This window comes from Strongylocentrotus purpuratus, unplaced genomic scaffold (assembly GCF_000002235.5).
Source record: "Strongylocentrotus purpuratus isolate Spur 01 unplaced genomic scaffold, Spur_5.0 spur5_scaffold_20, whole genome shotgun sequence".
In the NCBI taxonomy this organism is placed as follows: domain Eukaryota; kingdom Metazoa; phylum Echinodermata; class Echinoidea; order Camarodonta; family Strongylocentrotidae; genus Strongylocentrotus; species Strongylocentrotus purpuratus.
In genome coordinates, this window is record NW_022145606.1 from 12,462,709 (window position 1) to 12,606,887 (window position 144,179).

General features: G+C 37.0%; 8 protein-coding genes across 8 annotated transcripts in view; all 8 read left to right on the forward strand.

Moving 5' to 3' along the window:
• The first annotated feature begins 22,958 nt into the window (after positions 1-22,958).
• LOC752558 lies at positions 22,959-26,014 on the forward strand. The gene is made up of 3 exons (XM_001176679.4): positions 22,959-23,079; positions 24,587-24,772; positions 25,608-26,014. Exons 1-3 carry the CDS (start codon positions 23,022-23,024, stop codon positions 25,865-25,867), a joined length of 504 nt encoding a protein of 167 aa, XP_001176679.2. The 5' UTR covers positions 22,959-23,021; the 3' UTR covers positions 25,868-26,014.
• An 11,166-nt stretch (positions 26,015-37,180) lies between these two features.
• Positions 37,181-40,674, forward strand: LOC752541. Its single transcript, XM_001176529.4, has 3 exons — positions 37,181-37,316; positions 38,277-38,459; positions 40,127-40,674. The coding sequence occupies exons 1-3, from the start codon at positions 37,259-37,261 to the stop codon at positions 40,384-40,386; spliced, it is 501 nt and encodes a 166-aa protein (XP_001176529.2). The 5' UTR covers positions 37,181-37,258; the 3' UTR covers positions 40,387-40,674.
• A 14,884-nt stretch (positions 40,675-55,558) lies between these two features.
• LOC105440994 (cell wall protein AWA1-like) lies at positions 55,559-57,270 on the forward strand. The gene is made up of 2 exons (XM_011671662.2): positions 55,559-57,001; positions 57,232-57,270. The coding sequence occupies exons 1-2, from the start codon at positions 55,559-55,561 to the stop codon at positions 57,268-57,270; spliced, it is 1,482 nt and encodes a 493-aa protein (XP_011669964.2).
• Positions 57,271-69,605: 12,335 nt separating this feature from the next.
• Positions 69,606-88,895, forward strand: LOC105439788 (zinc transporter ZIP10-like). Its single transcript, XM_030993661.1, has 9 exons — positions 69,606-69,821; positions 81,266-81,505; positions 81,915-82,122; positions 82,603-83,783; positions 85,042-85,207; positions 85,985-86,154; positions 86,842-86,988; positions 88,035-88,181; positions 88,761-88,895. Exons 1-9 carry the CDS (start codon positions 69,606-69,608, stop codon positions 88,893-88,895), a joined length of 2,610 nt encoding a protein of 869 aa, XP_030849521.1.
• Positions 88,896-90,148: 1,253 nt separating this feature from the next.
• On the forward strand, positions 90,149-92,775 carry LOC115927091 (zinc transporter ZIP12-like). Its single transcript, XM_030992563.1, has 3 exons — positions 90,149-90,324; positions 91,772-91,959; positions 92,533-92,775. The coding sequence occupies exons 1-3, from the start codon at positions 90,189-90,191 to the stop codon at positions 92,668-92,670; spliced, it is 462 nt and encodes a 153-aa protein (XP_030848423.1). The 5' UTR covers positions 90,149-90,188; the 3' UTR covers positions 92,671-92,775.
• A 6,289-nt stretch (positions 92,776-99,064) lies between these two features.
• On the forward strand, positions 99,065-122,601 carry LOC115927589 (zinc transporter ZIP12-like). The gene is made up of 9 exons (XM_030993662.1): positions 99,065-99,501; positions 107,125-107,415; positions 108,959-109,166; positions 109,829-110,019; positions 112,959-113,124; positions 115,514-115,683; positions 116,936-117,082; positions 119,398-119,541; positions 122,518-122,601. The coding sequence occupies exons 1-9, from the start codon at positions 99,202-99,204 to the stop codon at positions 122,599-122,601; spliced, it is 1,701 nt and encodes a 566-aa protein (XP_030849522.1). The 5' UTR covers positions 99,065-99,201.
• Positions 122,602-124,036: 1,435 nt separating this feature from the next.
• LOC115927227 (zinc transporter ZIP10-like) lies at positions 124,037-126,848 on the forward strand. The gene is made up of 3 exons (XM_030992769.1): positions 124,037-124,182; positions 125,868-126,055; positions 126,296-126,848. The coding sequence occupies exons 1-3, from the start codon at positions 124,047-124,049 to the stop codon at positions 126,431-126,433; spliced, it is 462 nt and encodes a 153-aa protein (XP_030848629.1). The 5' UTR covers positions 124,037-124,046; the 3' UTR covers positions 126,434-126,848.
• A 3,961-nt stretch (positions 126,849-130,809) lies between these two features.
• LOC105446285 (zinc transporter ZIP12-like) overlaps positions 130,810-144,179 on the forward strand; it is a 14,136-nt gene continuing 766 nt past the window's right edge. Inside the window, exons 1-6 of the mRNA XM_030993663.1 lie at positions 130,810-131,266; positions 136,462-136,752; positions 138,309-138,516; positions 139,451-139,641; positions 142,492-142,657; positions 143,471-143,640. Of these exons, the coding sequence (XP_030849523.1) occupies positions 130,847-131,266; positions 136,462-136,752; positions 138,309-138,516; positions 139,451-139,641; positions 142,492-142,657; positions 143,471-143,640 (1,446 nt within the window). The 5' untranslated portion in view covers positions 130,810-130,846. The remainder of the gene's footprint in view (positions 131,267-136,461; positions 136,753-138,308; positions 138,517-139,450; positions 139,642-142,491; positions 142,658-143,470; positions 143,641-144,179) is intronic.

The following is a 144,179-nucleotide window of genomic DNA, read 5'->3' on the forward strand; positions in this document are numbered from 1 at the left end:
TAGACATCTACGATTATATTTTGTAACTGAAATTTTGCAACTTGTTGAATAAATCTTTTTTAGCGTACCAAATCAACTTAGTTCCAATGTCTTTTTTTATATGAGAATAAGCCGCACAAGGGCTCTCTTTTTTCCTTTGAATGATGCGATGTCGTGTATCATGGTATATTTATATCATGGGGAAGAAAAAACAGTAAAGCTCGAATGTTGGTAAATTTAAAATGTGATAAACACAGGGGTCTTGAATTTGACTTTCATGATTCAAGATTCAAGATTCAAGATTCGAGATTTTATTGTCCATATATAATACAGAAATTTGTTTTCCATTGGTGTAACATGTAATATGTAAAATATAAGACCAACGCACGGTGCCGTGTGCTGAAAGCCAGAAGGGCGTCAAGACTCTATAATGAAAAAGTCTATGGGCAGGTACGGTCCTCCGGCTTTCAGCACAAAACAAAAGACATTATATGACTTATACACAGCAAGAATTTTTAATACAATTCTGAATCACATCATGAATAAATTCAAGTATGAATATAAATAAACGTAATTGTGAAAAAAAAGTTTGCTGAAAAGGTGCGAGGCGCTGATCAGTGAGGAAGAAAAAAAGTAAAGGGACAAACGAAGAAGGGAAAGGGCAGGTAGACAATAGGGAATGAAGAGAAAGCAGAATGAGAGGAAGAATAGAAGTGTAATTAATATCAGACGTTCAATGTAAGGATAAAGTGATACTGGAAGACCAAACAAGGGATGGAGAGACAAACAATTCAATTCAATTAACGTCATGAATGGCTTTTAAAAACACTTTGGTTTGCAGCAATAAGTTCAATGACATATACGAAATACAACTTGAATTTAAAATTAAAATTCCATGGCAATTTATGCAATTGATATTTTTGTTGTCGAGCTGAAATCACCAAAATAGTCATACATATATATACATGTAGACATTGTTACAAAAAAATAGACAGTTATATAAACACATATAACTAATAAAATTGATTGCCTATACAAATCAAAATTCACCAATAAGACTAATTACACCTTTAAATTAAATGTAAGACTGTATTTGTGATTTAGAATAACACGAAACCATGACATTAATGCATTCGGATATGTTACAAATGAGGAAAAAGGAAAAGGCATATGGCTAAATATAACTTGACATCGTTTAAAATGGGAGAATAGTTGAAAATTAGTGATGCTCAAACGAAGAAAACAATATCAATTAATGTTCAACCTTTTTCAAATTATATTCGTCAGGCTTTTCACATTTGAATCCTACTTTCCTTTTTTTTTATTAAGTAATCCCTACTGGTATGATTTTAAAATGATAAGTCTCTCCTCTGAGAATCCAAACTAGCACAAAAACGAAAGTCGGAACAGACATATATGGGTAAAAGTTATGGGAATAGTTAAAAGTTCTTCAGTTTTAATTATTATGTTTGTTCTCAGATTGTTTGTACGGGAAAATAGTGATGTAGAGCTATAGCGTATCTTGCCAATCTTCTGACTTCAACGTTTACAATATTATTTTAGGACAGTTTCTTTCGACATATGTCAACTGCTATGAAACATCAGTTGACAGGTCAAGTTACTCTATTAATTAATGGCCATTTGCCAAATATTTTTTAGAGCAATATTGAGCCAACAACACAAAAGTGAAGGACTTTGTTATGGAGGTAAAACACGTATTTGCTCAGCAATTGTCATTTGACGCTGAATATGAAAATATTTCAAGGTTTCTATGCATAAACAGAAGTCATTGTGCTCGGGTATCTGTGACCGATTTTTTAAGTTATGGATGACTGGACGCGGCTAAATCGGGGGTGCTGAGAGGAGCCCTGTTGTCTCCATTTTTAAAGGATTAGCGAGAAAGAAAAAAAAGGGGTCCCTCGGAAACACTCCGTGTTCCCCAGGGCTAGTTTAACGAATTGTCTACCTCTTTTTGTTTTCTCTTTCTTTTCTCTCTGTTATTGCAAAGGCGCAACTACCTAGTAGTGGAGCAGTGACCTTGTAACCCCGAGATCCAAATTCACAACCAAGTCAATTTTACATTAGTTTTCATTTCGAAGTCCCTCGATGACGATTTCAAGCCGCCCTTTAGCTGCTTCCTTGTAAGCACCTTGTACCTTGTAAGCGGGTAGTAGTAGTAGTAGTAGTAGTAAAACTGTCAAACTTTCAAACTGTTAACCAATTCAAAACTTGTCTTTAAAGACAAAATTATTCAAAATTGCTTTTGATGATCAACTTACTCTGTTCACATTAATGTGTATTTCATATGTATTGTAATTTGTAGGTTTATTTGCACTTTTCGTTGTCGCTCTATATGTAATTGTTCATCAGTCTGTTTTGTTTGCTATAGCGCTTTAATAGAGACTTCGGTGGTAACCTCTTTATGAGTAACGCTGTTATAATTATTATTATTAATAGTAGTAGTAGTAGCAGCAGCAGCAGCAGCAGCAGTAGTAGTAGTAGTAGTAGTAGTAGTAGTAGTAGTATTAGTAATAGTAGAAGAAGTAGTAGTAATAGTAGTAGTGTTAGTAGTAGTAGTAGTAGTAGTGTTAGTAGTAGTAGTAGTAGTAGTAGTTACATATGCGTTGAGGAATAGCGGATAAGAAACCAATCTATGAGTCACAAGGTACGGGGTTCGAATCCATACCTCAGCACTAATATTCTCTGGTGAGACGTAAATCTACTTTTTCCACTCTCTACCCAGGTAAGGAAAAATCTGGTAGGTAGCAGGATTATTCCTTGATATTGGTGGGATTATTTATTGCAGTACCTGGATCACTGGTAATCGGCAGCCGGAGTTAAAGCTAGGGTAATTATTTTCAGAGCTCTTCGAAAGCACATATGATATTGATATTCGTATCATAATTTTGCATTCGCTATACGCTATACGTGAACAGATTAATTTTTAGTTCTAAGCCGTTTGGCTAAATTTTTTCTTCTTCTTTTCACTGGCGTATTACCACATCATGATCGAACAAGTCGTTATAACACCCACAACTCCCAAACATACGCACACATTTAATAATGCTTATTAGATACATTTTTTACAGCGCAGCTACTTTTTTGTCAGTGATATTTGTTGTCTTTGAGGTCAAATACGTCTTTGTTAAGGACACGAATTTCATTGAAAATACACTGATCAAACAGTGGAATTGTCCACAATTTTAATTTCGGTAAAGGAATTTTGATTAACTTCGCTATAAAAGGTTTGATCAACATCCCTCCTAGGCCCATGGCTAGGGGTAATGCGATAGGTAATTTGTGCGTGTAGAATTGAAGTCACAGATTACAAAAAAACGTTAGAGTATGTCATTGCTGTAGTAATATCTAATTCTTGTGCCCTCTAAATCATATTTTTATCGCACTTTTTTGGTTGTTTTGTTTTCTTTGTTTGTTTCACATACATGTATACTTAACTATCATATTTTTGTAATGGGGTTTGACATTGGTACGCAAATGGATTTTACATAAAAGTAAAAGCTTAATAAAACATACTCCATCCCACCCTCGAAACAAAAACCGCCAACACCAAAACAGCCAAAGAACGCAATAGGAATGCAATTAGGTGAGATAGACATGGATTTGAACCCCTTTACTGATATAAAATACAGTACTCAAGAATATTTCATGACCAAAAATGGATAAATCTCATTAGACTAACGCGTTTTTTAGGGTATAGCACTAAGGTAGAACAGTGGTACTTTTTTCGTCAGGTATTTGATGGCTTTGTGGTGAAAAACGTCCTTGTTAAGGACACGATTATTATTGAAACTACAGTGGAATTCCCCACATCTGGATTTCCCCCAATACATTTTGTTTTATCTTGTTTTGGTTCGCTTCAGAAAGAACATTTGCCATTTGATCGTTTAATCATAAAAGAGTATGGCAAGGAATAGCCTAAAGCAGGTTGAACGGCCGCAGATATTTTTCGTTCTGTAGGAAACATACAATAAAATTGAATATGTAGAAAGGAGCATTCAACATTTTTGACTCAACGTTCTGTTAGATACTTGAATATCATACGCTCTTCAAATGATTTTATTTTCTCAGTCAGAGCCGTTAACAAAATATATCACGTTAGGCGGGGGGTTGACAAAACTTGTCATCAGTGACAAATGAGAGTTTTTGTTTTAAGATACTGAAATCTTTGCTTCTGATTGGTTATCAGCAAATTTGTCACTGAATTTTCGTCATTGAAAAAAAGGCTAAGGTCGGGTTTTTGGGGCCACCCATTACCGCTTTTTTTCTTGTTTTTTTTAAACCAAAGGGGGAGGGGGGTCCTCAAAAACACACACATATAAAAGCTAAAGGGCCTGGCTATATCTGTTTAAGATTTTGTGATGTCACATGCATTTCTGTGATTTTAAGCGATTCAGTTTTTTTTGCGCCTGCCTTTTTATTGAAGATTTTGAAGGCACAGTTTGGGTTCTTTTATGGCTGACTGGCTGCGGTCGATGAGATCAAAGCATGGTTAAAATGTTATTATGATACTTTTGACACAGTCAGGTGCATGATATATTATGGTACCGATCAGTGTCCGTTTGTAGTAGGTTCATTCATGGCCACTTGCCTTGCCTTTGTCGTTGAACACTACCCAACTCACAAGGAATTTTATTTTTAAAAATTATTTCTTTAGAACAGTTCTTATATTACAGGCAATATTTTCATCTCTTTCAACAAAAAATATTCGAGTTTAAAAGGTATTTTGGATTTTTGCCATTAGACACATACATCAGCGCAAATTGCTCCGCCCGATTAGACTATTTGCCTACTCGTTTGTTCCGCCATAAATCTATGTATACATAACTAATTTGTATAGATATATTACATTTGTTGCAAATGCAACAAGAAATATACTTTGAAGATAGGCCTAATCATAACAAAAGACATTGACACATTCAAGAAAAAACAAATGCTTGGATGGAAATTACAAGTTATTCTGTAGGAAGCAGGAAATAAGATTAAAATGTAGAAGGTTCAGGATTCTCTGCCAGGGTCGTTTACAAATTAGATCACATTCTGGAATAAGTGAAGCTTTCTAAAAAAAATGAGATGTATTTCTGTCCTTTGATGTAGAATATTCTTTCCGAAGATGTACGAGAGATATATTAATTCAGATTTTCTTGGCATGATGTGATGCCTTTTAGCATGAGACGGGAGCAGCAATTTTCTTGAACTACGTATCAGTTGAAGTTGTATATGTATCATGCAAGATTCAAGATTCAAGATTTATTCATTCCATTCAATAAAAAAACATATATGTATATACAAGATAACACAAGTGTAAAAAAAAAATACAAGTTATACAAACATCAGAAGGTCACTAATCAGTACATTTAAAGGTAAAGAAATCAAATGGAATTTGGGTCACTGCAAAAGTTCAAATAAATTTGAACTTGTCGAGGCTGTGCCAAAGGTTTGAATTAAAATATTTTTGCAATAGATAACTATGTACATAAATAATTTACTGGACAATAACAAAACAATACAAAACGAAACAAATATATATATATATATATATATATATATATAAGCGAAAAAGGAACAAAAAAACAAAAAAATGAAATTCTTTTTATCACATAAAATAGTATACAGGGGTTTGTACTCGATAATAAATAAGATTTGAGTTTCCTTTTAAATCCATTAAAATTTCTAGTTTGACATATTTCCTGAGGGAGTGCATTCCAGACAAGAGGTGCAGTATGTTTAAAAGAAAAGGAAACAAAGTTTGTTGTACATTTGAATATATGAAATTTCTCTCTATGACGAGTGTTATAGCTACGGATTTCATTGTTAAAAGTTAATAGCACTTGCAGATTTTCAGGCAGTGATGTGTAAACATATCTAAAGAGCATTAATCCTACTAAATACTTATTAAGCTGATATATAACAAGTACTTTCAGTTTGAGAAATAAAGGTTTAGAATGTGCATGGAAATCAGATAAAGTACAGCATCTAACTACTCTCTTTTGTAATTTTAAAAGTTTATCTAACTTTCATGCAGAAAGGTTTAAAGAGAAAGACTTTAAAGGGAAAGGAACTCTCTCCCAGAATATATCAAATCATGTTGCTCGCTCTATTCATATTTGACGAAATGTAGTGTTTATGACAGTTTATCATTTCTTTTTTTAAAATAGCAATTGTAATATATATTTGCTTTATATTAATGATTCACTGTCAGACAATGCTTGTTGTATTTTATATTACTAGGCGAGTTACTGTAATGAGTGCCATGAAGTTCAGGAACGGTGTGATGACAAAGCACTTGTTAATGTACAATAACATAGGCTAAGTCATGTGCAGCTTACTTTTGCTGATGGAATCAATATTGAAATTAATTTTTTTCATTTCGCTGGTGACATGGGTAAAGATATGTTTCATTGCTCTTCGTCTTTTTTATAATTTTATTTCATATCATTTATTTGCACATTAAAGAACATATTTCACAAAGTAAAGATGAAACAGTAACCTACTGGAGAGCATAACTTTTTGTGTAGGTTCACAAGAATCAATATAAAGTGAAAATTATTTTCATAAATCATCTTAAAGTGTCGAAATAATAAAAATATATGAAAGAACAGAATGACAAAACGGGACACATAGGACAGAAAACTGATATAATGAGATAAAACAAGACATGACAGAACAGGACAGGACAAAACAAAACTAGACTGCGCACTACATAAATTAGAAGAAGAAGAGAGAGAGAGAGAGAGAGAGAGAGGGTATAACAAGGAAGATGTGAGAGGTCTTCCATAGTTTAGAAGTTTAACCCGTAGGAGGCATGTAATTTTGTGTTAACATTTTTTTTTTTTTTTTTAACTATCATTTTGGGGTCTAATTCTGACTGGATCTGAAAGAGAGTTCCAAAGCTTTGAGCCTGGAGAACAAATTATTCATTCCGAGCAAAAGATCTTGATTTTTTGGTAGATGAAAAAGCTTAGCAGACCGAGTTGGATAATGATGAATATTGTCATTCTTTGAAAACATTAAATAAACAAACATTTGGCAGTTCATTTCTATTCAAACTGTACATACATATTCCCAGATTGAAGGTAATACAAAGTTTTGGGAAAACTAAAAAAAATTTACTCGAAAAGAAATCTTTACCATTTTAAAATATGAGGATGCCCCTGTGGATGTATTACTAAAAAATAGCCCCTAAAACGCTTCTGGCTACGAGGAAAATTGAATATAACAATTTACCGGTGATCCCGGTAAATTTCGATAATTTGAAAATAGCGCCTACGGAAATCTCAACAAAAAGTATTTGGGATATATAATTTTCAAACGAAATAGCCAATTCGTCAAGCTTAGTCAAGAAATATCGTTTTATAGCTTAATTTATATCTTGACCTTGAGAGGGAGCTATACAACGAAAAAAGTTTATTGTTTACAATGTCATCACTTTAGACTCGATTTCAACCGCGACAACGCTCACTGAATATGTGCAGGATCGCATATGCTTCTAATATGTTCATTTGAACCAAATTCATGACCCCATGACAAAACTTTGTAATACCTTTTAATACTGTATACATCTCTTATCTTTAGAATACTATGTGTGTGAAAAAGTCTGTGTGCGCTCGAAAAATATCCACGCTTTAATTCCGTAGTTTCAGAGTGGGAGGGTCAACGTCGAATACAGGTTTAATACGGGTTGGAAAACAAAAAATTGACCTTGTTTATAATGCCAATATTTCCAATATTTCTTGAAATAATTTTACAAATATTATATACGAGTCTTATCCAAGAAAGCTTTTCATCTATAGTTATTCCCAAAAATGCAGCATTAAAAACTCGTTTAGTAACATCACAATTAAAAATTGCCTGGAAGTTCATTTATTATGTTACTGATCGAAGAGCATGTACATTGTCTGTTGCGGATTGAGATATAATGAAGTGGCTTTGTTCCGTTCTAAAGCACGTTTTAATTCCTGGTTGATGGTATACTTCCTTGTATATTTGTTTGTTCTTTTCACATGGTTTTTTCATTTTTTAAAAATAAAGATTAATCTTCCTGTTCATATACCTGTAAGTGGGTTTTTCTAATCGGTAAACTTTGGCTTATTCTTTTCACATGGTTGTTCAATTAATTGTATATAAATATTATTCTTCCTGTTTATGGAGCGCAAAATACACAGAGTGATTTAAGGGCGCTTTGAAATAATTTTGTAGTTGGACCGTCTCGTTTATTTTACAGGAAAACACTTATTCATTTTAGTTGATACAAGATTCATAAAGACATCATATGCATCATTGACAGTATTTGTACAGGATATTGATTTGATTTGATGCATTTATTCATTCACGGTAAGCCCAGTTCAGCTGTTAAGCTGTTTTACAATGGGGCCGTGCATATACAATAACAATACAAAGTAAACATACAAAAACATATACCACATAAAGAATAACAAACAAGTAGAATTACTGATGACACACCGAGTAAAGATAAATGATATGAATTCGTATGCATGTATACTTAAAATATAAGTTTGTTATAATTTGGTTTTAAAACACATATTGTAAAGAAATATCAAAGAAGTTTGAACCACGACATAAATATGATAAAAGAAGCTGAAATATGATATAAATATAAGGGATATACATGTACATGTAATACGGGTTTTCTCGGTATTACAACTTTTTAAGACGATACAAAAAACTTTGCATTGCCAAGTTTTATTTAGGAAATTAAAAAAAAACAACCTATATACAAAGGTGGTAACAATTAGCATTAACGAAAAAATATATATACAATTTAGTGTACCTTTCCATCCCGCTATCACTTTCTGTAACAAAAATTAAAAATGTGTGGAGGGGGGGCACTTATTGTATTTAGCAAATCGTCTCATCATTGACGTACACAATCTAAAATAATCGAATGCTCTTTATTGTAGAACACGTTCACATGATTTAATTAAACCAAAATGCGAACCAGTCAACATTTTCTAACTTTTCTTTGAACAGATTCACATTATCTTCAGAAAAATTAGGTTGATATTGTTAGTGTCTGTGCTCAATAAGGGTTTGTTATCAGGTTTAACGTGTGACAATATGGGAAAATCGTCTGACAAATCAGAACTAATTATACAAGAAGAAAGACTACTCCGCGCATGCGTTAATACGTCATCAATGAGAGTAGCTGAATTAGCAGATATTCCAGTTGGCGTGGTTATTAATGGAAAGAAGAAAACCTGCAGTAAATCGGGACGGATTTTTATGCCACATGTTCGTGTAGTCCCATATACATCTTTTTATGCACAGTGCTTGTAACTTTAACAAGACTGGGCCAAATTTATCATCATTTTGATGATTCCAGAACCTTGCAGTACACACCAATACTGATATGATAGATGATCAACCCTATCTGATCGATTCTACAACGTTTCGTTCACCCGCAATGCAATCGCATGTCGCATGACCAGAACTGAACTTTATCTTTAAAGAGATTAACATTGAAATCACCGAGTAAAAAACATGTTTTTTTTATAACAAGTAGGGGTGTGCTAATAAATCATGAAAATTCTTTAAATAAAAAATCGTCATGAAGAGAATTCGGTGGCCTATACGGGATTTCAACTAAAATGTTTTATCATTGGGAATGACCAATTCAGCAAAGAGGGTTTCTATGAAATCGTTCATGTAATTAATAATAATAATAATAATATTCAGTTCTTGTATAGCGCATAATACGTTATGAAATAACATCTCTATGCGCTTCCAAAGAGCTTTGGAAATTATTACCCTAGCTTTAGCTCCGGCAGCCGTTTTCAGCGCAAAGTGCATTTCAAGGAATATTCCTACAAGGTTCCCAATTACCTTACCTGAGTTGAGCGTGGGAAATGTAGATTAAAGGCCCACTGCACTACTTGTAGCTACTTGCGCCCTCTATATAACAAACAATGCCTAATCGGTGACCATTGGTCCCCCATGATCCTCTTTTTCTTATGTTAAATGAGAGCTGAGTTGATGAGATAACCACCTGTCCAGTGACCTTGCAGGGCAGTCTAATCCCTCCTATAAACTACGGCAGATAAGCTTTAATGTCTTGCTAAAGGACATTAGTGTGTCGCGGCGCGACTCAAACCGCAGACCTCGTGATCAACAGTCCGGTGACGTACCCACTCGACCACGACACCTATATCGCTACACCTTGGCCCGAATTCACAAAGCAAGGTTTGAGCTCAGACCAAGGTTTGAGCTCAAACCTCCTTTTGTTCCGCCAAACCTCCTTTTGTTATTTACAAACCTGGTTTGTAAATACAAAAACCTGGTTTGTAAATAACAAACCTGGTTTGTAAATAACAAAAGGAGGTTTGGCGGAACAAAAGGAGGTTTGAGCTCAAACCTTGGTCTGAGCTCAAACCTTGCTTTGTGAATTCGGGCCATTAAGTTCGGGCCACAACTTGTACTCATATCGTACAGGCCGACATCTCCTCCTGCTTGTCTTGTTCCGTTATGTTTAATCGACTTATATCCAGGTAAAGAATAAAAGGGTGACCGAGACCATTCGTAAACCCGGTTACTGATAATCCTATAACAGAACAATTGAGTTTTTGATTCAATTAAAGGGAGCGCAAAACATCGAAACATTTGGTTGGCGCTGCGAATGATGCAATGCCACATTCGAAAATCATGTGCATATTTTGTTTTACGAACGTGAAACATAAAATCCTTTTTCCGACAAGCCATCTTAAAACATCGCCGCTGTAAAACAGATAATATTTATGATAAATTATAAAACTAATCTAATGTATATCAAAGGTATAAGAATGAAATATTCCATAATGTGAACCACAAGGTGCGGGACTCGAATCCCTATTTCAGCACTAAATTATCTGGCGAAACGTTAATCTAATTTTGCCACACTCTACCCAGGTAAGGAAAATGGTACCCGACATTAGGTTTTCCTGATAGTGTTGTGGTTAAGTATTACATGTACAGTAAAGTTAAGGACATATACAGATTATAAGTGTTACGAAACTTCCATCATGCACTCGTTCATCTCTTTTTTTTTTCTCTTCCTTCCATGCCATCTTTCTTTTCTCTTTTTTTATTCCGAAGGCGAGATGACCTAGTGGTGGAGCGGTGGTCTCGTAACCTGGAGATCCCGGGATCATAACCAAGTCGATTTGACATTGATCTGACAGGATTAATTCTGGATATTTTGGGGGTTATTTATTGAGCTACCCTGTGCACTAATAGTTGACAGCCGGAGCTTAAGCTAGGGTAAAATTGTTAGAGCTCTTTGAAACGATATAAAAAATTGACAGGTTTATTCGTATCATAATTTTACATCCGCTATATAAGAACAGAATATTGTTATCTTAAGCTGCATGGAGGACGTTTTGTCGTTGTTTTACGACTTCATTATGTAATAAGTCTTTATTAAAAAAACGAATAAACACACACACACGCCTCACAGTTGATCATAAACCGTAGCAGTCTATTTAGCGCAGCTGCTTTTTAAAAATCCCTTTTGTGTTGAAAGTGTCTTTGTTAAGGTCACGAAAGTCATAAGAATACACTGATCAAACAGTGGAATTCCCCACTCTTGGTTTTCCCCATCTGTGGTTTTCCCCATAGTTGATGAGTTTCACTGTAAACGAATTTTTGATGCGAAGTTTGCCAGAGACAGAACCTTTGTTTAATTATAATTGGATTATGGCTAGGAATATGCTTAACGTTGAAATGTTGCAAACATTTTGTTTCTGTTAGAGGGCAGGAAATAATTGAATATGTAGAAAGGTGAAGAGTCAGCTACATATATAATTTTCACTAAAAGAAAAGAATGCTTACTATGTTAGTTACATAAATATTATACCCTCTTTTTTAAAAATCTCAGCCAGGGCCGTTTACAAATTAGATCACATTTTGGTCATTTTAGATATTTAAAGGAAATCCCATACCAATAAATAAATAAAGGTATTCTGAAAAATGAGATGTATTCCTGCAATTTGATGTACGATATTCTTTTCGAAAATGTACAAGAGATATATAAATGAAGATTTTTTTTTCTCGTCATGATGTGACGCCTTTTAGCACGGCATGGGCACAGCCATTTTCTTGAAATATGGACCTACCAATTGAACTTGTACAGGCATTTATGCACTAATCTTAATTTGAAAGACTTTTTAAATCAATAATGAAACCTTTACTTTTCAATGAAGAAAATACACAGCTGAGGAAGAAAATAGAAATTACATTTGGTCAAAAATATATGAAGGGGGAACATTCTTAATGTTTTCATTTAAAAATACTAAAATGTAGCTGTTGATAAATCTATTTCATTTATGAGAAACCTTCACCCAAGAAGACCACCAACTTCTTTATGGAACTTGTGTTTTAGCTATCGTAGTACAAAGGATAATAGCAGGAGAATGAAATGCTTCATCACCACACACACCTGGAAAGGAAGCATCCGTAAATGTGAATACATTTACTTGATGAGCCACATCTCATTTAACATCACTTTATCAAGAAAATGGCAATGTCCATGTCGTGCTGGGTAACTGTACATTATTCTTGCATTATGCCTCTCGCATACACTTAGTAGGTAATCTTGTAGATCCATGGGCAAGAATATTTATTTAAAAAATCTCTCAGAATAAATAGAATTGGTTTTAGGGGTAATTGGTACTTGGTTTGGTAATCCCTTTGACAGCTCACTAAGGAAGCTATACTGGGATGGAAGGTGAGGTGATTAATTGCAATGAGTGTCATGAAGTGTAGGGACGGTGTGATGACAGAGCACTTGTTAATTTACAGCAAAATATGCTATAAGTGGTGCGAGTAAAAAAGAAGCAAATAAGCGTATACTATGATGACAGAGCACTTGTTAATTTACAGCAAAATATGCTATAAGTGGTGCGAGTAAAACCCAAGCTAATAAGCGTAAACTATGTGAGTGTCTATAGGGAAATGCGTTATTCTGATTGCGATGTGTCATTCCTTTTGCAGTGTATGCTGAACCGAGTAGATGGTTTATGGGCCCTGTTTCATAAAACCTGATATCAATAACAAGTCACACGCTACTGTTATAAGCTACTGAAATCATGGCATCTGATTGGCTGAGAGTAAACTTAACATATAAATTTAGCATTTGTTATAGATAACAAGTTTTATGAAACGGGCCCCAGATCCTTCAACGTTATGGAGGGTGCACGCACTCCCCTTAATCTTTCAACATTCCCTACGAATTAACCTATTCATAAAGATAAATAAAGGCGTAATTCTGTTGTACATATATGTTTGAGCGGGCCCGCACATGAATCTTTTTCTCCCCAAACATGTTGAATATTACTAATCTCCCGTCTTCTGGTTGGCTGAAACGATTTTCGTCATTAGCAATGGTGTAATCGTTAGGTATAGAAAAATCATGCAAACCAATCTTTCATCAACCCATCGTTGGCTTAATCGGTAAGGTTATAACGTACTACAATCTTAGAGTTGGTCCTCGAATCCCAGAAATTATTCTGTCCTATTTCTTGCCTTTATATAATTTAAAGTGAATCAAAGCAATAAATAATCAAAGTCTTATTGTGTGTGACCTCTTTTCCAGCTGCTAATGAGCATATCAGCCAATCAAATGACCGGAAATAAAAACCTGATTTGGAAGAGAAAAACTCGCGGCCCGCACGTCGCTAAGACGTGGCGCAGTGGCGCCTGGGCTTAGTTATAAATAGTCCACTGCCTTGACTATTTATAACTATGACCACGCGCCACAAATTCACCAAGAAACACATGGTATGCTTTTGTGAAAAATCATTGGCCTAATTTATGGTATGTAATTTCAAACTTTGGAAGCATCAATCAATCTTAAAGTGGAATTTCAAAAGACAAATTGTCTTGTTGCTGCTGAAATGAGTAAAGACATGGCCCATTGCCGCTCTGGAATTGTTTACGTCAAATTCTTACACAACACAATGAATTTTCTTTCCAAATAATATTTCTTTAATGATAATAATATGGATATTTATATAGCGCCGGTACCCGCCAGGCTCTGACGCTCGTGTTGACTGACACTCATAAACTACACGCGTGATTTCATCCCTTCAAACAAATTATATTCGACTTTACAAAGGTACATTGGTTTTCCGGCCTACGACACATAACTTGGCGGGAACTGCACTGCCCAAATAGACTCTTTGCCTGGTCGTTTTTTCCGCTATTAAGTTCACAAAGTGTATTAAATTTGTAGCAAATGCAACAAAATGAACTCTGAAAACACTCGTTACAAGCAGCAACAATACAATCAAGTAATACAAAATGTATGAAATGAGATTACAGGAGAGATACAGAGTGTAAATTTTACGAATCTTCCACCTTTCTTTCATCTCTTTCTTTTCTTTCTTTCTTTTTCATCTTTCTTTCTTCTCTTATATTGCGAAGTTTCGATGACCTAGTGGTGGAGCAGTGGTCTCCAAACCGAGAAATCGAGGGTTCAATACCAAGTCGATTTGACATTAATCTGGCAGGTTTTTGTTGTTGATATTTGTTGGGGATATTTATTGAGGAACACTGTTCACTCATAACTGACAGCCGGAGCTAAAGCTCAGGTATTAATTTCCAGAGCTCTTTGAAAGCACATATACAATGAATAGAGATATTCGTATCATAATTTTACATGCCCTACATAGGAACAGAATATTGTTATCTTCAGCTGTTTGGAAGAACTTATTTTTCGTTCTTATATGGTGTTTTAACATATCATAATTGAACAAGTCTGTATAATAAAAAAAAAACACCCACACAGTTAATATTCATAAGTATATCAATATGTACAACGAATTTACGTTTATGGCAGTGATATTTGATGTCTGTCTGGTAAGAAACGTCTTCCATAGGGGCACGATTGTCATTGAAATTACACTGATCAAACAGTGGGAATCCCCAATCTGTTTTTTCTCACCTCTTGGTTTTTGAATGAGTTTCACTTCAAAGAACATCTTTTTTTTCGGGGAGGGGGGGGGGTGCTTGAGAAAGGCCCTTTCTTAAATAGAAATAGGCCATTTTCATAATGTAACCAATTCTAATGCATAAGTATTTGTGAAGTGCCTCAATACAAATTATTTCATTCACCTGATAAGAAAAATAGTATTTTAATAGTAAGAATGCAAACTGCATATATTAAGTGTTGCTAGGTAGGGCAAGCCTTAATGCCTTAACATTAATACGAACATGGCCTATTGGAGTGGAACCAGGAATAGGATAAACCATGAAAGGCTGGATAATTAATTTGTCTGTAAGAAGCAGGAATACAAGTGAAAAGTGGAGTCAGCTATATATACTTTTCCCCCAAAGAAAATAATTAATGCTCTGTTTGTTAGTTTCATGAATATTATATCCTCTTCAAACGATTTTTTTTCTCAGTCAGAACATTCTGGGGACTTTACATGGTCAAAAGAAACCTAGCCCCAATAAATCAATGTACATATCCTGAACAAATGAGATGCATTCCTGCCCTTTGATGCACGATATTCCCTTACAAAAATGTACTCGTCGATCTGTGCATTGTGAATGGGGATAAGCGTTTTGCTATGTTACAGTTCTGTGCCCTCTGCACTCAACAAAATGGCCCGAATCCACAAAGAAATTTTGTAGACAAACCAAGGTTAATGTGCTTCATGTGACGCCTTTCGATGCGTTTTAGACTTAAAGTTTGTCTGGACCTTGGTCTGAAACGCATCGGAACGCGTCATATAAAGCACATAAACCTAGTTTTGTCGACCAACCTCCTTTGTGAATTCGGGCCAGTGTGTTGTGGCCGACTACTTTTATGAGACAGATTCAAGCAAACGTTTCCATATGAAAAATACATGTAGGTATTCTGAAAAATGACATGCGTTTATGCCCTTTGATGTACGATATTCCTTACGAAAATATACACGAGATATAAAATGAAGATATTCTTGCCATGATGTGAAGGCTTTAATAGCATGACAAGGGAACAGCAATTTTCTGGAAAATATTAATTTCCAATTGAAGTTGTACATAGATTATGCACCAAGCATCAGTTGTCAAGACCATTTAAAAAGATAACAAAACCTTTACATTTCAATGAAGAAAAATCATGGCTGTGAAAACAGAAATATATCTGGTGAACAATATCATTTAAAAATACTTAAACATAGCTGTTGACAAATCTATTTCATTTATGAAAAACCTCTACCCCGGAAGACAACAACTTGTTCATGCAATTTGCATTCTACCAATAGGCCATTTTCGTAATGTAACCACCATGGACGTAAATCCTAACGTAATACCTATTGTTCAGGGGGGATGATCTATTCATTCATCCCCCTGAACAATAGGTATTAAGTAAGGATTTACGCCCATGGTAACCACATTTAATACATACGTCTTTGCGAAGTGCCTCAATATAAATTATTTCAAAGGCCAGAATGCACACAACATGTATTTGGTGTTGCTAGGTTGGTCAAGCCATACTATTTAGAATCCCTCCCCTTACTTGTTTTATTTTAGGACATACTTAACGTAAAAAATTAATTGTTTAGTAACTATTTGGTGGTTTTGTGGAACCAGGTCACATATACATATAATTAATTATTTGATGTTATTGCGGCACACAGCTTTGTAATTTGACAATTAAGGGTACAAAATTGTTACTAAAATCGCTTTCACTGTAGTTTTTGGTTTACTTTGAATTTGTTACTAAATGCTGGAGCAATCAACTAAATCAATATTGAAATTGTTAATTAATTTCTTCTGGCTGGTGGAATAGGTAAACACACGGCCCATTGCCTTTCGTGATTTCGTTTGTTTGTAAAATACAACACACAACACAATGAATTCTCTTTTCGAAACTGTTTCTTTAAATATTGACTGACACGCATTTACTACAAGCACCATTTCACCCCTTTCAAACAAATTGATTTTGTTTCTATTATGCCTACGACACATTAATATGTGGGAACGGCTCCGCTCAATTAGACTCTTTGCACAGTCGTTTTTTCGAGCTCAATTTGTTTTCACATAATTCATTAAAAAATGTATTACATATGTCCCAAATGCTTAAACATTGAACTCTTAAGATAATCATAACGAAAGACATCAATACATTACAAAAATAACAAATACGTGGAATGAAATTACATATGTAAGAGAAAGATACAGAATATAAGATTAAATATAAACATAACAAAGACAGAAAGAGGAAATGATAGATTGTAGTGAAAGGAAAGATAGAAGAAAGATGATAGAAGGGAAAAACAAAGTATTACACAAGGACAGGCAAATATAAAATATAATACAATGTGTGTTAAAAGAATTAATATCAAAGTGACAGAAAGAGAAATTAATAAAAGACAAAAGGGATGACATGAGAATAGCGTTAAAGAGAAAATAATAGAAATATAAAAACAAATGATAATACATTTTAGTGAACTGCTCGCGGGAGCTAAAACAAGTTATTCCCAATTTGAACAGAGTTCATTGTAATTACTTTGCTGACCAGCTTTATTATAATCAGCTCTCAATAAAGACCATGGTCAATCGCACATATACATACAAATTTGTTGACTTCTTCTTTTGTCTCAGAGTGGGAATAACATGAGAGTTGCTTATGGAAGAATACAAAAGCAAAAGAAAGAGAAAGAGTTAAATGTTGTCAAGAAAACAAAATAAAAAGATAAAGTGATAAAAAGAATTGTTAAAGATGACATAAGGAAAAATAAAAAGAGAATAATAAAGGAGGATAGAGATTTTTTTTAAATAAAAAAAAGGGAATGTGAAAGGTGAAGGATGAGCACTAAGAAGTCTCTCTTAAGAAGTAGAACGAAAAGACGATAACAGGAGGAAAACAAGGAAAGTCCCGAAGGAGAAGTAAATGCAAGATTATAGCATATAGAAAGGAAATAATGCAAGAGAAGAAAAACAAAGAATAACAAAATGCAGTATCTTTTAGAAGTAGTGTTGAAAGTAAATGACAAAACAAAAACAAGGATTGATATAACAGAAGGGGGTCAAAATAAAAGGGGAATGAAACAGAAACAAACTGACATTATGAAAAGATGGGAACAGAAAATTAAACGAGGAAAATGATTACTAAATTTGGCGGGGGAAACAAAACGGAACCAGTAGACACAGGCCGGCTAAACATACAATTGGATTGCGCGCGAAAATGACGCCTGATGTTAAGGCAACATAATTATATTCTGTTTGTTCAAAGAGTTCCGACCTTGAATTATATTTCACGATGGAGGGTAATTGATACCCTGTCAAGCAGAACTTTGCTGCCACGCTTAATCCGTTGACTACAAAATTATCTAATTCCCATAGACTTTAACACAGAGACTACCAGGTTCCAGTAGGCAATAGTTGCCTATTGCCTACTGGAACCTGGTAGTCTCTGTGTAACTTAGCAGCAGGTTTTTCGTAAAAGTATCGTCAAAATCCTTTTGTACCAAGTCTGGGCTGAAACAATGAATGTTGGTCATGCGATTTTTTTTAAAGCAGATGTTTCTACATTTATTAATAAAGAGTGACAACTGAACCACAAAAAAAAACATATTCATATAATTATAATTAAAATGTTGAAAGCATAGAGGTAAGTCAAAGAATCAAGATAAATGCTTAGGCCAACTATCTAGAGCATGAATGCTTGAGTCGATAGTCGCCGCCGGAAAAGCGTATTTTTGGGGCGACGAGAGTTTCGGACCCCAGTATGAACTCGTTTGCATACAGCCAATCAGGACTCACTTGAACTATGCAAATGGCTATGCACGTACACCCTTTTGACATAGACAGGCGCTGTTTGTGTGTGAAGAACTTGGAACTCTTTCGCATCAAGCTAATAGGTTTCTTTAGCAAATTTCACAATTGTAACATCTTTAGAAATGAGTCCCTATATAGTGGCTTCGAGAGTAATTCTAACTTACCTCTTACCACCGTTTAGTTTCAGAATCAATGCCATGGGCCTCTAACTGACAGCACAATAAGTACTGTGATTCATAGAATAGTTCATTTTAGTAGTCATTCTGGTGCCTCGATCTATTATGTATTACTGTAGATGTAACATTTCTCCTTCTTGATATTTGTGTTTAACTGTGTCACTATTTCATTCCTTTACCCTTTTGTCTTGTCCCCATTGTATGCTGTGTCAGTAATAGTCTTTTATTGTTTCTCATATTTTCTCTTTTTTCTCCAGTATTGTCTAGTCTATCTCCCGATTGTGTGTAAACTTCTTGTTTCTTATACTACCTCTTTCTTAATGTATTTTTAGTTAGTCACAAATGTACGCTCTCATAAATGTTTATCTTAATAATAATACTAGTGTGTTCTTGTATCGCGCTCATGTTAGTCAGATTTGACCCTCCTGGCGCTCCCGATTGTTACCCTGGCTTTAGCAAGGCTGCCGTACGGCGCTCTAGCATTTCAAGAAATACATTCCTACCAGGTACCGATTTACTTCACCTGGGTAGAGTGTGGTAAATGTAGATCAATGTCTTGCCAAAGGACATTAGTGCGGCGGCGGGACTCGAACCGCGGACCTTGTGATCGACAGTCCGGCGACGTATCCACTCGACCACAACACCTCTACTTGTTGGTTTATTATGTGTTGTTGCTTCTGGCAGTTTTATTAACTCCATCACTGATTTTTAATTCGTGAGCTAACTAACATTCTTGATTGATTTTGTAATAAAACTTATAATAAAAAAACAAGATAATTTTTTTGACTTATTTAATATAGTTAATATATGTTTACACTACAGCCAATGTGCGCTTTAAAATGAAATACTTTCACTTTCTAAGGTCTAAGCTTTATATTGATACAAAATATGGCTTCTACATGTTGTTTTCTAAGGTTAAATTTGATTTTCTACCCCCACGTTTACAATTTGTGTTTAAATCCTAAATTTTAGCCACAGCACTCAATTCCACTGTGCAGCCTCTTATCTCAGTGCTCATGTCGTATCACGGGTACTTCATGTTGGCGCACGCGTACTGTACATCTTCTATCGGGCATTAACCATTTACCCCAAAAAGTAAATAATTTATACAAACATTGGTAAAAGTAAGAAGTTCCTAACGCTTTAAGAGAGGTTGCATGTGGTTTAATTAACATTGTTACTATTGTTTATAAATTTAGTTCAATTTATCCAGGGCGCAGTTCAACTTTTTTTTAATCTTTAGGGCCTTCTTCCATGAAAGATAGAAGAAAAAACAGCAAGAAGTATACTAAGTTTGTTATGTTCAATTGGAAGCAAGAAGTGTGAATTTTCCCCCCTCTTGTATCGAAATGATTGTGAGAGAATGGTTTGTTCTTGATGTATATACATATAGTTCAGATCTTCTCGGAAGGTTCTGGATGCATATCTGTGACTCTTAAAGCTTATCTGTACTACTAGTTTATTGGAGGGATTACACCACCCTGCAAGGTCACTGGACAGGTGGTTATCTCATCAACTGAGCTCTCAATTAACATAAGAAAAAGAGGATCATGGGGGACCAATGGTCACCGATTAGGCATTGTTTTATATATAGATTGAGCAGGTAGCTACCAGTAAGACAGTGTGGTTTTAAGATTGCTCCAACATCACGACATATGTATGACCTAATGGGGTTTCCCCTGATTGTTCTCATCTATTGACAGACATGAGTCGTGTTATGTTGGTGTGCGAGAGTGCATATGTGGTAAGTGTTATTTAACAAGTTGTAGACCGAGGCAGGTCTCTTAGAATATTCACAATTTGATGTAGCCGATTTACCTAATTTTCATCCATGTGCATATAATACCGTGTGCGTCAGGTTAGGTAAGGGTTAGGTTTAGGGTTAGAGTTTTTTTAAAACGTACCTCTACAACTGATTAATTAATGCCTATCATGCGTGTGTGTGTCTTTTACGAACAAATGAGGGCGCTACACCATTGGCGAGCAAAACTGGAGTTGACTATATTACAGTCGTGTAAATGTTCTTAAAAGAATATGAACATATATATATATATATATATATATTTATAAATAATGCCTACCATGTGTGTGTGTGTGTGTGTATGTGCGTGTGTGTGTGTGTATGTTCAGATACGAACAAATGGGGGCGCTAAACCATTGGCGAGCAAAACAGAAATTGACTTGATTCTAGTCGGTTTAATCTTCTTAAAATAATATATATATGTAAACAATGCCTACCATGTGTTTGTGTGTGTATGTTTCGAATAAAATGGGGGCACTATACCATTGGCGAGCGAAACAGGAATTGACTTTATTACAGTCGTGTACATAATCTTAAAATAATATCACGTCCAGTGTATGCCCATGTGCAGATTTATTTTGAACACGATCACAAAGGCTCTCGAAGTTTTTTAGATTTCAAATAGCCTGTCCACCACCTCTTGACCTGTTCGAACAAATTAATGACGCATTACAAAATACAAACTCAATCTATTTGCGACATTCAATAGGTTATTGAAATTTCCATTCTTACACTAATTCAAAAAAAGATACATTTAAAACACCTACAATTAATGGTTATTTACGACAACAAATTATAAATTTACAGTAGGTTTGCGGGTGCACCATGTGTGAGAGAGAGAGAGAGAGAGGTTTGAGGAGTCCTGAAAAGGACTCTGACTCGGTAATCTGTCTCACTCCTGACGACGGATAGTCAACCTGTTCGAAACGTCGAGTCACTCATCCTCTCCAAGCGCTATAGTTCTCCTTAGAACTATATGCTAAGAAAGATAACAAACAGTCATTTTCAGGACTACACTCCCCCAAGAAAGATTACCGAGTCAGAGTCCTTTTCAGGACTCCTCAAACCTCTCTCTCTCTCTCTCTCTCTCTCTCACACACATGGTGCACCCACAAACCTACTGTATATCTACATCACCATGCAAGCCAACACGTACACTTAGCAAATTATAAATTGTTTACCAGTATCTTGTACCCTTTTCGCTTATGAGAAGGGGCATTCTTACAAATATTTTATGACAACACATTTTGCGACCATTTTCCTCCCTAAAGTCAAAATATGTTTCCATTCTGATCGCTCGCATGTGCCCTTAATCTAGAGCAAACGAGGGCGATATCAATTCTAGAAATGTCCCCAAAGGCCAATCACCATGCTCGCTCCCACACAGAGTTTAGCGATATGTTATTATGAAATCAAGCGATGTTGTCACTGCTATTAAACATTGTTGAGATTGTGTTAAAAACCCAATCAAGTTCGGTGCGATGCGAAATTCAAGGGAAACTATTGAAGAAACATTATTAAAAAGTTCCACGAATTTATATGAAAAATTTGCTTCCGGCCAATCAATACCAAGATTTCAATAGCTTATAAACAGTGTCAGTAACTTGTTAATGATACTAAGTTTAACGAAACAAGGCCCTGGTTCAAAAAATAAATCAGACCTTTTTGTTTTAATGACGATAGTCCAATTTGATTCATAACAATCAAACAGTCGGAATTCTTGATTTCCTATTAATTGATCTGAAGCGATCTAATTGATTTTATCAGTTCAATATACCGGAATAACGATTTAGCCCCCATCCCACATCTCCGATAATATAACCTTAATGCATATCGCATCACGATTTATTGAGGGATTACGCAAAATATTTGTATTCAATATTCAATTTGACAATGCATTTATTTTTGTTTTTACCCCAATAATAGCTTTTAATTCATATTTTAGCTACATGAAGTCGAAACATGATTATATGAATTACGTGACTGAGCACCAACAATTAAATCGAATTTCACTTTGCTTCTCACGACTAAAACACCAAAATAACACGCCTTGGTCACGTGACACAGAACAATGCTGGTGATTGGCTACTATACGCAACTACGTCACCCGGTATCCAGTCGGTGATTTGCTACTGCTAAGATTGATGGGGCGGGGGGGGGGGGGGGACAAGGGAAAGTATGAATATGCACAATCCATACGTATAAAACGATCACTTCTAGTTGAAACTCGAATCGAGGAAGCTTCCCTGCTACTTGCGACTCATATCTGCAGATAGGACATCTCTTGAATGACCACGATGAATGCCCAAGTTCTCCTCCTTGTTGCGGTGCTGTCTTTTGGAATAGGTAAGTTATAAATTAGTATTATAAACCCAACACATATGCCTGTATTATACTTATTCATTTTTAACCCTAGACTCACCATTGGTCTAAAATCTCGTTTGACAAAAGAAAAACTCGATCTCCGGATAACTTATTATTTAAACAGGGGCAAGGGAAGTACATACAGTTGTATGGGGGTGGTATTTTCGTGGATTTTTGTTTAGATGCATTGCATATGAATCGTTTGCATTTGTTTACATCGCTGGGACGCAATTCGAACATGTGCATTGCATTCACAGCTCGTCCTTTATGACACGGTAAAAGCCGCTAAAAATACAAAATGAAAATAAACATGCCAGAGCTATTTTGTTTGTGTAAATGATGGGCAAATGCGAGCAACAAATTATCATGATTCAGTTCAATCTGTTATCATTTCTCTCTCTACATGGTCTAAAGGTACATCATTCTTTGCAGTAAGGTGTGATTGTCCGAGTATTAATTTACGAACACAAATCTTAAATATTTGTGACGACACATTGTGACCAATTAGATTATATAAAGAGGAATAAAATCAATCCTGATCGGGTTGTATAAACAATCTCATGATGAAATAAATGCGGCGAGCTTTTTTTTTTTTTTGGGGGGGGGGGGGGGTATTTCGAGACAAATTTGCTCTTTGTCTCTTTCAGTTAGCGGAACATGTTATGAGGAAAAGAATAGGGGAAATTCATCAAAGGGAAAGGGACGATTATTAGAAAAGAAAAAGAGCACGGGTCTGAATAAAAAGGGCTATTATTAAAGGTGAAAAGGGGCACTTTTTGCAACTGAAAAGGAGCACTTGTTAGCACTTTCGTTTCTAATATTTGTCCTTTTCCTTTGATGTCTTTCCCCTTATATTTCCTCTTCTTCATAATATATCGCCGGTGTGAAAACGGGCATATATGAGAAGGGGAAGGGGTGGTCTTTTTATAAAGGAAAATGGTTATTTATCAGACGGAAAAGGGGCACTTATAAGAAAGGAACAAAGTTGCACGGGTTAATTAAAAAAAGGCCACTCATGTAACTTCAAATGGAATAAAGTATACAAATAATGAACTGCAGTGAGGGCATTGGTAAGAATAACCTACACAAGGTACCGAGTGTGGGTAATTTGACTAATGCTCGAACAAAATGCTGTGTATTATGCGTTTCATAAAATTATGATGTGGATCCTTGTTATTTGATGAATCACCCTCATCTCATAGTCCGTACATTACTAATTCTAGGTCTACATCTATGACGGATCTAGATCTAACTTAGATAATGCGTTTTAAATTCCGCGTCAGCTATTTTCGCGAGTAAAATTAAAACAATAAATTTCATGATCGCCAATGATCGATCATTATCATTGGGTAATGACCCGTCATTACCCAAATTACGCGTTAGGCAAAACAAATGCCTGGTCACGTGTATGCTTTCAACCAATCATTTAATTAGGATCTACGTCATCATTTTATAATTTTTTTTAATGTACCTTTTATACTTCTCACAGTCCAAGCTCAGCAATGCTACAACTGTCTCTCCATCACATCAGACGGTGACATGAGCGCCTTCCCGAGCTTGGAGGAGGCAGGCTTCGCGCCTTGTGACGAGAATTACGAACAAAGTACCATGGATTGCAGCGCATCTGGAGGTTGCTTGAAAGCAAACTACAACTTTGTTTACGACATTCAAGGACGTAAGTACAAAAGCAATAATGAAGTGCCCTTATACAAATATTTAACTCACCTATAATGAATAATTGTATTTCAATAGTGAGATCGCAAAATATTATATTACATGTTGTTAGATACGGCAAAGAATTATATACGTCCTTCCTGGCAACAACTTTTGTATCCAGTTAGTATTCATTTCTGTATTAAATGATTTATAGAATATGTTGTCGTGGCATTAATTACTATGATTCAGGATATTTAAAGGGATAGTTGAGGTCTTTTTTTAAACCGCAAATGCCTTCAAAGTGCATTGCTATTGCTCTTATTCTTATTTATGCCATTTCTAGTGCTATTTTAGGACCTACAATTGCTATGAATGTAATTTTAGGCCCAAACATGTGTGAAATTAAGCCAATACCATCATACCAACTCAGCTCAACTTTCAACAAACTACGATGACCGTTAATGTTTTGCATATCATGACCAGCAACAAAAAGCCAGCAAAATGCCAACATAGGCATTGGCTGAAATAAAACGTATACGGCGCTATTTCGTTTTTTTAACGGCTGGTTCAAAATATCGAATATTTGTGGGGCACCACAAATATTAGAAATAGTTATATTTTGGATATTTAAGCTGTCTCTAAACCGATTTTTAACAAGCAAAGATGATGTCATTTAAATCGTATGTTCTTTAAAATTTGACACTCAGTTTTTCATTATTTCACCAAACAATATTTTGTGTAGCGGCGCCCTCCGCAACAAAACTCACCTATCCCTTTAAGTCCATGTACCTTACATACATCACCCACAATCACCCAAGCCATAATCTACCTTCATGCCCCATTTTGTATTGCAGAGGGTAATGTCGCAACCGAATTCGTCATCCGGACTTGCGGAGCAGCTGCGGACGTTTGCGAGACCGCCAGCAGAGCAGCCATCAACGCACAGCGCGACGTGATCAACGCCATGCTCCCCGATACCATACAGTTCGTCTCCGGGAGCGGGGCTGCGTGCGTGTGCTCGGGCAATCTCTGCAACAGGGCCCACACAACAACGCTTAGTCTTGGCGCCCTGATTGCGTCTCTACTCGTGTCTTATCTCTCTATGAAACGGTAAAGTGAGAATCGGTCCAAGCTTTCTTCAAAATGCTTTAAGTACAAGTCTACCCCGCTGAAAGGTAGAGCTGATTAGATAGACAAAAATCTAAAAAGCCCAAATATAACTTGGTTTTGAAAAATGGTGCTCAGACTTATTTTTAATAATTTTGATTAAAGGTAATACAAAGTTTTGGTATGGTGTCATGAATTTGGTTAAAATGAAAATATTGGAAACATATGCGATCCTACAATATTCAGTGATCGTTGTCGCGGTTGAAATCGAGTCTAAAGTTATGACATTGTAAATAATAAAGTCTTTATGTTGTATAGCTCCCTCTCAAAGTCAAGATATTAATTAAACCATAAAACAATGTTTCTTGACTAAAATTGACCGATTAGCTATTTCCGTTTGGAAATGATATATCACAACTACATATTCTGAGATTTTCATGGTCGCACCTACCACTGTACGGCCGTAGGCGCTATTTGAAATTTATCAAAATTTACCGGGAGCACCGGTAAATTTTTATATTCAATTTTTCTCGAAAGCAAAAGTGTTTTAGAGGCTAAATTTTCTAGTGCTTATAATACATCCACAGGGGCATCCAAACATATCAAAATTGTAAAGAATCACTATCCACCCAATTTTCAAAATTTCCCAAAACTTTGTATTACCTTTAATGAGCACAAAAAAGAGTTAATGATCGAGCCGGACCTGCATTGCGAGACATTTTTTGGTGACGTAGGGTCCTTACAACACAGATTCGTAATGTAACCAAATGGAATGCATAAATATGTGTGAAGTGCCTCGATACAAACTGTTTCATTCACCCGATAAGAATAACAGTATTTGAACAGTCACATTGCAAACTGCATATATTAAATGTTGCTTGGTAGGGCAAGCCATACTGTTTGTCCAACCCGGCAACGACTAATCGGATTCTATTGTCTATTGGATTACTATTATTCTTATCAGGTGAGTGAAATAGTTTGTATCGAGGCACTTCTCAAAGACGTATGCAGTACATTTGGTTACATTACGAAAATAGCCTATCGTCAGAATGTATACTGCTGGCACTTTCGTTATGAGGAGCATACGTCACATCCGTAGGAAATTAACAAATACAACGCAATATGATGTACACAATATTTTCACATTTTTTTCTTCGAGGTATGTTCTAGCATTATCTAAAAGTTCCTTAACAGTTCAAAATGTAAATAGCTGCTATTTCTAGAACAGTATGGTTTCTGATATCTATACTTATTTACGGGTGCTTCATAATGTATTGTTCTGAATTATTGTATGAAGCTTTGCTTTGTAATCTTGGTGTAAGAATGTGTATTTTGTGATTTCTGGGATGTTCTTTTTTTTACTAGATATCTTTCGTTAGTAATGTAATCGTTTCTTGTAAGTTGGTACACTTCATTTCTTCCATTTCTATGTCGTACACAGTAAACTGTATAACCTTTATTTATCAAGATTATAAACCAAATGCTCACAGTCATTTAATGAGAAGAGAAAAGAAACACAAAATCAGGAAAATAAATTTGAATTTTTGGGGCAACAGTGTATGAATAAGAAATAAATATCAAAAATTTAGACAAGATCTTACAAAATTAATGTCTTTTTGTTTTGTTCCAGTTATATTAATAGAGGGGAGCGTTTTCGATTATAAAAGAAATAATACCATCATCTGCGAATTTGATCCACCCTGTTTAAATGACGGTCACTATGAACATGACAGACAGTGAAAGCGAACAAAATATACAGTTCCTCAGGTAAACAAAGGGACATCCCTTCACTGCTATTATGTAAAAATGTGTAGAACAGGTGTCACATACATATTCACCTGTTCTACACATTTTTACATAATAGCAGTGAAGGGGTGTTCCTTTGTTTACCTGAGGAACTGTATATTTTGTCCGCTTTCATTGTCTGTCATGTTCATAGTGGGTTACTGTTCTCTTTATAAAACGCTAAAATGCACTTAAATTATTTGTTACGACTTGTTCTTCCATGTAGCGTTATATAAATGTGATTGAAATCTACAAATTTATATTTAACTGTACTTTTGCAAAATTTTGAATAAAACATTTCAGCGTATCCAATCAACTAAGTTTGCATGTTTTTATTTTATATAAAAAGCGTTTCTATTCTCCTTTGAATCATGCGATGTTATGTATCGTGAGGTAATTATTTCATGTGGAAAAACATCAACGGCCCACTGTACTACTTGTGGCTACTTGCTCCCTCTATATATATAGAACAATGCCTAATCGATGACCATTGGTCCCCCATGATCCTCTTTTTCGTATTTTAATTGAGAGCTGAGTTGATGAGAGAGAGAGAGCCACCTGTCAGTGACCTTCCTGGGTGGTCTAATCCCTCCTAGCCAAATTAGTACAGATGGCCTTTAAAGCTCGAAGGTGGGTAAACATAAAACGTGATAACGTACTCGTGAGAGAGGAAGTTTGCAGTAAAAAAAATCAACGTGTTGATCAGTGAGGAGAAAACAAATAGAGAAGAAAGACAGAGAAGAAGAAAGATGAAAAGACGCGATGTGTTCATCCGTGAGGAGAAAACAAATAGAGAAGAAAGACGGGGAAGGGAAAGGGCTATACGGAGAGAAGATGTAAGACCGGCATCTGTGATTCAGAATTAAATAAACGACTTGAAATAAATGCATTCGGATACGATTTAAAAGATGGGGGGGGGGGGGGGAATGCATTGTGAAATAGATTCAACGATTTCGGTGTGATCATGATTGGCATAAGAAGATAGAAAACTAGCACAGAAATAAGATTCGAAACGGACATATATGGATAGGAGCTATGGGAATAGTTGAAAAGTCACCAGTTTTTATTAATATTTTTTGTTCGTGGAATATTTGTACGAAAAATTAGTAATGTAGAGCTTATGGGTTTCTTGCAAATCTTCGGACTTTTATAATTGATAGTTTCTTTCTTTATACGCCAAATAGTATGCAACAGCGTTTGATAAGTCGAGTTACTCTCGCAATTTCTGGCCATATATTAGAGCTGTTTTGAGCCAAGCAACAAAATATGACTGTGAAAAAAAATATTTCATCAACAAATATAGTGTGACGCAAATATTAAAAAACATTCAAGGAAATCTAAGAACAAACGGAAATCATTAAACATGATATGTGTGATCGACTTTGTAAGTAGCAGGCGCTTGGGAGCGGCTAAATCACTAGACATGGGGTGCTCTGGCATCAAATTGAACAAATAAACTTCTAAACAATTATATTTTAATAAAATTGAGGAATTTATTAATGGATTAAAACATCATCATTCCCTGTTCGCCAGAGCCGGTTTTACGAATCTGCCACCTGTAGTTTCTCTCTTTCTTTTCTCTCTTTCTTTTCCCTCTTTCTTTCCCTTCTTCCCTTTTCCTCTTTCTTTCATTTCTTCTGTTGTAAAGGTGCGACGACCTAGTGGTCCAGGCGCGGATCCAGGATTTCTTAGGGGGGGGGGGGGGACCACTTTTTTTTTTTGGTCCGAAAAAAAATCGTAACGACTAAGCCAGCCGCTAAATAAGCGGGGGGGGGGGGGGGGGGGGGGAAGAGGACACTATTTTTTTTGGTCTCGAAATTTGAAAATTTGACATTTTGTTCCGTTGGGGGGAGGGGTGAGGTCACCTTTTTTAGGTCAGCCATTGGCATATTTTTTATTTTATTTTTTTTAATTAAAAAAAAAAAAAACCCACAGAAAAGGGGGGGGGGGTTGCTCCAAAATACACACATAAAAAACCGAAGGGGGGAGGGTCAACCCCCTAACCTCCTCCCCCCCTTCCGTACGTGCCTACTCGTCTGAAAATAGCTTTTCCCCTCCCGCGCGAAGCGCGGAAGCTTTTACGTTTCATTAAATCATTAGAGAAAGAAGACGATTCGTTGTACCGTTTTTTACTCTTAATCCTCGTCTTAATTCATCCCCCTCTCCCGCGCAAAGCTCATAAGCTTTTACGTTTCATTAAATCATTATAGAAAGAAGGCGATTCGTTGTACCGTTCCCGAAAATTATCCTCGTCTGAATTAAGTTCCCCCTGCCCTCCCCCGCGCGTAGCGCGGAAGCTTTGACGTTTCATTAATTCATTAGAGAAAGAAGACGATTCGTTGTACCGTTCTCGACTCTTAATCCTTGCCTGAATTTCAAATATGTTCTTTGTCTATTCCCTTTTCTTCCTACGTCCTCTTCCTTTACACTCCTCTCTTTTTTGGCCGGCGTTTATTGGGGGACCACCCCACCGCCCCCTGGCTACGCGCCTGCTGTCAGATGAACATAATTATGTTGATATCTTGTCCGCCCGGAAGCTCAGGGGTTTAAGGTTTTAATTTACGGTCAGATTAGCATTCAGGGGTCCGCCTTAGCGCCCTAGACGGGGTCAAGGGGGCAGAGCCCCGGAAGTTCAGGAGTTTAGGCATTTAATTACGGTCAGATGAGTATTATTTTGATACCTAATTGTTACAATGGCAGGTCACTAATTGGCTTGGGGTTCAGGGGGCGGAGCCCCGGAATCTCAAGGGTTTTAGGCACTCAATTACGGTCAGATGAGTATCGAGGGGCCCGCCTAAGGGCTCTTGGTTGGGTCCAGGGGGCAGAGCCCCCAGAAGCTCAGGGGTTTTAGGCGTTTAATTATGGTCAGATGAGCATTTTTGATACCTTATTATTTGTGACACTAGCTGGACACTATTTGGCGTGGGGTCCAGGGGGCAGAGCCCCCAGAAATCAGGGGTTTTAGGCATTAAATGACCGTCATATGAGCATCTAAGGGCCCGCCTTAGGGCCCTAGGTGGAATCCAGGGGGCAGAGCACTTAGGGTTTTAGGCATCAATTTTAATCATGGTCAGATGAGCATATTTCGATACCCCATTATAATGTGACACTGGCAGTTAACTATTTTTTCTTTCTCGCTCTCTTTCTTTCTATTTCTCTTTAATATACTTTTTCAAAGAAAGTGTGGGGGAGGGTCTTTTGCCCCCCCCCCCTCGATCCACAACTTGTTGGCGGGAAAATTGCAACTGATATTCCCCTTCTTTTCTTTTCTTCTTCCTATTTTGTCCTTCCCTTTATCTCCTCTTTATCTTTTTTCTTTCCCTTTCCTTAATTCTCTTTTATTTTTTTATTGGGGGGGGGGCAGGTCCTCCCCCGATCTCCTTCTTCCCTCTTTTCTTTTCTTCTTCCTCTTCTTTTTTCCCTTTCTCTCTTCTTTCCCTTCTTTTCCTTCTCTCTCTCTCCTTTTTTTTTTTTTTTTTTTTTTTTGCGGGGGGGGGGGGGGGGGCAAGGCACGCTCGCCCCCCCCCTGGATCCGCGCCTGCAAGTGGTGGAGCGGTGGTCTCATAAGCGGAAGATTCGGGTTCAAAACCAAGTCGATTTGACATTCATTTCAATTTTCAAGTCCTTCGACACAGACTTCGAGCCGTCCTTTAGCTGCTTCCTCATAAGCAAACACATATCGTTTTACTAATGCGGGTAAAACTACATTGTAAATCATTGCCTTTCGGGATTTTGTTTGTTTGATACCACACACAACACAACGAATTCTCTTTTCGAAACTGTTTCTTTAAATATTGACTGACACGCATTTACTACGTGCACTATTTTATCCATTTCAAACAAATTATATTCGACTTTACGAATATTGAAATATTTAAATTGTTAATTAATTTTATTTTGGCAGGTGGAATAGGTAAACACGCGGCCCATTGCCTTTCGGGATTTTGTTTGTTTGATACTACACACAACACAACGAATTCTCTTTTCGAAACTGTTTCTTTAAATATTGACTGACGCGCATTTACTACGTGCATTATATCATTCCTTTCAAACGAATAGTATTCGACTTACAAATATTGAAATATTTAAATTGTTAATTAATTTTATTTTGGCAGGTGGAATAGGTAAACACGCGGCCCATTGCCTTTCGGGATTTTGTTTGTTTGACACTACACACAACACAACGAATTCTCTTTTAGAAACTGTTTCTTTAAATATTGACTGACATGCATTTACATCGTGCACTATTTCATTCCTAAAAACAAATTATAATCGACTTTACAAATTTATTTCGGTTTTTATGCCTATGACACATAAATCGGTGGGAACGGCTCCGCCCAATTAGACTCTTTTTCCAGTTGTTTTGCCAAGCTTAATTTATTTCCATATAATCTATTTCAAAAAATTTGTCACAAAGGCACAACAAATGAACTCCTATGATAATCATAACAAAATACATCATTACATTAAAATAATGACACAAACCTGGAACGAAATATAAGGGAGAGATACAAAATATAGGTTAAAATATAAACTTAACAAAAACAGAAAGAGAAAATGATAGAATGTAGTAAAGGGAAAGATAGAAGAAAAGATGATAGAAAAGAACAACAAAGAATTACACAAGGGAAATCAAAATAAAAAAGATGATACAATGAGCGTTAAAAGAATGAATATCAAAGTGAGAGAAAGACGAGGAGACTAACATTAGGACAGACAGGAAGAGAAAATAATGGAAGAAAAAAAAAAGAATGACACGAGATAGCTATAATGAGAAAATAATACAATTATAAAAAGAAATTATAAAATGAGAGAGGCTTATGGAACAATACAAAAGCAAAAGAAAGAGAAAGTGTAAACTATTGTCAAGAAAACGAAATAAAAAGATTAAATGATAAAAAGATTTTTAAAAGATGACCCAAGGAAATAGAAAGAGAATAATATAGGAGGAAAGAGATTTTGTTTAAATAAAAAAAGGGAATGTGAAAGGTAAAGAATGAGCAATAACAATCAGAATAAAAAGTAGAACGAAAAGATGATAGCAGGAGGAAGAGAAGGAAAGTCCGGAAGGAAGATTACGTATCAAACAATAACATAAGAAAAGGAGAAGTAAGTGAAAGATTATAGCAAATAGAAAGAAAATAGTGCAAGAGAAGAAAAACAACGAATAACGCAATGCAGTATTTTTTTAGAAGTAGAGTTGAAAGTAAATAAAAAAAAAACAAGGAGTGATATAACAGAAGGGGTTAACACAAAAGGGGAAGGGCAAACAAGAGACTGACATTATGAAAAGATGGGAACAGAAAATTAAACGAGGAAAATGATTAGTAAATTTGGCGGGGAAAACCAAACGAAACCAGTAGACACAGGCCGGCTAAACATACGATTGGATTGCACGCGAAAATGACGCGTGATGTGAAAGCAACATAATTATTTCCTGATTCTTCAAAGAGCACGGATCTTGAATCATATTTCACGATGGAGGGTAATTAATACCCTGTCAAGTATATATAAAACTTTACTGCCACGCATAACTTAGCAGCAGGTTTTTCGTAAAAGTATTGTCTACATCCTTTTGTACCAAGTTTGGGCTTTAAGCAATGAATGTGGGTCATGTAATGTTTTAGCAGATGTTTCTGCATTTATCAATAAAGAGTGACAACTGAACCAAAAGAAAAGCATTTCATATTAGATTAAAAAAAACTTAAAAGCATGGAGGTAAGTGAAAGAATCAAGATAAATGCTAAGGCCAACTATCAAACGCATGGATGCTTGAGTCAATAGTCGTCGGAAAAGCGTACATTGTTGGCGACGAGATTTTCAGACCCCAGTATGAACTTGTTTGCATACAGCCAATCAGGGCCCATCTTGAACTATGCAAATGGATATGCACGTACACCCTTCTGATATAGAAAGGCGCTGTTTGTGTGTTAAGAACTTGGCACTGTTTCGCATCAAGCTAAATAGAATAGTTCACTTTTGTAGTTATTCTGGTGCCTATATCTATTATGTATTACTGTACATGTAACATTCCTCTTTTTTGATATTTTGTGTCTAACTGAATATTTTCAGATTGTCACTATTTTATTCCTTTCCCTTGTTTTCGTGTGCCCGTTGTTTGTTGTCCCAGTTGTATGCTCTGCCTATTCTCGATGTGCTGTAGTCTTTTATTGTTTCTCATATTTTTTTCTTCTCTTTTCTCCCGTCTTGTCGAGTCTGTCTATATACCTCTTTCATAATGTATTCTTAGGTAGTCACAAACATACTCTGTCATAATGTTTATCTTGTTGCTTTGTTATGTACCAACCAGTTATTTGGTCCAAAGGGGACCTTACAACTTACAAGCTATACTTTAAGCAGGGTCTCATTTTTTTCTAGTTCACTTTTTTCTCATCATTGTCATAATTGTTGTTATGCATTGTAAATGTGTAATGATCTAATGTAATGCTTTATGTGACATTTGAAAGAAAGATGAATAAATATCGTATCTTATCTTATATTCGCGTGGCAATCGGAGGTCACCATTTTGCTTGTTGCATGCGTAAAGTTTTTGATTGACATGGTGAGCTCTGATTGGTTGTATGCAAATGAGTTCATACTGGGGTCCTGGGTGTGTTTCACAAAGATTAAGATCGACTTTTAGTTGGACATAACTATGTCAGGCCGTTTATGCCACTTTTTTTCTCACAATCATAATCTTTGGAAAATATCTTTTTCTTCAATAATGAATTATCAAAAATTGTACATTCTGTAGATTTGTGACCAGGATTTGTACGTCCCTTGCAAGAGAGACTTATGCCAGTAAATAGTAAGAGCAAACAGTGGCAAGAACAGCCTGCCATAGTTAAGTCCAACTTAAAGTCGAGCTTAGTTTTTTGTGCAACACCCTCCGGAACTCTCGTGAGAAGAGAATTACACAGGTGGGAAGGAGGGAGGGGTATACATAACGATGTTATGTAATGTAGGATAAAAGAGTGTCACGTATACATATTTTGTTCAGAAAATATCAAAATAAAACGTGGAAAGAAGGTAAAGAATTACAAACAATGCAAATGTGTGCACATTGGTGAATGCAGGTGGAATAACATTCCAAAAAAACAATTGCTGACATATTCATATTGACTATTACTGAAGTTGAAAACAAAATGTCTTAATATCAACTCAATCTCAAGGGATTTCTTATTGCAAACAATATTAATGATATTCTCTTAGTTATGATAATCACGATCTTGTCTTCATTAGAATCCCTCGTTTAAGGTATTAAAAGCATTTTTATTCTTTTTCAAACCTGATGTAAATATATTTTCTCTTTCACTGTATCCTTTTTTTATTAATCTCTCCTCACTTTTCAAAAGCATATTTTTGTTTGCTTTTTAAAACAAGGTATCCGGGTGTTGTTGCTTTCAACTCAGCTCTCACTTAACATAAGAAAAAGAGGATCATGGGGGACCAATGGTCACCGATTAGACATTTTTTTTTCTATATAGAGGGAGCAGGTATAGCTACAAGTAGGACAGTGTGGCTTTAAGATTGCCTCAACATCACGACATATGTATGACCTAATGGGGCTTCCCCATGCGAGAGTGCGTATGTGGTAAGTATTATTTTATAAGTTGTAGACCGAGGCAGATTTCTTAGAATATTCACAATTTGATGTAGCTGATTTACCTAATTTACATCCATTTGCATATAATGCCGTGTGCGTCAGGCTGGGTTAGGGTTAGGTTTATGGTTAGAATGGTGGATTTATAACAAAAACATACCTCTACAACTGATTAGATAATGCCTATCATGCATGTGTGCGTCTGTTACGCACATATGAGGGCGCTACATCATTTACGGGGAAAACAGGAATTGACATTATGAGAGTGCTATAAATCTTTTTTAAAGATACTATGTCCATTTTGCAGCTAACATCAAATTTTGTAGAACTGCAGGAATTATGAATATGTCTTTCCTATCTGTGAAATGTAAACATTAGCAAGAATTGATATTATGACAGTCGTGTAAAACTTCTTTAAAGAAAATAAACATACCAATAATGCCTACCACGCGAGGGCGTGCGCGTGTGTGTGTGTATGTTACGAAAAATTGGGGCGATAAATCATTGGCGAGCAAAACAAATGACAGTCGTGTAAATCTTCTTTAAAGAATGAAACATATAAATAATACCTACCGTGTGTGTGTGAGTATGTTACGAACGAATGGGGGCGCTAAACCATTATCAAGTAAAACAGCAATTGACTTGATTACAGTCGTGTAAATCTTATTTAAAGTATAAAGACATTATGACAGCCGTGTAAATATTCTTGAAAGAATATAACCGTCCAATGAATGCCCTGTGCAGATTTATTTTGAACACGATCGCATAGGCTCTCAATTTGTTTTCATTATTTAAATAGCCTGTGCGTCACCTCTTGACCTGTTCAAACGATTTAGTGATGCATTACATAATACGAACTCAATCTATTTGCGACATTCAATGGGTTATTGAAATTTCCAATCTTATATTGATTCAAGATAAGTAACATTTAAAAAAGCCTAAAACGAAAAGTTATCCACGAGAATAAATTATAAATTGTTTACCAGTATCTTGTACCCTTTTTGCTGATGAGAAGAGTCATTCTTACAAAGGTGTTATGACAGCACATTTTGCGACCATTTCTTCCCCAAAATCTAAATATTTTTCATTCTGATCGCTCGCATGTGCCCTTAATCTAGAGCAAACGAGGGCGATATCAATTCTAGAAATGTCCCCAAAGGTTAATGACCATGCTCGCTTGCACACAGAGTTTAGAGATATGTTATTATGAAATCAAGCGATTTTGGCAATGCCAATAAACATTTATGACATTGTTTTTAAAACCCCATCAAGTTCGGTGCGATTCGGAGTTTAAGGAAAACTATTGAAGAGAAATTATGAAAAACAACACGAGTTTCTAGGACAAATTTGGTTAGTAGCTTATAAACAGTCAAAGTAACTTGTTAATGATAATAAGATTCCTTAAAAAAAGCCCTGGTTCAAAAATAAATCAGACATTTTTGTTCTAATAATGATAGACTAATCTGACTTATAACAATCAAACAGTGGAAATTAGTATTGCCTATTAATTGATCTGAAGCTATCTGATCGATTTGATCGGTTCAATATATCGGAATTAAGATGACATGTTGAGCGATTACCAAAATATTTTTCCCTAAATTTCGATTTGACAATGAATTTATCTTGTTTCTTTACCCCAAATAATAGCCTGTAATTCATTTTCATTAGCTACATGAAATGATTATATGACTTACGTGACTGAACACCAACAAATAAATCGAATTTCACTTTGCTTCTCACGGCTAAAACACCAAAATGACACGCCTTGGTCACGTGACACAGTACGATACCGGTTATTAGCTACTATACGCAACTACGTCACCCGTTATCTAGTCGGTGATTTGCTACTGCTAAGATTGATGGACGGGAGGGAGGGAGGGGGGGGGGGACAAGTGAAAGTAAGAATATGCACAATCCATACGTAGAAAACGATCACTTCTAGTTGGAACTCGAATCGAGGAAGCTTCACTGGTACTTGCGACTCATATATGCAGATAGGACATCTATTGAATGACCATGATAAACGCCCAAGTTCTCCTCCTTGTCGCGGGGCTGTCTTTTGGAATAGGTAAGATATAAATTAGTATTATCAACCCAACACATAGGCATGCATTATACTTATTCATTTTAACCCTTGACTCACCATTAATTGGTCTAAAATCTCGTTTAACAAAAGAAAAACTCGATCCCCGGACAACTTATTATTTTAACAGGGGCAGGGGCAGTTCATACAGTTGTATGGGGTGGCATTTTCTTAGTTAATGTCTAGACGCAGTGCATACGAATCGTTTGCATTTGTTTACGTCTTTGGGACGCCAGAGCTATTTTGTACGTATAAATGATGAGCAAATGCGATCAAAAAATTGTCATGATTCAGTTCAATCTGTTATCATTTCTCTCTGTACATGGACCAGGGATACAGCATACTTTGCAGTTGGGTGTGATTGTCTGTGTATAAATTTACGAACAAAAATCTTAAATATTTGTGACGACGCATTGTGACCAATTAGATCATATAAAGAGGAAGAAAATCAATCCTGAACGGGTTGTATAAACCATCTCATGATGAACTAAATGCGAGCGAGCTTTTGGGGAGGTATTTCGAGACAAATATGCTCTTTGTCGCTTTTAGTTGGGGGAACATGTTATAAAGAAGAGAATAGGGAAAATTCATCAAAGGGAAAAGGACGATTATTAGAAAAGAAAAGGAGAGTTATTATCAAAGGTGAAAAGGGGCGTTTTTGCAAGTTAAAAGGAGCACTAGTTAACACTTTCGTTTTTAATAATCGCCCTTTTCCCTTTGATGAATTTCCCCTTATATTTCTTCTTCTTCATAACACATCGGCGGTGTAAAAACGGGCATTTATGAGAAGGGGAAGAGGTGTTTTTTTTATAAAGGAAAATGGTTATTTATCACACGGAAAAGGGGCACTTATGATAAAGGAACAAAGGTGCACGGGTTAATAAAAAAAAGGCCACTCATCTAACTTCAAATGAAATATTAATCTACCTTTTACACTTCTCACAGTTCATGCTCAGCAATGTTACAGCTGTCTCTCCATCACATCGGACGGTGACATGAGCGCCTTCCCAAGCATGGATGCAGGGATTGCGCCTTGTGACGAGAATTACGAACAAAGTACCATGGATTGCAGCCTACAGGGAGGTTGCCTGAAAGCAAACTACGACTTTGTGTACGACATTGAGGGCCGTAAGTACATAAGCAACAGGGAATTTTAGATTCGAGAACGAGGACTACCCTTTTATGGCAATGTGACGTCCTTTTAAGGCACTTGCAGTGACGTCATATTGCCTTAAAATGGCAGTCCACGTTCTCGTCGTGCAGAATCTAAAAGTCCCTAATGTATAAGTATTTATGAAGTGCCGTTATACACCTACAATGAATAATCATTTCAAAAGTGAAATCATTTCACAAATGTTGTTCTGGGAGCCCTCAAGGGGCAAACGCACCAGAGGTCGCCCATCAATGGCTTACATTGACCAGCTAGAAAAAGACACCAGGGCAGCGTTTCTCGAAACCGTCATAACTACAAGTTCACCGACATCCCATTGAAACGCGTGTTAAACTACACGCGTTTCAATGGGATGTCGGTGAACTTGTATTTTTGACGGTTTCGAGAAACGCTACCCTGTCTACCAAGGCAGGATCTACCAAAGATCATGGAGAATAGAACTGAATGGAAAAGCTTGTGAATTTATTGCGAGCACGCTCGACCTAGTAGTACAATGAATAGTGGTATTTTAATAGTCAGAGTTCAAAATGTATTTTTACATGTTGTGGAGTAGGACAAGGAATAATATACGTCCTTCCTGGCAACAAATGTTGTATCCAGTTCGCATTCATTTCCGTATTGAAGTTTTAAAGAATATGTTGTCGTGGCAATAATTACTATGATTTAGGACATTTAAAGGGATAGTTGTATAAAACCGCAAATGCCTTCAAAGTGCATTGCTATTGCTCTTATTGTTATTTATGCCATTTATAGTGCTACTTTAGGACCTACAATTGCTATAAATGTAATTTTAGACCCAAACATGTGTGACATTCAGCTAATACCATCATACCAAATCAGCTCAACTTTCAACAAACTACGGTGGCCGTTAATACATTAATTGATTAATAATAACAATACACGAGCCGGCTTGATTTGCATATCATAACCGGCAACAAAAAGCCAACAAAATGACAACATCGGCATTGGCTGAAATAAAACGTATACGGCGCTATTTCGTTCTTTTAACGGCCGGTTAAAAATATCGAATATTTGTGGGGCACCACAAATATAATTTTAGAAATTGTTATATTTTTGGATATTCAAGTCGTCTCTGAACCGATTTTGATCAAACAAAGATGATGTCATTTAAATCGTATGTTCTTTCAAACTTGACACTCAGTTATTCATTATCTCGCCAATTTTGTTTTGTGTGTAGCGTCCTCTGCAACAATATCATAACCGGCAACAAAAAGCCAACAAAATGACAACATCGGCATTGGCTGAAATAAAACGTATACGGCGCTATTTCGTTCTTTTAACGGCCGGTTAAAAATATCGAATATTTGTGGGGCACCACAAATATAATTTTAGAAATTGTTATATTTTTGGATATTCAAGTCGTCTCTGAACCGATTTTGATCAAACAAAGATGATGTCATTTAAATCGTATGTTCTTTCAAACTTGACACTCAGTTATTCATTATCTCGCCAATTTTGTTTTGTGTGTAGCGTCCTCTGCAACAAAACTCATCTATCCCTTTAAGTCCACGTTACCTAAATAAATGTAATAAATGTTTGGCATGGAATATGAATAAGAACACCAAAGCAATAATCTACATACATGCCCCATTTTGTATTGCAGAGGGTAATGTCGCAACCGAACTCGTCTTACGGACCTGCGGAGCAGCTGCGGACCAATGCGAGACCGCCAGCACAGCAGCCATCAACGCACAACGAGACGCGATCAATGCCATGCTCCCTTCTACCATTCAGTTCGTCTCCGGGAGCGGGGCTGCGTGCGTGTGCTCGGGCAATCTCTGCAACAGGGCCCACACAACGACGCTTAGTCTTGGAGCCCTGATTGCGTCTCTACTCGTGTCTTATCTCGCTATGAAACGGTAAAGTGAGAATGGGTCCAAGCTTTCTTCAAAATTCTTCAAAAAGTCTACCCCGCTGAAAGGTAGAGCTGATTAGATAGACAAAAATCTAAAAAGCCCAAATATAACTTGGTTTTGAAAAAAGGTGCTCAGACTTATTTTTAATAATTTTGATTAATGAGCACAAAAAAGAGTTAATGATCGAGCCGGACCTGTATTGCGAGACATTTTTTGGTGACGAAGGGTCCTTACAACACAGATTCGTAATGTAACCAAATGTAATGCATAAATATGTGTGAAGTGCCTCGATACAAACTGTTTCATTCACCTGATAAGAATAACAATATTTGAACAGTCACATTGCAAACTGCATATATTCAATGTTGCTTGGTAGGGCAAGCCATACTGTTTGTCCAACCCAGCAACGACTAATCGGATTCTATTGTCTATTGGATTACTATTATTCTTATCAGGTGAGTGAAATAGTTTGTATCGAGGCACTTCTCAAAGACGTATGCACTACATTTGGTTACATTACGAAAATAGCCTATTGTCAGAATGTATACTGCTGGCACTTTCGTTATGAGGAGCATACGTCACATCCGTAGGAAATTAACAAATACAACGCAATATGATGTACAATATTTTCACAGTTTTTTCTTAGAGGTATGTTCTAGCATTATCTAAAAGTTCCTTAACAGTTCAAACTGTAAATAGCTGCTATTTCTAGAACAGTATCGTTTCTGATATCTATACTTATTTACGGGTGCTTCATAATGTATTGTTATGAATTATTGTATTAAGCTTTGCTTTGTAATCTTGGTGTAAGAATGTGTATTTTATGATTTCTGAGATGTTCTTTTTTTACTAGATATCTTTCGTTAGTAATGTAATCGTTTCTTGTAAGTTGGTACACTTTATTTCTTCCATTTCTATGTCGTACACAGTAAACTGTAAAACCTTTACTTATCAAGATTATAAACCAAATGCTCACCGTCATTTAATGAGAAGAGAAAAGAAACACAAAATCAGGAAAATAAATTTGAATTTTTTTGGCAACAGTTTATGAATAAGAAGTTAATATTAAACATTTAGACAAGATCTTACAAAATAAATTTCTTTTTGTTTTGTTCCAGTTATATTAAAGATAAAGTTGAGTTTTGGTTACGCGATTGCATTGTGAAAGAAAAGGTGTGGAATGGATCAGAAAAGTTGATTATTTAGCTTGTAAGTATTGGTGTGTACTGCAAGGTTCTGGAGTCCCCAAAACCAGAATAAATTTGACCCAGTCTCTGTAAAGTAATAAGCACTGTACACAGAAAGATGTATATGGGACTACACAAATGGTGTCGGGGCTACTAACCTTTATTTCCTTATCTTTCTATTCTCATTTCTCAGCCAGTATACATTTTCTACCAAAATTGTTTGGCAAATGACATTTAGTTGTACTCTTGAACATTTAGTGTAAGTTTCATTTGATTCTGTGAGAATTCATTTCCTTTTTTTTTACCAGAACTCAAGTTTATCTTTAATAGTGCGGAGCGCTTTCGATTATAAAATAAATAATACCATAATCGGCGACTTCGATGCACCACGTTTAATTGACGGTTACCCTTCTCTTTATAAAATGCTAAAATGCATTCTATTTTTTACGGCTTTATCTTCCATGTAATGTTATATACATGTAATTGAAATCTACAAATATATATTTAACTGTAATTTTACAACTTGTTCAATAAAACATTTCGGCGTACCAATTCAACTAAGTTTCCATGTTTTTTTTATTTGATTTAAAAAGCGTTTCTTTTCTCCTTTGAATCATGCGATGGTGTGTATCATGAGGTAATTATTTCATGGGGAAAACATCAAAGGCCCACTGTACTACTTGTGGCTACTTGCTCCCTCTATATATAGAACAATGCCTAATCGATGACCATTGGTCCCCCATGATCCTCTTTTTCGTATTTTAATTGAGAGCTGAGTTGATGAGAGAGAGAGAGCCACCTGTCAGTGACCTTCCTGGGTGGTGTAATCCCTCCTAGCCAAATTAGTACAGATGGCCTTTAAAGCTCGAAGGTGGGTAAACATAAAACGTGATAACGTACTCGTGAGAGAGGAAGTTTGCAGTAAAAAAAAATCAACGTGTTGATCAGTGAGGAGAAAACAAATAGAGAAGAAAGACGGGGAAGAGAAAGGGCTATACGGAGAGAAGATAGGAAATGAAGAAAAAGGAGAAGAAGAGGAAGAATAAAAGTAAAATTGAGATCAGATGTAGAGTGTAAGGATAACACGATATAGAAAGACCAAATGAAGGATAGGAGAGAAAAACATTTCAATTCAATTGAATTCAAAAATGGATTATTAAACAACATGGTTTGCAGCAATAACTTAAATTGCAGATACATATACAAAATAAAAATGTACTTTGAAATTTAAATTTAAAGGCAATATATGGAATTGATAAAAACGTTGACCATTTTGATCATCAATAAAACTATACAAATAAAGACTTTGTTGAAAATCTGGAAAAGTTGTATACAAATAGGCCTATAATAGATTAAATCGAATACTTATAAACAAAATACAAATTGATTTATAAGACCAATTACCCTTTAAATTCGAATTGTGAGACTTGTATCTGTGATTCAGACTAAAATAAACGTATTGTAATAAATGCATTCGGATATGATCTGTGAGAGGGAAAAGGAGAAGACATCTGAAATAGGTTCAAAGATATTGGGTTAATCTTCATTGGCATAAGAAAATATTCGAAACCGAAATGTGGATATGAGCAATGGGAATAATTTAAGAAGTAACCAGTTTTTATTGATATTTCTGTTCTTGGAATATTTGTACGAAAAAATAGTGATGTTGAGCTAATGAGTTTCTTACAAATCTTCGGACTTTAACGTTTTTTTTATTGATAGTTTATTTCCTTATACGCCAAATACTATGCAACAGCGTTTGAAAAGTCGAGTTACTTTCGCAATTTCTGGCCATATATTAGGGCTTTTTTGAGCCAAGCAACAAAATATGACTGTGAAAAACATACTTTATTAACAAATATAGTGTGACGCAAAATATAAACACATTTCAAGGAAATCTAAGAACAAACGGTAATCATTGTAACAGGATGTGTTTGATCGACTTCGTAAGTTACAGGCGTTTTAATAGTAGTGACTGAATCACTACACTTGGAAGTGCTGATGAAAGGAGCCCATACCGGGCATGGTGGCTCAGTGGTTAGAGCGCCCGCCTCATGAACAGGAGTTCGTGGTTTCGAACCCCGGCCGAGTCATACCAAAGACTAATAACGATGGGACCTTCTGCATTCTAGGTAGGCGCTCAGCATATTAGATTGGAGAAGGGTAGTAATAACATATTATGTTAAGCAGGGCCCACTGGAAGAGCAGTTTCATAACTGAAGTGGCTACCCTGGTAAAATAAAACGTTATTATATTATATTATTATTCAAATTGAAGACATCAACTTATAAAGAATTAACTTCATGTATAAAATTGATTAATTGATAAATTGATAAAAAGAAATTTTAAAAATTGATAAAACATCATTTCCTGTTCCCCGGGGCTGGTTTTACGGATCTGCCACCTCTCGTTTCTCTCTTTCTTTTCTCCCTCCTATTGGGAAGGTGCGATGACCTCATGGTGGAGCAGTGGCCTCGTAATCCCGAGATCCGGGTTCAAAATCAAATCGATTTTACATTCATTTTCATTTTCAAGTCCCTCGACGAAGACTTCGAGCAAACAGGACAAGTTGGAAAGAAAGACGGAGAAGGAAAAAGGCGAAAAAACCGGGAAGTGGTGATCAGTGAGGAAATAGGAAAAGTAAGAAAGAAAGACAGAGAACGAAAGGGCTATACAGAAAGAAAATAGGGAATGAAGAAAAAGGAGATTAAGGAGAGAAAGAATAAAAATGGATTTGAGATCAGGAATTCGAAGCGTAAGGGTAACAATGTATTGGAATACCCAATATGAGAAGGGAGAGAAAAACAATTCAATTTAATTCAATTTAATCAAAAAATGTTTTATTGAACAACATGATTTGCATCAATATACAGTATTGCACAGTATATATATACAAAGTAAAAATTAACTTTTGAATACGATTTTCCATTTCAATATTTGCAATTAATAAAAATGTTGTTAAACTTGAATCACCAATAGAATCATACATATAAATACATTGTTGAAAATCTAGAAAGGTTATAAACAAATATAATCAAGTACAAAATCAAGAGTCAAATGGAATATTCAATGATATGGGCTATAGGAATGGTTGAAAAGTCACCAGTTTTTATTGATATTCCTGTTCGTGAAATATTTGTACGATAAAATAGTGATGTTGAGATTATGATTTTCTTGCAAATCTTCGGACTTTTTCGTCATACGCCGAGTCCTATGGTTACTCTCCAAATTTAGAGCCATATGTACCAAATACGTTTTAAAGAGAAGGTTGAGTTCTGGGAAGAGGTAAACAATAATTTGTGAGCGTTATCATTGTTATTATGCAAGGGTGGAAGAACATCAGATTAAACATGTTCCCTGAAAAGCATGGCTCTTCAAATGCCTTCATATTCTAAATATCACATAAAATACGTAAAAATCGGGGGGTAGGTTTTTTTCGCCATGTGCTCATGTAGTCCCATATACATCATTCTGTGTACAGTGCTTGTAACTTTGCCAAGCTTTGGCCAAATGTCTCATCATTTTGATGATTCCAGAACCTTGCAATACACACGAATACTTATATACTAGATGATCAATCTTTTCTGATAGATTCCACACCGTTTCTTTCACAATGCAATCACATGACCAGAACTCAACTTTATCTTTAAAGGCATCCGAAGTCGTTTAACAATGTGAAATATGATATGCATGGCCCTACGTATTATCAGTGTCTGTGGTATGGTGTAAAAATGAAGCCCTGAACAAATTACGCTTCAAAATAATCATGAAGTGACTCAAAAAAATAGGAATCTTTGAATGACCGGTTTTACCAAACTAATTTTCCCCAATAGATTGTAGTGTTATAAAAGCCGTTGAGAATTTCGATTTCAGATCAGAAATATCTTCATAATCAGACAGGCGATCGACTTGTAAAAGTCATGGGGTTCCTGACTGAGCAATATGTTTATAATTATCATTGCAGCATGAGCTAAATCCAGGATTTTGTCATTTTAATACTTTATTGATCCAAATAACAAAATATGAAGGCCAATGGCCTTCATATCGTCTGGAAGATGAACATTATATTTCCTCCAAAAACGTCGTTTGACACTGAATATGAAACGAATTCAAGGAAATATTTGCAAAAACGGAAGTCGTTGTGGTATGATATTGAGTACGTTAGCTCCAGGTGCTCTGATCGATAAGATCACGGAACTGTGGATACTGAGAGGATGAGCGAAAAAAAAGTGAGAACTAAAAAGGTCCTTGCATTTTTAGTGGTGTCTTTTGAAAAAAGCAATCAATATATGAATGAATAAATGAAGGCAGGAATGAATGTATTAACACAGTTATATACAATTAAATGAATGAGTACATAAATCGAGAGGATGAGCGAGAAAAAATAGAGAACAAAAAAAGTCCTTACACTTTTAATGGTTTCTTTTGACAAAAAGCAATACATATATAAATGAATAAACGAATGAAGTATTAAATATGTAAAGAAATATGTATACACATGTATATAATTAAATGATTATACATTTGCCACACTCCACCCAGGTAATGAAGTAAGTGGGTACCTGGTAGGAATGTATTCCTTGATGAAACGCAGCGCGCGTAACAGCTGCACTGTTAAAGCCAGGATAAGTATGCTGCATTATTGTAGAGCGCTTAGAGACTTCTGATAAAGTAAGTGTTAGGCGCTATTTAAGCAAATATAACTATAATTATTATTATAATTGAGTACCTAAATAAAACAAATACAAATAAAGAACAAGATTTGACATCATCACCCCTTGTACCCGAAGTTGGTTTTAGGAATATTCCACCTCTATTTTCTCGCTTCCTTTCCTTCCTTCCTGTTCTCTATTGTATTGCGAAGGCGCGGTGACCTAGCGGTGGAGCAGTGGTATCGTAAACGGAAAATCCTGGATTCCAAACCAAGTCGATTTTTCATTAATCTTCATTTTCAAGTCCCCCTACAAAAACTCCAAGCCATATAGTTGCTTCCTTACAATCACACACATACTTTCTGAGAAGGCGAGTAAAACTAAGCCATCAAAATATTATGTTATTTTTTAATATAAACGATGTTCCCACAACAATCTAAGGTTGCGCAGTAGTAGATGCTTCATTTAGTTTGTACTAATGCTATTAACCAATGCACTCGTCTGGATATCGATTTGTAATGAATTTCCTCTGAATTAAAACTGTTTTACTAACATGAAAGATAAAATAGTTTATCTTATAAACCACAAACAAAAACAAAATAAAAGAGGGAACAAAGGAGAAATATAACAGGATGCGTAGTAGTAATATAGTAGTAGTTATAAATGAGGACAGGCAAATAAGCATACTGGATGCTAACTATAAGGTACGGTGAATGATTTCCCTCCTCATCACTAACATTCTCTGGCGAGACGTAAATCTGCTTGTTTGTGTCGTATACTCTAGGGTACCTTTAAGATTATTCCTTGATATTGTTAAGATTACTTATTAAAGTACCCAGTGTACTGGTAACTCCTTGCTGACACTAGGGTTATAATTATCACCGACATAGAGCTCTTTGCAAGCACATACACATAATGGTAAGGATATTTGTCTTAATTTTACATGCACGATATGGGAACACGAAATCGTTAGTTTTAACCTTTTGGCAAAACGATGTTTTTCTGACGTTTTTTACCATATCATAATTGAAATAGTCTTTATAACACATCACACATCCACACGTACGTACATATTTGAAAATGATAATTAGATCAATCTATAAAGCGCAGTACTTATTTTGTCAGTGATATTTGTTGTCTTTATGGATGAAAAAGTCTTTCGTAAGGACACGGATGTTATTGAAAACACACTCATCAATCAGTGGCGCTTTCCATATTGTCTTCCTCCACCCCACACTTCCTGTTTTTTCCCCTGGTAGTTATTCTGTTGTTTCGTTTGAAAAATGACCTTGTCAATTGATTTTGTAAGGAATAGGCTAAACCTTGAAAGGCTCCACCACTCCACAGTTTACTTTCTTCTTTCTGTAGGAAGCAGGAAATAAAATTGAATATGTAAAAAGGTGCAGTCATCTCTATTAATTTTTCACTCAAAGAAAACTAAATGAAAATATTTCGTGTTTTGTTGTTTACATGAATGTTATGCCCTTCGCGGATTTTTTTTATCAGCATGGGCCGTTTACAGATAAGATCATATTCTGGTCGCTTTAAATAGATAAAGGAAACCCCATCAAAAAGAATAAGTGTAAAAACTTGTATTCCTCCCCTAGATGTACACAATTCATTACGAATATGTACGATAGTTATATGAATTAAGATTTTCTTGGGATGATGTGATGCCTTTAAGCATGACATGGATGCAGTCAATTTTTAAAAATGCAACTTACCAGTTATAGTTGTACGTGTATCGACAGGGAGTTACCAGTAACTCCTTGGTATCAATCACCAAGCTTTAATTGGAAAGTATTTTGAAATAGATAGAACATTTTTTACTATTTATTGAGAACAAAATCATAGCTTAGAAAAGAAAAATTTTATTTGGTAAAAAATATATAAAATGGGAACAATTATAAGTTATTCATAAACAAAAATATATAGCTTTTGGCAAATTGCGTTTTGGCAAACGCAGTACAAAGGATATTACCAGGTGAATGAAATGCTTTATTCCAATACACACCTGGTATAAAGGAAACATACATAAATTTGAATAAATTTACTTGATACATGACTTTAAATGATGATGCCAATGTCGTGCTGACAAACTGTGTGTGGGGGGGGGGGTAATGGACAACACTTGTCCAAGATTAATTTACAACGGGATTTAGGTTTGAAAATACCATTGCACCCACACTTAATTAATTAATTAATTAATTTATTCATTCATTTAAGTTTTTATTAAAAGCTTTGTTAAGAAGACAGAACATGGCAGCCTGCATGCTGGCGTAAGTCCAAACACATATTATCCCAGGTACATACATGTATCATTGTTGAAATAACAGTAAATTGCCGATTGGTCTACAACCAGGGGGGCGTTTCACAAAACTTGTCATCAGTGACAAATGACAGTTCTTGTTATAAGCTACTGAAATCCTTGCTTCTGATCAGTTATTAGCAGATTCGTCACTGATTGTTGTCATTTGTCATTGTAGAAAGGCTTTGTGAAACGCCACCAGGTCGTCTATTGTTCGTCGTAATGCAAGCGCAGTGAAGTACACGGTCGGTAACTAACAACACAACGCATAAAAGGGTCAATATCCGTACCCTTGTTATGAGCTTTAGCGCCCTCTTTTGACATGGACTGGGTTAAATGTCAAAAGGAGTATGCCAATCAATTTTGGTTTCTTCTTTTTTACGTCTTTAAAATTATGCACTAGTGGAGCTATGTCTTGATTTAATATCTTTAGGAAATGTAAACAGTGGAAATACATTTACGTAGATCTGACATGTATGGTTAAACTTAGAATTATGGGGTTATATGGGCTTCAAAGCAGTGTAACCATTTGCTCATTTGTGAGCTATTAATAGCGCCATCTACCGACAACTGCGGTCAACTTTGTGATGACTGTGTTGTCGTTTATATCAATATAGTACTTCCTCATAAACACGACATTTTTTACAGTAATTTGGGTAGCGCGCGTATCAACACTCCGTCGAAGCTAATATAGGCGGTGCTTCGAACCGTTTACGGTGGGCAATGATGTACTGTATATGGGTCAACTCAGTGGATTGACTTTTCAAAGCATAGCGCCTTGATTCCGAAGAAATACGAGGTGTTCAGTTATAAGGCATCCTGATCCGTCGGGGAATGCATGAAGTGAATAATAACCGGTCATTAGCAAAATCACAATAAATGCCTGATCACGTGGACGCTCTCAGCCAATCATTTCATTATGATCTACAAAACGCTCTTTAGCCCAAGGTGGAGGACTATACACATAATACACATCAATGAGGGCATTCGTAAGAATTACCCACACGAAGTACCTTTGGAACAGTCTCGTTTGGACTGTTTTGAAGGTACCAAGTGTTGGTAATTTTACTAATGCCCGAACAAAATGATGTGTATTATTTGTTTTATAAGATTATTATTTAAAAAAAAAAAAAAAATTATGTTTTCTAACATGAATTTGATAATGGCCGTTCATTACCATTGGATAATGACCGGTCATTACCCAAATTACGCGCGATTACGCGTTAGGCAAAATAAATGTCTGGTCACGTGTACGCTTTCAACCAATCATTTGATTAGGATCCACGTCATCATCTAATAATTGTCGATAACACACAACGTTACCTACGGCGGAGGGTTGATCCAAGGCTTAGATTAACACGTTGACTACTGAAATTCCTCATTCGCATTGACTTAATACAAGAACCACCCGGGTCCAGTAGGTAATGTGTTAATTGAAAGACCATGATTTAAATGTATCCTCCTTTTGGCCTTTTGATATCACGCCACTGAATTTATATTAAAAAAGGGCCTTAGGCGTCGCTCTCCTGTTATCTCGTAATACATCAGAGTTCATGACACGTGGGTAGCCAAACGATCGATAATTGAGTAACAAGTGACTATATCGTATAGCTTTTAGAGGGTGTCATTGCCAATTTTTATGAAAATCATCATAATAGCGGGTAATAGAATTTGAATTATTACCGTGTTGGGGTTGGACGATTATAGATTAAACGTGTGTGCTAAACCCCACACGTAACACAAAGAAGCCTATCGATTGATTGCTTACTGTGCCATCAGAGGTTATTTGCAATCACGTTATCTTGCGATTTCTTTCAAAGCTTTGTGTCAAAAGATTTTTGTGTAAAAATGAACTGCCAAAAAAGGGAGATAGTTATATTTTGTTGCACACAATAGTAACCGTTTGTAGAGTATGGTCAACAAATCAAAGCATTGGAGAAAATGCTCTTAAAATGCCTCTCCACTATTAGGTACAGATAAGAAATTTGAACACAAATGTTAATATGAGAGACTACAAACATTGATACCATCGAAATTTGATCCTCCCCTTAAAATTGTAACTAGTTACATTCCAAATATGAAGGTAATTTAAGAGTAATCCCTTCCATGTGGCATTGCTGCTATGATATTCTAGCACACGGGTAGAAACATGGATGAGAGAGCTCGCAGCAGATTTGAAAACTTTGCCTTAATTTTATCTTTAAATGTTCTTATTTTTTGTTTCGTATTTAATGGAAATCATTATAACCATTTGGCTGTTAATTCCCCACTCCCCTTTATTGATTTTATTACCAATTATAACTTATCACCAGTATGTATGAGTTTGTGATAATTTTCTTTTTAAAGCCAATCTGCACTTTTTGGATGGAAGGGAATAGACCTCCCTGAGTGGTCACTGATAGATGTTTATCGTATCAAATGTTTGCCATATAGAGGGCGCAAGTAGCTATAAGTATTGCAGCCCCTCTTTAAAGAGTAACAATAAAGAACTAAACAGAATGAAGTTTGCTATTGACTGTAATATTGTAGCAGATATATATATAATATATAAATATAAATCATGATGAAAGTTTCCTTTCACATTCCCCTCAAATTAGATGTACATTAAAAGAATGTGCCGTGTACTTTATGACATATGGGAAGTAATGACATGGTAATACTAATAATACTAATACTACTAATAATAGCGAATTCTTATAAAGCGCTTAAATCCTTAACGCAGTGACGTGTATGGGACATGGACATATAACCCTGGTTACAGCCGAGCCGCCAAAAATAGCACTCAAGCGTACCAGGATTTGAACCCCGTACCTTGTGATCTGCAGTCTGATGGCTTATCCACTAAACCACGTCACGTTTGCAGGTGCCCCAGAAAACCCGTCAAGCTTATTTCTCATGCAGTATAAGCTTTGATTGAAGGAGCTGAGGGATTCAAGAACATTCGTTCTGATCAATATGATTGAAATTACAAAATGTAATGCCAATCAATATAGTCAAATGCGATATCATAAATGTTCCAAGCGAACTGTAATACTTCAACCGATTTTTTTTTGTTAGGGGGGGGGGGGGGATATTCTTTTAGATCCATAATTATGTAAACCCATTACGATATCCTTGATTGAACGATTTCGAAATACCCTTTTCTAGCCACGGCTAAAGATAAGTTGTGTTTAAAAAAAAGAGGATTTCACTAAATGTAGTACCATGAAATGATATTAGAATGTTTATTTTGTAACCCACGTTACACTATGACGTGGACTTGAACATACTCCGTTTATAAAGAAATATACCGCTGCTCTGTTATTCACAAATACAAAAGCGATCAAGCTCAACAGAGCCTAAACAAAATCGATAAACCAAGATTGAGTTATGGTATCATAACATTGCCGGGGGTGCTGCCCTGCGTTTATCAAGTATCTCAATCAATAAGACATATATCAACTATTGATTAATTATTGATTAGAGGTGAATTCTATTGTAATGAAGGAATTTTAATTAACTCTGCTCTAAAAAGTTTATTCTATACCCATCTATGGCGATTGATGAGCTAATGCATTAGATCGTCGATGCGTGAAGACTAGCAGTCAGAGGTTTGAAACAAAGAGGGTCAATGTATCTGATTACTTTAGTAATATCTATTTTTTGTAGGTCTTAAATCATATGTTGTCATAAATAATATTCAGCTTTCATATAGCGCTTTAATAATACATCTCCGACGTTGGTCATAATGGTGGAATAACAATTTTTTACCCAATTTATGGAATGATTTTGACAATGATTTATTCCTAAAAGATCCAAATAATAGTATACATTTTTAGATTTGATTGAATAATAGTTTGCTAGTGCTTGTTTTGCGTGACTACTAAAGCATATGTGTGCTACTATGCTAATCAACTAGGGGACCTACGTCCTTAAGTCATAACTGACAGTAATGAGGATTAATGCCTCACGAAGGGCACTGATGTAGCTGATCGACACGGTTTTTTATCCTGGGGCCTCACAGCAGCGAGGCCATTGCTTTATAGCCAAAGTCGGATTTTAAAAAATATATAATTTTAAACGTTAATGTGAATATTTGAAAGATGCAATCAATGATTATTTGAAAATCTCTCATTGGCAATACAGTCGTGATGTATAATGCCTTTTTGCGTAGAAATTTTTTCCCGTTTACGTTTCATAGAACACTCTATCACTTAAAAAGCGTCTTTCAATTTGGAATGTACAAGGCCAACGCTTCGCATGTAGGATTCCATCGGTATGAAATCAAATACATTGGTCACATACCCAAATTTCTATCTCATTATTGTTATCTCTTTTTCCCAAAAATATTATAATTTATTTTCCAGATTTTCTCAAGCTGTCACCGAAGTGTTCGTCTGACGTTTCAAGAGATTTCATATCAATTTTTTTTTTTTTTCGATAATTCTCATTTTTCACACACTTTAAGATGAATGAAATTTAATTTTGTTTTATGTTGCAGATGAAAAAAAAATGAGATTTTCTCAACTCTGCGTGGTTTTGTGGCCTAAGGCATCGGAAAGGGGTGAAATGAAGTAGTAGGGAGATGATATAGACATGGGGCTTTGCGGTTCAGTTGTGTTTACAATTCTGTTGTATTGGACGTTTAATCGATCGATAGGGTTTTGCAGGTGTTGGATCAAAAAGTAGAAGAATGAGAGAGAAAGAGAAAGAGGTAGAGAGGTGGAGAGGGAGTGAATGAACAGGAAAGGGGGATGCAAAGGGGGATGAAAGATGGCGAGAGTTGGAGAGAGAAAGAGATAGAAAGGGGGAGGTACTAGACGAAGGTATAGAGGAAGGAGATAAGGAAGAAGAAGAAAAGTGAGCTCAGTAGATGAAGCAGGGAATAGGATGGAAAGGTAGAAAGAGAAAGGTAAACAGAAGAAGAACAGGAGAGAATGAAATAGAAAGGGAGGTGGAGAGGTTTAATTAGATAGGGAGAGAGAGAAAATGAGAGAGGAGAGAACGAAAGAGAAGAGAGAAGATGAGATAATGAAAGAGAGAAAGAGGCTTCATAGGGGTAAGAAAAGAATGATACGAATGAAGAGAGGTCAAAATTTACCAATATGAATAGTTTAATAAACAATTATGAAAAGAAAGGGAGAGGAATCGGGACACAGACAGATAAAACTAAAGGGTAAAAAAGAGACAGACGTACAAGCAGCGAGAGATAGAGAAAGAGAAAAAACGAGAGGAAAAGGGAAAGGGGGACAGAATGGATATGTATGTCATTGTGTGAACTTGTTGCTCCTAAAAATACATTAGTACATATATAACAGAAAAATCGATATCTTCGGTAATCACGCGTCGGGGCGGAGGGCGAATTATAAATGTTTGGCGGATTATCAAATCAATGTTGATATCACAACAAACGTAAGTTGGCATCACTCTCAGATGTTGTATGAAATATGTCGTCATCATCGCTTCAACTAGGTACTTACTCCAACTGCAGATGAAAGAAGTAAGTATTTCATTTAAATTTGGTCCCATAAAGTCGGAATAACTCTTTCTTAACTCTGTCCATGAAATGACTGTGGCAATGTGATTTTTTTTACAGATAAAGTCGATATTTTCTCAGAACATTAATGATAAAAATTAATTGATCAAACTTTATTGATCAGTAGATTTCTGAGAACTTATAATTCTTATCTATCGAGAATAAATCATGTTGCGACAATACTTGCATGAACTTTAGTGAACAAGATTGTTCCACCTTTGTTGGCAACTGTGTAATACATAGCACTAATTACTTTAAAAATGTATGAATATTGATTTATATGTAATGGAAGGACAGTCTTCATCGGACTAATTATTATTTCCTGTCAATCATCGGGCCATTGCGTCGGGTACAGTGGTTGCGAAATAATTCACGAAATGTACATCACTATAAAATGTCATCAAATCTGAAATAATTTGGGAACGATATGATATTTTGTTTCAATATATATTTATACATATTGAAACAAAATAACCACAGGATAATATGAGTATGAACTGAATTTCAACAAAGTCTTTGGTAGATTATCTTTGTCATGAATATCGAAAGAGGAAGATGAAACCTAGCATTTCAAAGAAGTGTGAACTAGAATTCTTGTTTAGTCTGGACTTAGTCTCATGAGAATACCACCCATTATATTTTTCTAATTTTCTTTAATTCTCTTTATTCATTAGCCCATATATAATGCCTTGGATTATTTTAAAGGTTGATTTATACATTGTTGCGAAACACAAAATCGTTTTTAGGTGAATGGTACATGTATATTTGAAAAAATATGACCCCTTTTATAATATCATTTCTCCGCACTTTCTTTGTCAATTCTGACATATTCTATTGATTTCTCTAAACAGAATAAATCATCAGCTTACGGGTAAAGGACGAACTTGTTTATTCGAGGATTCTTGAAGTAATACCCTGGCTAGCCTCGAGCTAAGCATCCTATAACCGAAACGAATTCTGTCTTCTTAACTTCAGTTGAGTTGTTGTGAGTAACCAAAGCGATATAGTGATCTCCGTGCGGAAATACCAAGAGCTTTTGAAGAACCATGGCCGATGTACATTTAAGAAGCTTACATAGATATCTTGTACACATCATCCTCTTTTCTTTAATCTCCGCGAACCTTGTGTATGCACTACCTTCTGTCAGTGATGTCTCTACCAGTTTCCAGGATGCGAGTACTCCGCAAAGTGGCGCGACATCGGTAACAGTCACGCCGGAATCGCAAACGACATTGGCAGACTCCTCATCCAGTTTGTACAGAGAGTTGCCAGAGGTCACCTTACATGATACGTCAACATGGTTTGAATCTTCCGGAACGGGTACCATAGCCGATTCTACAGTGGTCCCTACAAGTACAATTGTCCGTGTAACATTGTCCTTAGGGTCAGATGAGTCAACCGAAGAGGGCGCGTTAGGTTCAACAACCATTCTGCAGAGTAGCACATCTTTAATTGTAGCTGCAACCGTGATGCATTCGAGCATGCTTGAATCGACGGACATGTTGACTAACTCTTACATGACTTCAGCGGAATCCTCTAATGCAGCCACAAGTTCGGGTATATCAACAGGACTGGTATCCAGCTCTGAGATGACTCTGATTCCAAGTATTACCTCTAATACACTGTCAACGAATCAGGCATCCACAGGTTTGATTGAAACTTCCGGAACGAGAGCTTCATTTAAGACTACACTTTTCCCCAGTTCTTTGGTGTCTGATGCAGATATATCTATTCAAACCTCTTTCAACCCAACAGGATCGCTAAACTCTCAAACTCTTCAACCTCGAAGCTCTACAGTGGAACTAAATTCAGACCTTCAATCTCCACTATTTTCTAGTAGTACATCTGACGTTGTAGCTACGTTAGAATCTTCCCTGCCAGAGTCATCAACACATTCGGCAACAACCGAAGTCGCTTCAGTAGCTGTAGTGACTCCTCAAACATCAAGTTCGTATGATCCATCGGGAACGGGATCGTCTCTTCAACCTACATTTGTCATAAATACTGCATCAGACGTATCTACAACTACGCTAACAGGCTCAGGCTTTGGTGGAACATTAGTGATAGGATCGACCCCTGGCAGCACACATTTCTCTAACACTGTATCTCACACTGGAATAATTGCTACAACGACCGTGTATTCCATGGAACCCACGGAAACTGAATCATCCCCTCAGAGTGTACTTTCTACAAATACTACAGTACTGGGATCGATCCTTAAAAACGCCACACTTTCCTCTTACACTGCATCTCACATCGTAACAATGGCACAGACGACCCTAAGTTCCATGGAACCATTGGGAACCGGATCGTCCCCTCATGGTACACTTTTAACAGGTACTACATCTGGTATATCAGAAACTGCACAGACTTCGAGTGAAACATCCGTAGTGGGATCAGCCGTGGCTGTTAATACTTTATCCGACGAAGCATCATCTACACTAGAAACCTCAAGTTGGAATGAATCAACGGCAACAGAGTCGTCGCTGCAAGCTTCACCGTTTACTACCATGACATATGACGAAGCATCATCTACAATGGACACCTCAAGTTGGAATGAACCAACGGAGACAGGGTCGTCGCTTCAGCCTTCATCGTTTACTACCGCGGCATCTGACGAAGTATCATCTGCACTGGACGCATCAAGTTGGCATGGAATAACGGCAACTGGGTCGTCGCTTCAACCTTCATTGTTTACTAACACGGCATCTGACATAGCACCGAAGCAACAAACGACCTTGGCTTTCCTTGAATCACCCGAATCGGGCTCGGCCTCTGGAACCACAGCCCTTACTAGCAGTACATCTAACTGGGTCACAACTGCTCAGGCAACCTTTAGCCTAAGCGAATTATCGAGTATGGTTTCAATCCCTACCACGGCACTCTTTACCAGCGTTGCCGCTGACATAGCAACAACCGAACAAATAAATATCAGCTCCGTCGCCGTACCAACAACTGGTGTGAGTTCTCAACCGATTTTGTATCCAACCTCGCCTGACATGACCCTACTTATAAACGCGACAGCATCAAGTTTTTTGGAACCTTCAGGAAATACAACGAATATTATCTTCAGTGCAAGTGTATACCCTCAACTCACAACTACCATGGACAATTCAATCCTAAACTTCTCGAGCCTGACTAGTTTCGTAAGAAACGAAACGACCTACCCCACAAGTGTTTCCACCAATAGGACATCGACGGTGATTCAGACAACGTTGATCTCTTCTGAGTATTCGGTCATATCACTAACTCCTGGATCAATTGACTCTCCTTCATACGCATCACAAACATCAAGTTCTGTCGAGCCATCGGGAGTCGAAAAAAACAACAATACTGCTTCAAGTTTGGCTAATTTTTCTCTCTTTGGGATTGTGTCTTCTCATTCGCTTGAGCCATCCGAAATGTCTTCATCGAATAAGACGATGGATCTGTACTCAACGGCTTCAGCTGGAGTTAGATCGCCGGCAAATGGTTCTTCTTTACCTTCGGCTACAAGCATCACACATTTTCAGATACCTTCAACTACAGGTGGCTCACAAGAAACAAATACCGGAGGAGGTTCACCGGCACCGGTAACTGATCCAGAGAATCCGGCACCGGTAACTGATCCAGATACTCCGGCTCCTATTGTACCGGCACCGGTAGTTGTTGTGGTAGAGGTACCGGCACCAGCACCGGTAGTGGTGGTGGTAGAGGTACCGGCACCTGCACCGGCACCTGCACCGGCACCAGCACCGGCACCGGCACCAGCACCTGTACCAGCACCGGTAACGCCAACGTTACAGGAACCGCCTACTCAAAGACAACCAGATACAACGGAATTAACAGACGTAACCCAAGCAACAGAAGGTAAGATGGATATGTTATAATGATGATGATGAACAAGATGATAATGATAACAATATTTATAGTAGTAACAGGATCAGAAATTATTTCAAGAAATATAGTTTAGGGAAGTTTTATTGGCCTATTATCTTTCCTATATTGCATTGTAATGTTTGCTCATTTCAAAAATTGATGCTCAAGGCTAATGAATTTGCGATCGTATCCGTGATGATAAAAGTAACGATGAAGAAGGCTATATACAAACGCAGTAATAGTACATCAATAGTAATAGTAGGCAAAAAACTGCCGTTGGTGAAGGTGATGGGACAAACTATCACTTCCGAGGCGATCTGGATGTAGCTATCTTTCCGAAGCGAAGCTGAGGAAAGATAGCGTATACATTCTGATCGACGAGGAAGTGATAGTTTGCCATCGCCTGAAACCAAAGGTGATTATTTGCTTTAAATTCCACATCTAAAACAATTTAACTACAAAAAGAAAAGGACGTGTATGCATCTACATGAAAGACACCAGGCCAAAATTCACACCAAAAAAGTTAAAAGTTTAACCCAACCCCTTGAGGGTACGGTGCGCGCACGTGTTTGCTTTAATTGCGCTCATTGATAATCCGCGCTTAATTACGCCTGTTTTAGTGCGCTTTTGGATAATCTTCAGTGAAAGTACGTTGCCCTGTGTAGATAGTACCTCTATCTTCAGTGAAAGTGCGTTGCACTGTGTAGATAGTAGTACTATCTACACAGTGTAACGAACTTTTTGCTTCTCCCATAAATAATGGACGAACTATCTTTCATCACGTGATTTACTTTTGACCAACCGTAGAGCAAGATTCTCAGTATGTGGAATATAATAGGAAGCAAACATTAATCGGCTACGAGGGTAGTGGTAGCCCCGAGATCACTGAGGCGATGATAGTTTGTATACATTGCCCGAGTAAAGGAGGTTAATATTTGTTTTATATCCCACATCGGCAATAAGGTCTATTTAAAGTGAATTTTACATAATTAAAATAATGTATTCTGCAGTAGCTTCAGCTAGATTTGACAAACACGCATATATGTAATACAGTCGATGCGCGCTCATTTGACATTGATATTTCGCGTAACCTACCTTGCTACGCTTATTCAATGGGCAAGTGGGGCAGCAGCAAAAAAATATGGTACAAAAGTCCTATCGCAGGGAGATAGTACTTATTAATCATTGATCATGTGACCTCGTTTAGACCAATCAGATTGCAAGATTCTTGGTATGTGGGATATAATAATAATTATAAGTAATACTTTTTTCCACTTCTTCATTTTTTTTCTTAAGATGAAACTGCATCATTGACGGACACCACACTGACTCTTATCTTCGCCAGTGCTGCACTTCTCCTCATGGCCGTCATTGTGATCACGGTCATCTGTGTCATGCGTTATAACACGGTGAACGCCAACGCGCACCGCGAGGAGACTATGCGCATGGTTCTTCAACCTCAACGCTGGTGGCGCAGTACCATTAACATCCGGCCAACCAACCAGGTGCACAATGGTGCCCCGGATGACTCTCGAGATGATGATTTGCTTGACTATGGTTTTAAGGGTAAAATACAAAGACCAGCAGCATTCGCACCCATAGCCGATGCATGGTTGTAATCAGTCACTGGAGTGGTATTATGTTCATGTTTGTCTAACGTGGTTCGATTTGGGCGCAATATGGCGAATACTGACACTACTTCGTTGGGCGAGCACAAAAGTAAGGAAAAGACTCCAGTTTTGGTCTGTTTGTTTCGATTTTTTGTTGTAAAAAATGGAACAGATCTGATTTTTTGTAATATATGAGATAAGGGTTGGTTTGTTGTAACCAACCGAAATCAGGTTGGCCACTCTCTCTCTGTAAATAAACGACACTGACTGCTACTGTGTATTTTCGCCCTCATCGGCCATTTGATTACAATTTATACAGTTTTAAGCCGGTTCTTTGGACCATAGCGTAAAAAAGTATTTTTGAATGAGTATAGGGGTTGGTGTACGTGTATATCCCAAAAATTCCCTATTCCAAATACACTTGATCCCTTTTTAGATATTTTATATTGTAAACCCGCAGTAATATAGCTTTCAAATTCTGCTTGCTATTAATAATGGAAAGCACGCTTTCTTTATTGGCGAGCGCTTTCGGCTTAATGCAGATAAATTTTTTTCTGCTCTGTTTGGTTCTATACAAATTATGACAGTGGATGTTTAGATTTCACACTGATTGTTATAATTGTAGCTCAATTGTTTATTATATATTTGAATGGAATAAGCTAGATAATTCGATGAGAACGGCTTCCTCTGTCATTTCATTTAAGAGATTATTTAAACAAAGTTGTAATTTGTGAATTGCTCAGCCGAACATATACTTCGTGCATGTTCTGTAATATTACCATGATTTATTCACATAATTGCGACTTAATCATTATTTTCCTATTGGCATTACAGTTGAACTAGCTTGATGATATATGTTTATTTTGCAAACAAGTATTCGTTTATGGTCCGTCTATTATTGCTGTGTAATATCTTTCTAAATGTACTGTTCTGTATAAACGCTATGCTCTTTGATGTGAAAATGATCATGTTTATTCAGGGCCCATGGGAGACCACTACTTATTGGTGAATGGGCTACCCTGACAAAACATTAGAAATAAATGAATGAATATAAATGTTTGTTTCCTCGAGTACGAGCATCAATGGGAATCCAGGCGGGGTCATTAATGGCAAGATTTAGTATGCTTAAACAGGTCAATCCGCGAAAAAACAGACTTGCGCACATTTACAGTAGGGAAAGTCTTGAACAGGGGGCTACGGCCAGCTGCAGCCTACGCCTTCTTCTGCATTCGCCCCTCTGAAACTTCTATTTTGTCGCTCTCAAAGCTTATGGCGCCTAAATTACTTCCAGGCTGCCCTTCAGCTGCTCATATTCCTGGCGATGTGCTCCCAGTCTTCTTCGACGATACTTGCTATTTTGAAAAGTTGTATAAACAGTTATCTCTTATGGTAAGGGGAATTTTCTTGCGGGGCGGGGCTTCACCACTTTGTAGGATTTAACTATTTGTAAATGGTAGTCCCTATCGACTGCATAACATTGCCTAATAAGTTTGCATTTTTGTGTGTAGGTGTGTGTGATTATTTGTGGATGCGTTGCTGTTTATGCATAGCACTGCCTAAAACGGTTACATTTTGTGTTTGTAGGTGTATGTGTTTATTCGTGGCTGGTTTGTTGTATATGCCGTGTAGACGCATAAGATAATCATTTTCCAAAAAATGCTGGCGGAAAGAACACTCTCTGTTGTGCGAATTTTTATCACACAGAGATAAAGCTCTAGGAAAACATTGCCGAGGTATAACGGCGAACGAGTCGTAAATATGTTCGAAAACAAGAAGGAAAAAAAAAAAAAACCTTAAAAAGCGACAATGAAAGCGTAATTAGCCATGCCATTCCAAATGGGAAACTGGAACACGTTATATTGGATTGTTGACTACTAGAGTGTTTTCGTAATAATAATTAAAGTCTTAAAGATGAAGTTGAGTTCTGGTCATGCGATTGCATTGTGAAAGAAACGGTGTGGAATCGACCAGAAAAGGTCGATCATCTAGCATATAAGAATTTGTGTGTATTGCAAGGTTATGGAATCATCAACATGATAAGAAATTTGGCCAAGTCTTGTTAAAGTTACAAACACTGTACACGGAAAGATGTATATGGGACTACACGAACACGTGGCGTAAACCCCCCCCCCCCCCCGAGTTTTACATGTTACATGACATATTTAGAATATGAAGGCATTTGAAGAGCCATGGTTTTCAGGGAACGTGTCTTATTTGAATATTCTTCCACACTTGCATAATAAGAATGATAAAGTTCACAAATTATTTTTCACCTCTTCCCATAACTCAACCTTCTCTTTAAATAGCGCTCATGTCTGGCACATAGCCATTTCTGACTCCTGGCACTCCTTTAGTATTTCATTGTTACCCTGGATTTAGAACTTAATCACTCAAACATTTTAAGGAATGAATTCCTATCAGAAACCCATTTGCCTCACTTTGGTGAAGTGTGGCACATGCAGATTAAATGTCTTGCCAAATGAAATTAATGCTATGACAAGGATTCGAACCGTAAACCTTTTGGTTCCTAGTCCGGAGACGTATCCACTGGAATACAACACTTTCCTCATATACTTAACACAAGAGCCACTATGTTCTGGAAGGGCCTAGGCAATGGGTGTGAAATAAAGATTGAATATTGCGTTAGACGGGGGGGGGGGGGGGGGGGGGGAGGCATGTCACCCCTTAATTCCCTTAGCACTACCAAATACGTCACTGTAAATATTGGTATCCATATACCATGTGAATAGCATGAATGTCCATCGTTAAATGGACAGTAAATCTGAACCGTATGAACCTTATGTACAATAATGCAATCTACGATGCACGATGACCTACACAAAATGAGCTTCAGAAAGGAAAACTCCTACGTTAACTAACTAATCTATGTTTTAGAAGTGAATCTCAAACGGTTATTTGGAACCATCGACCTTGACGTATCTTGCCATGAAGGCGTCACACTTTATGACTCTAAATTGAACGAGTCCTTGAGTGGGGTGAAAAGCCCTAACCGCTAACAATACACATTAGGATAAAAGCACTGTATATACATCGGCGTATTTCGGAAAGCAAAGAGGGTTAAAGGTCAAATGCTCCCCCGGCCTTACGAAATATATGAATTCAATATTTCATGAATTTGATGACTGGTTGATTATTTCAAGCGTTACGGAATGACATGCCAAGAGAATTATGTATTTCGAACATAGGATATTATAGACATTTGAATGAATATATCAAAATCAATCATACAATATATTAGCTGAGAAGAGTTGCTTTCACAACAGTTGGGATTCTTACCAACCAGAAATCAAACGTATGCAATATTCAATTCATATAGGTTTGTTAATAAGAAATAAAAAAGAAGGCCTATTTAAAAAAAGAAATCTACAAAAACTAAATTGTGAAAAAACCTTAGAATAGTTGAAAATATTAAGGATTAATTTATATATTGTTATTAAAATGTCTACATCTTTGTTTTTTCTCCTGGCAAATTCAGTTTCTGGCGCTGGTATGATCACAGCGCCGTTTTTTAGCACAACTTTGTTTAGAACCGGCACTCTACTTATGACCACTATTAACCGATGGTAATAGAAGTTAGACCCCTAATAGACCTAACATGAATGAGACTAGATCTTCATATGTAATCATACGCTGCATGTGTATGTATACAATTAGGATATACAATGTTCGTAATCTAATCAAATTTGATGCATAACTATTTGTTAATTGCCATGTTACCAATTATTTCATTCACTTGTTATGAATATTTGTATTCAAGTAGTCAGAATGCAAATTGCATACATTGATTTTTGCTAGGTGAGAGAAGCCATCATGTTTTAGTCCTTTCTAGCAACAATCAATGTATACAATTCGCATTCTGTCTATAGAAATATGAGGCACTTAACAAAAATTACATTACTAAAATTACCTATTCCAAAGTTCTTAATAGTATATATTTTAAATTCATTATTTAGTAATACGAGTCATAGAACTTTTTAATTGTTTCTCAGGCACTGCAGTGAAGTATTCTTCGCTAGGGATAACTACGCATTTGTATAAAGTGTGCTTTGAATATTGATATATGTATGCTTGTTTTCTTCTTTTTATTTGTGTTCATTTTTTTATAGTTTTAATCCGTTTTCAATAAAATACTTTATTGTAAAGAATGTTATCCTATCTGCGTTGTTATTGTAGTGTAGTACTGCGAGGGTCACTTGAAAATGCAACATGTGTCTCCTTTATTAATAAATGTTTGCGAAGGCATTAGTTAATATGCACCGTAAGCAGGTTATTACGTCACAGTAGGATAATGATCGTGACCTGTCAAAGTCTTTGTCTGTCTCACCGTGACCTAATCCAGTGCAGTGCATATCAATTATGCAAAAGCTAAACACATGTATTATTTGTTTTATGAGATGGGTCTACGATATGACTATCGAAGTCGGGAGATTGGCGGTTTTTATCACCACAATCCACTCCCTATACGCATAAGGTAAAACAAAAGTAATGCACGCACACTTGATCCATGTCGACGTTTGTCATTGGTTAAATTCTTGAACATATTGTATATATATGGTCATCATGGTTTTCATACTTATGGGCGGTAATAATACTAATTCTCAAAATATATCGTTTTATTGACCCGGGGTAGCCACATCGGGTAATACAGGGATTGGGTATCTTTGTATCAGATTCTGAAACAAAATCCTGGATTTAGCTCATGCTGCAATGATAATACAAACCATTACTCATTCAGTCAGGAACCCCATGACTTTTTAACAAGCCGATCGCCTGTCTGATTTTTAGGATATTTATGATTGGAAATTGAAATTTCATTTTTCGTTTTCAAAACGATTTTTTTTTTTTAAACGCTACAGTCTATGGGGTACAATGAGTATGGTAAAACCGGTCACTCGAAGATTTTTTAAATTGTTTTTTAAGACACTTCATGATCATTTTGAAGCGCAATTTGCTAAGGCTTCAGTATTACACCATATCACAGACACTGATAACACGTAGGGCCATGCATTTTAGATTGAACTGTGTTAAACGATGCCTTTAACATGATGAATACTGCTCTTCATGCAGGACCTGCAAATGAATGAACCCGTGTACAACGATCGACATCGCTGCAGTAATTGGTAGATAAGAAAAGAGGAAGAAATGGAGCTAAAGACAGAGAAGGCAGATAGAATTAAAGGGACGCCGGGGACACTGGAAAATATATCTTTTCAACGAGAGAGACTGGCAAGAGAATTTAACATTGTCTTTTCCGTTCAAACTTCTTTAATCATGTAAAAGTATATAAATATTCTGAGGCAAATGCAAAAAGTAATGTTCAACGAACTTAGGGAAACAAAATCTAAAGTAAAAATTAACTTTGGTGCATATATGACAACAGATTGGAATGATAAGAAATATTCGGGAATATATTAGTTAATGCTACAATTACAAAACTATCTCTTTTAATTTTTTTGTGTGTAATTTTCAGACATTTTTTCTATGCAATTGTGTCAACAAATTACTTACTGTTCGGGAATGAAATAATATTTACGAAAAGATCATTACATACGTTTGAAAGATATGTACTTTATCATTACAAGAAGACAGATTGACAATTATTATTATATCAATTATAAATGGGCTTAATAAATTGTTTACAACTCTCCCCTGATATAATTACGCGGTCTTCTTAATGCAAACATCAGGGTCCTTTATTATAAAACTTCTTATCCATAACAAATGCATAATTTTTTTAACAAATTTGCTCATAGCCAATCAGATGTCACGATTTTAATACCTTATAACAGTTATGGTAACTTTTTACTGACAACATGTTTTACGAAACAGGGCCCAGATGTAGTAGATAAATCATGACAGACTAAAATAACTTTCAGGGATGTGAATTTTTCCATCTCATCTTCTTTAAATACAATGATTTTCAGCGCAATCAAAATTGATAAAGGATTTAACTTGCTAACCTTGACAAACTTATATACGTATGTGCCATTATATGAAATTTCATGTCACGTAGCAAATTAACACAGAACGATTATTATGATTAATGACACAATGCCAACTGTTTGCTTACTTGAAGTGAGGAATTTCGAAAAGAAACTGCATAGATCAGAGTGATTTGTTAAATCCGGTAGTTAGTCTTTTTCATTCTTCTTCTTCCATTGATTACAATCCTTTTTGTAGAGCAAAGTCGTCATTGATTGCTGAGGCCGCAATCCCAAGAACACATCACATTGCGAAAATCATGATACTTTTTCCTTGCGTTTTGTTTTACTTTCCAGTCTTTCTGAATGCAAATCAAACGAAAATGAGTACACTACGGACTGACATTGATCAATTTTTTTTTTGATTGATTGATTTTTATTTCTCATGCAAAACATAATACAAACATAATTATATCACAACAAATATGTAATGAAACGATAAATATAGTGGAAATAGCACGAGAAAAGAGGAACTAACTTGAAGCAGAGCTTGTTGAAATGTTGGTTCCTCAGATGCAAATTTTACAATAAATCATGAACAAAGTAAGCTTATAGATCAATAAATAGACAATATGTAGCTAGGAAGAAGGAAAAAAAGAAGACAAAACTGAGGAATAAGAAAGAAAAGAAAAAAAATGAATGGAGGAAAATAGTAGAAGACAAGGACAAAAGCTCTAGAAAAGGGAGATTGAGAAAGAGATTGAGTCGAGAATCAAACAAACCGAGATTCTATCATGTACATCTATATGTGTCTAAAAGTTTAGTCTTTAACTTTAAAAAAAAAATGCATAGACTAATACTGTGTTTAAGAAATGGATCTATGTTATAAAACTCTCATTACACGAAAACACGAGACATGTAGCAAATACAATTATTATTAAAGGGATCCGGTAACTTTGTCTTAGATTCTGAAGCAAAATTCTAGATATAGCTCATGCTGCAATTATACTTATGAACCCTTTAGGTCAGTCAGGAACCCCATGATTTTTACAAGCCAATCGCCTGTCTGATTATCAAGATATTTATAATTGGAATTACAAATTTTGAAAACCGTTTGCCGAACGGTTTTCATAACACTACAGTCCATTGGGGAAAACGAGTATAGTAAAACCGGTCACTGAAAGATTTTTTTACTTTTTTGAGGCACTTCTTGATCATTTTGAAGCGCAATTATTGTAGGGCTTCAATATTACACCATATCACAGACACTGGTAAAACGTAGGGCCGTGCTTCTCAGGATTGAACATTGTCAACCCGTTGACTACTGAATTATCTAATTCCCATAGGCTTTACACAGGGACCACCCGGTTCCAGTAAGCAATGGGTTAAATGATCCCTTTAATCAATACAACAAACTCGACAACGCATATTTGCTTACTGGTCATAGATTTGAAACAGTTCTACTTTGAATACAATTTGAATAATTTGAATACAATCAGAGACAGATTCACGAAACTCGGCAATGCATATATTTTGCTTATTCGTCATATTGTTTAAACAGTTCTACTTTGAATACAATGAGAGAGAGATTCACGAAACCCTACAATGCATATTTGCTTAGTTGTCATAGATTTGAAATAGTTCTACTTTGAATACAATAGGAGAGAGATTCACGATAACCTCATTCCATAGTCCAACTAGGATGATAAGCATAACAATGGCCATGATTAACCCGTTGGCTACTGAATTATCTAATCCCCATTGGCTTAACACAGGGACCACCAGGTTCCAGTAAGCAATGGGTTAACAATTTTAAACAGGAAAAACCTTTCACACACAAAATGTCAAGCTCTCTAGATACGAACTTCGTATATGCAACCTGCTTTTAGGGGCGTATGAATCGCGACTTCGTATCTATCCCAACACTTTTAAACAGGAAAAACCTTTCACACACAAAATGTCAAGCTCTCTAGATACGAACTTCGGATCTGTAACCTGCTTTTAGGGGCGTATGAATCGCGACTTCGTATCTATCCCAACATCGTATAAACGATGTTCACACAGGGAAAATTTTCTATAAACATGTTTAAAACTGTTGAGTTAAACACGTTTATACTAATCATCTCTAGATACGATGAATTTTAGCAGTGTGTGAAAAGGCTGCTCATCACCAATGGTAACGGACAAGTGTTATTAGAAATGCCAACGATTTAGAAAGACGTTATAGGATCATGTTGGATACTTTTTTAAACGAAAAGTGCCATTCAGGTTGAACTTGTTATAAAGATGAGTAGTTCTAAAAGATCGTAACGAAACTCTTTCATGTTTTTCTTCTTCTTCCTTATTTTGTTTCTTCTTCCTTCTCCTTCGTCTACTCCCCCTTCTTCTTCCTTATCTGTCTTCTTCTTTTTCTTCTCCTGCTTATGTTCTACTTTCGTGTTTCTTCCTCATGAAAGAGCGGGGCGTCCCTTGTAAATTAACGGCCTACGGTTCTTTGAAAAAAATTCTGTGTATTATTTAGCCAGGACTAGTTGAAATATATGCAATTGAAACAGAACTTTTAAAATTCCCTGTTCTCAATACAGTGCAGAAAATTGCAATTATATGTCAACCCATGAATGAATCTTCTATGATAATTTTTGTTTTACAGGTATGAACAGATGTATGAACGGCTCTCCATGTACCTAGAATAAAATCGAAGATAGGTGAGCGAAGTTTTTATTCCAGTGGTCCGGTTACATGAAATAGGTTACATTGTGCTTTGCGCTGAAGTCAGTTGAAGTATTTAAGAACATTTCAAAACACACCTATTAACATTGTAATTAACTGCATTACATTTTTTATCATATGTTTTGTTGAGTTTTAATTCATTACCTTTTGTGTTTTGTAAAGCGCTTTGATCAGTTGTAAATTGAATAAAGCGCTATAAAAGAAACAATTTATTATTATTATAATCTCATAGAGAAATTTTAAACTCCATGTTCAAGTTACAAACTTACATAAAGTTACGAGATTCGACTTCAAGATTTGAAGATCCGCAGCAAGAAAGGTCTACGAGTATTACAGAAACGACAGGAGAAATTGACAAATGTATGACGCTTCTGCAAGCTTACCATGGACCTATTACGGATGGACATTCATCGTTTTCTTAACGAATTCATTGTGATTGTCTCCGTCAATGTCGTCTCAATAACATTCCGTACATGTTTCTTCCCTTTGGTCTCATCATGGTCGCCGGCAAAAAGCCTGGACAGAATCAAGATAGTGATTTTACACATGTTAATCTACATGCGCAGAAAATATTATTACTCGCCTAAATCATGGAATATAGATGTGCAGTTCAGGCTTATAATCGGAAATTGTTGTTCCGTGTACTGTACATGTATTTTTTTTTGAAAAACGTGTTGATATTTACCAGATAGAGGTTATTTTTGGATTTTGGGGTTGTGATTCAAAATTCCGTTTCCCCCTATTTCCTCATAATATTCCAGAGTTACAACGCACAGGGCTGATACAGATCATGGCCTTCTAATTGTTTTATAAGGTCATATGTGTGTGCGAAAGTTTGCGAATCAGTAATAATACATTTCATATCACCAAAATCGTCTGCTTTTCAACTTTGCTGCTCCCCATTGAGGATGCTTTTATTTAAGACACACTCTTACAGAGCACACCATCCAAACAAAACCCAAGAGAGGGAAACTGCTCCTTTGTCAATGACCGAAAATGCTTACGCAGTCGTTATTGTTAAAAAATCTGAATGTTCTCATTAATATGCACATAATCAGAAGGCGGCGACTATGATTGGACCAAAGAAAGAATCACGTTGAATGTCCATCCGTATTAAGTTCATGCTTACACTAAGCAATATAATACCTTTAATGAGGAGTCCAAAGGTCGAGATTGATGTATCGGTGGGCGTGGCTTGACGTGCGGTAACAAAATCAACTCAGTAGGATTGATGCAGACTTAGTCAATAAAAGACTGTTTGCAGTATCCATTATTGACATGTCTTGGATCGTCTTCACGCTGCCTGCACACGGCACGTATAAGTATTCTGCACACGGCACCTATAAGTATTCTGCACACGGCACTACACGTAGCAGTTGCATGTAACACACCCATAGGCGCACAGTAAAAGTTCTTCATTCAAAATGGCGTATCTACGTGCCGTGTGCACCAGAATTCTCTTTCTCACCATCCTGACAAACTTTCTTGCGATCACGGTCGCGAGCTTGACCAGGGAATCGAGGGAAATACACGATCACGACAATGATGACGACTACGTAGAAATTGGAAATTATCTTTTGGAGGTTGAGCTGGCAGGCAAGAGAGAGGAATTCGATTTTTTGAACAACCCGGAACAGAATGTAACGTTTGATCAAGTTGTTAGTTTGGTCGAAATAGTTTTCGGACGAATCGATTGTGAGCAACGGGTCGGTAACTGCTCTAAGGTAAAACAAAAACGATTTGGTTTTCATAGTTATTAGGTTATTTACTCATTATTCACTTTTTTATTTTTTATTTCAGTTTTTAGGAAAATGGGGTTTTCTCTTCAGTCAATTAACTACTTTTAATTTTTTTTTTTAAATCTTAATGTTCTGAAAGATGAAACAAATATTAGTAATTAAATCAAAACACATCAATATTCTGATGAGATATATTCGAAAAACTTATACACTGCAAAAACAAGGGTGTTAAATTTTAACACTTTCCCGGTATCTATATCGGAAAACACCAGATGGTGTTATTTAACACCAGGGTTTGGAATGGAACAAGTCAATTCCACTATTGATGTTGAAGTAATTCCGCCTTTGGTGTAAAAATCTAACTCTATTATTTCAACTTGATGTTAAAGTTCTATTCTAGTTTTGGTGTTACAAAATCCAACACCATTTCTTTCAACACCAGTGGTGAGTAGAATTGAATCCTGATTTTGTTTTGGTTAAAATCAACACCAATGATTTAACACTCAATTCAAAGAATCTTGCGATGTCTGTTGGATTAAGTGGTACCAATTTTCTAACTGTTCTGTCTGCAGAACAATTTTTCACACTTAAAGGTATTACAAAGTTTGGGGAAATTCTGAAAATTGGGTAAATAGTGAATTTTACAATTTTGATATATTTGGATGCCCCTGTGGATGTATTATGAGCACTCACAAAATTAACCCCAAAAACACTTCTGTTTTCGAGAAAAATTGAATATAAAAATTTACCGGTGCTCCCGGTAAAGTTTGATAAATTTCAAATAGCGCCTACGGCCGTACAATGGTAGCTGCGACCATGAAAATCTCAGAATATGTAGTTGTGATATATAATTTCATAACGTGAATAGCCAATCGATCGATTTTAGTCAAGAAACATTGTTTCATAGCTAAATTGATATCTTGACCTTGAGAGGGAGCTATACTTAAAGAGTTTATTATTTATAATTTCATAACTTTAGACTCGATTTCAACCGGGACAACGATCAATGAATATTGTAGGAACGCATATGCTTCCAATATGCTAATTTGAACCAAATTCATGACCCCATGCCAAAACTTTGTAATACCTTTAACAGTATGATTGCTCTGATGAAATAGGATATTCAGACCGTGATTAAAAATTCCATAACCACGGTATCCCGAAGAGATTCTTGACAGCTAGCTCGCGCATGCGCATGCACGATACAACGTCATATCGTATGACAACTGTCGTCCAATGATTTTGCTCGAATCCACTAACTTACGCGCATGCGCAAGTTCAACAACATAACACCAAGACTCGGAACATCAACCTGTAATTAAATATTTCGACACTCTGTTGGTGTTGAATGGACGTGAGCGAACGTGAAATTAACACCAAGGGTGTTGGTTTTTTCTATTCCGTGCTGGTGTTAGAAATTTAACAGTCTGGTTTTTGCAGTGTACTACAGAAGTGTAATGGGGAGAGATATTAACAGAAAGGGAAATAAATGGTGAGTTATTCATGGCGAGAAAATGAAAGCGATAAATCGAGGGAAAGGTGAATGAAAGAGGATGTCGCTAAATCAAAGAAAGATAGAGAGAAAAAAACGAAGCAAAGAGATCGAGGGATAGAGAACAGATGAAAAAGAAATAACGATCTTAGGAATTAGAGAAATAGAGAACATGTACAAAAGAAAGAAAATAACTCATAAACAACAAAATGAAGGTAAAAAACCACATGAAGCCCTGATACAATACGATAAATACTTTAAAAAAACAGGCTGTATAACACTTAACACAGACAAACATGATAAGTGAAATCTAGATGAATCTAATTCTCAGGGACACCTTGATCTAAATCATCTAGTTTCGAAATAAGGCCCGGAAAGAGTTACATAATGTAACATTGCCTGTCGTTGATTTGGTCTGGGATTAATGTTCCATACTGTTGAACCAAGAAAAGCGCAATCGGTCAGTATTTATGTGTTTAAGCACAAACTGAATTTACTTTATTTGAGTCGATATCGTCTAGATTTATAGTTGTGATCAATTTTTAAGAAAATTATTTACTATATAGGTCAGCATAATTCTACTCCCATTTCTCACATCTATTCATCTGTCTGTCTTTTTTTCGTTTTGTCTGTGTTTCAGTCCTGTTGCACGGTGTATTTTCCTGTTTCTTTTGTTTATAGCCATTATTTAGTAGTCAGTAGATCGTATTATACTTATTTATGTTTATATTTTATCAGTTGTTTAGTTAGTTTAGTTTGTCAGCATTTAAATGTATGCATTATTCTTATCTGACGAGTTTGTTCTTTTATGACATACTCATAAGCTACTCATGAGGGACCTTAAATCCACAAGCCTTGCTTTCACCCAAGGTCACCTCATCTTTCTATTGTAACACCATATTCTGTAAACCTGTTATATTCATGTCATTTTGGTAAAATGTGTTAAGAAAAAAAGATTAATAAATCTTGAAACTTGAAACTTGAAACATAAATTGTGTACTGAAAAGTCCGCTTATCACTACTATTGACCGAAGGAGCCTTGGATTCTTTTGGCGTCGCAATAGGACACGGACCCTTTTCCTATAATTACAAATCGTTCACAAACCTAATGGGGAAAATATTTTTGACGCATTAAAGGCTTTAGTAATAAGTAAGGAGATATTCCCATTTAAAGTGCAATCCATCTTTTGAGTTCATTTCGTATGAAAGCAAATAAATATGAGATACAGAAGGGCGAAATTTTGAGGTGATTTCTTGTATACAAAATTGTTATTCATTTCTGTTTTTCTCCTAAAAGCTTTCACCTTAGAGCCATTACTCGAAATATATTATATATATTAATAAAGGTTCTGTAAAGAAAACGGCCTTCATGAGTAATTCATGTTAAAAAACTGACATTATATTCATTTTTTTCTGTCGGAAAACAGGGAGGGATCCAGGAATTTCTTGACGGGGGGGGGGGGGGGGGAGCACACAGGGGGGGGGGCACCTGGTGGGAAAGAGAACACATATATATATATATATATATATATATATTTTAGTCCCCACAAAAAATCGCAACGACGCAGCCAGCGGCCGAATAAGGAGGACACTTTTTTGTTTTTTTGTTGGGGGGGGGGGGGGGGGGGGGGGGGGGTCATGACATTTTTAAATTTGACATTTCGCTCCATTGGGGGGTAGGGGGGGGGGTAAGGTCACCTTTTTAGATCAGACATTGGTATATATATATATATTTTTTTTTAAATAAAATAGTAAAAAAAATTTTTTAGCAGGGGGGGGGGGGCACGCTCCTGTTTTTAGTAAATTTTCAGTTAGGCGCATTTTGGGCGAATTAAGGGCTGGTTTTAACATATTTTTTGGCCGGGGGGGGGGGGGAGGGGGGCCAATTGAAATAATGTGAAAGTTGTCCGGCACTACGTCAGAATCAAGTGAACTAATAAATTGCGATTGGAGATTCGCGTAGATGAGGTGATCTCATATTTTCAAACACATTCATAACTTTCTTGTAATAGGTCCGATTTATTTCATACTCCCACCCTCGCTGTTTCCTTCATATTTCTCCTTTTTACAAATTGGGCTATTGCAAAGCTTGCATTTCTGTTTGAAGGCAGAAAATACGAGTCCTGAAGTGAGTCCCTGTGAAAATTGTTTCTAACTTTGTACGTAATTTAACCATTTTTCCCCCTACAACATCTAGGAGAGCTCGAGAACAATATTTGACCGAACTGCATCTCAATAGTCAATCTGAGAGAGAGAAAAAGAGAAAGATAGTTGGAATGGGAAAGAAGAAATCGACTGGCTTGAATATTTTGACATTGTGGCTCTCTTCAATTGTCCGTCCTCTGCTTGAGCTTCGTCTCCTACTTTTCTCTCTACTTCGGTTTCTTATTTAACTTTTTCTTCTTTCTCTTCTTCGACTTCTTCGTCTGTTTCTGCTTCTTCTTCCTTATGTTTTTCATTCTTTTTTTTCTTTTTCCTTTCTTTGCTCTTCTTCTTTTTCTTTTTTCTTTCTTCTTCTTCTTCGTCTTCTTCTTCTTCTTCCTCTTTATCTACCTATCCTCTTCGAGTGTTGCTCAATTTGCTCGCTCTTATATTATATTCTCTTAATAATAATGTTAGTATGCTATCAAATAATATTAACAGCAAAAATAATATAGAAAACAAATAATGATAGTATTGAGGATAATAATAAACATTATTAAAGAGAGGGAAAGACGAGAGAAAAACAATTTATTTTGAAAAGTGAGGTAAGCTTATCCTAATCATTTAACATTGAATCATTTAATCATTTAACATTGCATTTAACAAGTTAATCATTTTCAATATAGGCCTAATGTGAAAATATCACTATCTCTATTAATCGCATTACCAATACTTATCCTCCATACGTAGATATTTAATTTGATCTTGTTTACAAGAACTATTACATTTTCTCTCCAGACAACATCTGTTTTAATTTGATTAAAGGCAATCCAACCTTTTTAATATGTTTAATTGTATGAAAGCAGAAAATAAAGAGAAACAGAATGAACAAAGTTTAAAAATAAATCGGACCAATACAAAACAGAGTTAAAAATGTTTAAACCATGAGATTACTACATCTATGGGAATTTTAAATTGGCAATTTGGTTAGGGGGATTGTAATTTATATTTACAGACAGTTCTCCCGTTTTTCGTGTACCTTATATTAGTATCATTAATTTTCCCTTAAGTGTCATTTTTTTTGGGCTAGTACTCAAAATATAATGGAAATCAAAGTATCATATGTCATCTAAAAAGGGTTGACCCTGCTGATTTATGCATTTTTAAGAAAATCAATATTTTGTATTCATCTTGTTTGTTAAAACATATTGGGAAAGCATTCCGGCACTACGTCATGATAACATGGCGACTTCAGCTAATTTTAAATGCCCTTAAGAACTGTCCATTAACCTTTCATAATTTTACTACCTTCTTATTTTTTTGTCCGATTTAATTCAAATTTTCCATAGTCTTCTTTTCTATTTTTCTGCTTTCTTTCACAGTAGTTTTATATTAAGGTTGGAATTCCACAATTGTCAAGCTTAAGGGAACCTTATCGCGATCAGAATCTTACTTGTTCACACATCAAACGAAGAAAATCTCACTAGCGAAGACACAGTGCGATGAGAACACCCGCAAATGCGCGTCCGGGAATTTAGACCCAGCAAGTCATAAGACCACGCCTTTATGTATAGTGCGAGCATTCAAACGTGGTGCATTGTGGGATAAAACATATCTATAATTAATCTTCTGCCTAAGGAAATTGAGTGATGCTTAGACTAAGCCTTTAAGTCCTTACTTTAAAAAGATAAGAATAATCAACATAAATTGTTTGAGTAATATAATTTCTGATTTTGAGTTAAAATTACTAAATTAATACAAGCTGAAATTACTTAAAGTTCTTATGTATTTGATTTTACTTAAATATTCTACGTATGTTCTACTAAATTGAAAGTTTGAGTTAGCAAGACTTAAATTTAGTGCGTAAGTGGCAAAAATTATGTTTTCAAGTAAATTCTACATGGAAAAAATACGTAAAAATTACCAATGAACAAATTCTTTTTTTTTTACCGTGTATGACTATCAGAGAATTATGTAAAATAAGACTATTATGACCATGAGAGATGTATGTAAGCTATATGTTAAATCGAAATATTGTTCCCACGCACAGCACGCAAAGAAAACGAGGTGAAAACAAGTAGATAATAAATCATGATACGGATGTATTGTATCACTATGAAGAAGTACATGAATCTAACCTTTTTTACAATTACTTTCTGGCAAGTCCCCTTAATGTATTGATTTTGATAGTAAAGATCAACAATTGAGAATATGGCCCGCAACACATAGCTGGATTTAAAAGGGCACAACCGCCTTTTAAAACCCCTGGAAAAAATGCCCTTTTGTCATGGTGGCTGTGTTTTTGTGTGTCTGAGCCCCCCCCCCCCCCTCCCCGATGCTTTACCCTATGAATAGATTCCAAAAGGCAAAAGCAAATAATTATATTAACTTCTTCCATCCCTTGTCTTAATATGTTTTGTATTTTTCTTCTACTCGTATAAACTTGCTCATCTGAGATTTTTCAGAATGGTGCCCCTCCACCGCACCCCCCCCAAACCCAACCCCCTCCAACCATTTGAACAAAATGCTAGATGCATTTTTTTTTTCGATTCACTTATGAATTTTTTCATTTTATTTCTCAGTGTTTCCAACAAAATATATTACTAATCACTTATAATATTTTACTTCAGTAGACTGGTTGATTAATATATTCAAATTGTATACATGCTGTTTAGAGAAGAGTTGTTCTTGACAACTCGAAAATTCGTCGGATGATTACCCGACATGGCAACAGATAATGTATGCAGACTAGATTCCAAGTATTGTAGTTCATTCATGAAAAACATGTTAATGGAATACATCGTAACTAGGCAACCAAGAAAGAAACATGCATTCAATGTGAATATGTTTGTTAACCGGTCTTATAATAAAATTGATTACATCAAGAAAGTTTTCTGCGGTCAGTATAAAGGCCTACCCATGCTCACAATACTTGATTTTAAATGATCTATGAACTGCTCTTGGTCAAACTCTTGGGAAGGGGACAAAATACAAACCCTTTTTTGAAACTGATGATCTTTGTTTATTCCTAAAAAAATCAATTATTGATTATGTAGACAACTATTTCGTTATCACAGAACTTTAGTTTATTGATTGGATAATAATTTGCCCATTTATATCTACTACGCTAAATACACAGTATCATATCAGTTGAATCGACTAATACTAATAGCCGCCATGATACACGCTTAACAATCATTAAATTGCTATCTAAGTATATTAAAGGAAACTTTACCCCGAAGCATAATTGCATAGGTATTCTAAAAAAATGAGATGTATTCATGCCCTTCGATGTACAATTTTCGTTATAAAAATGTACAAGAGATATATTAATGAAGATATTATTGGCATGATGGAATGCCTTTTAGCATAGCATAGACTCAGCCATCTACTTGAAAATATGACGTATCAGGTGAGGTTGTAGTTGTATCATGCACCAGACTTTCGTTGGAAAGACTTTTCCAAAAACAAAACAAAAATTCAATGAGAAAAAAAAATCATAGCTGAGAAGATTCATTTAAAAATACTAGAATGGAGCAGCTGACAAATCATTTTCATGATTGAGAAACCTGCATTCTAGGAGAGCAGCAATTATTTATGCAATTTGCGTTCTGGCAATTGTGGTACCAAGGATAATAGCAGGTGAATGAAATGGTTTAAAACTGAGAACCACTATCCATGGTCCAGTGACATAGCCGCCGTTATGCCTCAGTCACACCTTTGCGTATGATGCTGCGTATTGCTGCGCTGTTCCGGGTATATCAATTCGCAGCCGTTCCCAGCGATACGTGGCAAACTTGAAGGTAGCAGTCACACTATTGCGTATCTAGCTCGTAGGTAGCTCGTATGCCTCTCGTACTAAGACTGCCTACGGTTGCCTATGACCACGCTATAGCTCGCTGTTGCTCATAGCAGTACGATTCAATACGCAGTTTGCTCGCCACGTTGCGTATGTAACTGGTTCTTTGCTCGTTTGCTGCTCGCTAGTCGCTCGCACCAGTACGTCTCGTTGCGTCTCACTGCGTGTTCGCTCGCTTTAGCTCGTCTGTTGTTCGTACTGCTGCGTGCCAGCTCGCTCTACAGCGTACCAGCTCGCTTGGGCTGCGACGGCGTATAAATAAAAGTCATTTTGCGGGCTTCTGACGAGTCTACATCTACAAGAAAAATCAATCAAATGAAAAAAAATGGCCCGGGAGCAGAGCTCTGCCTTGCAAAAGATTAAGCTTTGGTTCAGCTGGAAGAAGCAGAGACGAATTATGTTTATTTATTAACGTTATGTAGCGCAGCGACGGTGGTTGGTGCTAGGTTGGTGCTAGGCAACTAATCGCAGTAAGAGAGAGCGAAAGCGAACGGCGTACGAGCTAGACTCGCAGCGTAGCGAGCGACAATTGCAATAGTTCTTGCTGCTGCGGGTGGTAGGCGAGCAACAGCGCAACAATACGCGCAATCATGCGAACGACAACGAGCTCTTGCGAGGTAAATCGTGCAGGGAACGCAGCTATAGGCAGTGACACGCGCTCCAAAGAAAAGAGGTGCGTATGGTTGCGTATACTTGCGCTAAGCCACTCGTTGTTGCTCGCATTCACTGGTTGCCACTCGTATCCGCTCGTAGGTGATAAGACCTTGCGTTTGCTTGCGATAGTTTAGAAAATTTTAAAACTAGCGAGCGGCAAACGCATGCCTTTGCGCTAGTCTGCGTAATGAGTACGCAGTGAGCACGTTTCATTGCGCTTTATTGGGTATGACTGCCTATGTCTGCGTTCGGGCAATACGCAGCAATACGCAAGCCCAATACGCAAAGGTGTGACTGAGGCATTAGACATGACGCATCTACTTGTACGCAGACATCGTTAACAAATCAAAAATCAAAAATCCTGTAAATCTTGTGTGTGTCTCTTTAAACATACGCGAAAAAAATACCGACCAATTTCTGTTTATTGCCGTCAAATTTGATGTATTATGCATGATCACTGCGGTTTAGTTTTTGGTCAATATATTACAAAGTATTGATGTATTTGTACTGCATTTCATAATACCGAATCACTCGTGTAAATCATTGTATGAATACATGCGTCGAAGAGCGTGCTTGGGAAGATGGGTTGCGTGCGATCGGTTCGGGTGTGCGCTCGTGCGAGGGTCGTTGTGTGTTTACAGAGGATTTGTCATTCCCTTTCTGGCGGGAACACAACAATAGGACAATTACAAAACCTGTCATTCTTTTCAATTTGGTTCGTATGCATATCGCACTTTTTGGTTTAATCAACCCTAGAGGCTGTTCACACCGGCAGAGATAGCGCGCGCTAGACCGCGCTATCTCTGCGTTGTGGAAGGTACAACGTCGTTTCGGTCCGCCCAACAGCGAGCCATGGCGAGCCAAAACGGCGTGCCACTGGAGCACATCTTGGGGATGGTCCACGAGAGAGAGCGCGGTCTAGCGCGCGCTAGAAAAAATGGGGTGCTACAATAGTCCGCGCTATCTCATTGCGGTGTGAACAGCCTCCTAGACAGTTTCAATATAATGTTATCTTTATGCATCATTTTGAAATGTGCTGATGCTATAATTCTTGCTCCGAACATGACTTATTTAGGAGAGCTACTTTCCAACCCTTTTCTTGTCGCGGCGTCCTTTAGAGATATAAGGGACTTTTAGATTTGCACGTCGACAGCTTTGACTGCAACGTGTGACGTCATTTTAAGGCACTGCGCATGCGTTACGTCGTCTCAGTCGGCGATCGAGAAATGCGTCAACCTTGATTTTCCAAATCTAGTACATTTATATAGCGCCTTTACATGCTCAATGTACTAGTATGCCGCGTGCGCATAAATTATACAGTTCCTCAGGTAGACAAAGGAACATCCCTTCCCTGCTATTATGTAAAAATGTGTAGAACAGGTGTCACATGCATGTTCACCTGTTAAACACATTTTTACATAATAGCAGTGAAGGGATGTTCTTTTGTTGAGGGTAGAATGAGGAACTGTATATTTTGTCCTCTTTCTTTGTCCGTGATGTTCTTAGTGTTACTTCCCCCATGCATTTTTATCGTCAAGTGCAATTTAAAACATTTCTAATTGTAGTCAACATGGGCAGTTAAGTACGTTGACACGTATGGTCAGTCGGTGTTCGTCGTGTTCTCGTCCACTCAATCTAAAAGTCCCTATAAATGATTTCGCGTCACCCTAATCACGATTAGTACACACGAACGGACTCATATTGCCCCTAAAATTTGCGATTGAGTGGAGCGAGCCATACAAAACAATGACATCTCTAATATATTAAAACGTTATTGGTAAACATATACACTAGATAAGTATGATGTTATGTATGTGGAAGACATTCTGGAACCTCGTTGACTTCTAAATTTTTATATTCGGTATTTATTGCCTAAAATCATACCGTTTCTAAATGTTGCGAAGGAGCAAAAAAAGAGACACTGCATTGTCTTTAAAATGTTATTTCTTCACGAGAATACTTAGCATTCTTATATATTTTGTTTTCATGAGAATGACGTTCATTTCACAATGGATCCAACAACAAATCTGTAATTCATTTCTTTCGCGGTACCCCTAGATACGTCTAGTGAGACCCAGAAGTGAGATTTAAAGCTAATATTTTATATGCAATAAGACATGAACTTAAATTACCCTTGAGTTAATCTTTAGAAAGTCCAAATACCTCCATTTAGTCTCATTTGACAACCCCCCCCCTATCGTCAGAGTCCAGCAGCCTATAAAAATGTTAGCCTATAGACTTTTACCCCCCCAAAATCGTTAAAAATTCATTTTTTGTTTAAACGAAAAGCATATCCACCTCGACGTCCGTTATCACTAGCTCTTTCATTGGAACCCTCATGTCCCATTGACTTTTGAAAGTTTACCCACCGTAATTTGGTCAAAATAGGTCGCCAGCTCGCCATTGCCTACATAACATATGTGCAACAAGTCGAACTTTGGACGTAATTTGCCACTCGTAATGTATAAATCAAGCACACGAAGGAAAACAAGCATGAATTATCATAGATCAGTTCTGATTTGTTCATTATGTCCATTTAAGCCGACCCCCCCCCCACCGTAATTTGTCCATTTAGTATAGGCAAGCATTTTGCCGAGGTAAGAAAAAACATGAATATTCATGAACACCATGGACTATTCGATTATTAACAAACTCCCCGACTTTCAGTCAAGTATTTCATTGTATTATGTAGTTTGGTATGTTTGTTTTACTAATTGTTAAATTATCAGATACCAATGATAGTTTAAAGATATGGAAAAGGTTTTTGTATTTTATATTTAGCAAAGCAATCCCACATACAAAATGACTATCAAGTGTCGTCTGCTCCGCCGATTGCCGTCTGTTATATACGTTCAAGGCACATTAAAATCTGTGGACTGTGACGTAGACAGTTTACTCGTCATTCATGTCATTGTAGATTGATGAATAGCCATGCATCTGTCATTTATTATTCTTTAATTGTTGACACACATACAATTACCACACACATGAACACTCTCACTTCCCCTTTCCAACACACCGTTTTCGCACACGCGGTTCACACATCATACCCAATGGCATATACACCCTGCAACATAGTGAAACATTCTAGTTTGATAGTGACGGCGAACCAGATACGTTTGTGCTGGCGAAAATGAAACAACCGGAGCAATATGCTAAACTAACACCCTCGCTCTCTATCTCCTCCATCCTTTCTAGTGTCAACATGACTTCACATCTGACGTCTTTTCTACTCTCGATATCGACGTTGCCGACGGACTCGACGACGCCGCGTTTCTCCGTGCTAGTCCCTTATTCCTCTTCGGAGCGTACGAGATGGTGGCGGTTTGCCAGGCCGGTCATGGCGGCACAGATCTCACTGAAAATGTGGTGATGGCGTCACTCAAGATGGCGGCACCTGATTCGTCTAACTTGACCTTGACTGAGAATGACCTCGAAGTAATCCTGGAATCGATCCATGACAACTATGCTGAGTCAACGAACGCAAATGTGAGGGGCATTTAATGTTGGCATAGGTTTTTTATAATACCAATATTGACTGGTGGAGTTTGAAATATAACATTATTTTTGTTGTATAAAGGTGCTGTGTGTTTGCTTGAATATATATATATATATATGTGTGTGTGTGCATGAGGTATGGAGAGACGTGCGTCTTTTGTTTTGTGTGTGTGTTTTGATGTTGTTGTTATTTTTTCATTTTTGTATTGTTTAATCTCTATCTTTAGGGGTAGAATTATGTTTTGTTTTTTTAATATTGTAACCATTTTATCAATCATGAACATTCCATGAACTATAACAGAATCATCAAATAATTGCGACCCCTCTCGTTTTATTGTATTTTTAATAGTGCTTTAGCGTTGAATCTGTCTTCGACGAAACCGTGGATGACCACGAAACAGGGGCTGACGATGTCGAGCTCCAGTACGCGGCGCAGGCCGTGGTCGCCGGTCTGCTACAAGGGCATTGCATAGGAGAACCCACTCTGCCCTCGACCACGGACTTCACCGAGGCAATATTCGAGACGTATGCGACGTCGGGCGTCATTCCGGAAGATGGTGAGCATAAGAGAATACGACGATCGTAGGACGTTCGTAGAGACTGTCACGATATCAACCCACGGGGATCTTAAAACCTATCGTGTTTCCTGTTTTAAAATAATTCCGTATATTGTAATAATCAAGCAATGGTTCTGTTCGTACCTTTCCAGAATTAATGCTCGATGTTATTGAATTTGCTTACAAAATTATAAGGTCGATTTCTCGGAATAATTAAGTTTTCTTTGATGAATATCGCATGTTTCTTGGGCTTGGGAGGGGGGGGGGGGGGGAGGTTAAATCAGTCAGTTAAATGTCCATTGCTTGTTTGTGTAGTGGAACAGCGAACTTGAAACGTAAAAGTAGGGAAAATCCATTGACGATCGAATTTGCAAAATAATTTGTACAGATTTTTTGAAAATTCCCCGGTTGTTATAATAAATATGACAATTTGCCTTTCTCCGTCTCTCCCTCTATCTCTCTCTTTATAACGCAACGCAGAGTTCGCACACATGCTGATGGAGCTTGGAATCGGTGGGGACCACGACCACGACCACGACCACGAACACAACCGTAGGAGGAGGGATGTCATGGCAACACGTTTGAAGGGGCGGGGCATAGAAAAGCGAGCTACAGACGGCCACGGCCACGACCAAGACCACGACCACGACCACGACCACGAACACACCCGTAGGAGGAGGGATGTCATGGGAACACGCTCGAATGGGCGGGGCATAGAAAAGCGAGCTACAGACGACCACGGCCACGACCAAGACCACGACCACGACCATGACCACGACCAGGACCAGGAACACACCCGAAGGAGGAGGGATGTCATGGGAACACGCTCGAGTGGGCGAGGCATAGAAAGGCGAGCTACAGACGGCCATGGCCACGACAAAGACCACGAACACGACCACGACCATGGCCATGACCCCGACCACGGACACACCCGTAGGAGGAGGAATGTCATGGCAACACGCTCGAAGGGGCAGGGCATAGGGAAGCGAGCTACAGACGGCGACGGCCACGACCAAGACCACGACCACGACCACGATCACGAACACACCCGTGGAAGGAAGGATGTCATGGCAACACGCTCGAAGGGGCAGGGCTTAGAGAAGCGAGATACAGACGGCCACGGCCACGACCAAAACCACGACCACGACCACGACCACGAACACGAACACACCCGTAGGAGGAGGGATGTCATGGCAACACGCTCGAAGGGGCTGGGCATAGAGAAGCGAGCTACAGACGGCCACGGCCACGACCAAGACCAAGACCACGACCACGACCACGACCACGAACACACCCGTAGGAGGAGGGATGTCATGGCAACACGCTCGAAGGGGCGGGGCGTAGAGAAGCGAGCTACAGACGGCCACGGTCACGACCAAGACCACGACCACGACCACGATCACGAACACACCCGTAGGAGGAGGGATGTCATGGCAACACGCTTGAAGGGGCGGGGCATAGAGAAGCGATCTACAGACGGCCACGGCCACGACCAAGACCACGACCATGAACACGACCATGACCACGAACACACCCGTAGGAGGAGAGATGTCATGGCAACACGCTCGAAGGGGCGGGGCATAGAGAAGCGAGCTACAGTATTGGCTGATGATCACGACCACGCCAATCATAGCCATTCACACGTTGCGAATGTTACAACGGTAAGGAGTATTGACATAATGTGTTATGTACATAGCTAACGATGCGTCAATAATTTGACGCAGAACTGCGTGAACGACTCTTTGACTAACAAAACGAGAGTGGAATGGTAGCGAAGAGACACATGTCATATTCAAGGGCTGTGTTTCATAAAACTTGTTACGAACAACAAATGCTAAATTCTTCTGACAAAGTTGCTCTCAGCGGATCAAAAGCCACGATTTCAGTAGCTTGTGATTGTAACTTGTTATTGATAACAAGTTTTATGAAACAGGACCCTGGTGCATAAACCCATTGCGTCCATGGGACTAATTCGAGAGTGAAAAAGGAGGCAACATGGTTGTTTGACCGTATATCATTTGTCGATCAGCTGGCGTTCTTTTCTCAACAGTTGAACGTACTGTCCGGTTTAAGGAGTCTATAGGTTAAAATTCCATGGGGTGTTTCACAAAGATTGTAAGTCGAACTTGAAACTAAATTGGACTTAAATACTACGGAGAGCCATTTGTAGCCTTATAATGAAAAATATTCAAAAAGAGTATTTCAGACTTTCCATAACTTCCACATGAAGAACATGAAATCTCCAAAAATAGCAGAAAATATAAATGATTTTAATCTACATTTTATGCCTTTAAAGATAATTTGTAGAAAATATTTTCAATAATTCTCAAAGCTTTCCATTATTGTTAAGTCCAACTTCGGATCTTTGTGAAACACCCCCATGTATCTAATCGTGTTTTTCATGTGCGACGGAATCAGCGTAAAATGATCCAAGTCTTTGGTGTCTTTATGATCATGCACCCGATTATTCAAAATGTTTTTTTCTAACATCAGGCCTATTCATTTGTTCGACAAACGTTCATGAATTCACCTGCATCATTAAAGATTACGTCACCCACAATTATGAAGTCTACGCAAAAGTATTGCTGTTAGACTACTATATACTCTAAAGCCCACCGCACACCAAACGACCCGACTACGATCTGATTTTGGAAGAAATTGCATTAGCATTTGATACAAACATTCAAACATGTGACATCTTTAATGACCAAGCATCTCAACAGTCATATGATGAAGAAAAATCAAGAAAAATTAAGAAAAATCAAGATTTCATATTTTAATGCTTCATTAGAAGAGGGAAAGCTCAATCGGCTCATCAGCGAAGTACATGTAGAATGTTGTTCCCAAACCGTAACAGATCAGAGTAATAACGGATTCCCCCTCTTACTTTATGCCTCTCTCTTTCGCTCTTGTCTCTAGACCTGCTTTTCGAGTGAAGAACTTCTCGACATATACGGTATTGACCATGAAGCTGGAATCACCGAAAAACAGTTCAACGAACTTTCTCCGTCACTGGTGCAACAAATCTTGAGTGGAGCATGCGAAATTACAACCACTGAGCCATCGGAAATCTCCAAAGCAAAAAGTGAGTAATAATATTTTGATTTAATGTAACTGTGTAGATATTCCGTTGATATATCACCAGCCTTGCTTTTCCTAATGAATGTGAAACACTTCTTTCACTTTCTCGTTTGTTATTCACCAATGCCTCCCATGTTTGGGGTTCATTGAGGTAGTAATAATATTTTGATTTTGTGTAACTGATTAGTGATTATGTTGATGTATCACCAGCTATTTTTGTCTTGATGAATGTAATAAACTTCTTTCATTGTCTTGCTCGTTATGACTCCCGCCTACTATTTTGGGGTGCGTCATTGAACGATCCCTCTCTTGTGCAGTTTTACCGAGTGATCGTTTCTCCAAACATAAAGCTTGTTATAAATACCAAGATAAAAAATATGTATAAGCTATTGAAATTGTTGCGTTTTAATATTTGGGTGAGTGAAAAAATTTGTATACAAATTTAAACAATATTTTTTTTGAAACAGAGACCAGATTTCCTCAGTATAAAGATTTTTAAATTCAACTAAATTGTTGATTAATATATTGTATTTATCTATTTACGGTGAAATTCACGAAATGTATAATGAAAACTCAACATTAGACTACTTAAATAAATATTTGATGGAATCTGTTGTTTCATAAATAGATTGAAAAACACATACATAAATTATTAACCGATCCTTTACTTTTTTGTAATATTTGATAGAACCTGTAGTTTAATAAATAGATTTGGATTAAAAATATATGAATAAATAATCAATCGATTTTGTATTCTCTTCTTATGTCTCTTCTTTTTAAGTGTGGGGATACGGCACTGTAGCAGTTTTCATCATCAGCCTGTCTGCGGTGCTCGGTGGGTTGTTCGTCCCGTGTATGTCAGAGGGTGTCTATGACAAGACCATACAAACAATGATAGCTTTAGCTGTGGCTACTCTGACTGGTGATGCTGTCTTACATCTTTTACCACAGGTAAGCAGTGGGCAGTTTATCCCTAAAAGGGATTTCACCACTCCTTTTTTTTTTATTGAGCCCTTTTTCATGCTGACTGGTGATGCTGTCTTACATCTTTTACCACAGGTAAGCAATGGGCAGTTTATCCCTAAAGAGGATTTCACCACTCTTTCTCCATTTTACTTGTGCCCTTTTCTATGCTGACTGGTGATGCTGTCTAACATCTTTGAACCAGAGGTTAGCGATGGGCATTTATATCACGAGAAGGGAATTTTACCATTCTTTTTTTTTTCTTGAGCCCTTTTGTATGCTGACTGGTAATGCTTTTGATGGAAATGATTGTAAGAATAAAATATAACGACGATATATATATATATATATATTGTTCAATGTTATGTACAGTAAAATTATCAACTAAATTACTCCTACCCAGGCAAGTTTTGTAACTTTTTTAGCGTCTGAAAAACTGATTTGTCCAGATATATGTTTCTTGAGAATGTGACATATCAAAGGCCTTTATCTAACCAGTCCACCTTTCAAAAAAAAAAACAAGGGGTATGAATAAGTTAGTTGTATGTAATTTGTCCCATTATGTGTATTAGATTGTATTTCTTGAAAACCAACCAGTGGAAATCGAATTTCCTGATTACGGCCAATAAATCATATACTTATACATAGAATCGTTTCTTTCTCAATCTGTTAAAGGCTGTGGGTCTTCACTCTCACGACAGCAGCGGCCACAGCGCTCATACGCCTACGAGCCCGGAGATGGCGTATGTCTGGAAGTGTCTTGTCGTCCAGATGGCCATCTACGTCTTTTTCGTCTTCGAGCAGCTGACGAGTTTCACGAAGGTAGGCCGCCATTTTAAATCATGTGAATTCCAGAAGGCGCGATAGCCCAGCTGGTAGAGCAGTGGTCTCGTAATACGGTGACCCGGGTTCCGCGAAACCGATGTGATGCGCTATAGTGCCCTTTGGTAAGGCATTATACGTACTCACTTTGTGTGTGTGTTTATATTTCTATAGTACCAAGAGTTACGCTATGCATAGCGCGCTGCTAAGTTGTGCTACGTAGGTTTCCTTATATGACGCAACAATGCGCTGTTCCCAGTGCGCGTAATGTAGGTTAAGGCTGGCACGTGTGGTGTGTGTAACGTTAAGGCATTGTAGCAGGTGGGCTTGGCTTGTATTGGGAGGTGGAAGGGGGGGGGGGGTGGTGCCGCTGGTTGTACTCGTTAAATACAATGCGAATCAAAAAATCCACATATTAAAGGGTGACTCTTATCATCTGCAGGTCTCGTCACCCTCCCTTTAACAACAAAATATCAGCACAGTGTATTAAGCTTAATTTGCAATTAAAACTTGTGTGGCAATTGTTTAGATTCATGCACTTGTTATATTAAACAATTGTTTATTTTCTATTTTTTGTTTTTTTGTTGTTTTCTTTTCTTTTTTCATTTTAAATTTCGACGAGGGTGGGTGATGCTGGGAGGTAGAGACATCCCTATCTGATTTTGTTTAGTGCCCATGCTAAGTTTTATTGGCACTAGTCTCCGTCGAAATACTGTTTTGCGGTAAACTGAATTTACACTTTTGATTTCAAATGGACTAAAAATAAATCGAAATTGCCCGAGAAAACATTACTTATATAAATACTAATATCATTATCATTATTTCTATGTCTGATATTTCTATTATTGTTATCTTCATCCTCATCGTCATCATTATCAAGTTATCACGAGTCTGACTTTTGTGTGACGTATGTTACCAACCAGTTTTGTATGAATTAAATCATACATGTAGGCCTACCTATTAGTCTAAATAATGATCAGATATTATCATCTATATTATCGAATGGTTACAATTTGATTTCAAATCATTTTATTTACTTTTGACAGTGTGGTCACTACCACAACGATACACTTTCCGCGGATGTGGAGATGACAGACAACGGGCACCAGGGGCGTTCCTACGGTTCCATGAAGCGAGGATCGTTTGCTAATGGAAACAATAAAGTATCTCACTCAGAATCGAAGAGCGAACTAGTAAGCTTCATTTTACCTCTTCTCTTTGCTTCTTGAATGTATATACATGTTTGCAAGTGCATTAGTGAATATGCACTGCACGCATGGTAAGTCACAGTAGGATAATGAACGAGACTTATCGAGTTCATTGTTCGTCTCATTGTGACTTAACCAAGTGCAGTGCATAATACTAATGCACAAGCTAAAGACATGTATTTGTTTTATAAGATGAGTATAAAGTCGAGAAATTGACGGTTGTTATCATGATTATGAATTATTCTAAACTTGTATCATTAACGGAGGACATCTATTTTCCTCAAAAATCGACCGTCTTCCGAGTACCTCTGCAGTCACACCGAAAAAAATACCAGACTCCCGTCCGATTAATTCTAAACCAATCTGACTATTTATTTGCCATTCCTTCTAATGACATGTTTACATTGGTATGTTGTCGGTCCCGAGCAGGTTTTGCCGGGGGGGGGGGGGGTGATTGTCCAGTGGGTAATTGTCGTGATACGGTATTTTGTAGCTCCATATAGTAACGATGTGGTTTTTCGTAAGATACCAACGTCTATCGTATCATTTTTTTCTCATTCATAGACAGCTAATGAGGCAAAGGCATTTGAAGCTGAACTACCACCCTCAACCGAAGATACTGATTGCTGCGTAAGGGGTAAGTTTTTGATTACGTCACACTACGGCCTCTCCGTTGCATACGATGCGTCATTTTCCTGACGCTCGACTGCGTCAACGACTGGGTCAATGACTGACTCTCATGTAAGAATGATATCAGCTCGATCGCAACCATTTTCTTAAAATAAAGTCGGGGTTAATGTTATAACCCTAATGCATAGCTGCAAAAAAAAAATCATAATTGGATCACGAAATACGCCATTGTCATGTTTTCAAATTCCAAAAGGTGACACACAAGACTATTGACGGTTCCATAGATTAATTTTTCAAAATTAAATATGACCGTGTCTACCGTACAAGAGAAGTATGCAACGGAACAAATTTGCTTTCAATGACGGACGTATGCACTAATTGCTTCTATATAGTCTTGATTATAGCGCGGGTATTGACGCAATGGAAATGACACATTGTTTCCAACAGGGATTTGAAAGATTGGGTTAACTGAAACAGCTTAAGCCTGATCGATGTTTCTGGGCCCAGTTTTATCGAATCCATTATCAATGGCAATTTACAACAACCGTTCTAAGCTAGTGATATCCTTGCATTTAATTTGTCGTGTGTAAAGTTGTCACAGAACTTTTGCGTGGGGCATCAGCACGAAATCACATGAGCTTTTACATTGCGTGCTATTCAAACATGTGAAGGCAATATGCGCTAGGGATGTTTTCGCGCTGTTCAATTTCCATTCACTTGTTATATGATATCACCGTCACATGGCGCATGGCAGACGGCGCGCCAGTCAGTGACGCATTGCTACGTCAGCAAATAGACACCTCGTGTGCAATAGATAAGAAAACATTAAACTAAAGTATCTAATACATTTATAACCTTTAATGCGTAAACTATTCCACGATCCTGTTTAGGGTTATAGCGATACTTGTTATGTGTTTAACAAATCAAAGCCTTAATATTTCACATTATTAGTCCTGATAATACTGGTAGTTCGACTGTGCAATAGATAAGAAAACATTAAACTAAAGTATCTTATACATTTATAACCTTTAATGCGTAAACTATTCCACGATCCTGTTTAGGGTTATAGCGATACTTGTTATGTGTTTAACAAATCAAAGCCTTAATAGTTCACATTATTAGTCCTGATAATACTGGTAGTTCGACTGTTCACTGACACTATAAGGTAGTTTAGGTATCCTTCTTGAATAGATGGGTATACTTTTCATCATTCATCTCTCCATACCTTGTGTTTCAATTGAATATTATTGAGTTGTATAACTATGAGCCTACTATTTTTAGTCCGTGTTTAATTATCGTTTTTTTCGACTGTTTATGATTCTTTTTCCTTCTTCTTTAATACAAGGTTGCAATCCAGTAGCAATGATGATCATCTTGGGCGACTCGCTGCATAACTTCGGTGACGGTTTAGCCATAGGGGCGGCTTTCTCACTGAGCATCGCTGCCGGACTCTCAACTAGTATAGCTGTCCTCTGCCACGAGATCCCGCACGAACTAGGTAACGAACCTCGTCTACCACCGATGATAGTGATGATGGTGGTGATGATGGTGGTGATGGTTACGGTGATGATGAAGATTATAATGATGATAAATAGTGCTAAAAATGAGGTTGATGATGATGGTGGTTGCGATGATGGTGATGACGGGATGAGGAGGAAAAAGAAAGGAAAAGGAGGATATGGTGATGATGATGAAAAAGTGCGATTGAGATGATGACAATGGTGAAATAATGCTTTAAATGGTGTTGTTGATGATAGTGGTAGTAAGAGGAGAAGGTTACACCCTTAGTGTCACCAGTGGTCTTCCTAAAACTGTCCTCGGCCACGAACTCCCGCACGAACTAAGTATTCATGACCGTGTTGATGATGGTGGTGGAGATGATGTTGATGATGCTGATGTTGGTGGCTGTGCATGGCGAGTGATGATGAAGGAGAAGATGGTGGTGGTGGTGGTGGTGGTGGTGGTGGTGGTGATAATGATGATTATGATGATGATGGTGATGAAGACGATTTTGATAATGATAATTACAATGATGATGATGATGATGATGACGATGGTTATAATGATGATGATGAGGGTGTTGACAATTTCGATAGTAAGGATGGCAGCTAAAATGAGGTTGATAATGTGATTTTAATGATGATAATGATGGCGATTTTGATGATGACCATGGCGATCATAATGTTGATGATGATTATGATGATAGTGGTTGTGGTGATGGTCTTAAAGGAGCCGCATTTATACTCGGCTTCGCCGCTGGACTTAACAAGTATATAACTGTTCTCGATCTGGCCCGAACTCTCTCAAAAACTAGGTATATAAGCCTCGTTTTCCAATGAAGAAGAGGGTGATGATAATGATGATGATGATGATGATGATGACTGTGATGATGATGACGATGATGATGATGTTCATTGTGAAGGAGAAGACGATGGTGATGATGAAATTATAATGGCAAAGGGGCTGGTAATGATTGTGATGGTTAAGAAAATTATGATAATAAGGACAACAGCTCAAATGATAATGTGAAAAATGGTGGTGGTGGTGGTGGTGGTGACGATGATGATGGTGATGAAAAATGGATGAAAATTGTCATGATGGGAAGGAGGAGAAGGATCCAGATGATAAGTGTAATTCAGATGATGGTGAAGGTGATGATGATGATGATGATGATGAAAATGATAAACATGCCTATTGGTGATGCTTGTGGTGATGATGTTTTTGATAATTATGTTGATGGTGGTGGGAATGATAATGGTGACGATGAAAATGATTGTGATGTGGTTGATGTTAGGGATGACGATAATGATAAAAAAAAAACGCCAATCACTGATCATAATTACCATGCAAGTAAAATAACTCTCGAAATTGATGTCCAATTACATTTGTGCGTATTGCGACTTTAAAACGAATCGTTCGACTCTATTCTTATTTGTTCCCTTTAGGTGATCTGGCCGTCCTCATAAAGCAGGGCATACGACTCCGAACGGCACTCCTGATGAATATGATGTGCGCCTGTTCGGCATTCCTCGGCTTGTGGGTCGGGATCCCGCTCGGACAGACCGAGACCGTTCGGGAATGGATCTTCGCTGCTGTTGCTGGCATGTTCCTCTACGTTGGACTCGTTGACATGGTAAGCACGAACTTCACCGAAGTTCCCCCGAAGTTGTCCCGATGAAGTTACCGAATTGTCCCAAAGATATGTTTTTATTTTCCGCAAATGTACCCGAGACTTTCTATAAACGATATAATCCGAATTCGGATCAGCACGAATTTAGTCAAAGCTAGATACCCTAACGATATGTATATGAAATGTGTATGCCTTGTGGTAATCAATTTAGATAGGAATGGAGACTCAGGATCTATTTTTAAAAAAGACTATAATTTATGTTTTTAGGGGTGGGGAGGGTAAGAGGCACTTTTTTTTGGTCCAATTTTTGAGGAATAATTTAGCGTCGAATCAGCCAACCGGTTAATAAGCGGGAGGGGGGGGGGGGGGGGGGTAGAACACTTAATCCTTTTTTCGGGGGGGGGGGGCGGGCCCGTCGCCCCCCCCCCCCCCAGTGGATTCGCGCCTGTATATATATAAAGAGATGGGACCTGCAAAATCACCTTGTTATAACAGATACCTTGTTTTATCAGAGGTCTTTATAACGAGGTTCCACTGTATAACAGAGAGTATATATATTTTTCTTATCCTTTTCAGCTTCCGATGTTACACCAATACGACGGGAAAAGCAACAAGGTCACCGTGGCGATTCTACAGAACATTGGATTCTTGGCGGGAATCGGGATTATTCTGGTAATAGCGCTGTATGAGGACGCTATCAAATTATCCTTATAGAGGAACGTGAGCCATAAGGAGGGGGGGGGGGGGTGTTAGCGTGGAGAGATACAAATAAGACAGATAACATAATGTATGTGACAGAGGGAGAGAGAGAGAGAGAGAGAGAGAGAGGGGGAGGAGGGGGGGGGGCAGCAACACTACCCAACGAGACAATCTTTTTTATTATATTCCAGTGTTAAGAACTCTTTGTAAACAGAAAACCTAACGGATGTAGACATCGTGAGAGCCAGAATCTCGTCATCTGATCATCTGTTCGATGAGATCCGGGATCTTGCCCTCTTATATCTGAGTGGCACTTTTAAGCTTTCACAGTCTTGCGCATCTTTTAAAACATTTTTTTTATTCGAAAATTGGACTAAGTCACGTGACATTTTGTCTTTGCATGTCAGCCCCCAAATCGATATTATAAATTGTTATAATATTATTCCAAATGCTGTAAAGAATATATGTAGTGAAAATGAATGATTAAATATGAAGAATATATGATTTAGGGGTAAAAATGTAATTAATTATTAATTATAAAAATATAATTCTCCTTAGAACTATAAGCTAAGAAAGATAACCAACAGTACTTTTCAAGACTATACCAAACAATCCTTTTCAGGACTATAAACCCTCAAGAAAGATTACCAAAAGTCATTTTTTCAGGACTCCTCAATCCTCCCCCTCTCTCCCATGGTGCACCCGCAAGCCTACTGTATATGAATTATTTAGCTGTTTACTGTATGTCCATTACCATAATCACACTGAAATCCTTCATCTCCACCAAGTCAATACAGTCTACAGTCCCTCTTATATCTGAGTGGTACTTTTAAGCTTTCACAGTCTTGCGCATCTTTTAAAACATTTTTTTTTTTCGAAAATTGGACTAAGTCACGTGACATTTTGTCTTTGCACGTCAGCCCCCAAATCGATATTAGTTGTGGTTTGTGTAATTATTCAAAATAGTGTAAAGAATATATGTAGTGAAAATGATTGTTTCAATATGAAGAATGTATGATTTATATGAATTGTACGAGGTCTCGTTTGCACAAATTACCATAAATATGCAAATGACTAAATTTTTTCAAAAATGGAAATTACTTTTTAGAGGTTGCATGAATTGTATGCTTTCATTCAAATGAACTTATTAGAAGGATTGGATTGCCCTTAAAAAAAATTGTTATAATATTATTCCTAATGCTGTAAAGAATATATGTAGTGAAAATTAATGATTACATATGAAGAGTATATGATTTAGGGGTAAAAAATGTGAATTGTTCAACCTCGTTTGCATAAATCACCATGAATATGCAAATAAGTGAACTTTTCAAAGATTGAAATTACCATAGTATTCTATACACTTCGCTTGACATGCACCCACATTTTGCGGCGATCAGTCGGTTCACGGCCGAGTTCTTAGGGGGAGGAGGGCATTTATTACCCCCCCCCCCCCCACAAGACATCAAACACCCCGGCCTCATTAGGGTTGAGAGTGTTTTTATAGAGGTTGCATGATTTAATCATTACATATTACAATTGCATCGAAAACGAAGTGTGTATCTTACTCAACACATAAATGCTTGCATATTTAATTCATATATATCGATCTTTATGGACGATTTTCTTGTGATATACAATAAATTGTATAATATTAGTATCAATATCATGGTCTCTGTTCAATTCACAACGAAGTAAGTCGAAAGACAAACTAAGAGAACATTAGAGAAAGGTAAAATAAATGTTACAAGAATGGATCTGAGGAGAAAAGCAATAACCGATGAGAGTGAGAGAAAAAAGAAAATGGGGGAGAGACAGAAAGAGCGTGGGCGAGAGAGAGAGCGAAATTCGATAGAGGGAGAGAGAGAGAGAGAGAGAGGGGGGGGGGCGTAATAGACCCTTTTACCAATTTTATGCAGACCTTTGATATGAAAGTTTATCTTGACGACGACTTTCAGCTTGCCAAAATGCCAAAGATTACCCCCCCCCCCATCATGAATAAAGGGGCATGTTTTCACAGAAGGTTGGGTAACGCGACCACCCCACCGACGCGATGACCTGATGATTCAAAGTACACCTCACAAAGCCAGGGTCCTCCTCCTTTTATTAAATTCCTGGAGAGTATTCGTTTTCACCTTGGATTAACCCCATAACAAGGCACAAACTTGGGCAAGCATATTACGTCCAATAATCACACTGAAAAATAGCACATTTACTCCCGCTACTCATCCTCTCCAAGCGCTATAATTCTCCTTAGAACTATAAGCTAAGAAAGATAACCAACAGTACTTTTCAAGACTCTACCAAACAATCCTTTCAGGACTACAAACCCTCAAGAAAGATTACCAAAGGTCATTTTTTCAGGACTCCTTAATCCTCCCTCTCTCTATCTCTCTCACATGGTGCACCCGCAAGCCTACTGTATATGAATTATTTAGCTGTTAAATGTATGTCCACTACCATAATCAGACTGAAATCCCTCATCCCCACCAAGTCAATACAGTCTACTGATTTGAATACAAGACCGTTTAAAGGTAAATACCAGTATTGGAAACGCCCCAATTTCAAAAAATGAAATGGAAGCTCTCATCACCAATCATGTGAAAGAATATGTTTTGACTAATACATGATGATAAAAAATTTGCCGGGAAACCGCCTACTAATTCATATATTTGGTAAATTTGTTTCTCTCATGGTCTGTGAGAGATATAGGGTAGTCCCATATACATCTTTCTGTGTATAGTGCTTGTAACTTTACGAAGAATGGGCCAAATTTCTTATCATTTTGATGATTCCAGAACCTTGCAGATGCTAGATGCTAGATGATCAACCTTTTCTGGTCGATTCCACAACGTTTCTTTCACAATGCAATCGCATGACCATAACTGGTCTTTACCTTTAAAGATGAGCTTGAGTAGTACGTGGTAATGATAGAAACTAAATTCTCACAGAATCCAACAAAACTTACACTGAATGTCTAAGATTACAAATTAATGACATGCGCCAAACGAGAGAGTAGAGAGCTTAGACAGATAAGGAAATCCGGGTTGATAGGCCCGACAACATGTGCTTAAGATGAAGACATCCGGGTAGGTAGGCCTAGTCTAGTTATGAACCCTTTTAATGATTTTTTTATTCGCCGACTATAAGCGTTAAGCCGAGTGATGGCGCGATCCTTAGAGACGGCGCGATCCCCGATTCGCGCTGGTAATCGGGGATCGCGCCGTCACTATATTACAAAACAAAAACTAAGGATTGCGCCATCACTCGGCTTAACGCTCATAGTCGGCGAATAAGAAAAATCAATAAAAAGGTCCAGAACTAGACTAAAGTTGGCCCAGCACCAAGTGCTTATTTAAGCAAATGAGAGTTGTGTGGGTTTTGTAAAGATGATCACCAGCAAGATTTTGTGAGGTTCTTTTTATCTTACTGGGTCAAACAATCAATCTACCGAAGGATAAACAATCCAGAATGAAAACATAAAGCCATGTTTTCTCGACATACGATGCCTATACACTCAAAATTAATGTACATGTAACATTACAACTCGAATAACACAACAATGCCGCGACAAATACATTTTCAAGGAAAATTTTAATGTACAGAATTAATCTCATATTACACTTGCACATAACACAACAACATAATGAGGGTTTTTGCAAGAGCATAAGAAATTTAAAATTACAAGTGATGGTCAAGAATCTGCACTAAAAGTTATCTCTTTAACAAAAATAAATATTGTGTGTACGTAGTTCATCAAAGTGGCAAGAATGCAGTGATTTACAACAAAACTGATGAATTAATGAATAAATGTGATTGTAATTATCCGTCCTTTAGCACTGTTGCAAATGCAGCGATCTAGCATATTAAGGAATTACAAGTCTTGCTGACCATCTACCGCACCAGGGGGGGGGGGGGGGGTGTTTAACAAATATCTTGAGTCAAACTTAACTCTAAGTTGGACTTGAACATTATGGAGAGTCATTGGTAGCATTACAATTAAACATATTAAAAAACATCAATTCAAGTATTTTAGACTTTTCATAAATTCCACATCAAGAACATGACATTTCCTTGATAATAGAAATTATGAATGATTTGAATCAACATTTTATGCCTTTTAAAATAACTTTTACAAAATATCTTTTAAGATGCTTACGGCTTTTCTTAAGTCCAACTTAGAGTTAAATTCGACTTAGGATCTTTGTGAAACGACCCCCCCCCCCAGAGTGTAGAGAGGCAAACTATGGATGCACCTCAAGATCTTGACCCACTTTCATAAAATTACTCATCAATAACGAGATGCAATGATTTTTTAATGAGATACTGAAATCATTGCATTTGATTGGCTAAGAGCAGATTGGTCATAGATCTGTGGCAGATGTTATTGATAACAAGTTTGATGAAACAGGGCCCTGACCTACCTCGGGTGAAATGTTGCTTCCTCTATAGTTGATTGATTGACAGATTTCATCAAGCCAAGCAATTTCTTCTGTTTATTCCCTGTTTGTGCTTCCCTTCCCAAGAAAAAGTGAATAGCGTCCTGTTGTGAGTCAAAAGAAAAGGCCATTAAATAACAGGTCATTAGCTCTGCAAGATTATACATTACCCATCATCATCATCATCATCATCACCACCCCGATCGCCATCACCATCATCACCACCCCGATCGCCATCACCATCATCACCACCCCGATCGCCATCATCATCATCATCACCACCACCACCATCACCACCACCACCACCACCACCACCACCATCACCTCCACCACCACCACCACCACCACCACCACCATCACCTCCACCACCACCACCACCACCATCACCTCCACCACCACCACCACCACCACCATCACCACCACCAGCACCATCATGAATATCTTACCAGTATACTAGCAGATGATGTAGGGATGAGAGCCGACTGGAGGAGGGATGTAGTCATCAGAGCTGAAGGGATGGTAGGCAGTGAGATTGTAGGTATAACAGACTCATTGCTTTCAGTAGTAACTGCTGCAGCTACAAGAATAATGTAACGCCCAAATGGTCATTTAACAAAAACATCCAGATACTTGAAATCTTTTCAACTTGAAAAAAGCTACATCGACAGGTTGCTATATGACACACTGTTTACAGGCAACGAAAACAAATTCTCTTGTTCCAATTCTAAATATCGCATCAGTCCTAATATCGATTAATTTGGGTACAAATATAAAAGTTGAATTTTTTGTTGTGGTTGTGTTTTGTTGTGGGTTATTTTAATACCATCCCCACACACACACACACACATACACACACATCGACTCTATTGCATATGATATGATTTCAGAAGAGTAGACCCTATGATCCATCACACAAGTGGACAATAATATATGAATAAATAAATAAATAAGTAAATAAATCCTCATCTTTCTCCTTATCCTTCATGTTTTTCTTCTTCCGTTTTCTTACTCTCTTTCCCCTTCTTTTTCTTCTCCTGTTTCCTTTCTCTTCTTGCGTTTCCTTCCTTATAAAAGAGCGGGGCGTCCATGTAAATTGACAACCTACAGTTTTTTTAACTCTCAGAAATTGTTCAGAAGGCCCGCTGTGGGTTGAAAGGCCGTCGGTTTTGTGGTCGACGATGTCGTGTAGGGTTATCGACCATTTTGAAAAAAATAACTACATTATTTTAAAGAACTTCTGTGTATTATTTAGCCAGGACTAATTGAAATATGTGCAATTAAAACAAAACTTTTAAAATTCCCTGTTCTCAATACAGTGCAGAAAATTGCAATTTTATGTCAACCCATGAATGAATCTTTTATGATAAATTTCTATTTTTTACAGGTATGAACAGATGTTTGAACGGCTTTCCATGTGCCTAGAATAAAATCGAAGATAGGCGAGCGAAGTTTTTTATTCCAGTGGTCCGGTTACATGAAATAGGTTACCTTGTGAATTGCGCTGTAGTATGTCAGTTAAAGTATTTAAGAAACATCTCAAAACACATCTATTTGCATTGTAATAAACTAAATTACAATTTCTATCATATATTTTGTTGAGTTCTAAATCATTGACTTTTGTGTTTTGTAAAGCGCTTTAAACAGTTGTAAATTGGATAAAACGCTATAAAAGAAACAATTTATTATTATTATAGTCTCATAGAGAAATTTGAAACTCCAGGTTCAAGCTACAAATTTACATAAAGTTACGAGATTCTACGTCAAACGACAGGATAAATTGACAAATGTATGACGCTTCTGCAAGGTTTACACAAAGCAATATAATACCTTTAATGAACAGTCCAAAGGTCGAGATTGATGTATCGGTGGGCGTGGCTTGACGTTCGGAATAATCAAGAGAGTAGGATTGATGAAGACTTAGTTGATAAAAGACTGTTTGCAGTATTCTTTATTGACATGTATTATATATATGCCCGGGTATATATGTCTTGGGTCGTCTTCACGCTGCCTGCACACGGCACGTATAAGCATTCTGCACACAGTACTATACGTAACAGTTGCATGTAACACACCCATAGGCGCACAGTACAGGAAAAGTTCTTCATTCAAAATGGCGTACCTACGTACCGTGTGCACCAGATTTCTCTTGCTCGCCATCCTGACAAACTTTCTTGCGATCACGGTCGCAAGCTTGACGAGGGACCCGAGGGAAATACACGAACACGAGGATGATGACGACTACGTGGAAATTGGAAATTATCTTTTGGAGGTTGAGCTGGCGGATATGAGAGAGGAATTCGATTTTTTGAATAATCCGGAACAGAATGTGACGTTTGATCAAGTTGTTAGTTTGGTCGAAATAGTTTTCGGACGGATCAATTGTGAGCAACGGGTCGATAACTGTTCTAAGGTAAAACAAAAAACGATTTAGTTTTCATAGTTATTAGGTTATTTACTCATTATTCACTTTTTTAGTTTTTATTTCAGTTTTTATGAAAACGGGGGTTTCTCGTCAGTCAATTAACTGCTGTAAAAGAAAAATACAAAATATACATAACAGATAATCTTAAATCATTTAACAATTAAATCAAGGCACATCAATATTTTGGTGAGTTATATTCGAATGAAAGTGAAATGGGGAGAGATATTGACAGACAGATAGATAGAGGGTAGGATATTAATGGAGAGAAAAATGAATACTATTGAAGGAAAGGTGAATGTACAAGAATGTAGTTATATCAAAGAAAGATAGAGAGAACAAAAAATGAAGCAAAGAGATTGAGGGATAGAGAACAAATGAAAAAAGAAATAACGATATGAGGAAATAGAGAAATAGAGAACATTGACAAAAGAAAGAAACTAACTTATAAACAACAAAATGAAGGTAAAAAAAAACACATGAAACTACGATACAATACGATAAATACTTTTAAAAAACAGGCTGTATAAAACTTAACACAAACAAACATGGTAACTGAAATCCCGATGAATCTTATTCTCAGGGACACCTTGATCTAAATCATCTAGTTTTGAAATAAGGCCCGTAACATAACATGGCCTGTCATTGATTTTGGGGGAGAGAAGAAATCGACGAGCTTGAATATTTTGACATTATGGCTCTCTTGAAGTATCCTTCCTCTGCTTAATCTTCTTCTCCTACTTCTCCTTCTTCTCCTTCTCCTCCTACTTCTCCTTCTCCTCCATCTTATTCTTCTCCCTCTCCTTTGTCTATCTTCTTTTCATTATTTTTTTCATTCTATATTTCTTCCTTTCTTTTTTCTTTTTCTTCTTTTTCTTTTCTTAATACTTTTCCTACTTACCGAAGTCACATTTAGCATTGAATTTAAAAATGTCCTCTTTTTAAAAATATAATTTGATGATATCAGTCTCTAAAATATAATTAAAAATCGCTATACCAATATTTATCCTCCATACGTAGACATTTGATTTTATCTTGTTTACAAAAACTATTGATTTTCCTCTCCAGACAACACTATTTCAATTTAAATGAAGGCAATCCGAACTTTTTAATATGTTTAATTGTATGAAAGCAAAACATAAAGAGAAACAGAATGACCAAAGATTAAAAATAAATCAGACCAATACTGAATAAATTAAAGAATGTTTGAATCATGGGATTACTACATCTATGCGAACTTCAAATTGGCAATTTGGTTAGTGGATTGTAACTTAGAGTCACGGACAGTTCTCCCGTTCTTCGTGTACAGAATATATTTCAGTATTGTTAATTTTTCCCGTAAGTGTCATTTGCCTTTGGGGCAGTACTCAAAACATAATGGAAATCATATTGTCATAGGTCATCTAAAAGGAGTTGAACAGGCTAATCCATGCATTTTGAAGAAGAACAATATTCTGTATTTTTCATGTTTGTTAAAACAGATTGGGAAAATAGTCCGGCCATACGTCACGATGACATGGCGACTTCAGCTAATTTAAAATGGCCTTATACGATTTGTCCATCGGCCTAACAAACTTGACAACTTTCTTATATTTTGTCCGATTTTATTCACATTTTCTTTAGTCTGCTTATCTGATTTTCTGCTTTCTTTCACAGTAGTTTTATACTATAAAGTTGACATTCCACAATTGTCAAGCTTAAGGGAATCTTATCAATCAGAATCTCAATTGTTCACACATCAAACGAGGAAAATCTCTCTAGCAAACACACAATGCGATGATAACACCCGCAATTGCGCGTCCTGGAATATAGACCCAGCAAGTCATAAGACCACGCCTTTATTTGGAGTGCGAGCGTTCAAGTGTGGTGCATTGTGGGATACAACATATCTATAATTAATCTACTGCCTAAGGAAATTGAGTGATGCATAGACTAAGCCTATTATCATGAGATAATTATGTAAACTAAGACTTTGAGGAAGAGAGAATTATGTAAACTAGGCCTATGACTATCAGAGAATTATGTAAAATAAGACTATATTATATGAGCATGAGAGATGTATGTAAACTACATGTTAAATCGCAATATTGTTCCCACGCACAGCACGAACAGAAAACGAGGTGAAAACAAATAGATAATAAATCATGATACGGACGTATTGTATCACTATGAGGAAGTACATGCATCTAACTTTTTTTTCAATTATTTTCTGGCAAGTCCCCTTTTTGTATTGATTTTGAGATTGAAGATCAAAAATTGAGAATGAGGCCCGCAACACATAGCCGGATTTAAAAGGGTATAACCGCCACTGCCCTTTTAAAACCCCTAGAAAATATGCCCCCTTTTTTCATAGTGGCTGAGTTTTTGTGTATTTGCGCCCCACTTGATGCTCCCCTTCCCTAAGGCTAGACCCCAAAAGGCAGAAGTAAATAATAATATTAACTTTTTCCATCCCATTTGTTATGTTTTGTATTTTTCTTCTACTGCTATATGCATTTATTTTCGATTCACTTATTATTTTTTTTCTATTTTATTTCTGTTCCCAACAAAATATTACAAATCAATTACAATCATTATCTTTATTTGACTGGTTTACTATTATTACAAGTGTATACATACTGTTTAAAAAAAGGTTGTTCTCATCCTAGGATTGCCCGACATGGCAAAAAGTAATGCATGTAATCTGGATTCCAAGTATTGTAGTTCATTCATCAATAACATATTAATGAATACCTCGTTACTAAGTCCCAAAGAGAGAAACATCTATAAATTTGAATATGTTCAGAAACCGGTCTATTTAGAATTTAATTACATCAAGAAAGTTCTCTGCGGTTAGTATAGGCCAACTCATGCTCACAACACTTGATTTCATATTTTCTATGAACTGCTATTGGTCAAACTGTTGGCGAAAGGGACATGAATACAAAACCCTTTTTTTAAAACTGATCATGTTTGTTTATTCTTAACAAATCGATACTTAATATGTAAACTATTTTGTTATCACAACCTTTAGTTTTTTGATCGAATAATCATTTGCCCCTTTATAATTATACCGCAGCTATAATGCAAATAACACTCTACCGCGATACACAGCATCATATCAGTCGAAACGTTTGTAGCTGAGCCGCCCTGATAAGGTGCTAAAGCAATTAGCAATAAAGTTGCCCCCCTACCCCTCTTTCTCTCTCTCTCTCTTACTAATGGGGCGTTGCAAGAAAACTGAGTCGCGATTAATTGCAAATTTGCAATAAATCGTAAGACTTTAACGCTTGATTTTGGGGATTTGCAATTGATTGCACCTTTCTTGCAACGCCCCATAAGTATATTAAAGGAAACTTTACCCTAAAGAATACGTGTATTCTGAAAATGGGATGTACTCCTGTTCTTTGATGTACAATATTCTTTATGAAAGTGTACAAGAGATAATTAAGTAAAGTTATTCTTAGCACGATTTGATGCCTTTTAGCATGACATGTGCGCAGCCATTTCCTTGAAAATGTGACGTAAGAGGTAAAGTTGTACATGTATCATGCACCAAGCTTTATTTAAAATGGAAAGACTTTTCAAATCAATAAACAAACTTTTACATTTCAATGACCACAAATCATAGCTGGAAAGATAGAAATTATATTTGGTGAAAAAAAATGTATAACAGGGGAACAATCGTAACAAATTTATTCAAAGTACTTAAACATAGCAGTTGACAAATCTCTTTCACCCAAGGAAAGCGCCAATTACTTATGCAATATGCGTTATGGAAATTGTAGGACTAAAAGGATAAGGCCTATACAAAAAATGCTGTATTGCCCTTTAGGTGCCAAAACGGCTCGGTGTAAAAAAGTCAGAGGAAAAAATGTCAGAGGTAAAAATGCCAGAGGAAAAAATGTCAGAGGTACAAATTTCATTAATTTCAGCGCTGCTTTATTGTCTTCTTTCTGTAACTTTTATTTATCTTTCTGCCCGAAATTGGGACCTTTTGCCCGAATTTTGCCGAGGGGAGACAGGGGGGGGGGGGTGCATCCTTCGTAGTGACCCGGCTGCCTCCCCCTCATATGCCTTTGTCTAAGCAAGTGATACTGGTACACTGAGCAAACTTCTGGGAAAAAAGAATGTCTAAAATCGAGTAGTTTGGCCATGAATAATTATCGGCCGAGTTGTGGCTCGATGGTGTAATCATTAAATAAAAAGAAAAGTCATCACAGCCCCCCCCCCAAAAAAAAATAAGATATCACGCTGTTAGTCCTCCGCCACCCCCGCCACCCCTTCGCCCCACCCCCCCTCCGCCCCCACTTCAATGTCCCTTCTGAAGATTGATGGACATTTTAAAATGTGGCAATGACTACTATAAAATGTAATTTACTACAAATGCATATTTCCAACAATTTCACTTTTGTGGGCTTGATACTTTGATACCTTGATACAAAGCAGAAAGCCGCCCATGTATCAAATGCTAACCGCACCATCACATTCCAGAGAAGCGCGCGCTTTGCAAAGAGTTGATCGTCGATCACTATTGCGGTATAAATAGTCTGGGAGAACATCAATAAGCAGCTTGATACTCTGATACAAAGCAGAAAGCCGCCAATGTTACATCAAATACTAACCGCACAATCACATTTCAGATAAATGCGCGCTCTGCAGAGGTTCTGTTTAAGCTACATCGTTCTATAATTATTTGCTGTGAGAGATCAAACTCTGAAATTGACAAATATTTATTCATGAGTAACATATCAGAAACATAGTTTTACTGTACACATTTATAGCATCATGATCAAGGGCGTCAATCCGAGTTAGAGCATGGGGGGGGGGGGGGGGGGACACAATTACATGTCACATTAACAGTTACTTTCACAATTATACCACGTTATGTTGCTACACACACTCTTTCTCTCTCTCTCTAGTTATTCTGTTTCACGGCATGTAATTTCATTGGTGACCGGTTCGTTCATTGCCTTTTTTTTTTATATTTGACGTTTCATTACATTTTTAGAGAAAGAAGACGATTCGTTGTATACCGTTCTCGACTCTTAATCTTTGTTTGAATTCAGTCTCCCCCCCTACCCTCCCACGTGGAAACGTTGACGTTACATTAAATTATTAAAGAACTTCTTTTCTGACAAAACATGGGGGGTACATTTCACCGCCTGAAAATTCTTTTGAGGGGGGGGGGGGGTGGACGTGTCCCCCGCCCCCCCAGGATTGACGCCCCTGATCATGATACTGCTTGTATACATGATAATATTGTTTGAAGGATATTTGGTGCAGGATTTATACGAGGTGTGCTGGCATACACTGTATACGACAGTTTCCTTCAGGTACATATTCGTACAAGTCTACACATTAAACAAAATGCATCATGAATTTGGCAGAACAAAAACAGTTGAAATTGAGGTACTTATACTGTATGTCTCCCACGTTTCTTAATCACAAACATGATTTTTTTTAAATATAAAGTTACGCAGTGTCAGGCGCGTACACAGGGGGGGGGGGGGGGTGTTTGGGGGTTAAACCCCCCCTTTTGGTATTTTTATATGTGTAAACCCCCCATCACCGCCCTTAACCCCCCCCCCCCCCCAACGAAGCCAAATGTCAAATTTTGAAATTTCGAGACCAAAAAAAAAAAGAAAAAAAAAGTGTCCTCTTTTTTGGGTATCTCTGACATTTTTTCCTCTGACATTTTTACCTCTGACATTTTTACTTCTGACATTTTTTCCTCTGACATTTTTTCCTCTGACATTTTTACCTCTGACATTTTTACCTCTGACATTTTTACCTCTGACATTTTTACCTCTGACATTTTTACCTCTGACATTTTTCCTCTGACATTTTTTCCTCTGACATTTTTACCTCTGACATTTTTACCTGGCACCGCCAAAACATGGGTCGGTCGGTCGGAAATCTTTTTTTTTCTTTGACTACCTCTTTGGGCTGATATTTCTCAGTTTTGAATGCTTTAAAGGCCCACTGCACTACTTGTAGCTACTTGCGCCCTCTATATACCAAACAATGCCTAATCGGTGACCATTGGTCCCCCATGATCCTCTTTTTCTTATGTTAACTGAGAGCTGAGTTGAGGAGATAACCACCTGTCCAGCGACCTTGCAGGGCGGCCTAATCCCTCCTGTAAACTATGGCAGATAAGCTTTAATATAATTTTTTTTCTCTGATAAACGTTTTTTTTTTTAATTGCTAAAAAAGCCGACCGTAGATTTCAAGAAATTGGGTCGGTAGCAAAAGGCAAAACAACATCTTTTTGTTTATGCCTAATAGCAAGCGAATATTCATTTTTATCACCACCGGACTAGAAGGACTCAAAATCCCGAACCACCTTCCAAGGTTCGGTGAGGTAGCCGCCACAAACGACACGTTTACCTATAAGGCAGGCATCGCAGCTATTTTTAAAAATCATATAAATATTGTGTGTGTCTCTTTAAAGATACACGAAGAGAAAGACCAACCGTCGCTGTTTACTGCTGTCAAATTTGATGCATTATCACTGCGGTTTAGTTTTTGGTCTATATATTACAAAGTATTGATGTATTTGTGTTGCATTTCATAATACCGATTCACTCGTGCAAATCATTGTATGAATACATGCGGTGAAGAGCGTGCTTGGGAAGATGGGCTGCGTGCTATATCGGCTCGGGTGCGCGCTCGTGCGAGGGTCGTTGTGTGTTTACAGAGGATTTCTCATTCCCTTTCTGGCGGGAAGACAACAATAGAACAAGTACAAAACCTGTCATTCCTTTCAATTTGGTTCGTAAGCATATCGCTTTTTGGGGGGTTTAACCAACTTTAGGTAGTTTCAATAACCTCGTGCATCATTTTGAAATGTGCTGATGTCACAATGACGTGCTCCAAACAAGAATTATTTAGGACAGCGACTTTCCAACCCTTTTCTTGTCGCGGCATCCTTTAGAGATATAAATGATTTCGCGTCACCCTAATCCCAAGTCATTATAGGAGTTTCATTAGGAACTTTTAGACTTACACGACGGAGAACGTGGACTGTACTTTTAAGGCAATGTGACGTCACTGCCAGTGCCTTAAAAGGACGTCACATTGCCTTATAAAAGGGCAGTCCACGTTTCCGTCGTGCAAATCTATAAGTCCCTATTTTTAAACACGCTGGTACACGTCAAGTGCCATGAACACACGAACGGACTCATATTACCCCTAAACTTTGAGATTGAGCGGAGCGAGCCAAAACAAACAATGACATTTCTTGTATAGTTAACTGCTATTTGTAAACATAATACACTAGATAAGTAATGATGTGATGTATGCGAAAGACATTCTGGAACCTCGTTGACTTCTAATTTTGGTATTTAGCACTTTATTGCCTGAAATCACATCGTTTCTAAATAAAATTGCGAAGGAGCGAGAAAAAAAAGAGACACTTAATTGTCTTTAGAGTGTTATTTCTTTAATGGATTAAAAAAATGATCTTTAGTTCATTTCTCTCACGGTACACCTAAAGACGTCTTGTGGCACCCAAGAGGTGAAATAACGCTGATAATTTAAAGGCAATAAAACACGAGATTAATTGCCCTGAGTTAATTTTTAGAAGGTCTAAACTACATCCTCGCTCTCTATCTCCTCCGTCTGTTCTAGTGCCAACATGACTTCACATCTGACGTCTTTTCCAGCCTCCATATCGACGTTGTCGACGGACTCGATGACGCCGCGTTTCTCCGTGCTAGTCCCTTATTCCTCTTCGGAGCGTACGAGATGGTGGCGGTATGCCAGGCCGGTCGTGGCGGCACAGATCTCACTGAAAGTGTGGTGATGGCGTCACTCAAGATGGCGGCACCTGATTCGTCTAACTTGACCTTGACTGAGAATGACCTGGAAGTAATCTTGGAATCGATCCATGACAGCTATGCCGAGTCAACGAACGCGAAGGTGAGGGACATTTAATGTTGGCATAGGTTCTTATAATACAAATATTGACTGGTGGACTTTGTGATATAACGTTATTTGGGGTGTTTAAAGGTGGTGTGTGTCTGTTTAACTATATGTGCGTATACATGAGGAATAGAAGGACCGAATGTAATTTGTTTTGTGAGTGTGTTTTGCGTTTGGTATTGTTTTTTTTATATATGTTTTTAAAAAGTTAAATCTCTATATTCAGGGCTAGAACTATGCTTTACTTTCGTTCGTTCGTGTCTCCTTAGATCAAGATTAAAAGACTATTAACATGTTCTGAACAAAGCATTGTTTTATGTTGTTGTTACGTAAACATGTGTTTAAACGAGTATTTCAAATATTCTCCTTCTGTATACTGTATTGGGTGCAAAAGAAAATGTATACATTTAGTTTGACTTGTAATTTATTTAATTTCTGAATGATGTTATTTGTATTAACTTTGTTTTGGAGAATTAAAACATTTCGGATTAAAAAGGAAAAATAAGGCTAGGAGTGGAAGACGCTAATTAAGATCCTCGCAATAGATATCACGTGACGATCTAGGGACCAATAACATATTTGCGTCTGTAAGAGTTATCTGTAACATTGGTAATTGGTAAAGGTATACAATTTTCGAATAGTAGAAGAATATATGATATATAAGAGGTGGAAAATGGGATAATATGAATAGATTATTGGTTATACTGATTTCGAAAAGGAAAACTTGACGGCATGTCAACAAGATAAACGCATGCACAAATTCAATTATGTACGCTGCTAAGAATTCAGAAAAAACCCGAAACGAAGCCTAGAAGCCATAAGCTACACATTCAAACAGTTCAAACGTTTTATTCATAACATATTTACACAATAATAGCATGCCTATCAAAAATCAAAGATATTTTATAGCAACAACACAAATCTTTAAAAAATCGAATAAATATCTCATCACAGGGAAATAGTAATACTATGTTTTATAGAGTGGAGAAGTGTGACGTCATCAAAAATCTATTTTTAGCTGAGATATGACCATCTGAATGAATATATGTCCAATGGGAGCTCAGTGTTATATGCTCTGGCTTCTAACCATTAGGAGCCAGAGCATATAACACTGAGTTCCTATGTGGAGTATATTTATTCAGATGGTCATATCTCAGCCAATATTTAACATATTCAATTGGTTTTCGACATTTGGACATTATTTTTTATGTTCTTTCGGAAAATGAAGAAAAAATTGAGAAATTCTAAAAATAGATTTTTATGACGTCACAGCTTCGGTACTCTATGTCCCATAGAAATCATATTTGGATTACCTAATACGCCATTGCCATCTTTTTAGGTGACCCACAAAATATATTAAGATTGTGTTTGGTTGATGTATCGAAAGGAGTTGCTATCTTGTTTTAAATATAACTTTAACGTAATAAATTCTTAAATAAGTAGGTGTTGAGATCGATCATGTGCATTCCATGGACTATCAGATGGTGATTAGAAAAATCAAATAAATGCGAACTCTCTCGTTTTATCATACATTTAATAGTGCTTTAGCGTTGAATCTGTCTTCGACGAAACCGTGAATGATCACGAAGCAGGGGCTGACGATGACGAGCTCCAGTATGCGGCGCAGGCCGTGGTCGCCGGTCTACTACAAGGGTACTGCATAGGAGAACCCATTCTGCCCTCGACCACGGACTTCACCGAGGCAATTTCCGACACGTATGCGACGTTGGGCGTCATTCCCGAGGAAGGTGAGCATAAGAGAATACGACGACCGTAGAGACTGCCTAGAAATCAACCCACTGGGATCTTCTAAACCCTATCATGTTTCCTGTGTAAAAGCATTCTGGGACGATGTAATTGTTTTGTTCGTACATTTCCAAATTCGATGCTCGATGTTATTGAATTTGCTTGTAATTATAAGGTCGATGTCTCGGACAAAGAGCATTTTTAGAGGACAACATATGTTCTCCATTAACTGACGCAACAGTGACAACTTGAGACAATTCAGATACGTTGTATTTAGGTTCAAATCTTTACTTTCAAATGACATACCCCTGGATAAAATCCGTGATAATGAAGTTTTCTATGATTAATATTTCATGTTTCTTGGGCATTTGCATCTAATTTATGAAACAAAAAAAAGGGGGGGGGGTAGGTTAAATCAGTCAGGTAAATGTCCATTTGGGTGTTTGTACAGTGGAGCAGCGAACTTTAAATGTACAAGTAAGGAAAATCCATTGACGATCGAATTTGCAGAGAATAATTTTTACAGACTTTTGTGAAATTCCTCGGTTGTTATGATAAAACATTATGATAACCCCTCCCTCCCCCCCCCCGCCTCTCCCTGGCTCTCCCTCTATATGGTCTAACTCAAACTCACTTTAAACTCTCTCTTTACAACGCAACGCAGAGTTCGCGCACATGCTGATAGACCTCGGAATCGGTGGGGAAGATGGCCACGACCATGAACACGCCCGTAGGAGGAGGGACGTCATAGCAACACGCTCGAAGGGGCGGAGCATAGAGAAGCGAGCTACGGTATTGGCTGATGATCACGACCACGCCAATCATAGCCATTCACACGTTGCGAACGTTACAACGGTAAGATGGATTGAAATTAATGTGTTATGCAAATTGCTCACGATGCGTCAATGATTTGACACAGGACTGCGTCAACGAACTGCCTGGTTTTTTTGACGCACAACACGAGGGTGGAATGATAGTGAAGAGTGACATGTTCTACGTTATATAGTAAATGTTATTTCATATCAATCTTATGTAAAATATATTCCATGTTTTGATTCACTTATGGAAACATATATTTTAATTTAACACAAACAAACTTACACACTTGTCAAAAGATGAATAACGATAATGCTCGTTGTACTCAAAGCGTATTTCGATAGCCAAACTGCTTACGCTAATTATGCCTATGACGCAATCAGTACTTGCGCCATTCTATAGCAATATGTTTTCACTGTTCATTTCCCAATCATTCCTTGAACAATCTTACTCTCTCATGATTCATCAAAGACCATGCCAAACACAAACACAGTCCTATGTGTTTAATACCAAAACATATATTTAAATGTTGTATTGATCATTCATAAACAAAATACTAACTGTGTATGGTCCGCTTAGGTTCTTGAACAACATCGCTGCTTATTTGACAGAAGAAACTTTCAAACAGAAACTCAAAACCAAACTCTTCCCTTAAGTCACGTCCGTATTGCTGCTGTGAGTCAGAGGGGTGATGATTAGGTGATAATTAGGTATTTCTTCATTAGCTCGAGATTGCCAAATAGCCCGCTGTTTCTGATAAGCAAATAAGCCCGAAGTTTTACAAATCGCGTTTTCATCAGCTCGACGCTCGAGCTCGAGAAATTAGCTCGAGATATTTTGCTCAGCGTTCGCGCAGAGTGCTAGTCTTCTGGCTGGTAAAAACGAACCGGACAAATAGCGGGATATTTTGCAAACTAGCCCAAGATATCTCAGAATGATTATCTCGACCGATTATCCCGCTAATTGCAACTGCAGGCTAAATGAAGATGCAAATTAGCTTGATAACTTGCGATCGGGATAGTTAACATAGCGGGTTATTTGGCAATCTCGAGCTGATGAAAACAGGCCTATTATATTATCAACACGTCTCTGGCCCTCAACAGGGCATGTGATAAACATGTATGATGCCATTACTATTATCGTCGCTGTTTTCACGAAGTGACGGTAGTGAAAAAAATGCATTCACTTTGCGTTACGATTTTCCTCACTTCGTGAAAACAAGGACGTTATTATGTCCTTATCTGTTATAATATTATGCACATCGTGCCTAATCTTTGAATATAGATCACTATTATGTAAACTGATAAGTGCCATATGTATATATGTTATTGTTCCAAATACATTTTGTTGATTTTCGTTTGGTATCCGCGCTCTGATCAGGATTATGTTAATAAATTGATAACAGAATAATGTACGTTGTATTTTGTTCATGACATGTACTTAATTCATGAAGCAAGCAATTAAAATGGTTACCAACTGTTTATTAAATCTGACATTTAACATTAATATAATCAGAGAAGGCAGGGATTATATAAAAGCAACTTGATTGTGTTCAGTTCGGTTGTGAAATTCATCCTGAGGATTGAGTTTGAAACTCCGAAACATATCCCATTAATTTAAATGCTATCTATGTTTTTCGATGTATTTATTTTGAGAGCTTTTCACCCTTTTGGTAAAGGCAAATATTGTGTCGATTGCAAGGGCTCTGTTTCTTAAAACTTGTCATGAATAACAAATGTTGAATTTCTATGACAAAGTTGCTCTCAGCGGATCAAAAGCCACGATTTCAGTAGCTTGTGATTTAAACTTGTTATTGGTAACAAGTTTTATGAAACAGGGCCTTGGTGCTTAAACCAATTGCGTCCATGGGACTAATTCGAGAGTGAAAAAGGGGGAAGCAGGGTTCTTTGCTCGTATATCATGTGTTGATCAGCTGGTGATCTTTTCTCAAGAGTTGGACTGTCCGGTTCAAGGAGTCAATAGGTTAACGTTCCATGTATCTCAGTGAAAGAAAAAAAATTCAAGTCTATAAATGTTGTTATAATCTCGCACCCGGTTATTTGAAATATGTATTTTTCTTTCCGATCAGGCCTATTCATTTTGTCGGCCAAAAAAAAGCGGGATTAATGGTTCGCTAAATAATACAATAAGATTACTTAACAATGCTGTAAAAAAGCCTTTAAAAGACATTGGATATATAGGGTGAAACAGTCTTAATGTGAATGAAATAAATAGTTTCTCATGACATGCCTTTAAATTGTCACTGAATAATCCAATTTCATATCTGACATATTATGTACATAGCCTATCAACGACAAAACGTTGAGGTATAATCAAATCCTCAGATAGGTTGTGACTTTTTCAATCAATCCCCCCTCTCTTCACATCACTATTTTCACCCTAATGATTATAGTTTTTAAAAGTATGGTAAAGTTTAGTTATTCTTCATTTTTGTCTTTTTGTCTTTTGGTTTTGGTTTGGTTGTATTTTCATTTTTCATTTTTCATTCTTTGAGTCAACGAAAGTCTTTGAATTCGCCTTCATTATCAGCCAAAGTTCAATAAACTCTACGTACAAGTATGGCGGATAGACTACTATATACTCTAAATCCCATCGTACAACATAGGATCCGACTACGAATCTGATTTTGGAAGACATTCCATTAGCATTTGACACGAACATTCAAACATATGAAAACTTAATGACCACAGATCTCAACAGTCATTATGATGACGAAAAATGAAGATTTCGAGGGTTTTAAGCTGGATTTAAATGCTTCGTTAGAAGGGGAATCGCTAAATCGGCTCAATATCGTAGTAGAATGCCCTGTATTCTTAATAATGTACCATGTAGGGACATGTTGAAAACAGCTATGTCAAGCTGATAGCATGTATTTTAATCACTGTATTTAAATAAATAGATCAGATTAATAAAGGATTTCCCCCTGTTACCACTCTCTCTCTCTCTCTTGTCTATAGACATGCTTTTCGAGCGAAGAACTACTAGACATATACGGTATTGACCATGAAGCTGGAATTACCGAAGAACAGTTCAACGAACTTTCTCCGTCACTGGTGCAACAAATCTTGAGTGGAGCATGCGAAATTACAACCACTGAGCCATCGGATATCTCCAAAGCAAAAAGTTAGTAAAAATATTGTGATTTAGTGTAAATGTTTAGATATATATCACCAGCCTTGTTTTTCATAATAAAAGTAATAAACTTCTTTCACTTTCTTGTTTGTTATCACTAATGCCTCCCATTTTGGGGGTTCATTGACTCAGAGGTAGTAATAATATTTTGATTTTAGTAACTGATTAGTGATTATGTTGATGTATCACCAGCTATGTGCGTCTTGATGAATGTAATAAACTTCTTTTACGGTCTTACTTGTTATTACTCTCGCCTTCCGTTTTGGGGTGCGTCATTGAAAGATCCCTCTCTTGTGCACTTTCGCTGAGGAATTGTTTCTCCAAAACAAATGTCCAAAAACTCGACATGGACTTTGTTTCATAAAGCTTGTTATAAATACCAAGATAAAAAACCATTTATAAGCTATTGAAATTGTGGCGTTTTAATATTTGGGTTAGAGCAAATTTGAATGAAGATAAAAACACGTTTGTATGAAACAGGGCCCTGATGACCTCTGTATGAAGGCATACAAATTTAAGTTAATTTGTGAATGAATAATTTCACGGTATTTATCTATTTACGGTGAAAACTCACGTAATTGACAATCAAAGCTCAAAATCAGACTACTTAACACTATGGATATATTTGATGGAATCTGTTGTTTTGTAAATAGATTGAGATCGCTACATTTATCATGGTTTAACAATTTCTTTGAAAATAATTATGATATACCGTGGAAGTTTATGTTTAGATACTGGATTGAAAAATATGTCCGTTGTTAGTAATTTTGAAAACAAATTGTTCCAGTAAAGACATGTTAAAGTTATGCTTAAAACAAAAAATACCTAATTTTTATGTTAACTGTCTCCTAACTTGGAGCGAACTTAAATATATTCAATTTCCACAAGTTATGAATGTTGAAAATCAAGTATTGTGGTACAATAGTAATATTACACATGAGAGCAAACCTCTCTTTTTTAAAGAATGGTTTAGAAAAGGCATTATAACAATGAATGACATTGTAGAAAATGGACGTTTTCGGCCAAGAGAACATATTTGTAGAGTGCTTGGCTCAAATTCTTTGCTAGTTGATTTTATGTATACGAAGCTTAAAAATGCGATCCCAAAAATGTGGATCGAAAGAATTCAAGATGTTAATTACGCACATGACGATAAAACAAATTCACAATTCGAAGGCGACTTATACGAAATAAGAACACTTGATTTTATAAGACTATCTTCATTGAAATCTAGCCATTTCTATAGCCTATTGTGTGACTTTAAGAAAAGAGAACCAGCTGTATTAACATTTTGGGAAGGTAAACTGAACCTTGTCATTGATTTTGATTGGAGAGATACATTAAAATTTAAGTTTAAGACATTGAAAAACAATAAAATAAAACAACTCAACTTTAAGACATTTCATAGGATTTTACCCTTTAGATACAATCTGTGCAAATGGAAAATTGTAAATGAAAACCTTTGCATTTTTTGTAAAACAGCAGAATCTTTCGTTCATGTTCTTTTAGAGTGCCCGAGCGTAAAGCTTTTCTGGAAACGTATTGTGGAATTGATTGAATTGAACTTTAAAGAAAAAATTATATTAAACGAAGAATTATTAATTGCTGGTTTTGATTTCAAACATGCAAATGGAGCAGATATAAATACAATCGTTGCATATGCTCAATACGCAATCTATTTGATGTATATGTTAAATTATTTTCAAGGTAAACCATACAACAGCTTTTTCATATGGCATGTTTTTAAATACGAGTTACTCTTGGATAACATCTCGGATGTTGTTTCAGGGGCTCTCGGGACAAAGTATTTTTTTTTGGAGAGTTTTTGAGAGCTTTTGAAATAGCATCTGGGAACTAAGGAAAATCTTCGGGGATATTTTATATCACTGAAGATTTTCTCTTAATAGTTTAAGAAAATACTTAAAGTGAATGTAAAATTTTGTTATGATGTAATGATTTGTGTGTTGGTTATTTTTGTAAATGAATAAAGTACCTCTGACAAGAGGAAAATAAAAAAAAAAAGTAAATAGATTGAGAAACACATGAATAAATAAATATTCAATCTTTTACTCTTTTCTAACATTATATTTTGATAGAATCTATTGTTTAAAGCCCGTCTGCACTCGTTTGGCTAGGAGAAATTAGACCACCCTGCTGGTCACTAACATGTGGTTATCTCATCAACTCAGCTCTCAATTATGATAAGAAAAAGAGAATCATGGGGGACCAACGGGCACTGCTTAGGCATTGTTTCCTATATAGAGGAAGCAAGTTGCTACAAGTATTGCAGTCGGGCTTTAATAAATAACTTTTAATCTAAAAAAAATGAATAAATAAATAATCGATTTTGTATTCTATTCTAATGTCTCTTCTGTATTAGTGTGGGGATACGGGACTCTAGCAGTTTTCATCATCAGCCTGTTTGCGGTGCTCGGTGGGTTGTTCGTCCCTTGTATGTCAGAAGGTTTCTATGACAAGACCATACAAACAATGATAGCTTTAGCCGTAGCTACTCTGACTGGTGATGCTGTCTTACATCTTTTACCACAGGTAGGCAATAGACAGTTTATCCCTAAAAGGGATACATGTACACCACTCTTTTTTTTAATTTTTTTTTTAACTTGAGTCCTTTTCTTTGCTGACTGGTGATGCTGTCTTACATCTTTTACCCCAGGTAAGCAATAAGCAGTTTGTCCCTAAAAGGGATTTCACCACTCTTTCTTCATTTTACTTGAGCCCTTTTCTTTGCTGACTGGTAATGCTGTCTTACATCTTTTACCAAATGGTAATCAATGGGCAGTTTATCTCTAAAAATGGATTTCACCATCCTTTCTTGTTGTACTTGTGATACTGTCTTAGTCTACATCGTTTTACCACAGGTATAAGCAATGGGTATTGATATCTCGAGAGAGAAATGCACGTTTCTTTTGTTTCTTTTTATTGAGCCCTTTTGTTTGCTGACTGGTAATGCTTAAGATGGAATTGATTGTAAGTATGAAATATAGCGACGATATATATTGTTTAATGTTATGTACAATTAACAAATAAATTATTCATATACCCTTACCAAGTTTTGTCACTTTTTAAGCATGTGAACAATTGATTTGTCCAGATATATATATATATATATATATATATTTTTTTTTTTTGATGCCAAAGATCGAATCTAAGAGTATTTAACAAATGCCCTCATCTAACCAGTCCATCTTTCATTCTTGAAATACAAAGAAAAGAAAAGGGGGACAAAAAAAATCAAATCAAATTTAAAAGGTGTATAAATAATGTAGTTAACTGTATGTAACTTGTCTTATTATCTGTACTGAGAGATCTGATTTTTATTTTAGATTTTAGTAAAAGGGAGCTCTTAACCAGCGCAGCTGAATATATTTTGTATAAAAGCTGCGCTATATAAATTTATCATTATTATTATTATTATTATTAAATTGTTTTACTTCTATCAAGAAGTAGAAATCAAATTTCATGAAATGGTCAATGAATAATAATAATAATCTTTAAAGTCCACTCCAAATTTTATTAAACCGAAACGAAAATTCTGTTTTGCCCAATTGATCGTGAGCCCGGCAGCCACTGAGCAGCGCCAGATCGACGTTGCGCTCTATCCCTTATTATTGAACGCCGAACAAGGAAGCAACAACTCCCATCTTTTAACGCCTTTAAGTATGTATGACGCGGCCGGGGTTCGAACCCACGAACCTCCCGGTTGTGAGGCGGACGCTCTACTGACTGAGCCAACACACCGTACTTATTCATACTTAAACGTTTCTTTCTTTATCTCGTACAGGCCGTGGGTCTCCACACCCACGACAGCAGCGGTCACAGCGCTCATGCGCCTACGAGCCCGGAGATGGCGTATATCTGGAAGTGTCTTGTCGTCGAGATGGCCATTTACGTATTTTTCGTCTTCGAGCAGCTGACTAGTTTCACGAAGGTAGGCCGCCATTTTAAATCATGTGAATTCCAGAAGGCGCGCGATAGCTCAGTTGGTAGAGCAGGGGTCTCATTATCCGGCGACCCGGGTTCGAATCCAAGGCGCTATAGTGCCCTTCAGTAAGGCATTAATCCTCATTACCAGGTCTCTCGGAGAGGACCTAAAGCAGTCGGTCCTCTGGTTGCTTACTAACAAGCATTTATGCTTTCTTAGCAGTCAGTTAAAATAACCACCACTATACAAGAATCAATTGAACAGTCTTTCGATAGCTATGTTATTTATAATGAAAGCATAGAAAACAACATTAGTCCTCATTACCAGGTCTCTCGGAGAGGACCTAAAGCCGTCGGTCCTATGGTTGCTTACTAACAAGCATTTATGCTTTCTTAGCAGTCAGGTAAAATAACTACCACTGCAAGAATCAATTGAACAGTCTTCCAATACCTATATTTTTTATAATGAAAGCTTAACAAACAACAATAGTTATGACTTGCTTTGTCGCGAAAATGAAAGCAGATTAAACATCAAAAACACATAATGTGTCTTCTTCTTCGAACATATAGTGAGTTTCATGAAAGTAGGCCGCCATTTTAAACCAAAATTATGCGTTCTGAACTGTCTTAATTTCGATAGTTCTAAATTGCTTGGTCTGACTGAATAAGCAGATACAAAAAAAAAACAAAAAAAAAAAATCGGAGAAATATATTTGTGCGTTCTTCGTCTAGGAGCAACTTAAGAGTTTCATGAAGGTAATAATATTACTAAGAAGATCGATTAATATAACGCAGTTTCTATATTCTATTGTGATATTTTCATTTTGTTTACTTGAACATTTGGTGATATTTTGAATACGGTTTATGAACTACAAGATATATGTCAGACTTACAAAACTAGAAAATATTAATCAAACAGTTAAGAAACACGGACCCCTTCGTCCTCCTTATAAAAGAATCCTGAAAAGAAACTACGAATCCATTTTAATACCTTATTAGATTTACATGTGACAAACATTAACAACGCGTATTTGTTGACCAAAAAAAGAAAGGAAAAATATTTTAAAGCATGACTGCTTTGTTCGATGGTATAATAAACGGAAACCGAACACATTTAAGCAGAAATGAATATAAAACAGACTAATAACGAGTAAGAAACAAGCAACAAACAAATTCAAACATTAAACAAAAGCAGAGAACACTATGTACATTGAATTCTAGATTCATGAAGAAAATTATATTACGTAACAGTTAATTTGCGACCATATCGCGGTAATGTGCTATGTAGAAGGTTGAAAATCGTTGAGGAAAATCCTTATCGACCTTTGGTAGATCTACATACATTTTTACGAAAATTGATAATACTGCCTTTATTGGTTTTGATCAAATACTAGAATGGCTGTAAACCCCATTTATCAAAGCAAAATAACAAACACAAGAGTAAGCAAATACATGCAAGCATGAAAATAATCTGACAGTCGATGTTTCTAACATCGAATTGTGTGCGAATGTATTTTCTTTGCGTTCATAACCCTGTTGTGATCGTTTGTCATTATTTCCTTTTTATTACGACTTCCCAGTAACTTCTGTAACAACATTCATCCGTCAGCAACATTTGTTATCTTTAATCTAGATCTAAGGCCTTACTAATTATGAACGTGAAAAACAAATATCGAATAATCAAAAATGTACGTAACTTTGAAGCGTTTTCCTACCTTATATGAATTCCTCCATTATAATAATAATAATAATAATAATAATAGTGGCTACTTGTATAGCGCACAGGTCCACCTTTCGGTGCTCATGGCGCTTAGAAAAGAGTACATGTAACAGGCATAAGAAAGAGAAAACAATAAACCGAAAAACAAATTCGGAATTCTCCTAGACATAATCATGAAGAGAATAACAATCAATTTCACATAATCCATTTGTATAATTATAATCCAAGAGCTGTAATGAGAAATGGTTGGTACAATACTTAGGCTTACTATAATGATGTGTGTGAGAACAACGTGCATTTAATTACACGTTCTCAGTTTGTGGGAAATGAGAATAAACGAATCCAAATAATTAATTGAAGGGTGCCTCGTACCTTCTTCAAATCTCGTCATCCTCCCTTCCCCTTCTCTCTCTCCCTCTCTCTCCTCCCTCCTACCCACCCTCTCTATATCTCTCTCTCCCTCTCTCCCAATCTCTCTCTCTCTCCCTCTTCCTCTCTATTCTTTCGATACTAAAACATAATAATGTGATATTTCATCGTCATTGTCTATTATCAAATGATTACATTTTTTTTCTTTAAATGATTTTATTCACTTTTGACAGTGTGGTCACTCCCATCACAGCCATACACAATCGGCGGATGTAGAGATGACAGCTAACGGGCAACGAGGGCGTGCTATGTCGGGACAAGGATCTTTTGCTAATGGCAAAAACGGTCTATCTCTCTCAGAATCAAAGAGCGAACTAGTAAGCATCATTTTAACGCTTCTCTTTGCTTCTTGAATATACACGTTTGCAAGTGCATTAGTGGATGTGCACTGCACGCAGGGTAATGAACGAGACTTGTCGAGTTCATTGTTCGTCTCATGGTGACTTAACCAAGTGCAGTGCATACTACTAATGCACAAGCTAAAGAAATGTACTATTTGTTTCATAAGATGAGTATAAAGTCGAAAAGTTGATGGTTATTAAAGCCCATTGTCCTACTTGTAGCTATACTTGCTCCCTCTTTATAGAAAACTTCCCAAATCGGTGCATGTTGTTCCCCCATGATCCTCTTTTTCTCATGTTAGTTGAGAGCTGAGTTAATGAGAAAGCCACCTGTCAGTGACCTCGCTGTGGGGTCTAATCCCTTCTGGCCCAGTAGTATTGACGGTCTTTAAGATCGTTAGAAATTATTCTAAATTTGTCTCATTAACGGAGGACAACTACATGAACTATAGTGAATGGCCACAGCGGAACATCACAGTGAGTACGTGACACCTGGGGTGGTATTCTGAACATTGTTGTAAGTTTTGTGTTATCTTTTGTTGTATCTTCCAGAGATAACACAGCGCTAATATTGTTGTAAGTTGGTATTCTGAACATTGTTTTATCCCTGTGTTATCTCTTGAAGGACCGCCTCTATCTTATCTTTGACCATTGATGACACGCCCATTTTTATGGACCCTACCAATCAAAATCTATTTTATATAAACATGATAAGTAGATCAACCAATAGGAATACTTCATGCCATATCTGAAGATGCGCCTAGCGCATACTAATCTTGGGCGTAATTAGTTATTTGAGCACTTATTACGCGCGTCATCATTATGCGCTGTTTCGAATGTGGATCATGAAGACAAATCACGCTTTCACTATATTGGTTAAGATGAGAGCATTAAAATAGTCCTATCCTAGCATTTAATTTCTTAGAAAGTTCTCATCTTTGATGTTTCCGGTCAACACATTATCTTCTTCTAACTCGTCTATTGGCACAAAGTTGGTTCTGGGCAAGAAATATTGCCGCCATTATACCACCACGAAAGATACAACAACCCCCTACCTGTTGTAAATATTGTTGTAAATACCATGCAAGATAAGATAAGATAAAAGATACAACAACTTTCAGAATACCAATTATCTCGACAACTCCCGTGCGCATATGCAAATGAGGATTAAGCGCCATGTTATTACTAATAAGCACAATTACAAGCGCACCAAGCTATGAGCGCAGGCGCGGCCAATGAGATGAGAGAAAAGATACAACAAAAGATAACACAAAAGTTACAACAGTGTTCAGAATACCAACTTTATCTTATCTCCAAAGATACAACAATATTAGAGATAACACAGGGTTCAGAATACCGCCCCTGGGTCCTGTTTCACAAAACTTGTCATCAGTGACAAATTACAGTTTTTGTTATAAGCTAGTGAAATCCTTGCATCTGATTGGTTATCAGTAAATTTGTCACTGACTTTTTGTCAGTTGTCATTGAAAAAAGGCATTACAAAAGCAAATAATGTATTTCAGAACGGACATATAAATCAGGAAAACTAGACAGAGGGTGAGAAAAGTGGTGTTCAATTAATTATATCACCGTTTAAGAAGCATAAAACATTCTTCTTCTTTTTCCTGCAAATGTGACAAATTGATTACCTGAAAAACTGAACAATGTGTTGAGTCAAATACATCTATTTATCTATCTGTCTATCTTTGTTTCTTTCATCTATCTATCTATCTATTTATTTACCTATTCGTCGAATTTTCTATCTATCTATCTAATTTTCTATATATCTATCTATACATAACCTATTTATTTATCTATCTATATCATCTATCAAAGTGTATAATACAAAGTGTATATATCCTTTTCTTGAACATGATATTATTTATTTTTGGTGCTTGATAAATCTTTATAGATATTTATCACAACTATGAAATTTTAGATGGTTACCATTTCGTGTTTTTTTTTTCGTTTTTTTTTTCTTCTTCTTTTTACTTTTTTTCTTCAGTTATGAGTTATAAGTTTTTGATCGATCATCGGGTGGGTGGTACATGTACGACATTACTTATTATAGGCTCTGTATAAGCTTGGCTTGTTAGAACTCTTGTGAGTAATGTGCCGCGGGATTCCATATCCTTAAACTGCTGGCGAACAAAGCAACAAGACCAAGCTCTGTAATTATTAGGATCTCTGTCCAGTAGTGCCGTGTTTGTGCCATCTAACTGGATCGACCAAATCAATTGATTCATAATATATGTATATGCAATATTTTTTCCCGTAACTTGAGAGTAATTTTAATAGTTTCATACTATTAATTAAATATATTGTTAACTGTAACTGTATAATTGTTTTAAATGGGGGCACGCTACAAGACTCCTATCTCGCACCCCGGGGCAACGTGTCTGACACGGCCGGTTGTAGCAACTACTCCGAAGATCAAGATTACAGTAATCTTGATCTAAGGAGACACGAACGAACGAACGAACGGAGGACATCTATTATCCTCCAAAATCGACCGTCTTCCGAATACTTCTGCAGTCACACCGAAAAAATACCCTGACTTCAGTCCGATTCTCAACCAAACTGACTGTCTATTTGCCATTCATTCTAATGACATGTGTACATCGGTATGTTGTCATCTGTGACAAATGACAGTTTTTGTTATAAGCTACTGAAATCCTTGGTTCTGATTGGTTATCAGCAGATTTGTCACTGAATTTTGTCCTTTGTCATTAAAAAAAGGCTTAGTGAAACGGGTCCCTGGTTTGCCTGAATTACCCTATCACAATCATGCTTCGGTCATACCGCCAAATTGACGACAAACCGACCGATTTTCAGGGGGTGATTGTCCAGTGGGTAATTGTCCTGATACGGTATTTAGCAGCTCCACATAGTAACAGTGCAGTTTTTCGTAAGATACCAAAGTTTATCGTATCATTTTCTTCTCATTCATAGACAGCTAATGAGGTAAAGGCATTTGAAACTGAAACACCTCTCCCGACCGAAGATACTGATTGCTGTGTAAGGGGTAAGTTTTGAATTGCGTCACGCAAAGCCTGAAGCCACGAATGATGGTGGTGGTGGTGGTGGTTGTAGTAGTAGTAGTAGTAGGAGTAGTAGGAGTAGTAGTGGTAGTAGTAGTAGTAGTAGTAGTAGTAGTAATAGTAGTAGTAATAGCAGTACAGTATAATAAAAATAATAATTATTATTATTAGTAGTAGTAGTAGTGTTTATTAGTAGTAGTAGTAGGAGTAGTATTAATAGTACAGTCTAGTAGTAGTAGTACTATCAGTAGTAGTAGTATTCGTAGTCGTAGTCGTAGTAGTAGTAGTTGTAGTAGCAGACGTAGTAGTAGTAGTAGTAGTAGTACATATAGCTCCGTTTAGTCTCATTTCACAACGCCCCCTATCGTCAGAGTCAGCAGCCATACATGTTAGCCTATGGAATTGTACCCCCAAAAAAATCTTTAAAAATTCATTTTTTGTTTAAACGAAAAGCACATCCACCCCGACTTACGTTGTCACTAGCTCTTTCATTGGAACCCTCATGTCCCATTGACTTTTGGAAGTTCACCCACCGTAATTTGATCAAAATAGGTTGCAAGCTCGTCATTGCCTATAATACACATGTGAAACAAGTCGAACTTTGGACTCAGTTTGCCAAGCGATTTTAAGATTATAAGTCAAGCACACGAAGGATAAGAAGCATGATTTATCATAGATCACTTCTGCTTGGTTCATTATGTCCATTTCATCCAACCCCCACCGTAATTTGTCCATTTAGTAAAAGCAAAAATTTTGCCGAGGTAAGCAAAAACATAAATATTCATGAACGGTCAGGCAATACAGCCTTTTAGTACGTAACGTATAGTGAATGGTAATGGGCGATGATCCGTCCAGGAGGTAGAGTTCAGTGGTTTGCGCTGGCAATGTTCATGCGAGCGAAAATGAGACAATCGGAGCAATATGGTAGTAGTTGTAGTAGTAGTAGTAATAGTAGTAGAAGTAGTAGTTGTAGTAGTAGCAGCAGCAGCAGCAGCAGTAGTAGTAGTAGTAGTAGTAGTAGTAGTAGTTTATGAAAATCATGAAGGGACTCTTTAATACTAAACAAAAACTCCCAGGTTATCATTTGATCATATTTTAGTTCGAATGTATAATAAGTATTTGTATTGCTCATCTCTCCATAATCTTGGCCAAAATTATATTCACACTATGAAGCCTAAGATCCTATTTTAGTACTGATATTATTTGTATTTCGACTGTTCAATGACACTATTAGGTATTTTAAGTATCCTTTGTATATAAGGGTACATTTTTTTTGTATCATTCATCTCTCCATACCTTTGGTTTCAATCGAATATTATTGAATTTCATTACTACGAGCCTACCATTATTTTTAGTCCTTGTCTATTTTTTTTTTTTATTTCTTTGACTGTTTATGATTCTGTTTTCTTCTTCTTCCTTCAAGGCTGCAATCCGGTAGCAATGATGATAATCCTGGGCGACTCGTTGCATAACTTCGGTGACGGTCTGGCGATAGGGGCAGCATTCTCCCTGAGCATCGCTGCCGGACTCTCAACTAGTATAGCTGTCCTCTGCCACGAGCTCCCGCACGAACTAGGTAACGAACCTCGTCTACCACTGATGATGGGGATGATGGTGGTGATGATGGTGATGATGATGGTGATGATGGTGTTGATGATGGTGATGGGAAGGAAAAGGAGGAGGATCGAGGAGGAGAAGGAGGATATGGTGATGATGATGAAATAATGGGGTTGAGTTGATGACGATGGTGAAATAATGCTAAAAATAGTGTTGATGATGATGTTGGTTGTGATGATGAAGAGGAAAAGGAGAAGGAAGATATGGTGATGATGATGATGAAAAAGTAGGGTTTGAGATGATGACGATGGTGAAATAATGCTTATTATGGTGGTTGTGATTATTGATGAGAGGGTAAGGTAACACCCTTAGTGTGACCAGTGGTCTTCCAAAAAGTACAAATGTCTTTTGCCACGAACTGCCGCACGAACCAAGTATTGATGCATGTTGACGATGGTGGTGAAGATGATATTGATGATGCTGATGTTGGTGGTTGTGGTGGTGGTGGTGGTGGTGGTGATGGTGATAATGATGATGATGATGATGATGATGGTGATGAAATGATTTTGATAATGATGATTACGATGATGATGATGATGATGGTGTTGATGGTATTGACAATTTTGATAGTGAGGATGGTAGCTAGAATGAGGATGATAATAATGTGATTTTAATGATGATTATAATGGCGAATTTGATGATGACCATGATGATAGTGGTTGTGGTGATGGTCGTACAGTTAACCACATTTACACTCTGGACTCAACAAGTATATAACTGTTCTCGATCTGGCGTTCAACAATTAGGAATAGAGCAATGTCGGTCTGGCGCTGCTCACTGGCTGCCGGGCCCATGATCATTTGGGCAAAAAGATTTTCCATTTTCGGTTTAACTTAATAAAATTTGGAGTGGACTTTAAAATATTCGTATTAGTATTAAGAACTAAGTATATAAACCTCGTTTTCCAGTGAAGAAGGGGGTGATGATAATGATGATGATGGTGATGATGATTATGATGATGATGAATGATAACGATGATGTTCATTGTGAAGGAGAGGACGATGCTGGTGATGATTACGATAATGGCAAGGGGGTTGGTAATGATTGTGATAGTTAAGATGGTTATGATAATAAGGACAATGGCTAAAATGATAATGTGAAAAATAGTGGTGGTGGTGGTGATGATGATGACGTCGATGGTGTAAACAATTGATGATGGGGAGGAGGGGAAGGATCGAGATGATAAGTGTAATTTAGCTGATGGTGAAGGTGATGACGATGATGACGATGATGAAAATGATAAACAGGCCTATTGATGATGATGGTGATGATGGTGACGATAAAAATGATTGTGATGTGGTCAATGTAAGTGATGACGATAATGATAAAAACCTGCCAATCACCAATCATGAATACTATGCAACTCGAGAAATACTATTGATGTCCAATTACATGTTTGCGTACAGTGAATTTAATGCTACACTGTACTACTAGTAGCTACTTGCTCCCTCTATCTATATACAATGCCTAATCGGTGACCATTGGTCCCCCGTGTTCCCTTTTTCTGTTGTTAATTGAGAGCTGAGTTGATGAGATAGCCACCTGTCAGTGACCACCCTGGGTAGTCTAATCCCTCCTTATCAATCTATTGCAGCCGGCCTTTAAAATGAATTGTTCGACTCTATTCTAATTTGTTCCCTCTAGGTGATTTGGCCGTACTCATGAAGCAGGGCATGCGACTCCGAACGGCACTCCTGCTGAATATGATGTGCGCTTGTTCGGCATTCATCGGCTTGTGGATCGGGATCCCGCTCGGACAGACCGAGACGGCTCGGGAATGGATTTTCGCTTCTGTCGCTGGCATGTTTCTCTACGTTGGACTCGTCGACATGGTAAGAAGCAGCTGCACGAACTTCCCCGAAGTTGTCCCGATGAACTTACCGAATCGTCCCAAAGATATGTTTATATTTTTCGCAAATTTGATATCAGGGTTAAACACAAATATAATTATATATAAAGCGATGGGACCAGCAAAATCACCTTGTTATAGCAGATCTCCTGTTTTATCATTGCTTCTTATAAGAAGGTTCCATCGTATAACAGAAAGTATCCCTTTTTCTCATCATTTTCAGCTTCCGATGCTACACCAATACGACGGAAAAAGCAACAAGGTCACCGTGGCTATTCTGCAGAATATTGGATTCTTGGCGGGAATTGGGATTATTCTGTTAATAGCACTGTATGAGGACGCTATTGAATTATCCTTATAGGGGAACGTGAGCCGTGAGGGGGTGGGAGGGAGGAAAGGAGGGTCAGAGTGGAGGGGTCAAGCTCGCTATCAATAAGGACCGCTATTCGTAAGGACCGCTATTTATAAGGACCGCTATCCATAGCGCGGGACTGAATGAATAGCACTCTTTTATAAATAGCGGTCCTTATAAATAGCGAGCAGACCGCGGGTTGAGAGATACATATAGGAAGGATAACATAATGTGTGTGTGTGTGTGTGTGTGTGTGTGTGTGAGAGAGAGAGAGATGGAGGGGGGGGGGCACCAACACTACCCAACACTACCCTTATTCCAGTGCTAAGAACTCTTTGTAAACAGAAAAACCTTAAGGGGAATTCCAACCTACAGACAACTACTCTAAAAGAAAGCAGACAAATCAAGGAAGCAAACTGATGAAAGTTTAAATTAAATACGACTAAAAATAAGAAAATTATGACTTTTGTTGTTGTAAAGTAATCACTTTACGTTACGTATGGGCACTTCGAATTGGCTGAGGCGGTAATGTAAATGTGATGTAGTGCTGGACTACTTTCCCATGTTCTAACATTATAAAATGACTAAAATGTGAAAATGTATTACACAGGATGGTCTCTTCTTTTTAGAGGACTTTTACTAATATGTTATTTATAATAAATTTTGAGTAGTGACCCAAGAAGAAAAAACAGAAATGAATGATATTTGTGTACACGAAAAATTGTAGAGTTATCCAAGTCCTGCGTCACATCCACTGGCCGAATTACCAAGTTCACATTCGCATAGGCTTAGTGATCTCACATTTCAAACATTCCTAACTTCCCTAGTATTGGTCTGATTCATTGCAAACTTTTGCTATTCTGTTTCTGTTATTTTTCTACTTTCATACGAATCAACTTATTACAAGGGTTGGCTTGCCCTTTAATATAAATACATACGAAATTATACCCCCAAAAAATTGTTATAATATTTTTCCAAATGGTGTAAAGAATGTATGCAGAAAAATTATTGTTTAAATATGAAGAAGATATGATTCATGTGTAAATGCGGGAATATTATGACCTTGTTTGCATACATTACCATAAATATGCAAATGAGTGATTGTTTCTCAAAATAAAAATTACTATAGTGTTATATACACTTCACCGGCCGTAGAAAGACCTCAAATACCCCGGTCTCATTGGGATTAAAATGGTAATTCTAGAGGTTGTATCATTGAATCAATACATATTATGATTGCATTCAAAACGAAGCGGATATCTTACTGAACACATAAATGCTTGCAATTTCTATTCACATCGATTTATATGGACGCTTTTCTTGTGATATGCAATCAATTGTTTATTTTATACTATTAGCATCAATTAAAGTCTCTGTTCAATTCACAACGAAGAAAGTCGAACGATAAATTTACAGAACTTGAGAGAAAGTTAGACTAAATGCATCAGCATGGTATTAAGAGGTAGGAGGAAAGAGTGAGAGAGAAACAGAATGGGGGAGAGACAGAGAGAGCGTGGGAGAGAGAGAGCGAAAATTCAATAGAGTAAAAGAGAGAGAGAGAGAGGGGGGGGGGGAGGGGGGAGTTAAAAAAAAAAAAGTAGTGGTAATGATTGTAAATAAATCCCACAAAATCCCAAGAAAACTTACACTAAATGTCAAAGATAAATAAGTGGCATGCGCCAAACGATTTCGGTAGAAAATGTATAGTGGCTGAGTAATGAGCTTTGAAAGATAAGGAAGGCTCGACACCAAGTGCTTAAGATGAGGAAATCCGGGTATGTAGGCCTAACACCATGTGCTTAACACAGGTCCTTATGCGCAATTGAGAGTTGTGGTTTTTTGAAAAAGATAATTAACATCAAATTGTTGTGAGGTTATTTTTATTTTACTGGTTAAAACAATCAATCTACTGCAGGATAAACAATGAGAATGAATTATAGCCATTTTCTCTTGACATACGATACCCACACCCAGACCTCAAGATTAATGTACATGTAGCTTTACAACCTGAATAACACAACAATGACGAGAAAAATACATTTTTAAGGAAAATCTTTATTGTACAGAATTATTCTCATATTCACTTGTACATAACACAACAACACAATGAGGGTTGTTGCAAAAGAGCATAAGTAATTTAGAATTACAAGTGATGGTCAAGAATTTGTACTAAAAATAATCTCTTTAATAAAAATAAATACTGTGTGTACGTAGTTTATCAAGGTGGCAAGAGTGCAATGATTTACAACAAAACTGATGAATTAATGAATAAATGTGATTGTAATTATCCGCCCTTTAGCACTGTTGCAATTGCAGTGATCTAGCATTAATTAAGGAATTACAAGTCTTGCTGACCATTTACCGCACAAGGGGGTGTTTAACAAATATATTGAGTCAAACTTAACTCTAAGTTCGATTAAAATTAAACATATTAAAAAACATCAATTCAAGTATTTTAGACTTTTCATAAATTCCACATCAAGAACATGACATTTCCTTGATAAAAGAAATTATGAAAGATTTAAATCAACATTTTATGCCTTTTAAAATAACTTTTACAAAATATTTTTTAAGATGCTTACGGCTTTCCATAGTTCTTAAGTCCAACTTAGAGTTCAATTCGACTTAGGATCTTTGTTAAACACCCCCCCCCGGGTGTAGAGAGGCAAACTATAGATGCCCCTCAAGATCTTGACCCCGTTTCATAAAACTACTTATCAATAACGAGATGCAATGATTGTTTAATGAGATACTGAAATCATTGCATTTGATTGGCTAAGAGCAGATTGGTCATAGATCTGTGGCAGATGTTATTGATAACAAGTTTAATGAAACAGGGCCCTGACCTACCTCGGGTGAAATGTTCTTAATGCACACATTTTCAAGACACATTGATCGACAGATTTCATCAAGCCAAGCAATTTCTTCCGTTTATTCCCCGTTTGTGCTTCCCTTCCCAAGAAAAGTGAACAGCGTCCTGTTGTTAGTCAAACGGGCATTAATGAACAGTTCATCAGCTCTGCAAGATACATACATGACCCAAGTTTGGCAGGAATCTATTGATCGGTTCTTGAGATAACGCGATCATGAGAATGGGACAGATGGACAACCCGAAAACATAATGCCTCTGCTATACTTCCTAACAGCGGCATGAAAAGAGAAGAATGTCCAGTGACCCATAGAAAGTTACTTTAGAGAAAAAGGTGTTAAAACTCTATAGAAATTGGTATGAAGTGATAATCAGTTTGTCCTCAATACTTGACATACTAATTAAGCACGTCCTCTTTTTAATTCTTCTTAGGAATCAATGTAATACCTTATTCTGTTTTAAAGTTACTTGAGATCCAAATGAGACCATTTAGCAATGGTTGTAAATAAATAAAAACTACTACAACTAAGATATCAGAAAAACGTACATGAAGATTTACAAAATACTGCCAAAATACCAAGTGCGTTGAAATTGTTTCGTGCTTCCAAAGTTTGAAATTACATATAAATAAGGTGTACTTTTTCAGGAAATGCTGACCAAATACACCTTTACTGAGCTCAAAAAAAAAAAAAATTGTGGTGCAGGGTCACATATCTTTCAGTTCATGGCATTCATCTCAGATTGATCTCAGATTAGAATGGTGTGATATCAGTCCACAACATGCAAGATTACCGTCACTCAAAACTGATGCCCTATCTCCAGGAAAGATTGTATTACTTGATATTACGTATTAGTATTAGCTTTACATCGACTCTTTTAGTCATTGTTGACTCAGTTTGAGAAATTGAGTGTGCTAGTACTTAGTAGATACATTACATTACTCAATACATATTACAACATGGAAATGAACGTATGGGAAAATGCATTGAGTGCATCTAGACCATTAATGCATACTGGGTAATTTTTTCGCTGTGCAATTACCCTTATCCATATCTTGTTAAAGATAAAATACAAATAGTGCATAATATGAAGTTAAAACCTACTATTTACACATAAATCATGGTAAAAACGTCTCGTCATAATCGTCTTCAATCAAAGGGTTAACTTTGTATACCGCGCGCCAAAGCCAGTAGAAGGAAATTCACGACGTAATTGACGATGAAACCAGCCAGGCGTGAACCTCGTCGTGAATTCTATCGCCAATTATTCACGACGAAATTGACGATATCGTGAATTTCGTCGTGAATAATTGGCGTTTTCGTCTATTCGCGATGTCCCTTCAGGACCACCATATCTACGAGTAATGCAAAAAGAACAGATGAAATTGACAAATGTTTGACGCCTCTGCAAGGTTTACACAAAGCAATAAATACCAAGTCCTAAGGTCGAAATTGATGATTCGGTGGGCGTGGCTTGACGTTCCGAAAAATCAACAAAGTAGGATTGATGCAGACTTAGTCAATAAAAGACTGTTTGCAGTATGCTTTATTGACATGTATTATAGATATGTCTCCGAGCGTCTTCACGCCGCCTGCACACGACACGTACTACACGTAACAGTTGCATGTAACACACCCATAGGCGCACAGTACAGAAAAAGTTCTTCATTCAAAATGGCGTACCTACGTACCGTGTGCACCGGAATTCTCTTTCTCGCCATCCTGACAAACTTTCTTGCAATCACGGTCGCGAGCTTGACCAGGGAATCGAGGGAAATACACGATCACGACAATGATGATGACTACGTGGAAATTGGAAATTATCTTTTGGAGGTTGAGCTGGCAGGCATGAGAGAAGAATTCGATTTTTTGAACAACCCGGAACAGAATGTAACGTTTGATCAAGTTGTTAGTTTGGTCGAAATAGTTTTCGGACGAATCGATTGTGAGCAACGGGTCGATAACTGTTCTAAGGTAAAACAAAAACAATTTAGTTAACATAGTCATTAGGTTTTTTTACTCATTATTCACGTTCTTAACTTTTATTTCAGTTTACGAAAACGGGGTTTCTCGTCAGTCAATCAACTGCTGTAACAGAAAAATACAAAATAAACATAACAGATAATCTTAAAGTTCAGCAAGACGAAACAAATATTTAACAATTAAATCAAGGCACATCAAAATTCTGGTGAGTTATATTCGAATGAAAGTGAAATGGGGAGAGATATTGACAGACAGATAGATAGAGGGTGGGATATTCATGGAGAGAAAAATGAATACGATTGAAGGAAAGGTGAATGTAAAAGAATGTAGTTATATCAAAGAAAGATAGAGAGAGAACAAAAAATGAAGCAAAGAGATTGAGGGATAGAGAACAAATGGAAAAAGAAAGAAACTACCTTATAAACAACAAAATGAAGGTAAAAAAAACACATGAAACTACGATACAATACGATAAATACTTTTAAAAAACAGGCTGTTTAAAACTTAACACAGACAAACATGGTAACTGAAATCCCGATGAATCTTATTCTCAGGGACACCTTGATCTAAATCATCCAGTTTTGAAATAAGGCCCGTAACATAACATGGCCTGTCATTGATTTTGGGGGAGAGAAGAAATCGACGAGCTTGAATATTTTGACATTATGGCTCTCTTGAAGTATCCTTCCTCTGCTTAATCTTCTTCTCCTACTTCTCCTTTTTCTCCTTCTCCTCCTACTTCTCCTTCTCCTCCATCTTATTCTTCTCCAGAATGACCAAAGATTTAAAATAAATCGGACCAATACTGAATAAATTAAAGACTGTTTGAATCATGAGATTACTACATCTATGCGAACTTCAAATTGGCAATTTGGTTAGTGGGTTGAAACTTAGAGTCACGGACAGTTCTCCCGTTTTTCGAGTACACAATATATTTCAGTATTGTTAATTTTTCCCGTAAGTGTCATTTGCCTTTGGGGCAGTACTCAAAACATAATGGAAATCATATTATCATAGGTCATCTAAAAGGAGTTGACCAGGCTAATTCATGCATTTTGAAGAAGAACAATATTCTGTATTGTTCATGTTTGTTAAAACAGATTGGGAAAATAGTCCGGCACTACGTCACGATGACATGGCGACTTTAGCTAATTTAAAATGGCCTTATACGATTTGTCCATCGGCCTAACAAACTTGACAACTTTCTTATATTTTGTCCGATTTCATTCAAATTTTCTTTAGTCTGCTTATCTGATTTTTCTGCTTTCTTTCACAGTAGTTTTATACTATAAAGTTGACATTCCAAAATTGTCAAGCTTAAGGGAATCTTATCAATCAGAATCTCAATTGTTCACACATCAAACGAGGAAAATCTCACTAGCGAACACACAATGCGATGATAACACCAACAATTGCGCGTCCTGGAATATAGACCCAGCAAGTCATAAGGCCACGCCTTTATTTGGAGTGCGAGCGTTCAAGTGTGGTGCATTGTGGGATAAAACATATCTATAATTAATCTACTGCCTAAGGAAATTGAGTGATGCATAGACTAAGCCTATTATCATGAGATAATTATGTAAACTAAGACTTTGAGCAAGAGAGAATTATGTAAACTAGGCCTATGACTATCAGAGAATTATGTAAAATAAGACTATATTATATGAGCATGAGAGATGTATGTAAACTAATACATCGCAATATTGTTCCCACGCGCAGCACGCACAGAAAACGTGGTGAAAACAAACAGATAATAAATCATGATACGGATATATTGTATCACTATGAGGAAGTACATGCATCTAACTTTTTTTCAATTATTTTCTGGCAAGTCCCTTTTTTGTATTGATTTTGAGATTGAAGATCAACAATTGAGAATGTGGCCCGCAACACATAGCCGGATTTAAAAGGGTACAGCGGCCATTGCCCTTTTAAAACCCCTAGAAAATATGCCCCTTTTTTCATACTGGCTGAGTTTTTGTGTATTTGCGCCCCTCTCGAAGCTCCTCTTCCCTAAGGCTAGACCCCAAAAGGCAGAAATAAATAATAATATTAACTTTTATCATCCCATTTGTTATGTTTTGTATTTTTCTTCTACTGCTATATGCATTTCTTTTCGATTCACTTTTTTTTTCTATTTTATTTCTGTTCCCAACAAAATATTACAAATCAATTACAATCATTTTCTTTATTTGACTGGTTTACTATTATTACAAGTGTGTACATACTGTTTAAAAAAAGGTTGTTCTCGTCCTAGGATTGCCCGACATGGCAAAAAGTAATGCATGTAATCTGGATTCCAAGTATTGTAGTTCATTCATTAATAACATATTAATGAATACCTTGTTACTAGGTCCCAAAGAGAGAAACATCTATAAATTTGAATATGTTCAGAAACTGGTCTTTTTAGAAATTAATTACATCAAGAAAGTTCTCTGCGGTTAGTATAGGCCAACTCATGCTCACAACACTTGATTTCATATTTTCTATGAACTGCTCTTGGTCAAACTGTTGGCGAAAGGGACATGAATACAAAACCCTTTTTTTTTAAAACTGATCATGTTTGTTTATTCTTAACAAATCGATACTTAATATGTAAACAACTATTTTGTTATTACAACCTTTAGTTTTTTGATTGAATAAACATTTGCCCCTTTATAATTATACCGCAGCTATAATGCAAATAACACTCTACCGCGATACACAGCATCATATCAGTCGAAACGTTTGTAGCTGAGCCGCCCTGATAAGGCGCTAAAGCAATTTAAAAAAATGATGTCTAATAGGGCGTTGCAATAAAGTTGCGATTGATTGTAAGTTGCAAAATTGGCATCTGATATTTGCAATCAATTGCAACTCAACTTTCTTGCAACGCCTCAATAGTGTCCTTAATTTCCTAGGATTTTTTCAGGATTAAAGCTTTAACAATTAAATTAAGTTTAATAACTAGATCTAGCTCCCCCCCCCCCCCCTCTCTCTCTCTTACGAATGGGGCGTTGCAAGAAAACTGAGTGGCGATCAATTGCAAATTTGCAATAAATCGTAAGACTTACGCTTGATTTGGGGGATTTGCCATTGATTGCACCTTTTTGCAACGCCCCATAAGTATATTAAAGGAAACCTTACCCTAAAGAATACGTGTATTCTGAAAAATGGGATGTACTCCTGTTCTTTGATGTACAATATTCTTAATGAAAGTGTACAAGAGATAATAAAGTAAAGTTATTCTTAGCACGAATTGATGCCTTTTAGCATGACATGTGCGCAGCCATTTCGTTGAAAATGTGACGTATGAGGTAAAGTTGTACATGTATCATGCACCAAGCTTTATTTAAAATGGAAAGACTTTTCAAATCAATAAGCAAACTTTTACTTTTCAATGAGCACAAATCATAGCTGGAAAGATAGAAATTATATTTGGTGAAAAATGTATAACAGGGAACAATCGTAACTAATTTATTCAAAGTACTTAAACATAGCAGTTGACAAATCTCTTTCACCCCAGGAGAGCGCCAATTACTTATGCAATTTGCGTTATGGAAATTGTAGGACTAAAAGGATAAGGCCTATACAAAAGATGCTGTATTGCCCTTTAGGTGCCAAAACATGGGTCGGTCGGTCGGAAATCTTTTTTTTTCTTTGACTACCCCTTTGGGCTGATATTTCTCAGTTTTGAATGATTTAATAGAAATTTTTTTCTCTCTAAAAAACGCTTTTAAAAGAAATTGCTAAAAAAAGCCGACCGTAGATTTCAAGAAATTGGGTCGGTAGCAAAGGGCAAAACAACATCTTTTTTGTATAGGCCTAATAGCAGGTGAATGTTCATTTTCATCACCACCGGACTCGAAGGACTCGAAACCCTGAACCACCATAAGGTCCGGTGACATAACTGCCGCTAGACAGGACACCTGTACGCTGACATCGTAATACAACAAGAATCCTTTAAATATTTTGTGTGTGTCTCTTTAAACATACGCGAAGAGAAATACCGACTATTGCTGTTATTGATGTATATTACTGTCAAATTTTCATTGCGGTTTTGTTTTTGGTCTATATATTACAAAGTATTGATGTATTTATGTTGCATTTCATAATACGGATTCACTCGTGCAAATCATTGTATGAATACATGCGGTGAAGAGCGTGATTAGGAATAGGGGTTGCGTGCTATCGGCTCGGGTGTGCGCTCGTGCGAGGGTCGTTGTGTGTTTACAGAGGATTTCTCAATAGGCAAAGACGCGCTCATCCCGTGCCGGGCTCCAGTTTCCAGTGGGACGTGTTCATCGGTTTTTCCGAATAGGACAAGTACAAAACCTGTCATTCCTTTCAATTTGGTTCGTAAGCATATCGCTTTTTGGGGGGTTTAACCAACTTTAGGTAGTTTCAAAAACCTTGTGCATCATTTTGAAATGTGCTGATGTCACAATGACGTGCTCCAAACAAGAATTATTTAGGACAGCGACTCTCCAACCCTTTTTTTGTCGCGGCACCCTTTAGAGATATAAATGATTTTGCGTCACCCTAATCCCAAGTCATTATAGGAGTTTCATTAGGGACTTTTAGACTTACACGACGGAGAACGTGGTCTGTACTTTTAAGGCAATGTGACGTCACTGCCAGTGCCTTAAAAGGACGTCACATTGCCTTAAAAGGGCAGTCTACGTTCTCCGTTGTGCAAATCTATAAGTCTCTATGTTTAATCACGCTGGTACACGTCAAGTGCCATGAACACACGAACGGACTCATATTGCCCCTAAACTTTGAGATTCAGTGGAGCGAGCCAAAACAAACAATGACATTTCTTGTATAGTTAACTGCTATTTGCATAATACACTAGATAAGTAATAATGTTATGTATGCGAAAGACATTCTGGAACTTCGTTGACTTCTAATTTGGGTATTTAGCACTTTATTGCCTGAAATCACATCGTTTCTGAATGAAATTGCGAAGGAGCGAGAAAAAAAAGAGACACTTAGTTGTCTGTAGAGTGTTATTTCTTTAATGGATTAAAAAATGATCTTTAGTTCATTTCTCTCACGGTACACCTAAAGACGTCTTGTGGCACCCAAGACGTGAAATAACGCTGATAATTTAAAGGCAATAAAACACGAGATTAATTGCCCTGAGTTAATCTTTAGAAGGTCTAAACTACATCCTCGCTCTCTTTCTCCTCCGTCTGTTCTAGTGTCAACATGACTTCACATCTGACGTCTTTTCCAGCCTCGATATCGACGTTGCCGACGGACTCGATGACGTCGAGTTTCTCCGTGCTAGTCCCTTATTCCTCTTCGGAGCGTACGAGATGGTGGCGGTATGCCAGGCCGGTCGTGGCGGCACAGATCTCACTGAAAGTGTGGTGATGGCGTCACTCAAGATGGCGGCACCTGATTCGTCTAACTTGACCTTGACTGAGAATGACCTGGAAGTAATCTTGGAATCGATCCATGACAGCTATCCTGAGTCATCAAACGCAAAGGTGAGATGCATTTAATATTGACATAGGTTTTATAATACAAATATTGACTGGTGGAGTTTGTAATATAACATTATTTTGGGTGTATAAAGGTGTGTTTGTTTGACTATAGTATGTGCGTATGCATGAGGAATAGAAGGACCGAATGTAATTTGTTTTGTGAGTGTGTTTTGTGTTTGGTATTGTTTTTTTTATATATGTTTTTAAAAAGTTAAATCTCTATATTCAGGGCTAAAACTATGCTTTACTTTCGTTCGTTCGTGTCTCCTTAGATCAAGATTAAAAGATTATTAACATGTTCTGAACAAAGCATTGTTTTATGTTGTGTTACGTAAACATGTGTTTAAACGAGTATTTCAAATATTCTCCTTCTGTATACTGTATTGGGTGCAAAAGAAAATGTATACATTTAGTTTGACTTGTAATTTATTTAATTTCTGAATGATGTTATTTGTATTAACTTTGTTTTGGTTTATAGTAATTCTATTTGGAGAATTAAAACATTTCGGATTAAAAAGGAAAAATAAGGCTAGGAGTGGAAGACGCTAATTAAGATCCTCGCAATCGATATCACGTGACGATCTAGGGACCAATAACATATTTGCGTCCGTAAGAGTAATCTGTAACATTGATAATTGGCAAAGGTATACAATTTTCGAATAGTAGAAGAATATATGATATATAAGAGGTGGAAAATGGGATAATATGAATAGATTATTGGTCATACTGATTTCGAAAAGGAAAACTTGACGGCATATCAACAAGATAAACGCATGCACAAATTCAATTATGTACGCTGCTAAGAATTCAGAAAAAACGAAACGAAGCCTAGAAGCCATAAGCTACACATTCAAACAGTTCAAAAGTTTTATTCATAACATATTTACACAAGAATAGCAGGCCCATCAAAAATCAAAGATATATTATAGCAACAACACAAATCTTTAAAAAAATCAAATAAATATCTCATCACAGGGAAATAGTTATTTTTTGTTTTTTAGAGTGGAGAAGTGTGACGTCATCAAAAAAAAATCTATTTTTAGCTGAGATATGACCATCTGAATATGTCCAATGGGAGCTCAGTGTTATATGCTCTGGCTTCTAACCATTAGGAGCCAGAGCATATAACACTGAGTTCCTATGGGGAGTATATTTATTCAGATGGTCATATCTCAGCCAATATTTAACATATTCAATTGGTTTTCGACATTTGGACATTATTTTTGATGTTCTTTCGGAAAATGAAGAAAAAATTGAGAAATTCTAAAAATTGATTTTTATGACTTCACAGCCTCGGTACTCTATGTCCCATAGAAATCATATTTGGATTACCTAATACGCCATTGCCATCTTTTTAGGTGACCCACAAAATATATTAAGATTGCGTTTGGTTGATATATCGAAAGTAGTTGCTGTCTTGTTTTAAATATAACTTTAACGTAATAAATTCTTAAATAAGTAGGTGTTGAGATCGATCATGAGCATTCCATGGACTATCAGATGGTGATTAGAAAAATCAAATAAATGCGAACTCTCTCGTTTTATCGTACATTTAATAGTGCTTTAGCGTTGAATCTGTCTTCGACGAAACCGTGAATGACCACGAAGCAGGGGCTGTCGATGACGAGCTCCAGTATGCGGCGCAGGCCGTGGTTGCCGGTCTACTACAAGGGTACTGCATAGGAGAACCCATTCTGCCCTCGACCACGGACTTCACCGAGGCAATTTTCGACACGTTTGCGACGTTGGGCGTCATTCCCGAGGAAGGTGAGCATAAGAGAATACGACGATCGTAGAGACTGCCTAGAAATCAACCCACTGGGATCTTCTAAACCCTATCATGTTTCCTATGTAAAAGCATTCTGGGACGATGTAATTGTTTTGTTCGTACATTTCCAAATTCGATGCTCGATGTTATTGAATAATAATAATAATAATAATAATAATAATAACGTTTTATTTACCCAGGGTAGCCACTTCAGTTATGAAACTGCTCTTCCAGCGGGCCCTGCATAACATAATATGTTATTACTACCCTTCTCCAATCTATTATGCTGAGCGCCTAGCTAGAAGGCAGAAGGTCCCATTGTTATAAGTCTTTGGTATGACTCGGCCGGGGTTCGAACCCACGACCTCCCGTTCATGAGGCGGGCGCTCTAACCAATGAGCTACCGTGCCCGGTTAATTTGCTTGTAATTATAAGGTCGATGTCTCGGACAAAGAACATTTTTAGAGGACAACAGATGTTCTCCATTAACTGACGCAACAGTGACAACTTGAGACAATTCAGATACGTATCAGGTTCAAATCTTTACTTTCAAATGACATACCCCTGGATAAAATCCGTGATAATGAAGCTTTCTATGATTAATATTTCATGTTTCTTGGGCATTTGCATCTAATTTATAAAAAAAAAAAAAAAAAAAAGGGGGGGGGGGGGTAGGTTAAATCAGTCAGGTAAATGTCCATCGGGTGTTTGTGCAGTGGAGCAGCGAACTGTAAATGTAAAAGTAAGGAAAATTCATTGACGATCGAATTTGCAGAGAATAATTTGTACAGACTTTTGTGAAATTCCTCGGTTGTTATGATAAAACATTATGATAACCCCTCCCTCCCCCCCCCCCCAGGCCTCTCCCTTGCTCTCCCTCTATATAGTCTAACTCAAACTCTCTTTAAACTCTCTCTTTACAACGCAACGCAGAGTTCGCGCACATGCTGATAGACCTCGGAATCGGTGGGGAAGATGGCCACGACCATGAACACGCCCGTAGGAGGAGGGACGTCATAGCAACACGCTCGAAGGGGCGGAGCATAGAGAAGCGTGCTACGGTATTGGCTGATGATCACGACCACGCCAATCATAGCCATTCACACGTTGCGAACGTTACAACGGTAAGATGGATTGAAATTAATGTGTTATGCAAATTGCTCACGATGCGTCAATAATTTGACACAGGACTGCGTCAACGATCTGCCCGGTTTTTTTGACGCACAACACGAGGGTGGAATGATAGTGAAGAGTGACATGTTCTACGTTATATAGTAAATGTTATTTCATATCAATCTTATGTAAGATATATTCCATGTTTTGATTCACTTATGGAAACATATATTTTAATTTAACACAAACAAACTTACACACTTGTCAAAAGATGAATTACGATAATGCTCGTTGTACTCAAAGCGTATTTCGATAGCCAAACTGCTTACGCTAATTATGCCTATGACGCAATCAGTACATGCGCCATTCTATAGCAATATGTTTTCACTGTTCATTTCCCAATCATTCCTTGAACAATCTTACTCTCTCATGATTCATCAAAGACCATGCCAAACACAAACACAGTCCTATGTGTTTAATAGCAAAACATATCTTTAAATGTTTTATTGATCATTCATAAACAAAACGCTAACTGTGTATGGTCCGCTTAGGTACTTGAACAACATCGCTGCCTATTTGACAGAAGAAACTTTCAAACAGAAACTCAAAACCAAACTCTTCCTTTAAGTCACGTCCGTGTTGCTGCTGTGATTAGGTGATAATTAGGTATTTCTTCATTAGCTCGAGATTGCCAAATAGCCCGCTGTTTCTGATAAGCAAATAAGCCCGAAGTTTTACAAATCGCGTTTTCATCAGCTCGACGCTCGAGCTCGAGAAATTAGCTCGAGATATTTTGCTCAGCGTTCGCGCAGAGTGCTAGTCTTCTGGCTGGTAAAAACGAACCGGACAAATAGCGGGATATTTTGCAAACTAGCCCAATATATCTCAGAATGATTATCTCGACCGATTATCCCGCTAATTGCAACTGCAGGCTAAATGAAGGTGCAAATTAGCTTGATAACTTGCGATCGGGATAGTTAAAATAGCGGGTTATTTGGCAATCTCGAGCTGATGAAAACAGGCCTATTATATTATCAACACGTCTTTGGCCCTCAACAGGGCATGTGATAAACATGTTTGATGCCATTACTATTATCGTCGCTGTTTTCACGAAGTGACGGTAGTGAAAAAAAAATGCATTCACTTTGCGTTACGATTTTCCTCACTTCGTGAAAACAAGGACGTTATTATGTCCTTATCTGTTATAATATTATGCACATCGTGCCCAATCTTTAAATATAGATAACTATTATGTAAACTGATAAGTGCTCTATGTATATATGTTATTGTTCCAAATACATTTTGTTTATTTTCGTTTGGTATCTGCGCTCTGATCAGGATTATGTAAATAAATTATCAACCGTTTATGTAGCTTCTAATTTATTTATGACATACTCAATTAATGAAACACCCAATTATAATGGTTACCAATTTTTCATCACTCTGACATTTAACATTCATAAAATCAGAGAAGGCAGGGAGTATATAAAGGCCTTTAAATGGGGTTTAGTTCGATTGTGAAACTCTGCCTGAGGATTAAGTTTGAAACTCCGAAACATGTCCCATTCATTTAAATGCTATCTATGCTTTTCGATGTATTTATTTTGAGAGCTTTTCACCGTTTTGGTAAAGGCAAATGTTGTGTCGATTGCAAGGGCTCTGTTTCTTAAAACTTGTCATGAATAAAAAATGTTGAATTTCTATGACAAAGTTGCTCTCAGCGGATCAAAAGCTACGATTTCAGTAGCTTGTGATTTGAACTTGTTTTGAACTTGAAACAGGGCTCTGGTGCATAAACCAATTGCATCCATGGGACTAATTCGAGAGTGAAAAGGAAGGAATCGAGTTGTATGATCGTACATCATTTGTTGATCAGCTGGTGTTCTTTTCTCAAGAGTTGGACTGTCCGGTTCAAGGAGTCAATAGGTTAACATTCCATGTATCTCAGTGTAAAATGATCCAAGTCTATAAATGTTTTTAGGATCTCGCACCCGGTTATTTGAAATATGTAATTTTCTTTCCGATTAGGCCTATTCATTTTGTCGGCAAAAAAAGCCGGATTAAAGGCTCGCTAAATAATACAATAAGATTACTTAACAATGCTGTAAAAAAGTCTTTAAAAGACATTGGATATGTAGGGTGTAACAGTCCTAGTGTGTATCAAAGAAATAGTTGCTCATGACATGCCTTTAAATTATCACTGAATAATCATATTTCATAACTGATATGAACATAGCTTATCAACGACAAAACGTTGAGGTATGATCAAATCCTGAGATATGTTGCGACTTTTGCAATCAAATAATTTCCCCATCCACATCACTGTTTCCCCCTTTACGATGTTAGCTGTTAAAGTATGGAAATTTAATTTGCAGTATTTTGTTGTTATTTTTTGGTCGTTTGGTTTCTGGTTTGGTTGTATGTCCATTTTTTGTTGCTGATTTTTTTCATCGAAAGTCTTTGAATTCGCCTTCATTATTTAGAGAACAACACCCACAATAAAAGGAAGTCTACGTACAGGTATATACATGTTTGGCGGATAAACTACTACACTCTAAAGCCTATCGCACACCATATGAGTACGATCCGATTAAAAAAAAAAATTGCATCAGCATTTGATACGAACATTCAAACATTTGAAATGTTAATGACCAAGCATCTCAACAGTCATATGATGAAGAAAAATCAAGAAAAATCAAGAAAAAAAAATAAAGATTTCATCGGATTTAATGCTTCAATAGAAGAGGAAAAGCTCAACCGGCTCAGAATCGTAGTAGAATGCCCTCCCAAACCGAAAAAGAGTAGAGTAAAACATGATTTTCCTCCTACTTTATGCCTCTCTCTTTCTCTTTTGTCTCTAGACCTGCTTTTCGAGTGAAGAACTTCTCGACATATACGGTATTGACCATGAAGCGGGAATCACCGCAGAACAGTTCAACGAACTTTCTCCGTCACTGGTGCAACAAATCTTGAGTGGAGCATGCGCACTTACAACCACTGAGCCATCGGATATCTCCAAAGCAAAAAGTTAGTACAAATATTGTGATTTAGTTTAAATATTTAGATATATATCACCTGCCTTGTTTTCATAATAAATGTAATAAAACTTCTTTCACTTTCTTGTTTGTTATCACTAATGCCTCACATTTTGGGGGTTCATTGACTCAGAAGTAGTAATAATATTTTTATTTTGAGTAACTGATTAGTTTCACTAGCTATGTGTGTCTTAATGAATGTAATAAACTTCTTTTACGGTCTTACTTGTTATGACTCCCGCCTTCCGTTTTGGGGTGCGTCATTGAAAGATCCCTCTCTTGTGCACTTTTGCAGAGGAATTGTTTCTCCAAACATATGTCCAAAAAACTCGACATGGACTTTGTTTCATAAAGCTTGTTATAAATACCAAGATAAAAAAAAAAACATTTATAAGCTATTGAAATTGTGGCGTTTTGATATTTGGATGAGAGCAAATTTGTAAGAAAATAAAACACGTTTGTATGAAACACGGCCCTGATCCCCTCTGTATGAAGATATTCAAATTCAAGTTAATTGTTGAATTAATAATTGTATTGTAATATCTATTTACGATGACAATTCACAAAATGGTTAATCAAATTTCAAAATCAGAACAGAATACTAAAAAAATATTTGATGGTATTCTGTTGTTTGGTAAATAGATTGAGAAACACATGAATAAATAAATATTCAATCTTTTACTCTATTATAATATTTGATAGACTGAATCCGTTGTTTAATAAATTGATTTCAATTTTAGAAAAGGAATTAATTAAATAATCGTTTTTTTTTTGTAATTCTATTCTAATGTGTGTTCTGTGTTAGTGTGGGGATACGGCACTCTAGCAGTTTTCATCATCAGCCTGTTTGCGGTGCTCGGCGGGTTGTTCGTCCCGTGTATGTCAGAGGGTTTCTATGACAAGACCATACAAACAATGATAGCTTTAGCCGTGGCTACTCTGACTGGTGATGCTGTCTTACATCTTTTGCCACAGGTAAGCAATGGGCAGTTTATCCCTTAAAGGGATTTCACCACTCTTTCTTGTGTTTTCCTCGTGCCTTTTGAATGCTGACTGGTGATGCTGTCTTACATCTTTTACCGCAGGTAAGCAATGGACAGTTTATCCCTAAAAGGTATTTCACCAGTCTGTCTTTTATTTTTAATGAGCCCTTTTCTATGCTGACTGGTGATGCTGTCTTACATCTTTTACCACAGGTAAGCAATGGACAATTTATCCCTAAAAGGTATTTCACCACTCTGTCTTTTATTTTTAATGAGCCCTTTTCTATGCTGACTGGTGATGCTGTCTTACATCTTTTACCACAGGTAAGCAATGGGCAGTTTATCCCTAAAAGGGATTTCACCACTCTTTTTTTTTTATTGAACCCTTTTCTATGCTGACTGGTGATGCTGTCTTACATCGTTTACCGCAGGTAAGCAATGGGCAGTTAATCCCTTAAAGGGATTTCCCCACTCTTTCTTGTGTTTTACTTGTGCCTTTTTCATGCTGACTGGTGATGCTGTCTAACATCT

Coding starts and splice junctions, on each gene's coding strand:
- LOC752558 (XM_001176679.4), top strand. CDS start 23,022: ATGACCACGATGAATGCCCAAGTTCTCCTCCTTGTTGCGGTGCTGTCT. Junction 23,080..24,586: donor GGTGCTGTCTTTTGGAATAG/GTAAGTTATAAA, acceptor TACTTCTCACAG/TCCAAGCTCAGCAATGCTAC. Junction 24,773..25,607: donor TGTTTACGACATTCAAGGAC/GTAAGTACAAAA, acceptor TTTGTATTGCAG/AGGGTAATGTCGCAACCGAA.
- LOC752541 (XM_001176529.4), top strand. CDS start 37,259: ATGACCATGATAAACGCCCAAGTTCTCCTCCTTGTCGCGGGGCTGTCT. Junction 37,317..38,276: donor GGGGCTGTCTTTTGGAATAG/GTAAGATATAAA, acceptor CACTTCTCACAG/TTCATGCTCAGCAATGTTAC. Junction 38,460..40,126: donor TGTGTACGACATTGAGGGCC/GTAAGTACATAA, acceptor TTTGTATTGCAG/AGGGTAATGTCGCAACCGAA.
- LOC105440994 (XM_011671662.2), top strand. CDS start 55,559: ATGACTTCAGCGGAATCCTCTAATGCAGCCACAAGTTCGGGTATATCA. Junction 57,002..57,231: donor TCGCCGTACCAACAACTGGT/GTGAGTTCTCAA, acceptor TTCCACCAATAG/GACATCGACGGTGATTCAGA.
- LOC105439788 (XM_030993661.1), top strand. CDS start 69,606: ATGGCGTATCTACGTGCCGTGTGCACCAGAATTCTCTTTCTCACCATC. Junction 81,506..81,914: donor TGACTGAGAATGACCTCGAA/GTAATCCTGGAA, acceptor TATTTTTAATAG/TGCTTTAGCGTTGAATCTGT. Junction 88,182..88,760: donor CAGAATCGAAGAGCGAACTA/GTAAGCTTCATT, acceptor TCTCATTCATAG/ACAGCTAATGAGGCAAAGGC.
- LOC115927091 (XM_030992563.1), top strand. CDS start 90,189: ATGATGATCATCTTGGGCGACTCGCTGCATAACTTCGGTGACGGTTTA. Junction 90,325..91,771: donor CGAGATCCCGCACGAACTAG/GTAACGAACCTC, acceptor TGTTCCCTTTAG/GTGATCTGGCCGTCCTCATA. Junction 91,960..92,532: donor ACGTTGGACTCGTTGACATG/GTAAGCACGAAC, acceptor TATCCTTTTCAG/CTTCCGATGTTACACCAATA.
- LOC115927589 (XM_030993662.1), top strand. CDS start 99,202: ATGGCGTACCTACGTACCGTGTGCACCAGATTTCTCTTGCTCGCCATC. Junction 110,020..112,958: donor ACGTTGCGAACGTTACAACG/GTAAGATGGATT, acceptor TCTTGTCTATAG/ACATGCTTTTCGAGCGAAGA. Junction 119,542..122,517: donor CAGAATCAAAGAGCGAACTA/GTAAGCATCATT, acceptor TCTCATTCATAG/ACAGCTAATGAGGTAAAGGC.
- LOC115927227 (XM_030992769.1), top strand. CDS start 124,047: ATGATGATAATCCTGGGCGACTCGTTGCATAACTTCGGTGACGGTCTG. Junction 124,183..125,867: donor CGAGCTCCCGCACGAACTAG/GTAACGAACCTC, acceptor TGTTCCCTCTAG/GTGATTTGGCCGTACTCATG. Junction 126,056..126,295: donor ACGTTGGACTCGTCGACATG/GTAAGAAGCAGC, acceptor CATCATTTTCAG/CTTCCGATGCTACACCAATA.